The sequence below is a fragment of the Trachypithecus francoisi genome, unplaced genomic scaffold, assembly GCF_009764315.1.
Source record: "Trachypithecus francoisi isolate TF-2019V2 unplaced genomic scaffold, Tfra_2.0 Lachesis_group21, whole genome shotgun sequence".
Taxonomy (NCBI): domain Eukaryota; kingdom Metazoa; phylum Chordata; class Mammalia; order Primates; family Cercopithecidae; genus Trachypithecus; species Trachypithecus francoisi.
In genome coordinates, this window is record NW_022681467.1 from 1019583 (window position 1) to 1122784 (window position 103202).

Genomic DNA, 103202 nt, shown 5'->3' on the forward strand with positions numbered 1-103202 from the left:
TAATGGGAGCAGGCTCCCAGTTTGTGCTGTCAGACGGGAAGTCTCATTTTAGCAGCAAATTGTCAGCATCAAGCAAGTCATGCCTGGACTGGCCTCTGCCCAACCTGTGTGGGTGACACCCTCAGGACCCCATATGGAGGCGCACTGTCGGCATCGAGCTGTCCTCAGCCCAGGATCTTATGCCCTCTGACCCCATCAGACAACATCAAAAATCCCCTCGAGGCACCACCCTTCTGCTGGAGGGAGCCCCCGCTCCTGCCCCAGGCACAGCGTGCTTGAAGAATCTGCCTGCTAAGCCTGAACATTCCACAGCCATGGGCATGCCCCAGGCCAGTTCCTCCTGCTCCCACCCTCCTCCCTACCCCTCCTGAAGTCCGGGCTCCCCAGCTGCCCCTCATAACCCAAGTGTCCATGAGGAGATGCCAGAAGGAAGGGAGCGTGGCCGGATGTGCAGCAAGGGTGGGAAGACCAGAGGGTGTCAGTGGCTCCTAACGCCCATTCATTGCCTTTCCTTGCCAAGCCCTCCTTCCAGAGGCTCCTGCTGTGAACAGAAGGAGAAGAAGCGGGGTACAGGAGAGGAGCCGGGAGGTGGGATGGGGGAGGCACAGCGAGGCTCTGAGATATTTCTCAGGGGAGCAAGTGCAGCCCTAAGCAAGGCAGGTCATTCTGGGCTGGGGTTTTATCTGCTGCACTGGAATCAATGAGATAAATGGGAGGCCTTTCACCACGAGCCCTTGGCACATAGCAGCTACAGGGTTCCTCTCATGATGCAGCAGGGGAGCAGAGTGGGGCTCTCCATCAGCCCCTGCAACTTAGGGCTCTCTTGAATACTTAGAGAAGAGAGAGCAGAACCAAGCCGAGTCCCACGTAAGTCCACCCCACCCTGAAACACACACACACTCCCACAGTGGCCCTGGAAATCACCGACACATTCGTCACCCAGTCACTCACCTGCAGCCCTCGTTCCTCCAGCAGGACACAGCAGTCGGGCATTAAGGCCATCTGAGGTCAGGAGAGGCAGCTCGTGATGCAAGGAAAGGGAGGTGGCCCCTCATTAGGCACGGGCAGTCTGGGGCCAGGACACTTGGTGGGAAGCAGAGCTGGGATATCTCTCCCTGACGTGCCCAGGCGGCAGTGGGGCTAGGGCCCTTGGGCCTGCAGGGCCCAGGGCCTGCTCCCTATGGTCTGGAAACATAATCGCTTTTTCCCCATAGTGACTACCAGCAGCATCCCCAAGGGAAGGGGGAGGGTGGCAATCAGCTCCCACCATGGGGACCTGGAAGAGCAGGGGCTTCTGCTGCCGCCTGGCTGCCCTCCAGCTTGGCCTGTGCACCCTGTGATGGGGGGGGTCCTAATTCTCACTCTTTAGAGCTAGGGAGCAACTGGTTGGGGGCCAGGGCACTCAGGCTCCGAGGTCAGGCTGCCCAGGCAGTGCGGGTGCCCAGGGCCTGAGACTGCTGGGAGGTGGCAGGGGGGTGGTGTATGGGGACAAGGCTCAGCAGAGCCGGTGTTCAGCACACACAGGCTTCCTCCCTCAAAGTGGGGTAAGACAGCAGCTTTTGAGGGAGGCCAAGCACCCTGGTTCCCGTGCTGGGGACTGTGTGTAAAGCCATCCAGGGTGGAGGCGCTGCTGCATCTGTGCAACGCCTGTGCAACACCAGGACAGTGCTTGTGGGCGAGGGCTGTGCCCAGAGCGTGGAACCGCTGTCCTCGCTGCCCCCACTGACTGACACACAACAGATGAAACAAAAACAGTGCTCACTGGAGCGTGCTGGGCGAGTCACCCCTGAGCGAGGCAAAGCAGACACACAGAGATGGTGACCTGATCACTGGGGTTGCAGGGAGAGCCTTGGCCCCCAGACTCAGGGACCAGACAGCTCCACCGGCGGGGCACGTGAACCCCATAGGCTGCGGGGAAGGAGGCCAGCCTCCGTGGAGGTGCTCCTCCTGGGGTCAGGCTGCCGCGTCTTCTCTGCTGTCCTCTGGAGGAAGGCAGCACAGGACGGAACAGCTGAGCAGGAAGGAAGAGTGCAGGGAGACAGGGACTGCTGGGGCCACCGCCATCGCTGGGTGTCCTGATCCTACTTCCTCCTGACACCCCTGGCCCTGTCTGGTCATGGCAAGAAGGCCTGGTCCAAGGGAGCACATCCCCGACCCCAGGGGTACTGAGGCCGCCTCGCCCTCTGCTCAATGACTTTAGTGCACCAGCTCCATCGGAAGGTCTCTGTTGGAGGAGAGGACGCCTGACTGTTCAAGGCTCCAAATGAGAAAGAAAACATTGCTGTAGGAGGCCACCACAGCCAATCATTTCCTTTCCAAAGGAAGCCAAAAACACACACAAAGCCACGTCCTCCTCATGCCCACTGTGTCTGGCACCACCCCGGACCCTGCCCTCTCTCCAGGGCCCTGTCTCATGCCTCACCCTGGGTCACCTACCACCACTCAAACCTTCACCCTACACCATGTGCCCGCACCCCAGGAGGGATTACGCAAGGGAGAGCAGAGGGTGGAGAACAGTTACACACCCCCAATTCCTGAGCCAGGGACTGCCCAGACAGGGGTTCACATGGCCGCTCAGAGACACTGTCCTCACTCCTGCCTAGCATGCCACGGGGAAGAGCAAGGCAGCATCGAAGCCTTCACAAGTGGGGGTTGCCGAAAGTTTGCCCAGGCCTTTGAGAAGGATCCTAAGCCTGACTGTGAGAATGCGGCATGAGAACGGTTTCCTTTTGTGTTCTCAAATAAATGGCTCGGGTGAAAGCTTTCTGTCTGATATCCACCTGTTAGTGTTCTAAACCTCTTGGTTTCTACCTGATAAAATCGGTGTATGCATACGTTTGGGGCCTGGCAACGAGAAAGGAGAATGTCCTGCTATCTGGGCACAAGGACCCCAGAGCACCCTCTAGACTCCCCGCTGCAGCCTACCCCAAAGGCCTCACAGAGAACAAAGCAAGCGTAGGTCTCCAATTCAAGGTCAGTGTGGGGTCTCGTCTACTGCTCTTGCATCTGGTGCCACCCTTGTACCCCCTGCTCTTCCTTCTTCCTGCTCACCCTGGGCCTCAATACCCTCAACCTCCTAGAAGCCCCCTGGACACAGGTGGAGGCCTCCCATTCAAACGTGGCAGGCCTTCTCCAGCAACCTGTGCTTCAGACGCCTATTTCAGAGAAAGGCCACTGGCATCATTTGTGCTGGAATGTAAATGACTGACTCGCTCCCTGACGCGTGGCTGCTTTCTAAGAAAAGGGCACTCCAGTCTGTGGCTCAGCATATACTTGTCTCTCTTCCCTCTCAGGCCAGCAAATGAATTCTAAAGGAAATGAACCTCTTGCCACAAAAAGGACTGGAAGCAGGTGGTCAGCAAGCCAGCACGAGATTACAATCAATTTCTGGAAGGCAGAATCAGATGGAAACGTATTAGTAATGAAACAGGGCAGCAGCTGCATCCCAAAATACAGGCTGGTGGGCAAGTCTGCCTGGAAGGACCCAGAGAGGCCTGGGTTCAACCACAGGGAGAGGACATTTGGGAAGCATCATTGGGAAAGAGCAGCAGGACACACCAAGGAAGGTGGACCCACCTCCTGCCCCTTAAGCAGGAAAGTCAAGGAGAGCGGCCTGTCCCATCAGGCCCCAACAGACAGCATGTTCCTTCCTACTCAGAGCAGCTCCTGGACCTGGGGCAACCAAAAGCAAAGTGAGACCTTCCCAAGTCCAGGTGAGGACTCTGTGTCCCTCACCTGGCTCTCCCTCGCTGTGACTGCTGACTAGCAAAACGGGTTATGCTGGAAAGAGCCCCATCCAGCCAGGGCTCAGAGCTCAGGCCTCCTGCTTCACCTACCCAGGAGGGACCAGCCAGCCTGGCGCAACCTTCAGCTGCCCCATGTCCAGGGTGTGCCTGGGATGTGACCAGAACACAATTGATATCATGGGGAACAAAGAGCACCCCACGGGTAAGGGGTCCCAGCACTGACGGTATGACGCAAGCAAATACAGTCAATGGATGACAGAGGACCCTGCAGGAACATGAGCTTCCCGCATCCTCAGCTCCTCCTCCTCCATCCCCAAGACACACACACCTGGGGCCTGGAAATCCTGTGAGGAGAAATCTCTTAGGTGGCAATTTCTACACCCCAGCCTGATTCAGAGCTGAATCCATTTAATCCTCATTCCAACTCTATGCAGTAGGGATCATCACCCTCCTTTTACAGAAATGGGAACCAAGGCACACGGCTAAGAAGTGAAGCGGCCAGGACTCGAACCCAGGGGTCTTCCCTGAGAGGGAGCACTCACCCTGCTCAGTACTGCCTGGAAACAGCACACTGTTCATGCTTTAGTTATTTCCTAAATGTATAGACAGTAAAAGTCGTTGTTTGGGGTTACACTTCTAAGGGTTTTGAGGACTGTATGCAGTCACACAACCACCACCACAATCAAGATTCATAACGGTCTCATCACCCCAAAACAATCCCTCATGCCGTCGCTCTGTGGTCAGCCTCACTCCCATCCCAGTCCCTGGCTGCTGCTGTTCTGTTCTGTGTCCAAATATCAACAACACATTTGTTTGGTTGTTTTGTTGTTTGTTTTTTGAGATAGGGTCTTGCTCTGTTACCCAGGCTAGAGTGCAGTGGTGTGATCTTGACTCACTGCAGCCTCAACCTCCCAGGCTCAATGATCCTCCTACCTCAGCCTCCTGAGGAGCTGGGACTACAGGTGCATGCCACTATCCCTGGCTAATTTGTTTTTTCTATTTTGTATAGAGACTGAATCTCACTTTGTTGCCCAGGCTGCTCTTGAAATCCTGGCCTCAAGTGATCCTCCCAACTCAGCCTCCCAAAGTACTGGGATTACAGGTGTAAGCAACCACACCCCACCAACAACACATTTTTAAAGACAAGTCTGTTGGTGTCCAGGACTTCACCCCTATCCCAAAGCCATGCCCCCTAGAATTCAGGGGCAATGTGAATTAAGACTGAAAACATGTGAGTGACAAAACCTTAGAAACATTTTTTTTTTTTTGAGACGGAGTCTCGCTCTGTCGCCCGGGCTGGAGTGCAGTGGCCGGATCTCAGCTCACTGCAAGCTCTGCCTCCTGGGTTTACACCATTCTCCTGCCTCAGCCTCCTGAGTAGCTGGGACTACAGGCGCCCGCCACCTCGCCCGGCTAGTTTTTTTGTATTTTTTAGTAGAGATGGGGTTTCACAGTGTTAGCCAGGATGGTCTCGATCTCCTGACCTCGTGATCCGCCCACCTCGGCCTCCCAAAGTGCTGGGATTACAGGCTTGAGCCACCGCGCCCGGCCTTGGAAACATTTATGACATGTCTCCCACATAACTGGAGTCAAAAGGTACCCGACCAAGCCTGGCTTGAATAGAGAAGCTTCACAAAGATTCAATAAACCCCAAATCACATGACTTTCTGAGTCTTCTCATTCCTAGTTGTAAAAGTTAATAGTAAGCACAACCTGACATGGTAGTCACGTGTAAAATAATGAAGTTGTGCCCTACCTCACACCATATACGAAAAATTAACCCAAAGTAGGTCAAAGACCTAAACATAAGAGGGAAAACTACATAGCTCATAGAGGAAAACAGGAAAAGGTTCACGACATTAGACTCAGCAATGATTTCTTGGATATGACAACAAAAGTGTAAGCAACAAAAGGAAAATGCACAACTTGGACTTCATGAGAATTAAAACCTTTTGTGCAACAAAGGATACTATCAACAAAGTAAAAGGGCAACCCATGGAGTGGGAGAAAATATTCGCAAATCACATATCTGGTAGGGGATTAATATCCAGAATATATAAAGAACTCCTAAGACTCAACAACAATAAAACAAACAATCCCATTTTTAAATGGGCAAAGGACTTAATAGACATTTCTTCAAAGAAGACATAAACATGGCCACTAATTGCATGAGGCCAGGTGTGGTGGCTCATGCCTGTAATGCTATCATTGTGGGAAGCCAAGGTGGGCAGATCACTTAAGGCCAGGAGTTCGAGACCAGCGTGGGCAGTAGTGAGACCCCCCCCATCTCTACTAAAAATTTTTTAAATTTTTTAAATAAGTGCATGAAAAGATGGTTGACATGACAGATCATTATGGAAATGCAAATCAAAACCACAATGAGATACTACCTCACACCAATTAGGATATCCAAAATACAGAGAAAGACAGAGCATAACAAATATTAGTGAGAACATGGGGAAATTGGAAGGCTTGTGCATTGCTGGTGGGAATATAAAAGTGGTACAGCTGCTGGGAAGAATAGTATGGTGGCTCCTCAAAAACTTAAACACAGAATTACCTTATGGCCCAGCAATTTCATATCTGGGTATGTAGTCAAAATAATTGAAAGCAAGGTTTCAAAGAGATATTTGTATACCTACGTTCATAGCAGCATTATCACAATAGCTAAAAGATGAAAACAACTCAAGTGCCCATTGACAGATGAGTGGATAAACAAAGCATGGTGTGCACACACAATGGAATGTTATTCAGCCATAAAAAGGAATGAAGGTGCAATACATCCTACAACGTGGATAAACCTCAAAAGCATTATGCTAAATGGAGTAAGTCAGATATAAAATGACAAATAATATATGATTACACTTACATGATGTACCTAGAATAGGCAAATTCAGAGACACAGAAAGTAGAATAGTGGTTACCAATGGCTGGAGGGAGGAAATGCGGGCACTTACTGGTTAATGATTACAAAGTTTCTATTTGGAGTGATGAAAGAGTTTTGGAAATGAATAGCAGTAACCACAACACTGTGAATGTAATTAATGCCACGGAATTGTCCACTTAAAAATGGTTAAAATGACAAATTTTATGTTATGCATATTTTACCCAATTTTTAATTAATAATATACTACACCAAAAGCCACTGAATTATATACTTTGAGTGAATTGTATAATATATGAACTATATCTCAATAAAACTTTAAAAAGAGAAAAAAAATATTAGTGGTAGCCACCACCTGGCATGAGGAACTGGGGAAGGCTTGTGCCCTTGGCCTTTGGTGCTGGGACAGTTAGTATTTTGTGGTTGTTAGCATCTGCCTGTAAGTCACAAGACAGACCAGAAACTTCAAAATTCCAACTCTTTTGTGCCAGATAAAAAAAAAAAAAAAAAAACACACACACACAAAAACGGGTAGTTTCCACCTTTCCTGGCCATAGCACCATTTACAAGAACTTAGCTGAGCACCAGGCTAGAGACTCATTTGCACAGCAATGACCTAGGGACCCAGGGACTGCCCTGGACCTGCCTGGAGCTGCAAAGCCCCCACATGGGACATACTAGGGAAGGTTGTGGCTAGTTTCAAGTTCTCTACCCTGCTCCTCACCAGCTCTATTTTAGGTTAGATCTCATAAAAATGGTTAGCATTATAATTCAAAGTACACATGCATTGATTCTTTAAAGAGGAAGAATACCTCATTTCTTTATATGCACATTTTCTTCTGGACATTAGCAGCACTGCATATGCACAGATGTCAAATCAGGTGAGAAATTCAGACTGGAGAGAATAGGCTGGGATCCATTGTGGGCTCTTCATCAGGAGAGTTGCTGGAAGGAAGCAGAAATTAGGGATTACTCTGAAGGCCTGATGCAGTGCTGGACAAGATAGGCTGGCCCAGACCTCACCAACTAGAGTCTGACATGACGAGTTATCATTACCACGTGCAGGACTCTTGTCCACAGTGGGCCCTGGAGCTACCAGGAGCAATAAGAACCATTAACTGGACTGGTTCTCCACGCCAGACACAGCTGCCTCGGGCCATGCCTGAGAAAACTGAGCCTTCGTGAGACTGAGAATCCCTAAGCGACACAGAGTAGAAGCAGCAAAGCCAAGTGCCAAGACGAAGCCACCTCCTTGCCTAAACCCCACATCCTGATTCCTCAGCGTTGGCCACTGGGCTCAAACACCTCCAAATAAAGTGAGGAGGAGGCAGCACAGAGAGCCCAGGGTACGGAGCACCTGGGTCAGAGCTAAAGCTCAGCACCATCTGCTGACATTCTTCTTAACTGCATACAAGTCATGCGACAATTCACAGGGCCCACTGACTGGCACTATGGTCATCAGAATACTAATTCAATCCACTGTATCACCTTACTCTGAGTAGCAAGATTACACATCCAGAACCTTGCCAGGCACTTTGTCGTTGCCCCACTTAAGAGGCAGGGGGCATTTCCCTGCCCCAGCCTCTGGGTTTGGTCTATAGGACAGAAAAGGGCAGAAGTAACGGTGCTCCAACCCCAAGCAAAGCCCTGCAGGCTTTGCTTGCTTCCACTTGCCTTGCCATGCTTCTCCCAGGACCACGTGCACACTCCCAGGCCCGCCTGCTGGAGCACTGGAGACAGAGGGAGCAGAGCCCCTGGCCTCCATCAGCAATTCCAAGCCAGCTGGCCCGGCGGCTGGGCCTCAGCACCCTTGGTTACACCGCAAGAATTGGTAGGCTCGATGGTCATTTCTTCGCGCAAGGTGAGCAGTGTGGGCATCACGCTCTCGTTCTGCTGAAGAGGCTGGGGTGCAGGGGTGCCCGAGATCATTTCAGTTGTATGTGATGATGCTGTGAGTTAAACACAGGTTGTCTGGCTCCCAGGCAGAGCACTCTGCTCTCTTCTTGCCATCCTTCCTGGAACAGAGCCAAAGCTCCTGAAAATACCTTTAACTGGATAGTTGTTTTCCCTGAAGCTTTCTGCTTCTGTTTCTGTTTCTTGGGCTCGGTGCATCAAGTTTCCTGGTTTCCATTAAAATCCAACACCATGATGAGAAAAGAGAAAAGCTCTGGAAATGGCACAGGGCCTTTCTTTAAGGGATGTGGTCGTCACCTCCGTGCATGAGACTGGTGTGTGACCAGACTCTCTGTTGGCAGCCTTCATGGGAATGTACTAACTTGTGGTCTCCAGCTTCCCAGCCAAGCCTTGTTCACAAATGTGTGGAAAATTAAAGCTACCTTTTTTTAAGTTTTAACAGCAGCCGTAAACTCATTCCAAGTCTCATGGTTAAGAGGTATGGGACATCTTGTTTTTCAGCCTGCTTCAGCTTAGGGGCACAGTCCTTGGTCACTTGTATTCATACATGATAGGTCTAACTTCTATATTACTAACATAAATAAATAGCATCATCTACCTTCACTCCTGGAAACTGAGGAATTTTTAGGAGTCCAGTTCACAGGCATAAATCAGGTCTTGAAACATGGACCAGTGCTCCCTACAGACAGTTACCAGCCTACTAAATTTCTAAGACACGATTGTAGCAAATAAAGTTAGCTGACAGACATTTCTCCTTTTTCTGGCCAGCAAACCTCACCGGTGTTCACAGAGCCACAGCCTAACTCCAAGGGGACGAAGGTGCATCATAAATTGGGCCAAGCCAGTCTCAGAAGTCTAATTCCTTTTGAAGTGACGTGTTCATATGTGGACATACAATCCAGTATTGGCCAATGAGACATTAAGAGAAATCTTCTGTGGACATTGAGGAAGACATTTTTCCTCTATCATAAAAAGAAAGGAGAAGCCAAGATGCATTTCTCTGTGTCTCTCACTCCCTCCCTTCTCACCCCCTCTCTTCTCGGGCAGTTGATTTGCTGATTGCCTGTGATCTTGTCTCTGAACATTATAGTTGGGGGAGATAGTGTGGGAAAACAGAACCTGGAGCTGAAGCAGCCATCTTGTGAACATGAGGCAGCAAGCCCAAAGACAGAAGGCCAACAGACCCAGAATGGCAGACAGAAAAGATGGACAGAGCCTGGGCCCTGGATGACAGCAATGAGCCACTGAATCAGCCCTGGCACCAGCTCCCTCTCTACTTGTAATGTGAAATAATTCTGTGACTTTTTAAGTAACTTTTAAGTTTGGATGCTCAATTCCTCGCAATTGAAAGCAACAAACACACAGATGCAGCAACTTGTTTTATGAGGCCATCATAACATTGCTTCCCAAACCTGAAAAGGACACTTTGAGAATGGAAAATTAGACATCATTCTTTCTCATGAGCATAAATGCAAATATCTTAAAGAAAATATTAGCAAATCAAATTCAGCAGTATATGTGAATGGTAATAGAACGTTCAAGTTGGGCTTATTCCAGAAATGCAAGGTTGACCTATCATTTGTATTCCACCACATTAACATAATAAAGGAGAAAACCTATGGCCATTTCAATAAGTACAGACAAGTATTTGATAAAACACCCACACATAGGTGGGGACAGGAGGGGCTACAATGGGACTGATCTGGATGATGGTCATATAAGTGTGTTCACTGTAAAAATTCCTGAAGTTGTAACTAATGAACTGGACATTTTTCCATATGCATGTTACAGTCCATTTGAAAAGCTTACCTAAGAATGATGGCTCAAATTTTCTCATAACAATTAAAATTAAACTGAATTAAAAGTTAAAATCTTTTCACATAAAAAGCACCAGGCCCAGATGGCTTTACAGGCAATTTCCAGTCAGGTGACATATTGGGCAAAAGTTCTCTGCAATTGCACAACTTCTCCAGAGCATGTAAGCACTTGAGTTATAAGGATGGTAAAACACTGATACCAAACCTAAATGACTTCTAATGCAAGATCACTCAAAAACATAAATTTGAAATCCTACACAAATTTTAGGAATTTGAATGTAGTACTTAAAAACTGATGACATGGCAAAGTAGGGTTTATCTCAAAAATGCAACGTTGGTTTAAAATTATTGAATGTAGTTTACCACATAATGGATAAAACAAAAAGTCAAGATTATCAATAGATGGAAAAAAAAGGGGGGATTTGATAAAATTCAATAGCTCATGAATTAAAAACTCTTAGCAAACATTCTGGGAAGACAGCAGAAAAGGAAGCACCAGAAATCTGTCTCTCCACCAAGATGACAATTGCACTGGCAGAATCTCTCTGAAGTAGCTATTTTGGAACTCTAGAGTCTATTGAAGACTGTAACTTCAAGGAAAATTTAGGACATTCAATTGCCATTAACTACAGTCAATTCTAACTCTTAGTTACCCTTCATACCAGCTACCCAGCTCCAGTCCCCAACCCTGGGGCAGGCAGCTGTGCACACGTTCCTGGAACACAACTAGTGGATTCCAGAGTGGACAAAAAGATCCTGTCCTCCATATATCTGAGATTGGTGCTCTGATTGCTGCTTCTGATCACAGAGATGCAGACAGAGGTAGCGGCCATTGTGGCACTCCCAGGCCCTCACCACATTGTTGTATGCCCCTCTCCTTCGGCCAAAGTGGCATCCAGGGCATTTAAAGGGCTGGTGCCATTCCCACCCTACCCTTTGTTTTATTTTTCTTCCCCACTTGGGAGCTAGGCATTGAAGACTAAGCCGCTCAAAAGCAACCACGTATAAGAGGGGAAACAGACAGTCCTGTACATACCCAAGGAAAGGCAGAGACTCAGAAAAGACCTGAGAAGAACTTGAGTTGACACTTTAGGTTGATCCTTGGCACAGAGATGCCTTATAACAATCAAAAAAGAATAACAAAAAAACAGCAAGCCCCAGGGAAGGGAAAATATCTGATTTTATTTTAATATTTAATATTTAAATAATATTATTTATAATAATACAACTTTGAGTTATATTATTAGACTCAAAGTTCCAGTTTTCAACAAAAAATTACAAGGCATACAAATAAATAGAAGTTATGGCCCATTCAAAAGAAAAATTTTGACAGCAGAAACTGTCCCTGCAAAACACCTGATGGCAGATGTACTGAATAAATATTTTAAAACAATGGTCTTAAAGATGCTCAAAGAACTACAGGAATATTTGGAGGAAGTTAAGAAAGCAATTTATGAACAAAATGGAAATATCAACTAAGAGACAGAAAATCTAAAACAAAACTCTAGAGCTGAAGAGTACAGTAACTGAAATAAAATTCAGTAGAGGGATTCAAAAGCAAATTTGAGCAAGAAAAAGAAATAATCAGCAAACTTGAAGATAGGAGAATGGAAATTGTCAAGTCTGAGGAACAGAAAGAAAAAGGATTGAGAAAAAGTAAACAGAACCAAAAGGACCTGCACCAAGAAGACCAACATACGTGGAAATCCCAGAAGGAGAAGAGAGAAAAAGAGGCAGAGAGAATGTTTAAAGAAATAATAATCAAAAAAACTTCCCAAATTTGATGAAATACATGAATATAGACATCCAAGAAGCTCAATGAATTTCAAGTATGATTGATTCTAAGAAACCCACACTGACACACTTTACAATTAAACTGGCAAAAGCCAAAGACAAAAAGAGAGTTTGAAAGCAACAAAAGAGATTGCAGTTTGGTACACACAAAGGATCCTCAATAACATTATTAGCAGATAGCTCATCACAAACTTTGGAAGCCAGAAGACAGTGGGCTGATATGTTCGAAGTGTTAAAAGAAAATAGCCTGTAAACCAATAATCCTATACCCAGGAAAACTGTCCTATAAAAGTGAGGGAGAAAATTAAGACATTCTCAGATAAACAAATGCTAAGGAAGTTTGTTACCTCTAGGCACTCCCTGCAAGAAATGCTAAAGGGAGTCTTGCATGTTGAAATGGAAGAACACTAGACAGTAATTTGAAGGCATATGAAGAAATCAAAATTTTAGTAAAGGAAAATACACAGGAAATTATAAAAGCTAGTATTTTTGAAACAATAGTGTGTAACTTCACTTTTCTTACATGATATAAGAGACTATCACATTGAAAAAAAGACTAAAAGTATTATTGTAACTTTAGTTTATAACTCCACATTTGTTTTCCACTTAAGAGACTAATACATTAAAAAATTATTAGTTTATGTTTTGGACATGCAATGTATAAAGATGTATAAAGATGTAATTTTGTGACATCAACAACTGAAGGGATGAGGGCAGAGCTCTTAAAGGAAGATAATTTTTGTATGTTGTTAACGTTAAGCTGTTATAAATTTAAATTAGAATATTATAACTTTAGGATGTTACACGTAATCCCTATAGTAACCTCAAAAGACATAGCTAAAGAATATACACAAGTGGAAATGAGAAGGGAATTTAACTGTTTTACTACAACAAAAATATCGACTAAACATGACAGAAGACACTAATGGAGGAAATGAGGGACACAAAAGCAATAAGGCACACAGAAAGTAAATAGCCAAATTGCAGAAGTAAGTCTTTGTTTTAGTCCATTTGTGCTGCTATAACAGAATACCACAGAGTAGATAATTTACAAATATAAACTTATTTTCTCAAAGTTCTGGAGGCTGGGAAGTCAAAGTCCAAAGCACCTTCTTTTTTGTATCATCAGCAGAAGGGCAAGAGACACAAGGGCATCAGAGTCAACTGTTTAAAAGGGCATTAATCCCACCCACAATAAGGAGCCGTCATGACTTAATCACCTCGCAGAGGCCCCACTCCTTAGCACGGTTGCTATGGCAATTAAATTTTAACATGAGTTTTGCTGGGGACTAATATTCAAACCATAGCACCCGTGTTGTTACTAATTAAGTGTAAAATGGCTTAAGCTTTTCAACCAAAAGACAGAGATTCGCAGAATAGACTTTTAAAATAATGATGCAAATGCATGCTGTCTATGAGAAACTTACTTTAGATCTAAAGAGGTTGAAAGTGAAAGAATGAAAAAGGATATTCCATGTAAATAATGACCAAAAGAGACCAATCATGGCTCTATGCTAATATGAGGCAAAATAGACTTTAAACTTCAAAAGATTGCAAGAGACATAAAAGATATTCTATATTAATAAAAGCTTCAATTCACAAGAAGATATAGCACTCATAAACATTTATACATCTAACAACAGACCATCAAAATAAATAAAGCAAAAACTGATAGAACTGAAAGTAAAAATAGGCAGTTCTATAATAAAATTTGAAGACATCAATATCCTACTCTCAATAATAGACAAAATAACTAGACAGAAGATAAGTAAGAAAACAGAGGACTTGAACAACACCAACTAGATCTAACAAACATGTAAAGGACAGTCTACCCAGCAACAACAGAATACATACTCTTCTCAAGTGCACTTGAGAAGTTTCCAGGATAGGCCATATGTTAGGCCACAAATTAAATTTCAATAGGTTTCAAAAGATATATATCACATAAAGTATCTTCTCCAACCATGACAGGATATAATTAGAAACCAATAACAAGGAAAACTGAAAAATTTGCAAAGCTTTAGAAATTAAACAACACACTCTTAACCAGTGGATCAAAGAAGAATTCAAAAAGAAAATTAGAAAATACTTAGAGACAAATGAAAATAAAAACACAACATACCAAAACTTATGGGAGGCAGTGAAAGCAGTTCTAAGGGAGAAATGTATAGCTATCAATGCTTACATTAAAAAAAAAAAAAAAAAAATCTCTCAAATCAACAACCTAACTTTATATCTTAGGAACAAACTAAACCCAAAACTAACAGAAGGAGGAAATGGTAAAGCCTAGAGACAAGTGAAATTGACAATATAAAAATAAGAGAAAATTAACGTAACCAAAATTTGTTTTTTCAAACATTTAGCCAGATAGATTAAGAAAAAAGAGAGAAGACTCGAGTTACTAAAATCAGAAATGAAAGTGGGGACATCACCATCAATTCTACAGCAATGAAAAGGATTGTAAGACAGTACTATGAGCAACTATACTCCAACAAATTAGATAACTTAGACGAAAAGGAAAATGTCTATAAATACAAAATCTACCAAGACTAAACCACAAAAAAATAGAAAATCTGAATAGATCTGTAACTAGTAAGGAAATTGAATCACTACTCAAAAATCTCCTGACACAGAAAAGCCCTGTAGCTGATTGGTTTCACTACTGAATTCTACAAAATATTTAGAGAAGAACTAACACCACTCCTTCTCAAACTTTTCAAAAAAGATTAAAAAGGAGGAGACACTGCCTAACTCATTCTATGAAGCTAGTATACCCCTTACTAAAGTCAGGTAAAAACATAATGAACAAAACATCCTTTCATGATAAAAGCACTACAAAAGTAGTAATAGAAGGAAACTACCTCAAGATAATAAAAGCCATATATTAACACCCTACAGCAAACATCATTCTCAATGGTGAAAGACTGAAAGCTTTTCCTCTAAGATTGGGAACAAAGCAAGGATCCCTGCCATCAAAACTTCTATATAACACTGTACTAGAAGTCTTGCCAGAACAATTAAGCATGAAAAAAAATGAAAGGAATCTAAATCGGAAAGAAAGAAGTAAAATTGTCTCTGTTCATAGATAATATTATCTCATAGGTAGAAAACCCTGAGGGTTTCACCCAAAAAAAACTGCTAGAACTAAGAAACAAATTTAGTGAATTAGCAGCAAAGTCCACACACAAAAGTCAATATCTGCATTTCTATACACTAACAACGAAAAAATCCGTAAAGGAATTTAAGATAATGACTCCATTTGCAATACTTAGAAATTAACCTAACCAAGGAAATAAAAGTTTTGTACAAAAAAACTATAAAATATTTCTGAAAAAAAATCAAATAAGGCAAAAATAAATGGATGGCCCTCATGATTCTAGATTGGGAGACCTAATATTGCTGAAATGTCAATATTATGCAAAGAAAATCTATATATTTAATGCAGTGCCTATCAAAATTTCAAAACCCATTCTGAAATTTATACTGAATGTCGAGAAACCCTAAATTGTCAAGAAAATTCTGAAAAAGATGAATGAAATTGGAGAATTCACACTTTGAGTTCAAAACTCACCACAGAGCTACAGTAATCAAAACAGTGTGATATTGTCATAAAGACAGACATCTAGACCAACAAAATAGACTAAACAGTCCAAAAATAAACCCTCACAATAATGTCCAAATAATTCTCAACAAAGGTGCCAAGCCCATTCAGTAGGAAAAGATGATCTTTTCAACAAACGAGCTGAGCAAACTGCATTTCCACATGCAAAAGGATGAAGTTAAACCCTTACCTAATACCATATACAAACATTAACTCAACATGGATCAAAGATCTAAATGTAAAAGGTGAAACTATGAAACTCTTACAAGAAAAATAGGGAGAAATCTTCATGAAAGTGTACTTGGCAATGTTTTCTTAGACATGACACCAAAGGCACAGGTAACAAAAGAAAAAAAATAGACAAATTGGACTTTATTTTGTAAAAATTTTAAAATTTTGTGCATTAAAAGACACTATCAACAAAGTAAGAAGGCAATCCATAGAATTGGATAAATTGTTTGCAAATTATATCTCTCTGATAAGAGATTGTTATCTGGATTGTTATCCAGAATATAGAGAATTCCTAAAACTCAGTGACAAAAAGCAAACAACCCAATTTAAAAATGGGCAAAGAACTGTAATAAACATTTACCTAAAGAAGATGTAAAAATGACCAATAAGCAGAGGGAAAGATGTTCAATATCACTAACTATTAGGGAAATGCAAATCAAAACTCTAATGAGACACCACCTCACATCTATTAGGATGGCTACTATCAAAAGAAAACAGAAAATAACATGTGTTGGTGAGGTCGTGGAGCAATTGAAACCCTTGTACACTGTTGATGGGAATGTAAAATGGTGCAGACACTGTGGAAAACAATATGGTGGTTCCTCAAAAAATTGAGCATAGAATTACCACATGATGCAGCAATTTTACTTCAGGTCATGTAAGCAAAAGAAAGCAGAGTCTCAAAAAGATATTTGTACAATTCACATTATCTAAAACATAGAAGAAATCCAAGTGTCCATCAATGGATGAAAGAATAAGTGAAATTTGGTGCATACAGAAAATGAAATTTGGTGCATACAAAGAATTTATATGGAATCTCACCTCTGAAAAGGAAAGCAATTCTGACACACACTACAACATACACAAACCTTGAGAAGCCTATACTAAATGAAATAAGCCAACCCCAAAAAGACAAATACCATAGGATTCCCTTATATGAGGCACTTATAGTAGTCCAAATCATAGAGACAGTAAGCTGGCATGGTGTTGCCAGGGGCTGGGGAGAGGGTAGAATGAGGAGTTAGTGTTTAATGGGCATAGAGCTTCTGTTTTGCAAAATGAAAGAGTTCTGGAGATGGATGGTGGTGATGGTTGCACAATTATATGAATGTACCTATTACCACTGAACTCTACACTTGAAAATGGTTAAGGCAAGGCATGATGGCTCACAACTGTAATGCCAGCATTTTGAGAGGCCAAGGCAGGTAGATCACTTGCAGCCAGGATTTCAAGACCAGCCTGGCCAACATGGTGAAACCCTGTCTCTATTAAAAATCCAAAAATTAGCCTGGCGTGGTGGCAGGCACCTGTAATCCCAGTTACTCGAGTGGCTGAGGCACAAGAATCACTTGATGCAGAGGTTGCAGTGAGCTGAGACCTCCCCACTGCACTCCAGCTTGGGAGACAGAGGAAGACTCTGTCTCAAAAAAAAAAAAAAAAAAAGGATGATTAAGATGGAAATCTTATGTTTCTTATGTTATGTGTGTTTTATCACAATAACAAAATGGAAAAATATCTTTGATAAAAACATTTGTTAAGTCTTAGCAAATTTGGAATACAAAGACATTTGCCCAACCTAACAAGTTAAGCAAAAAGACTCATACACAATGCACAAATGTTGAAAAGCAGTCCCCTTTAACATCAGGACATAACAAGGACATCTATGTTCACAACTTCTATTCAACATTCACTGGAGGTGCTTAGCCAGCAAAAGCAGACAAGTAAAATTCTTTTTTAAGCATGTAACAATTGGAAAGGAGGAAACAAATGTGTCATTTACAATTGATTTGACTGTCTACATAGAAAACCCAAGGAAAAAGAAGTGACAGGAAAATTATTAGAATTCAAATTTAGCAAGAGCCCTAGATAATGAGATCATATTCAAAACTCAACTGTATTTCTATAGACCAGAAAAACATAAAAAATTTGAAAACTAACAGTTTACAATGCTTTACCATTTAATTAAATCAATTTTAAAGGTGCATAAAATAAGTCTAACAAAAGATACATGAGACTTTGTGAGGGGGAAATGCATAAGACTGATTGAGAGACATTTTAAAAGATCTAAATATTTTAAAATACATTTTATTGTGTATATTTGAGATTTACAACATGATGTTTTAGGATATGTATGGATAGAAGATGGTTACATGAAAAGCTATGGATAGGAAGACTTGATATCACAATGTTAGTCCTTCACAATCATCAGTGGATTTAATGTAATCCCATCAAAATCTCCATAAGATTTTTGGAAATTGACATATTGGTTCCAAAATGCACGTGGAGGGTCAAAAGCCTTAGCAAAGCCCACACCCACTTGAGGAAGGAAAGTCCAGGGGAAGACTTGCCCTACTTGAGACTTGCCCTGCAACTCAATATGAAGCCAAATAATTCACACAGGGATAAAGAGTGGGCAAGAACAGAACAGAATACAGAGTCCAGAAACAGACTCCAAGTGCAGGCAGCCCAGGGCAAGGCAAAGGCAGAGCTTCAGACCAGAGGAGAGGGACATGGGTGAGTGTCATGGAAGAGAGTGAAAATGGGTCTCCTCCTCTGCCATACACACAACCAATTCCAGCTGGATGCAGACTAAATGTGCATGTAGCACCATGAAGACTTTAGGAGCTAACACAAGAAAATATCGTCAGGACTCTGTAGAAGAGAATGGTTCATTCAATAAGACATGAGATTCCATACTTGTACATTTGCTGTTGTTACTTAAAACTGTTCGACAGATGCCAATCTACAGAGATTGGAAAGATAAGTTGCACACTAGGAGATTTGCAAGATATATTTTTTAAAAGAGATTTTGAAGCCACAATATATATGCAGATCTCCTTAAAAATATAAAAATTACAAAAATCTAATAGGAAGACACATAGATTTGCATTTCACTGAAGACAAACCCCAAATGGTCAGTAAACAGATGAAAAGGTGCTTTACTTCATTTCTAGTCAGAGAATTCAAAATATAACCATAAAGAATTACAATTTCACAGCAACCAGACTAGGGAAGAAATGAAAACTTTAAATCTGAAAATTTAAGACTGGGACAGAATGTGGAGCTAGGGGAACTCTTGCTCATAGGAAAAGTAACTGGTACACCCAACAAAAAAACCGTTTGCCCTCAGCTAGAAAGGCTGCAAGAGCTCATTTCCTGCAACCAGAAATTCTGTTTCCCAGCAATGCCCTAGAGAACCTTCTAAAAAGTGCATTGCCTGTGGCCACATATACATGCAATAATAATAATAAAACATGGATAGAAAAGCTGAATATCTGCTTCCAAGTAGTTGTGCCCACCTGGGAAGGAAGAAGGGGACTGTAGTTAGGGATGTGCAGAAATGGCTTTCAACTGTGCCCATAATGTTTGTTTCCTTAAAAAAATAAGTTAATCTGAAGCAAAGAGGATAAATCATGAACACTGGTTGAATCTGAGTGACCGGTGTACAGTGATAGGACCGTGACGTTTTTCTGTGTCTTTGAAATATTTCATAATTTTAAAGTCAGTACCAGTTTTAAAGAACAAGAACCTCAGTTAGGTTTGTAGTCCTGGTGGAATGGCTGGTCTCTCTTCTATGGAGCCAGAATCTGCCCTGAAAGTTATGAACAGGGAGGAAAAATATCCCAAAAAGAAGGTGCTGGGTTAGGACCTCGGCAAAGGGGGAGTCTGGAACTTTACAATGGTTTAGCAGGAGGGAGGCCACTGCAGTGTTGGAGAGTCTAAGGGTGCACTTGTGAAATCTGCCTGCAGTGTTAAGGGGAGTCAGGTGCACTCTTCATCCGATTACATATGATCAGTGTGGAAGTAGACAGGGCTGACCGTGCCAGGAAAGCCAGAGTGGGTGAATCTCCTGGGACTGCAGGACTCCTTTCTTTGAAGACACTGGGCTTGGTGCACAGCTGGACTCTGAAATTCATGTTTCTGGGGAGAATTCCTGCTGCCCCTTTATATACTGAATCCCCCTTTCATGGCCCCAGCAGTGGCTCTGCAATCCTTGTCTACAGGTGGGAACAGCAAGGCTCAGAAGGGTTCCGAACGCTGCCAGTGTCACCGCAGTGTCACCCATTAGAAAATGAGGGGTCCTGGATTCAAATCCAGACATGGCTGGCTCCAAAGCCCATTGACCTTTCTCCCTAAGCCTCTTTCTCCTCACGGACAGCAGGAAGCAGAGGATGAGGCTCGGGTCCTCAGGAGAGACTGGGGTCCTCAGTGGAGCCTGGGGGAGCTGGCCTAGGCCCGAGGACCCTTAGGGGGCAGGGTCCTGGAGGCTTCCCCACCCGTTTCCCTCCCCTGGGCCTGAGTCCCCTCCTCTCCATGGGGAGCTACTGCACACAGGGGTGCCAGGGGTCGCCCCACCCTAGCTGGGCTGAAAACATCCCCAGGAAACCACGGGAGAGAAGGCAGGCCCACCCCGCAGGCCCCCAGCATGAGGATGGCTGCCCAGGCAGGGGCAGATCATCGCAGCAGGAAGCCTCTTCCTGCCAGACCTCAGGGCTATCTCCCTGGCTGTACGCTGAAGCCATTCTGGGTTCTCCAGATTTTTTTAAAGATAAAGCCAACTGCTCTATTCCGTTTTGTGGTGCTCTTCATCTTATCTGTGTGGAGTAATTTTGGCAGCTTAATCATATTTTCTGGGAAAATGTATTTTGATAGAGAAAAAACGTCTCCAGCCCTGTGAGTGAAGCCGGCCTGCAGGGCCTCCCCTCCTGTGACCTCCTCCCCCAGGACGCCTAGGGGGCCTCCCCTGCATCCCCCCTGCAGGCAGGTTCTGAGCCTGTCAGGTGGGCTTGCTGGACCCATTCAACTCATAGAAGCCCCACCTCCAGCCTCTACAGGGAGGTGGAGACGGAGGCCCTTGCCAGCCACACCCTCTGAGCTGCCTGCCATTCCCCAGGATCCCGAGATGCCTGGCACCCACCATTCTCTTCCCAGCATCCCTGGAGCTTCCAGGCAGCCAGTCCTTGGGATGGGGTGAGAGGCAAGGCACCGGGAAGGGCCCACACACAGCTGCAGCAGCAGCAGCAGCAGCAACCGCGCAGCCTTCAGGGAATGCCTCCTGGGGGTCAGAAGCCGGAGGGCTCCTGTCCTCTGTGATCCGGCTTCCTTCCGAAGGGCCCCGAGTTTCTCAAGACTCAAGGACCTGGACAGGCACCCCTCCCGGCCTTCGCAATTGTGGCAGCCACAGCTTCCCCTGTGGAGGTGGTCTTCACAGGGGTAGATGGGCCTGAGAGGTTCACAGAATCCGCTTCCAGGAGTGCAAGGGTCAGCGGGACCCCAGATGCCGCCCTTCTGCTGTCCTCTCACAACAGGAACATCGTGGCTTGAAATGTGGCCCTGGGTGTAAACCACTCCAGCAGGCCCGGGGTATAGACTGATCTCAGCCGCCCACCCTTGCTGCACGGATACCCCCAGCCCCGCAGAGGCCCTGCAACAGACAGAAACATCCTAACAATTCCCAATGTCTCACGTCTCTGGGAGTGCCCAAAACAAACACCCATTCCCTGCATGCCTTTGGCCAACCCTAATGGCTACAGGTGCCCGGTCCAGCCATGTCAATGAGGACACACTGGGGTCGCCTCCTCTCCTTGAAGAAACACCTTTCTTTCCGACAGCCAGGGCCCCCGCTGTCTCCGGCCACAGGAGCTGTCTCCTGCCCTCTTGGACAGGTGCAGGTTCTCTTTTCCACCCTCACTGGGCTCTCACCCGCCGGCAGGCTGTGCTGAGAGGTTCATTGAGCCAACAAGGGCTAATCTCTGGGATGCCTCCCACTCCCTGGGGCCTGAGCAGCATCTGTGTGAGGAGCCAGGCTGGCTGGTGGAGAGCAGGGGACCCCAAGAGAGGGGGTAAGCAGGGTCTTAAGCATGGGCTTGAGCGAGCTGCAGGCCTGGCAGGGGTTTAGAGGGGAGGGCAGTGGCCTCAACCTGTGCCAAACTCTGGCCCGTTCATGAGAGTCTCACGAGGTCTGGGTAGGTGATAGGGCTCCCTTGGGGTCCTGACTCAGTTAGGACTTGGCACATGTGGGGAGCAAAACACCTCAAGCAGTCATTTGGCCACAATGCCACATTTTATGACCAAATGGCATGAGAAGCAGAGTCCCCCAGACTCAGGCATCCCGGGGTGGAGGTCCTCGTCTGGGGCCACCTGACGAGTGCTTGGGGTGAGGTCCAGATTGGAGGACCCTGGCCAGGGCCCTGCCCCCATGTGGGGTGATGGACATCCAAGGTGGGGCTGGAAATGGGGGGGGTGACGTGTAGGAAGGAGAGGAGGTGGAGGTGGGTGAGAAATGGGGGAGGACCCAGCGAGGCACAGGAACTGGATGGCACATTATAGCATGGAAAATCATGGCGTTTCCTCCACTGTGTGGCAGCATCCCTACATCCAAAGACTTCGTGTGGGTTCCACTGCTGGTGAAAGCCAAGTAAACTCTCAGACTGACCTTCCAGTAGATAAAAACTCTGGGCAGAATACAAAGGCAACCACCTGCAGGCCTGAGGAGCCCCCAGGGCAGGCAGATGCCAGTCAGGTGCTGACATGTGGAGGAAGGGGGGCCTGCGGGAGTTTCTGATGCCCACGGTTCCACCCTGTGGCGTCCCCAACCAGCACCTGAAGCAGCTGGAACTCCAGGAGCAAATGCGCAGAACAGGAGAGGGAGGACAACATGGGGCTGCCATAGCCTTTCCAAGAGCAGGCAGGTGGAGCCGCAGGTCCCACACAGCCTGCCTGACCCCACTGAGCCTGAATCCCGAGCATCTGCCTGGGGTCCCACAAAGCCCCTGTGGATCTTGCACAGGCCCTTGAACCCTACCAGCAGCAGCACACCCAGAGCTGTCAAGAATGCAGACTCCCAGGCCCTGCCCTAGCTAAACTGAATCAGAGTCTCTGTGTGGAGCTCAGGACTTTCTTGTTTAAAAACAAGGTCTGCACCTGATTCACATGCATGCCAAGGTTTGAGAAGCAAGCCAAAGGTTCTATCTCTAAAGTAATAGATTTGGGGTCTTCAGTCTTCAGTTAGGGGATGGGAGTGTGAGGTTGCAGGGCCAGCGACCTGAGCCACATTGGAGCTCTGCAATCTGGGTACAATGCTGGGTTTACTTGCCAAACCCAAATTCAGCTGCAGTTCCCTTGGAAGGCAGAATTAGGACCCCTCGCTGCAGTGAGGATGAATCGAGGCCACGTGTGGAAGCAGCTTGCTCATAGCAGATGCTCTTAACTGCTTCATAACTACTAGCTGTGGTCATGGCAGTAAGGGCCAAGGTGTGCTCGTGGCTACAGAGCAAAGGGCAAGGAGACTATCTCCCTCTTCTCAGGTTCCCCAGGATCCTAAGGAAGCGGTAAAGATACTGGAAGACCACTCCAAGCTGAGGGTGCACTGGACACTCCCCTGCAGGGCTCCCTGTAGTGGGAGTTGTTACATGGATGATTTCCACCCCCGTGAAGCCAACTGCAGGATGAAAAAATGCTGAGAATGGTCCATTTTTCCCACCCTCTGTTCCTTACTAAATGCAGAGTCCAGTGGTGTCCAGATACATGGGGCCCTGCTCCTGTCCTCTGCCCACATCCCAAATCCACCCAGGCTCTAGAGCTACCTCAGGGATGGGGCAGTCAGCGTGGGGTGCAGATCAGCTTTCAGTGGATGTGACCAAGAAGAGGCGACTCAGCCCAGCCCCTATCAACAACTGGAGAAAGTGTGGCACAGTAGAGACAGACCCAGGCTCTGGACCCAGATGTCTAGGATTCAGATCCTGCCCTGTGGCTCCTCGCTGCTGACCTTGGGCAGTTATGTGACCATTTTGTGCCATGGTGTCCTCAGCCATGAAATTGAGAGAATGACAGTTTATCAGTACATTATGCCTCATAGGATAGAAGTGGCATGAGAACTGATAGGAGCTTAGGAAGCTCAGGAGGAGGCCTGCACACATTAATGCTCAATAAATGCTGCTTGTCATGACCTCATTTGGGATCCGTAAAGACACAAAATCCAAGCAGGTATGTGTTCTCACAGCTGAGAGGGGAGGGACTTGTGTGGAAGTCAATCCTACAAATCGGGTCGTTTTTGTCACACCCAACTTAAACAGAGCTGAGACCAGGGGAGAAAACCACTCAAGGCACAAGCCATTGCTCAAGAATGGAATGGTCTGCAAGCCTGGCTGCTGAGACTGCCTGCTGTTGCCTGAAACCAGTTTTATCTGTGGCTACTGAAACAAGCTGCTTCAACTCTAAGACTAATTTTACCCACCAAGGTCACTCACCAGTCAGAGCCTGCCAGTTCCCATAACCTTAAAAGTGACAATGAACATCCTGGGCAAACAATACATTCCTTTGTGCAAAACCTGCAACCTCCTCTTTGTCCTTTGGACATAGTGAAGACCACCCAATCTGTGAGAATGCCCCTGTATAGTACGTTCTCAATTGCTATAAAGAACTATGAGACTGGGTAATTTATAAAGAAAAGAGGTTGAATTCGCTCACGGTTCCACAACCTGTACAGGAAGCATGGCTGGGGAGGCCTCAGGAAACGTACAATCATGGCAGAAGGCAAAGGGGAAGCAGGCATGTCCTGTGTGGCTGGAGCAGGAGGAAGAGAGAGCAGGAGGAGGTGCTACGAACTTTTAAACAACCAGATCTCGTGATAATTCACTCACTATCACAAAAACAGCAAGGGGAAGTCCACCCCAAGATCAAGTCACCACCCACCAGGCCCCTCCTCCAACACTGGGGATCCCAATTTGACATGAGATTTGGGCAGGGACACAAATCCAAACCGTATCAGCCTCAAACTGCTATTATTGTATTCCAAATAAAACAGTAAATTTAGAGATTTGCTTCCACATATTTTATCTGACTTCAACACTTGGAACAACTGTTCTTCACTCAGTACTACCGAGCCTTTTGCTGGGAGGGCAAGAAGACCTGGGCCAGTCCTCAAGAGCCACCAATGGTACTCCATCTGTCATGCCATCTGCATCCTATGGGAAGGGAGACTGCAGGACTGAGTCAAGGACCATGCAGCCCTAGGGAGGGCTACTTCCAAGGAGTCTCATCAGTGGGGTGGGAAGACAGTGCTGGGCCCCTCATTTAAGAGAGACATCAACTAACTGGCCAGGAATGCCTTCCCAAAACCAGGCTGAGGATGCTGCAATCAAATTTGTTTCCAGTTCAGGGAAAGCAGGGCCCTCCAACCATGAAATGGGCTGGCCACCAAATGCGGTCATGCAAACACTGGAAATGTTATGGAAGAGCCGTCCCGGGATCCCCTTACACACGGAGATTGTGGGATTCCAGTCGCAAATTTGTGACTCATGTGGGAGACATGCGTGTTCCCCGCATATGTCCTGTGGCCATGGGAAGGTAGACTCATCGCTGCAAGTGCTCTGAGGTCAACAGCAGCTACGCAGCTCCTTTCGTAGCTCTAACCTGCTGTGGTGCAGACTGCGTGTGCGTATCACATTGTTGCATGCCAGCATTAAGACATGCACAGCTGCCACTTGACGCATGACCCTTGTCTGGAGCCAGATTCAATCAAAGCAGTTGTGAGAAGTTCCCATCTCCCTGGTAAGGGGAATGAGACAGTGTTAAGAATGGACTGTGACAGAGCAGGGAGGTTATGTTCTTGTAAAACGTCCTCACCAGTCAGGGATGTATAATAAAGTATCATCCAGTGAAATGACATGATGTGTGGGATTTGCTTCAAAATATTCCAACAAGAAAAAATGGGTAGTTTGTGTCTTGGGGCTGGGAGGCATAGATAACAGAGGCCTGGCAATGCCTGACAAGGGCAGAAGCCATGATGTGAACACGGGGACTCATTATACTGTTACTTCTACTACTGTATACACCGGACATTTTTATAATAAAGAGTTAAATCATTTTGATCACTATTTTTAAGGCTTGTCTGTGTGTAAAAACACACACACACATACACACACGGTTTTTCCTCTGTGTTCTGCATGGCAGAAGCGCCTGACAGCAACAACTCAAGCTCACCCTGAGAATGACCCTAGGGTCTAAGAAGGATGTGGGTTGGGTCCTGAGCTAGGGAATCGGGAGTGGCCAACCTAGAGGTTCACACCTTATCTGCAAAGGATGTTCAGACCCCTGACTCATTCCTTGAAATGTAGGACATGCAAGGAAGCAAGGCCCTTTGTTTTGGGTTAAATGGAGGTTGCCAGGTGGAGGGTGCTAAGTGAAAATGCTAAAGAACTGTGTGCTCTTTGCGAAAAGCAGCAGTTTTCCTGTCCAGCCAACCACTCCGGGATTGCCCGGTATGTAAGTCCTTGATAAACCCTACATCTTGTTCCACAGCTGTGGGTCCCTTCTTGGTTCTCTCAGACACATTGGTGTCAACAGGACCCAGCAGGACACTTTTACAGTCAACACAAAACGCCTCTGTGAGCAAATATGGGGGAGCCTCCTACACACTGAGCAAGTGATTCCACAGCAGACACCAGCGGGGTGTCCTCGAATTCGATTCACTTCCAACACTGTCTACCTGTAGACAGCACCAAATCACACAGGGTGAGGGCTCAGTTCCCAAGGGTGCTCCCGCACCCCATCTTCTGAGACCAGTTTTGAGCCCTAGGTTATGACCTGTGCTTCTGATGGACTGGCTATCAATCAGGGGTTCCCACGACTCCTTGCTTGGGTTCAGCTAATTTGCTAGAGTGGCTCACAGAACTCAGAGAAACACATTTACTGGTTTATTATAAAGGATATTACAAAGGATATAGATGAAGAGATGTGTAACACTAGGTATGAAGAAGGGACACAGAGCTTCCACGCCTTCCTGAGCACCACCCTCCAGGAACCTCCATGCATTCTGCTGTCTGGAAGCTCCAGGAACCCAGTCTTTCTGGGTTTTATGAAGGCTTCACTGTGTAGGCATAATCGACTAAACCATTGGCCATTGGTGATCAATTCAACCTCCAGCCTCTCTCCCCTCCCCGGAGATCAGGGGTTGAGGCTGAAAACCTTAACCCTCAAACCTGCCTTGGTATTTAAGATGACCAGCCCCACCCTGAAGCTACTCAGGGCACCCAGCCACCAGCTATCTCATTAGGATACAAAAGACATTCTTTGTGCTAGAGACTCCATAGGTTTTAGGAATTGTATGTTAGGAAATGGGTCAAAGATCAAATACAGATCTCAGGTAAACGAGTGAGTAACCACCTCAGGCAGCCCATCCAGGCTCAGGAGTGCCTGCTGCCGTTGGCAAAGAGCACACAGTTCTCCAGCATTTTCACTTAGCACCCTCCACCTGGCAACCTCCATTTAACCCAAAACAAAGGGCCTTGCTTCCTTGCATGTCCTGCATTCCAAGGAATGAGTCAGGGGTCTGAACGTCCTTTGCAGATAAGGTGTGAACCTCCAGATTGGTCACTCCTGATTCCCTAGCTCGGGACCCAACCCACATCCTTCTTAGACCCTAGGGTCATTCTCAGGGTGACCTTGAGTTGTTGCTGTCAGTTGCTTCTGCCATATGGTGGATATGCACAGGCCTCCTCCACCTGCACCCAGGGACCTCACATTGCGGCTAGAATTGGCACGGGTGGAAGTATCTATGCCTGAAAACCAATAAGGGCCTCTCTCTCACTTTCTTTTTCTTCATATAACCAGTAGAGAAAGAAAAACAAACAAACAAACAAACAACCCTTTTTATCTGAGGAATGCAAGCCCCTTTAAATTATCAGGCCCAGAGCAGCTTTGGAATGAAATGGCAGTCACTGCTGCATTCGCTCCTGAAGCTAAATCATCACCTCCTGAAGGCAGCTGCCACATGGGCTCTGGACTGATGTCATGCAGCCATCAAACACCATGGGCTGATGCCATCACTCACACCCTGCAGCTCAACAGCAGAAGCCACTCGCTGACTGCTGTAGGATTTTTCTTCTTAGTCACTTTGCAAGCCAGGGATCCCCAGCCAGTGACGCCCCACTCGGGCCTCACTCAGCCATGCTGGCATGCCCCAGCTCACCTGTGTTATAGCTTGTGCCTACATTCAGCGGTTCCCAAGCTCTTCTACCATGCCCAAAGAGAAAGAGGATACACTGGACATTGAAGGGTGAGGAGGGCAGAGAAGAATTTTATGGAGTGATGAAAACAGCTTTCAGCAGAGAGGAGACCCGGTGCCTCTTATAGACTCAGAATGGGGAATGTGTGCTGATTGTGAGCATGCAAAAAAGGTTAAAGGGAGGACACCACTCAAAGGTGGGCACAACAGTGTAGAAAACCAATTAGGAAAGGGTAGGTATATGTAAAATAGGTGAAGGTTGGGGACCAATCAGAGGAAATCACGCCAAAACAGTTCTCAATCTGGTCCAAGGATTTAACTTGTAGCTTGGCTTTCAGGGTTTGGATTGGAGGTGGGGCTTCACCAGGACCTGCCTCTATCTGCCTGGGCATTTGGCTGCCCCCTGCCTCTATCATTTCACCCCTCTGAAGAGGTACATCTAACTGCCATAAGAATAGGGATGATGACTGATCTTAACTGCTTCCTGCTAACAAGGGGCACTGTTTTGGGAAGACAACAGTCAGATTATTATTGCACAGATGCCATAACTGTATTGCCATAACTTAAGAATACTCACAAATAGTTTCCAAATTCTAGAGAAACCAGGCAGAGCAAAATAAATATGCACGAAATTTTGTTCTAGGAGAATATTTTACTTGATTCAAAGGTGGGCATGACAGTGTAGAAAAACAATTAGGAAAGGGTAGGTATATGTAAAATAGGTGAAGGCTGGGGACCAATCAGAGGAAATCACACCAAACAGAAAGACACATTCTCAATCTAGTCCGAGGATTTAACTATCAGGCTTTAAATTGCCTTCAGCTTGGAGGTGGGGTTTCACCAGGACCCACCCCATCTACGTGGGCGTTTGGCTGCCTCCTGTTGCTATCATAATCAAAGCTCTTCCTGTGAACCATGGAGAATTCCTGTCAAACCCTTTTATATCTGCACACTCATTTTCCCCTTTTTTCCTTAAGAACCTGCTTATAACAAAAGCTGAACAGGAGCATTTCCCAAGGCAACTTGGAAATGTGTCCCAGGCAACTGGCCTCACTTTGGCTCAAGTAAACTCTTTAAATTACATTTTGTGTTTCAGCCTCTTCCTTTCAGGTCAACACAGTTGATGACTATTTCCCAAAACCCCTCTGAACCGAGTCTTCTAACTCCTGCTCTAGCTGATGCATGCACCTCTAGACACACAGATTGGATCCTGTCCTCCAACTCCCAGTGGCTTCTCACGGGCAGCTGGCCTCACTGCAGTGTAGATATGTGCTCCACTGGGGAAATCCCCTGGGATTTCCACCCCCGAGCATCTCTCCTCCACCACTCCTCACCTGGAGGGACCCCTACACCCCTGTGGGCCCATGCTGCCCACCTTCAGGTCCAGGCTAAAGGGCACTTCCATGTGGCTTGTTACCTGCTGCTGGATACAAGCTCTCTCATGCCCCACTAACCTCTGCCTCCAAGTGCCCATAACACACATCACCTGTGCATTCCAGGAGGCCTGGGCTCCCTCACAGGGGCCTGCTGGACCACCCCACGCATGGAAATAAAGGAGAAGCTTGAGTTATTGTGAAGGTCTAATGAGGCTGGACTTGCAGTCAGGCAGCTTGGAGTTGGTGGGGGTGGGGTGTTCCGCTTTCCTACCCTGATGCTGGGCGCTTCTGTGACTGTCCCAGCAGCTGGGCTGGCCACACATGCAGGTCACTGCTGAGCCAGCCTATGGACAAACTGACAGCAGACAACTCCATCTTCCTGTGGAATTCTCTCAGGGACCCTCTCCCACCTAGAGGGTTGATTGGTTTGTGAGTATGCTAAAAAAGGTCTAACTGCATCTCAATCAAAAGAGATGAAGTTGTAGAAAGTAGAAAGCATGGATCCAAATTCTGCTCATGAAAAGACAACATTTAGAAAATAAAAAGACAAACCATAGATTGGGGAAAGCTTTTATGATGTGTATATCTGATAAAGGACCAATATCTAGCAAATATAAAGAAATACAAATCAATAAAAAGACAAACAATCCAACTTTAAAATGGGTAAAAAACAGGAAAATATATTTTACAAAATAAAATATATTGATGCCCAATAAGCACATGAAAGTATGGTCAGCATCATTTGTTATCAGGGAAATGCAAACTATAACCACAGTGAGATGCTGTTCTGCATCCACCAGAGTGGCTAAAATTAAAGACAAATAGCATCAAGTGCTGATGAGGAAGTGGAGCAACAGGAACTCTCTCATTCATTGCTGGTGAGAATACAAAATGGTGCAGCCACTTCAGAAAATGGTCTGGCAGTTTCTTATAAAACTAAACACACAACTACCCAATGACTCAACAATTCCCCCAAAGAGGAATGAAAATATATGTCCACACAGTGTATTGTGCAATGACAGATATGGCAGCATTCTTTGTAACAGCCAAACACTAGATAAAAGATAACATACATCAACAAGTGAACAGATAAAATGTGGTCTGTTTATAAAATGTAATACTACTGGTCAATAAAAATGAGTGAATGACTAACACACATAGCAAGTTCAACCTCAAAAAACATTACATTACACAAATGAGTGTGATACAGAAGAGAGTGAACTATACGATTCCACTTACACAGAGTAAGAACAGGCAAGGCTGACCTAGGTGATGGAATTGGAACAACAGTTGCCTAGGAAGCAGGGTGGACTGACTACCGGGGGCACCAGGGAGCTTTCTGTGTGACAGATTCACTAATTCAACTGGGATGTGGGTTACTCAAGTGTATATATGTATCAAAGCTTGTAGAATCTCAGATCTTATGTTTCACTGTAGATAAATATTACCTCAATCAAAACAAATTTGCCAGCTGTTCTGGTTTGAATGGGTCTCCCAAAAGTTCAGGTGTTGGCTTCTCAAAAGAAGACATACATGCAGCCAACCAACATATGATAAAAAAGCTCAACATCACTGATCATTAGAGAAATGCAAGTCAAAACCACAATGAGATACCATCTCATACCAGTCAGAATGGCTATTACTAAGTCAAAAAACCACAGATGCTGGCGATGTTATGGAGAAAACAGGAATGCTTTTACACTGTTGGTGGGAGTGGAAATTAGTTCAGCCATTGTGAAAGACAGTATGGTGATTCCTCAAAGACCGAGAGGCAGAAATACCATTTGACCCAGCAATCCCATTACTGGTTATATACCCAAAGGAATATAAATCATTCTATTATTAAGGTACATGCATGCATATGTTCATTGCAGGACTATTCACAATAGCAAAGACATGGAATCAACCTAAATGCCCATCAATGATAGACTGGACAAAGAAAATGTGGTACATATGCATCATGGACTATTATGCAGTCAGAAAGGGATGAAATCACGTTCTTTGCAGAAACATGGATGGAGTTGGAGGTCATCACCCCCAGAATACTAACACAGGAACAGAAAACCAAATCCTGCATGTTCTCACTTATAAGTGGGAGATGACCAATGAGAACACAGGGACATATGGGGGAAACAACACACACTGGGCCCTGTTGGAGGGGTGGGAGGTGGGAGGAGGGAGAGCATCAAGAAGAATATCTAATGGATCCTGGGCTTAATGCCTAGCTGATGGGATGGTCTATGCATGAAATCACGATGACACATGCTTACCTATGTAACAAACCTGGACATCCTGCACATGTACCCCTGAACCTAAAATAAAAGTTGGAAATCAATAAAAAAGAAATTGAAACAGAAATTCATTGAATTTAAATAAAATCTAAAATTCAGTAACTTAAAAAAAAGTTCATGTGTTGGAACTTGGTCTCCAAAGCAACGCTGCTGAGAGGTAGGACCTTTTGGGAGGTGATTGGGTTGCAAGGGTCCTGCTCTCAGGAATAGATTAATCTACTCCTTGACTGATTAATGGATTAATGGGTTACTGAGGAAGTGGGTTAGTCATCTCCAGGGTGGGTCCTTTAGAAAAACTGATTTGGCTCTCAGTGCGTGCCTCCAGCCCTGCGATGCCGTCTGCCCATGCCAGAAGCTACTGCCATGGCCTTGGACTTCCCAGCCTCCAAAACCATTAGCTACATAAACTTCTTTTTTTATACAAATTACCCAGTCTCTGGTGTCCAGTTATAGCTACAGAAAACAGACTAAGACACCAGCCTTAAAGATCAACATTGGATTTATTTGGATTCGGTGTCACAGAGAAGTCAACGCAACCTGAGACGCCTCCACCCAACAGAACTCAACCCCTCAGCCATGAAAGACCTCAGTCTTGTGCCTCAGGGCAATGACTACCTGCCAGGGACCTCCTAGTTCCAGGGTGCTGGAGTTTATGACCTGGGCTTGGGGAATGATATGTACAAGTGTGTATTTCAAATGAATTTCTCATTATTTCTTCTCATTTTCTCCACAGCCTCCGCCTCAGACCCCGCTCCATATTCTGGCCTTTCCCCACATCACCCCACCTCTGACATCTTTGTCTTTATTGGGCTTCCCCAAAGCAGACTGGGAGAAAGGGCTTGGAGTGGGAACTTTACTGGGAGGACTACTCCAGGCAGCAGGACAAGGGTGGGTGGCAAGGCCAGGAAAGGGGCCCACTGTTGCCCAAAGCTCAGCCACTGTCTCACCCATCCCACTGGGAGCTCTGACGCTGTGGAAGGTGCCCCTTGGGGGTCCCCCATAGGCAGGCAGTGTTCACCCCCTGACCCTGTCCCTCCCTGGTTGGGGCTGGCTGCCTCTCAGCCCTCCTAGTTCTGTGGGTGGGGATGCAGTGGGCAGGTGACCTCTGGAGGAGCCGCACACTGCTGATATCCAATCCCCTTGACAGCCCCAAGACACAAAATGGAAAAGCTTAATTCCTGCTCCTTCCTCAAGAGGCTGGCCAGCTGTGGACCCCAGCCCAATAAATTCAGGGGTCAGCAGTGGTGTGCCCATCTGGAGCCTGGGGCGAGCCCCTTGCCTGACTTCTGTAGGGCAACATCTCTGATCCGCACCCCGCCACTTACAAGCAATGGTCTGGACCCGAGCATGAATCTTCAGAGGCCACATCTATGCATGCCCTTGATGGCCAAGGTCTTGTTTCCAAGCTCAGCCCTTTTGTTTCTGATGCAGTAAGTTCTCACTGCAACCTTGGGTGCCCCCCGTGGAAAAGTGGCCATCATCATTTCTAATGGAGAGGAATTGTCCTCTAGCCAGAACACATAAAGCAACTTAATCCACCCCGCAGCAGAGCACAGCGCCAGCCTGCGTCCTGCCAGCCCAGGAGCATCCAAGTAAATTGAACACCAGGGGAGGCTGTGGGCTGCGGAAGGTAATAAAACATATTGACACCGGCAAGAGTTAATTAAAGATTTTACAAGGGTTCACTCAAGGAAGGCCTTTGAGTTCAAGTCAAACCCCAAAGCATGGAGAAATTAATGAAAACCACACTCGTCCCCGCCGGGACATCTTCATCAGCAGCAATAAGTATCTACAATTAGCGCAAGCTTACTCTTTCTTTAATTACTTAATTTGCAAGAGCAGAGGGTGAAATTCAGCATTCCCCAGCCTGCAGAAAGAGGTAACGGTATTGTCCAGGCACACGTTTTTCTTTTACCAGAACATTTTAGCTTTGGGCAGTGAGGAAATAAACTGGGCAAAGATGGGTTGCTGGATGCTACGGTTCATCCAGTTCTAATGGTGACATCACTCTCTGGGGACTTGGCCAGGACCCCAGCCCCAGGTGCTCAGCAGAGCTAGTGACACGTGGGAATGGAGAGAGTCACAGAGGCTACTCTATGGCCTGGCCAGCCCCTGAGAAGACCCCACCTGAGAGGGAGCCATGCACTAAATACAAGCAACCTGCTCCAGGGAGGCACCTGCCCCTGGCTAGCAGCCAGCGTGCCTGAGGCCACCTGCAGAGGGGCTGGTGTGGCTGCCCCAAGAGTAAGACAGGTATCCTTAGACAGGATGCGTAGGACTCTGGCTACCACTCTAGACCTTCTGGCTATTTTAGAGACAACTGTTTCCCCAGGAAACTGTGTAAGCTTAGACCAGCAATTCTCCAGGTGGGGCCCTGGGTGGGCAGCACCAGCCTCCCCCGGGAGCTGGTGAGAGAGGCTGGAGAGTCCGCTGCACAAGAAGCCCTGGGCATGGGCCCAGCCCTGTGCTCTCCATCTCTTGAACAGAGATCAAACAGGCATTGGGCAGGGGGGTCCTGGGAATTTAACATTCACTGTAGTGTAGTTTGAAAAGTGCCAAAACAATAATCAAATTCATGGATGGATAAATGGATAGATACAGGATAAAAGAAGAAAGAGTTCACTGTGAAATGTAGCGTGTGGGCACGTGAGTGTTCACTGAGCAATTCATCAAGCTTTCCTGGAAAAGTTTAAAAACCTTTATAAAAAAATGTCGCAGGAAGAAATCAAATGAAGAACTGAGTGAGATCCCTTCCAATCCTGGATTGCGGTTCTCCCACATCAGATGGTAACTGACACCAACGCCAACCACAAGGAATGATCTGCAAATCCAAGCCAGCCAAAAACACCTAGGGCAGAGCCTCCCGGAGACTAAGCAAGGTCAGCAAGGATGGGTCAAGGGTGAGGGAAGAGGAGAAATCAACCCTAAACTCGTCCACACAAAGGGGGGTTTGCTCAAGAAAGACCTATGCAGAAATTGCAACCTGGAAATTTACACAAGAGCTACAGAAGTTAATGACAGAGCAAAAGCCAGTGAAATACATTTATCCTCAGTTCCATGTCAGCACTGGGCAGATGAATGACGCCTGGGAGCTACAGATGCCTGTGGGGAAGATCCACGGGAGCTTAATTACGCAGTCATAATGGGTCGTCAGAGCAGAAGGGGATTGAGGCAGAAATGCCATCTCCATAAATTTACATCAGCACTCATGCTGGGAGAAACAGGAGGGAGGTCCTGGAGAGAAAGCGGTTGAGGCGGGGCAGGAGCCTCAGCCGGGTCGCCTGCCTGTGAACCCCGTGGAGACGCCATGCACAAGGTTCTACCTGGGTACCCAGGGAGCCTGTGAAATGCTCATTCCCAAGCTCTATGATCTGATCTACAGAATGACACCTGAAATAAAATTCTAAGTCCCCCAACTGACTGACGGACCCCTCCTCTCGGCCAAGGACATTCCAACATAAATCTGAACATCTAATTCTGGCCATGATGGGAAGTGGGGGCCAGACATGCCTCATTATTTCCTCCTCCCATTTGAATCCAGGCACAGCTGACCAGAATTCACATCAAAATAGGGCAAGACTCTGTAGCAATGAGACACCGAATTCCAACCTAACTCTAGTATAGCCTCACATGACAGGCAGCAGGCCCTGAAAGAAATCCAAGTATTTTACCCTAAAATATCTTTCTTTGACATGTTTTGAAACGTCCCTGCAAAGCTGTCTCTCGTGGGGAGAATCCACATTCTGTAGAGAATCTCTTTCCTTTCCAGGTCTCTTCCCTGATGCAGGAGAGAATTAACTAAGAGCCTGGCACCTTTTCAGGTCTGATAAGAGCTCTGGAGCCGCTACCTGGAGGCTTCGTCTTCATGATAAATCCTGCTCTCCACAATCCCCCATCTTAGCCCATACATTCCCTTCTACTGATTCCAGGTCTTTAGATAATAACTCTTTCAGCCAATTGCCCATCCACCTGTGACCTGGAAGCCTCCTCCTCTTTGTGTTGCCCCGCCTTTGTGGACTGAACCAATGTACACCTTCTATGTATTAGTTGATGTCTTACAGCTCCCTAAAACTCAAAAAAAAAAAAAAAAAAAAAAAAAAAAACACAAGCTGCAGCCCAATCACCCTGGGCACATGTTCTGAGGACCTCCTGGGGCTGTGTCATGGGTCTTTGGTCCTTATATTTGGCACAGAATAAATTTCTTCAAATATTTTACGGAGTTTTTTGTGGAGAAGAATGAGTTGTTTGTGTCCTTGAGGAACACTGGCTGCATGTTCCCAGGTTTGCTGGCTGTTCTGATGAGCAGCACTGGAAGAGCCAGAAAGCCCCTGGGACCCCACCCACATCCCAGTGCCTTTCTGGGCTCCAGCCCACGGACCCAGGGGCCACCGCCAGCACCGTCTCTGCCTGCTCTTGCACGCCGGAGGCACAGGCCAGGGCTGCTTCCCTCCACCTTGAGCCCAGCACCCACCTCCCCTCCCGTGGCCGGTATGAGTCCCCCAGGGAGCCTGAGCCCCAGTGTCCACAGCCACAGCTGCTCTTAGCCCTCCCTGTTCAGATGGCTCATGATCCTGCCCGGCCCACAGCCCGCCCTCCCGCCATGTGCCCTGGCACAGAAACAGACCAAGAGCATCCAAAGGAGCCTAGGGGCTCAAGGCATGCAGCAGCGGGAGGCAGCACCACCGGGCGGGGACCTGCATGCAGGCAGGCGTGGGAAAGCCTCACAGAGGAAAGATGGGGGCTTCAGAGGTGCCCCAGTGGAAGTGGCTGTTGGGCAAGCAGGAGGGGCTGCTAGGACTGGGGTGGCCCCTGTGACTGGTCAGTGGAGCATGTCTGGCTTCCTTCTCTGGCTGATCCTCAATTGAAGAAGGATGAGGGAAACTGGCAGTTACTGGCCAAGCCTGTGGGCAGTAGTGATCTGGCTTCCCGGGCTGGTGCTACAGGCTACGGGTCCGAGTTCTCCTGTCCTGCGTGCTCTGGCTATCACCTATTAGTATATTTCATCTCTCTCTGGGATGCCCGCCCAGAGACACCTGCCTGCGCTGCAACCTGTGTCTCAGGGTCTGTCCTGGGGGACTTAGCACATGATCTTTCCTGGGGAATGATGATGAAGGTTACCTGGCTGTAACTGGCCTGAGCTGCAGGGCACGCCCCGGAGCCCTCACCAGCCCCACTACTGCGGCAGGCCAGGTCCCACTAACGCAGGCCTCCATAACAACTGTGTCAGCACTGACTGAGTGGTGAAGTTAAATACTAAAAGCCGAGAGAGCCAGTGCCCTTAGACAAAGGCTGGAATGTAACAAAAGCCACCAAGAGTTTTGCCCAAGCCTTTCCTGGGCCTTGAAGCATGACAAGATAACAAAAGAATTCTTAACAGAACGTATTTAGGATTAAACAAGTTTTACTGGGGGTCTGAAGAAACTCCCCAGTCCTCCACCAACAAGTTTACTGGGGTCTGAAGGAACTCCCCAGACCTCCACGATTTAGCAGGAGACTAGATGAGGGCAGTCACCCCAGCACCTGGACCCATCTAGATTAAGTAAATTTGCTGAGACTCCACAGGAAGGGCTTCAGGACTCAGACCTCAGTTATAGATTAGAAGAAGTTAATCACTTATGTCTTTAGATGAATGCACACTTAACACATAGACATATAGCTTAGAAGGTATATAAGCTCCGGAAAACTTTGTAACTTTGAGTTGGTCTGGTGATATTTTCCAGGCCTTCTCCATAAACCCAGTTACAGAAAAAAGAACTGTCTTCCTCCCCAGTTCATCTACAGCTTGTTATTGGGCTGCCAGAAATAGCAGCCCAACCTTCAGTTTGGTCTGGGAACACTACCCCCCAACACACACACACAAACGGCTGGACGGGCCCGGCCTGAGCTCCCTGGCAGCACAGGGGGCTGCTTCTTCCTCCTTCCTGATAAGCCCTGCGGCCCCCAGCGGTGCCCTCCTGACCCTGGAACCTGTGACTGTGCCTTGAGACAGGAGACTGGCTTGGACCATCCAGATGGAGCCTAAACCTCATCATGTGAGTTCTCAAAAGTGGGGAACCTTTCCCGGCTTTGGTCAGAAAGACATGAAGAAGGCAGAGGGTGAGAGAGTGGCCTCCCTCGGCCATTGCCAGCCCCCAGTGTTCCCCTGAGGCCCCACCAGGCCCCCGTGTCAGCAGCTCTCTGCCCTGCACCTTCCCCACTCCATCCTCAGGCCTCAGCTCCCTGCCCTGCTCCTTCCCATCCTGTCCTTAGGCTTCAGCTCTCTGCCCTGCTCCTTCCCCTCCCCTGTCCTCAGGTCTAAGCCTCTCCCAAGGCTTTCCCAGAGTTCCAGGTCCCGTCCTTGGGGGAGAGGCTACTAGTTCTAGGCTATGAAACCCTATCTGAGGGCTGTAGCTGGAGGTGCTCTCAGCAGGGCAGGGTGGGGTCGTCTTAGAGTAGACACAGAGTCCAGATCCACAGACAGCCCTTGGTTCTCTCAGTGCCAGGACACAAGTCACATGTCCGTCTGCAGGGTTAGCCATTGGACATGTGGCCCTGCTGATGACTGCAGAACCAACTACGTCCCCTGGAGCAAACCGTTCTGGGGTCAGGAAACTCCAAGAGTGACCAGAGACCCATGGGGGACCGCATGATGAGGTCTGACGGGCAGCAGAACCCCCCAGACCCTGCTCCAGCCACAGGGAGCCGCCTCAGCACCCTAACAAGGAGCACCTCATGCCACAGGCCACGCCTCTGCTCACGCCGTCCCTCTGCTTACGCCGTCCCTCTGCTTTCACCACTCTCTTTCCCTTCCAAGAAAACTCTTACACCATCATCACAACCCAACTTAAATACCCCTTCTATGGAGACTATGCGTCCCACTTGTTACAGGTGAGCACCCAGTGGTCAAAGGAGAAGGCGCTCTGTGAGCAGGAGCCTGGGAGAGGCGGGTGGTGGGAACCAGGGCTGTGATGGGCCTGCACGGATGTCCTGCCATGAGCCACGGCATTCAGGCCACCCTTAGGAAGGGCATGACCTTGTGGCAGTGGCTCTTTTCTGCCAAGGGCAACTCCAGAGAGGCACTGAGCTCCCAGCAGCTGAGGGATGAGTATCTGAGTCCTACTGTGGGGCCTGAGTGGTGCCCTGAGTCCACCAAGCAGCCTCAGGCAAAGTGAGCAACTCCATTCCCAGCTCCCTGCAGATGCCACAAACAGGTTCATCCCTGTCTAAGCAATGTCTGTCCTCCCCTCCAGGGGCAAGCCTTTTTGGATCCAGCCTGGGCTTCAGTCAACACTTAGGCAGGCACCGAGAGCTCTGCAGACAGACCTGCTATCTCCCAACTGCCACCTGGTGTCCAAGGGAGAAGCCACTGCAGCCTTCAAAATGCCCAGGAGGAGCTTCATGCCAGCAGCCAGCCCTGAGAGGCTCCCCAGTGAGCCCACCGGTGAGGGCCAGAATGCGGACCCCACACTGCTGAGTGTGACATCAGGGCTTCGTGCTTGCAAGCCGTGAGGGACCCAAGGCGCAAAAGGCAATAGGAGTCCTGTCCTGCTGATGCCAGGTGCTCCCCATGCTGGTGACCAAGCCCGAACCCAGAGGCTGGCCATGGTGGTCAGGCTGGCCCCCCAGGGCTCCAAGCTGTGAGCTCCCCAACTCCACACGGCAGAATCCTACATAAAGAGCCAGCCACTTCATCCTTCTATAAAGTTATCCAGGCTACCAAAAGGTAGGCTGACAGATTTCACAGATAAAGATATAGGATAACCAGTTAAATTTGAATTTCAGATCATGAATGATTTTTAGTGTAAGCACATCCTATGCAATATACAGGACATACTTATACTAAATATTTATGTGTTGTTTATCTGAAATTCAAACTTAGTCTTTCTACTGGCCACTGTAGGTAGCAGGGAAGCCACATCAGACTTGGAAGTCATCCCTGGGTGAACACCACAGTGCTGGGCACAGCAAGGCAGGTTCATCTGCCTCCAAGGGCCAACCCCACCTCTGCCTGCTCAGAACTGACCATGAATAGCCCCTGTCATCAGCTCTACCCTTCAGTCCTAGCTTCCATCACCTGGGAAAGGCTCTCAGTTCTTCCAGTAAATATCATTTACAGCCTCTGTAACCCTCCCCCATTCCTGACGATCTGGCCACTGGCAACTTGCACTCCTGATACTGACCCAGCCACGGGGCTGCTTCTCATCTGTGTCAGTTACAGCCCCTCCATGCTGAAAGCAAAAATAGAAAACTCAACTTGGATAATCTTAAACAGTAAGGAGATTTATGGGAACTCCTACTTGGAAAATCTAGCAGTAAGTGAGCTTCAGGGTGGGCTCGATCCAGGGGTTTGTCATGACTGAGTCTCTACAATTACCCCCTTTCAGCTTCTCCTCAGCCTGGCCGCCCCTGTGTACCAAAAAGGCTGTCAGCAGCTTGGGGGCTACACACAGCTTCATACATATCCATGGGAGGGAAAGTGGGACAGAGAGAGGGGTAGACACTTTTCTCCCACAGTGATGGAACATAAGTCCTTCACACGACTCTGACTGAGCCACCTTCCATCCCTGCCCACCTCTAAACCAACTGAACCAAAGTCGGCCAAGAAGAATCGCTGCATGAGCTGGAATGGGCCAGCCCCTCCTGCACCTGGCACTGCAGGACCAGAGTCTCCACTGCTCCAGCTGTGCCCAGCATTGCCGGAAGGAGGTAGCCTCTGCACATGCTCATGAAGCTCGCTTACTGCTAGATTATCCAGGTAGCAGTTTCCAGAAATCCCCTGTTTAAAATCATTCCCGTTGGGTTCTCCAGTTTTGCTTGGCTTTGTTTTTCAGCATGGAGGAGCTGCAGCTGACACAGATGAGAAGCAGCTCTGTGGCTAGGTCGGTATCAGGTGTGCAAGTTGCCAGTGGCCAGCAAATCGGGAATGGGGAGGGTTAGAGAGGCTGGAAATGGCATTTCTGTGAAGAACCGAGAGCCCTCCCGGGAGGCTTAGACTTTCACTCTCTTTAGACATACTTGAGCAGATGACGTTCCAAAGGTGCCACACCAGTACTTCCCCTCCCATCTGCTTTCTGGTGATGTGACCTGACACTGTCCCACCAAGAGGTGGGGTCTGCTTGGTTCCCCATCTCTTGAATCTGAGCGGGCCTGCAATTCTGGCAGAAGTGATACTAGGTGACTTTTGAGGCTAAGTCATAAAAAAGGATGACTTCCACTTGCTGCCCCAGGGAACACTCATTCTCACAGCCTGGCCACCATGCTGTGAGGAAGCCCAGGTGGCCACGGGGCAGGCCACGTGGAGGCGTTCCCGCCCCAGCCCACCGAAATCCAGTCAGCAGCCAGCGCCACTCCAGACATGTGAAGGAAGAGCCTTCCAGGATGCCAGGCCCCACCCTCGGATCCCCCAGCTAGCATCCCAGACCTGGTGGCCACAGGCAACCCCACCACGTGGTCCCAATCCCTGGCCTCAGAAGGTCTGAGAATGATGGAAGGGATGGTGGCTCGAGGGTTAAGCTTTGCTGTGACCCGTGCAGCTGAGTTAAGAGGAACCCTCCAACCCCCAAACGCCGAGATTCTCCACGCCAGAGGCCCGGTGGGTGGGTGAGGGGCCTGCCAAGCCTGGAAGATTTATTTGCAGGATTTTCCCCACGGACTCATAACTGAAACCGCAGAAGGCTTTGCGGTTTAGAGACCCTGTCTCATGCCCAAAATTGCATCTCCCCAGAAAGGGCGCAGGGTGGCCGAGGCAGGCTGGGGACTGGAGCAGGTCCTGGCACAGGGGCGGGGGCGCTGCCACGGTCTCACAGCTGAAGAGAGAAGCTGGCGCCTGCAGAAAGCCGGGAAATACGCTCAGGCCGGGCCGTGCTCATGGCTGGGATCACAGCGCCACCCTGTGGCCGACGCTCTCCTTCCACTCCCAACAGTCTGGAGAAATTGAATTGCATTCTTCATGGAGAAATACAGACAGAAAAAGATCTTCCAGCCCAGTAGCCAGATAACCACCGCTGACTTTTAGAAGTCGAGTGCAAATAGAACAGAAAGGTGGTGAACGCCACCGCCCGCTGACTCCTCCCCTTCTCTAGAAATCCACCCCAGGGGGTTTTGTGTTTCTTTCATACACTGTTTTTGCACAGAAAAAGTCTCTCTCATGCACACATGAGACTCCTGAGACCACCTCACTCCTGCCCTGCACATTTTGTGGGCAGTCCTGGATCAGTGATGCCCTTCTGTGTCTCCCGGCACACGCAGGTCACAGCCAGAGGCCACCCCCACCCCACTGGCAAGCTGGCATCTGCAGGCAGAGTTCACAGGTCACTCAGTCCCCGGCCTGGGCCCAGCAGAGGGCCTGAGTGGCCCCTGCCCCGCAATGGGGACAGCCTTGAGGACCCAGGAACCAGGACCATGCTTCCGGGGCCTGATCCCCAGCCTTGCATAACTCTGGCAACTCCTCGCTCTCCGCATGCCCGTTTCCTTGTCTGTAAAATGAAGGATTCAGTGAAGACACAGCTGGTTCAGGAGATCTGTTGTACAACATGGTGACTCTAGTTAGTGACAGTGTACACATGCTTGAACATTGCTGCATAGAATCTTAAATGTTCTCATCATCAGTAAGGATGTGTGGTAGTGTAGATGTTCATTGGCTTGATTTAGCTGTTTCACTATGCAAACAGACATACTTCATGCTATACAAAACTTCGTGCTATACACCGTGTGTGTTCAATATGTATCTGTCAATTAAAATAAATTTTGTTAAAGAGAAAAGGGAAGTCATACAATGTTAAGGAAGTGCCTGGTGCCTAGTAGTACTATAAACACCTTTCTCCCATCATTATTATTTCTATCATTGTAGTTAATGATATCATGTTACTCTGCGGCCTCCTGGCGCCCTTGGTGGAGGCTGTAGTTTTGGAAGCCACAAGTCAACTCAGGTCCCTGCCCTTCTCACAGAGTGGCACAGCAGGGCCACTGGCACAGGACAGCCCACCATGAGCGCTGCATGATTCCATCAACCGACACCCACATGGCACAAACGCCCCCCTGCAGGAGCCCGGCCCTGCGGGCCTCTCAAGACCCAGCCCAGACCTAGCACTCTGGGTCAACCACAACCTCCTTCCCAGCCAGGGCTCTGATGGTCACACCCTGCTGTCCCTGCAGCCCTGCAGCTGGGCGTGGTGAGGGCTGTGTGCTGAGGTCCATGCTGATGTCAGCACCAGCTGCAAGGACAGAGGATCCTCTTCCCAGAACTGAGCACACTTGCTTCAGATGACTGCTCGCAAGGACCCCAACTCACAAGCCACCAAGCTGTGTTCTGGCCCCCACACTCATCCCTGCCTCTGCAGAAACAACAGACACTCAGGGAGTCACAGATCAGACCTGCAGCCCCTTCCCTCCAGAAAAGGGGTAGCCTCCAGTGGTGTCCTAGGCTGCCAGCTCCAGAATGTTCTCAAGTCACCGGGCAGGTGCATTTGCATGCAGACAGCTATGCAGATGGTCAGACCATGGCCTGAGCTGTCAGAAAGGGCAGGGAGTAAATGAGCCTCACTCCCCTGAACCTCAGTTTTCTCATGTGTAAAGTGGGGACACTCACACGCACCTGAAAGGGTCATGATGCAATGAATTGAACCAATGTGAGAATGCACATAGGAGACCGTCAGTACATGTCAACGGCTCTGAGGATCTCCATCCACTCAGCCACCTCCACCTTTGCTGCCTCCACCCGCAGCTCTTGGGGCACAGCTCTGGGGGTCACTACAGGTGAGTTGACCCCAGGAACGCAGGTGCAGGGCCACCCAGCCGGCTGCTTTGACAAGTCTTTCAGGAAACATGGCTTTTCACAATCACCCACAATAACAGCCGCTGCTTTTTGAGTGTTGTGTGGGGACTGCTCTAAGTGCCCCGGAGCGCTGTCTCATTTATCCTCCCAGGGCTTCCAGCAGTGGCCATTTCACCCCCATGTGTCTTCAGGTGAGATGGAGGCCAAGGCTGGCTTCACATGTGTGGCACTCCCCATCACCCCACAGAGCCTGGCTGGGGCCCTTCGTGCAGGGCAGAGTCTGAGGTTCAGAAGACCTGTGTGCTGCCTGCAGTCAGAGGCAGCTGAGCTGGGGCCAAACTCAGGGTCCTCGACAAACAGGCCCACTCCCGCCCAACAGGCCTGGCTGCCCTCAGCCTCCAGCACCGCCAGCCAGGGTCAACAGCATGGGACCCGCCCTGACAGGAGTCCTGTCTTGACTGGGCCCAGGAATGCTGTTTCACATCAGGCCTGCCTTCCCATGCATCCTCAAAACCCCAGGGCGGGCAGCTGCGGGCCAGACCCACAACTCCCTTCAGGGTTCTAGGTCTTGCCCTGTTGTTTGTTTCTGCGGCTCCCCACCTGTCCCATGCAAAGGCCCTTAAACCCAAGCTCCAGATGGCATCAGAGATGCTCTGAGCAGAGGCGGTTCCATCTGCCTTTGTAGATGAATATAAGCATTTGCACACTATACCTGCCTTCTAAAGGCTCTGAGAAGTCCTGCATCAAGAGACTTCTTGGTTTTCTTTACCTCCACATTCCTCGTGTGTCTTTGTGCAAGGGAATGTGTGGGTACACACACCTGACATCTGACAGTTTGGAAGCCCCACTCCTGATGTAAGGACAACAGAAAACCACATCACTGTCAGGGAGCTCACTCTGAGCCATGCCCCATCACTCATCTCCACCTCACACGAAGCCTAAGAGATGAAGAGTCAAACCTCTCCTTTATCCCTTCTTTTGTTTGGGTATGTTTTGTAACAGACAAGGAGGCTAGAGTTTGAGGAAGTCCAGCGAGTCCCCTGTATCCCACAGTTGGCACCCAGGAGACCCCTGAGGCCTCCTGGGAACATGGCATTCCGTGGGTCAAGGAGGGTGGCAGGGTTCCCGGTGCGGAGAAGGGCTGGGCACCACTTCTCCTTCCTGAGCTTTCTGAAGGCCAGGAGGATGCCAGCATGGCTGGGCATGTGGCATAGGAATCAGTTCCTGAGAGAAGGGGCCCCACTGGCCCCACAGCCTTTGGAGGTTGCAGAGGGATTATAATGATTCTCATTGTCATCATTATCAGTATCATATGGATCTAGGAGCTTTTTAAATATCTGTGTGCTTCAATCCCCTGTAGTTATTATTCTTATTAATGCTAACTTGTCCCTTCCCTGGGCCAGTGGGAGCCTCTTCAGCTTGGCTCTGATGCCTTTGACACGGCCCCAACAGTCTTTGAGGGTTTCCCTGCTCCCTGGAAGGTGAGATGTTCCTGGCTCATCTTGTACATTTCCTGCCCTGGCCTGGAATCAGTCATTTCTCCAACAGCCTTCGTCCTTAGTGAGAAACCACTTTTAGGGTGCTCACTGCCACCTGGTTGGTCACTTTTTGTGGCCTCTTCAGTGCAGAGATAGCGAGGGTTTGTAGTAAACTTTAGTAAGTGTGGCAACAGGCTCTGTAGTGGCTCCACTGTCCCAGCCCTGTGCTGTTCCCTCCCCTTTAGTGTGGGTGGGACTTGTGACTCACTTCCAGCCATTCGAATATGGCAAAGGTGATGGGAGGTCACCTCCACGTTAATGGTATGTGAGACTGTAGCCCAATTTTCCAAGAAGCAATCTCTCCCATGCCAGCTTTCAGGAAGTCAGTGGCCCTGTCAAGAAGGCCCACATGGCTAGGAGCTTAAGGTGGCCTCTAGCCAACAGCCAGTAGGAAGCTGAAACTGACAATCTCAAAGAACCGACAGCTGACAACAAGCCTTTTACCTGGGAAGCAGCCCCTTCCCCAATTGAGCCTCTGATGAGACTGCAGCCCAGCCAGCCCCACATTGCAGCCCCAGCCACACTGCCCCACTCCACCCCCGGCCAGCTTGGTGAGACTCAGAGCACCCAGCTCAGCCAGGCCAGACTCCAGGCCCACAGAAACCATGTACCAGAATCTCTGGGACACATTTAAAGCACTGTGTAGAGGGAAATTTATAGCACTAAATGCCCACAAGAGAAAGCAGGAAAGATCTAAAATCAACAGCCTCCCATCACAATTAAAAGAACTAGAGAAGCACGAGCAAACAAATTCAAAAGCTAGCAGAAGACAAGAAATAACTAAGATCAGAGCATAATTGAAAGTGATAGAGACATGAAAAACCCTTCAAAAAATCAATGAATCCAGGGGCTGGTTTTTTGAAACGATCAACAAAATAGACCACTAGCCAGACTAATAAAGAAGAAAAGAGAGAAGAATCAAATAGATGCAATAAAAAATGATAAAAGGGGATATCACCACTAATCCCACATAAATACAAACTACCATCAGAGAATACTGTAAAGGCCTCTACACAAATAAACTAGAAAACCTAGAAGAAATGGATAAATTCCTGGACACACACACACCCTCCCAAGTCAAAACCAGGGAGGAGTCGAATCCCTGAATAGACCAAGAACAAGTTCTGAAATTGAGGCAGTAATTAATAGCCTACCAACCAAAAAAAGTCCAGGACCAGATGGATTCACAGCCGAATTCTATCAGAGGTACAAAGAGGAACTGGTACCATTCCTTCTGAAATTATTCCAAACAAGAGAAAAAGAGGGAATCCTCCCTAACTCATTTTATGAGGCCAGCATCATCCTGATACCAAAACCTGGTAGAGACACAACAAAAAAGAAAATTTCAGGCCAATATCCCTGATGTCCCATTGATGTGAAAATCCTCAATAAAATATGGCAAACTGAATCCAGCAGCACATCAAAAAGTTTATCCAGCATGATCAAGTCGGCTTCATACCTGGAATGCAAGGCCGGTTCAACATATGCAAATCAATAAACATAATCTGTCACATAAACAGAACCAATAACAAAAACCACATGATTATCTCAATAAACGCATAAAAGGCCTTCAACAAAATTCAACACTCCTTCATGCTAAAAACTCTCAATAAACTAGGTTTTGATGGAATGTATCTCAAAATAATAAGAGCTATTTATGACAAACCCACAGCCAATATCATACTGAATGGGCAAAAATTTGAAGCATTCCCTTTGAAAACCAGCACAAGGATGCCCTCTCTCACCACTCCTATTCAACATAGTATTGGAAGTTCTGGCCAGGACAAGCAGGCAAGAGAAAGAAATAAAGAGTATTCAAATAGGAAAACAGAAAGTCAAATTGTCTCTGTTTGCAGATGACATGATTGTATATTTAGAAAACCCCATTGTGTCAGCCCAAAATCTCCATAAGCTGATAAGCAACTTCAGCAAAGTCTCAGGATACAAAATCAATGCGCAAAAATCACAAACATTCCTATACACCAATAATAGACAAACAGAGAGTGAAATTATGAGTGAACTCCCATTCACAATTGCTGCAAAGTGAGTAAAATACCTAGGAATACAACTTACAGGGGATGTGAAGGACCTCTTCAAGGAGAACTACAAACAATTGTTCAAGGAAATAAGAAAGGACACAAATAAATGGAAAAACATTCCATGCTCATGGATAGGAAGAATCAATATTGTGAAAATAGCCATACTGCCCAAAGTAATTTACAAATTCAGTGCTATCCCCGTAAAGCTACCATTGTCTTTCTTCACAGAATTGGAAAAAACTACTTTAAAGTTCATATGGAACCAAAAAAGAGCCTGCATAGCCAAGGCAATCCTAAGCAAAAAGAACAAAGCTGGAGGCATCATGCTACCTGACTTCAAACTATACGACAAAGCTGTGGTAACCAAAACAGCATGGTACTGGCACCAAAACAGATATATAGACCAATGGAACAAAACAGAGGCCTCAGAAATAACACCACACATCAACAACCACCTGATCTTTGACAAGTCTGACTAAAACAACCAATGGGGAAAGGATTCCCTATTTAATAAATGGTGTTGGGAAAACTGACTAGCCATTTGCAGAAAACTGAAATTGGACCCCTTCCTTACACCTTATACAAAAATTAACTCAACATGGATTAAGGACTTAAACATAAGATGTAAAACCATAAAAATCCTAGAAGAAAACCTGGGCAGTACCACTCAGGATATAGGCATGGGCAAAGACTTCATGACTAAAATACCAAAAGGAATAGCAACAAAAGGCAAAATTGATAAATGTGACCTAATTTAACTAAAGAGCTTCCACATAGCAAAAGAAACTCTCACCAGAGTGAACAGGCAACACACCGAATGGGAGAAAGTTTTTGCAATATATCCATCTGACAAAGGGCTAATGTCGAAAATCTACAAGGAATTTAAACAAATTGACAAGAAAAAAAACAACCCCATCAAAAAGTGGGTGAAGGATATGAACAGACACTCAAAAGAAGACATTTATGCGGCCAAAAAATGTATGAAAAAACGCTCATCATCACTGGTCATTAGAGAAATGCAAATCAAAACCACAATGAGATACCATCTCATGCCAGTTAGAACGGCGATCATTAAAAAGTCAGGAAACAACAGATGCTGGAAAGGATGTGGAGAAATAGGAACGCTTTTACACTGTTGGTGTAAGTTAGTTCAACCATCATGGAAGACAGTGTGGCGATTCCTCAAGGATCTAGAACCAGAAATACCATTTGACCCAGCAATTTCATTACTGGGTATATACTCAAAAGATTATAAATCATTCTACTCTAAAGATACATGCACATATATGTTTATTGCAGCACTCTTCACAATAGCAAAGACTTGGAACCAACCCAAATGCCCATCAATGGTAGACTGGATAAAGAAAATGTGGCACATATACACCATGGAATATTATGCAGCAATAAAAAAGGATGAGTTCATGTCCTTTGCAGGGACGTGGATGAAGCTGCAAACCATCATTCTCGGCAAACTAACACAAGAACAGAGAATCAAACATGGCATGTTCTCACTCATAGGTGGGAGTTGAACAATGAGAACACATGGACACAGGGAGGGGAACATCACACACCAAGGCCTGTCTGGGGGTGGGGCGCCAGGGGAGGGATAGCATTTGGAGAAATACCTAAAGTAGATGATGGGTTGATGGGTGCAGCAAACCACCATGGCACCATGGCACGTTCTGCACATGTACCCCAGAACTTAAGTATTTTTTTAAAAAAGAAGAAAATCAAGTGATTCTGCTTTTGAAAATTCCTGCTAATGTTTTTCATGCAATATCTCTTTTGTGTGTGGCTCAGGGGTAGAACATTGTGCCAGGATTTGCTCACGGGTCTCATTTCTCTTCCTCCTCCCCCAGCAAATGACGGCTGCTTGGAAACTTTTATAAAGGAAGTGGTTGCCTTTGTGGCTGATAGATCTAAAGGTGAAGAGCTTCTGGCCAAAATGATTCAGCAGCAAACCACTCCCCTCCCCAGCACCACGCAGGCAGCCCCCTAGCCCCGCCCCTGCCCCGTCCCAGAGTGGTTTGCAGGGTGGGGCTCCATGCTGTGGCCCCAGCACCCGCCCCTGGGTTGGGACAGCCCACTGCCCCGTGCTACCTGAGAAGGCTCAGCACAGGCACCAACCACTGCCCAGCATTGCCCCGTGCTGCCTGAGAAGGATTGGCACGGGCACCGACCACTGCCCCCAACTGCCCCGTGCTGCCTGAGAAGGCTCTGCACGGCCACCCCCGACTGCCCCGCACTGTCCCCACCCCGACAGCCATGCGAGCGGCTGGAACTCTGCTGGCCTGCTGCTGCCTGGTCGTGAGCACCACCGGGGGCCCTTCCCCAGGTAAGTGGCGTTCTCCCCTGGCCACTCCCTTGGGGTCTCTCCCTGAGATTGGCCGCTGGTGCCTTGGGTCTTCCCCAGGGCACTTTCCTGGCTTGGAATCCCCACAGGACCATGCGGTAGTGAGAGGTGCTGGGAGTGGTGAGAGGGGCAAGGGGCTTCATCCGGCTGCAGCCACCTTTGGGGGTAGCAGGCTACAGGGATGAAGGGTGTGGGGGCTGCCCCAGAAGGCTAGGGGCAAGGGAAACATCTTCCATTCTCTGGCTCTTCACAGAGGTCTGAGAAAGGTCTGAGCAAGGCAGATCTCCCGCAGCCCCTCTGCGGGACGGAGGCGATGGGGCAGCCGCATGCCTGCGGTTAGCTGCTTCTATCTGATGGCTTGTCCTTCCTTCCTGCCGGCTGCTGTCCTGTGACTTGGCCCCAGGGACCCTAACGATCAGACTCTTTCACCCTTCCTGAAATCCACTCCCTGAGGGTCAGCACTCAGGGGGAGGGCAGACACGGAGGAAGCAGCCACTGCCTGTGCACTGGGAAATGAAGGCACAGTCAGGCTAGGTGATTTGCCCAAGTCGCAGAGCCAGGGACAATCTTCCCTCCCCCAAAGGGAACTGGGCCATGCCCTCCCTGGCATAGGAATCAGACCAGGATACTGATGGGAACTTGGGAGGCCCTCGCCTCACTTAACCAACCAGGAAGCTGGCATCAGAGGGTTGAGGTGACCTGCTCAAGTCACACGACCCCCACTCAGCAGATGGGGACAGAAGGGGGCTAGAGTCTGGCCAAAGGGGCCCAGGTTTGGGGGGTGTGCAGCAGGACCACTGACAAGAGGACGGCCCCAGAGCACCCAAGGGGTCCACGGAGGGTTCTCACCTCCTCCTGGTGAATCAGAATACTGAGGACTCAGTGACGCTGGGGGACAGTGTCAAGCTCCCAGGCCTGGCCTAGGGTGGGTGTTGCGACTGAGTGCCCGAGAGGACAGGGCAGGCTGGAGGAGGGAGGCAGCTTCTGCTCTCACTGACGGGAACATGCCACCACCACGGGCTCTGGGTGGTGCTCAGTGAACAGGGAGCTCACCCATGGCCGGCAGAAGGCTGGGGACAGCACACTCGCCCTGCCTCCCAGTTTGGGAGTCTTCTCAGCTCACGCATGGAGCCCTCCATCCACTGCCCAGCCTCACAGGGACCTCTCTTCCTGGTCCTGTCATGATGCAGCGCCGCCCGCCCACTGCCATCCTGTGCCCTGCCCCTTTGTGTCTCCAAGGTCCAAGAGGGAAGAGGGGAAGAGAGGCACGTTCACCCAAGAGAAGTGGCTCCTTCTCACACCTCAGAAAAGGCTCTCCTGGAGGGGACATGGAGCCGGCTGTCCTAGCGTGTCATGGGATCTAATTAAACCTACTGACTGCTGAGGGGTTTCAGAGCTCTGCTCATCTCACGGAGCAGGCTAGGAACTTGTAGCAGAGTGGTGTGAGAGTTGACATGCTGGGCAGCTGGCAAAGTCACTTTCCTGGGCTGTGTTCCTGGTCCCTCGCTGGTGTGTAATGCTGCACCAAGGCTTTCCCTCCATTCCCAGCAGATCTGCTGTCGGCCACCAAACCCCAGACGGAAGCTCCAGAGCCCACATTCACACACATGGAGCGGGCCCTCAGCCTCAGTCCTACCATCCGTGAAATGGGAAGATAACTGCACCCCGTTTCCGGTCTTGGGGAGGCTGAAAAGAGGTGGTTCGGGGAAGGCACAGGCACGGAGGCACACGGGGCGTGGGGTGCTCTCTGCCGGCCTCGGCCCCCTGCTCTGTCCAGTGCAGGACCTTCTGCCACTGTGCTGGTGACAGCCTCCAACACCCTGCCCAGGTGCTGTGATCAATTCTGGTGCTTCCAGCAAGGGCCTTCAGTCTTCGGCTGTACAGGGAGGGTGCTGGGAGGCCCCCAGTCTAGCAGCAAAATAGATGGGAACCTGGGCCCCAGACACAAGCATGCATCCTGCCTCCACCCCACAACTCCTACAGCCCCTCCACTGCCTCCTCTGAGAATAAATTACAGAGCCTTCCTCATGACTGAGGGGGCTTGGGGGTGGGGGAAGCAACAGGGACCCCAAGGGTGGTGCCGTCTGAGCATCTGGCCTCTCTCCACGCCCAGGCACTGAACTGCACAGACCGCAGCACCGAGTCCCTCAGGGCACCTTTCTTCCCTGAGGCTTTCAGAACCTAGGAAATTGCCACACTAGCTTTTGCCACCCTTTTGAAAAGGGCTGTTTCTTTCTCAATCTGATGGGCATCTCTTCTGGGAAGCTCTGCGAGGTGCCATGTCACCCTCTGCCCCCTCCACTCTAGCTGCAACGGTCCATCTGCCTGGACAGGGGCCCTGGGGTCAGGGAGCCATTTCAGCTTCCCTCTGCAAGGTGATGTCAGTCCTTACTTCCCAGCAGCAGAGAGACCACTTGCAGCCCGGGGACCTCCCGCCTCCTGGGGAGCACTGAGAGCTGCCGCAGGCTGAGCCACCCTCTATGTGGCAAGATTCGTTTTTCCCAATGGGGGCATTCATTTGCCCTGAGACCCCCGCTGTGGCCATGTGCATTTTGATGTATTTGATAATGATTACAGTATTGCACATCATTTATTGACAAGTGCTTTGTGTATGTTGCCTCATATATTCTCACTGTCATCAACATCCTCATTTTCCAGGTGAGGACACGGAGGCTCAGAGAGGTTAGGCAGCTTGCCTGAGATCACACAGTCGGTGAGAGGCAGAGCTGGAATTCAAACTCCGGGTGTGTCCCAGTGGGTTAAGGTGGGGACTGATCCTGGGAGAGCTCAGTGTCCTGTCTGTGCCAGGGGCATGTGTGTGCCCTCAAAAGAAAGTCTCCACCATTAGCCACCACGCAGAGACCCGAGAGTACAGTGGGCGGGTGTGGCCCCAAGGACCCGGGCTTTCTGAATTTTGATGGTGTCATGTGAGAGGGCTTGGGGTGACGGGGTGAACACCAGCACCCCTAAGCTGGACCTGTACCCGCCCCAACACCCCAGTTCTCAGGCACAGCCATGCAGACCTTATGCTCTGGGTGATGGGGGCCAATGGGGCCCCTCCCAAAGGGTCTCCACACCCAGCTCAGTACTGACCCACGGAAAGGGCACCCCCTCAGGTGACACAGGGAGGGACACCAGCAGGGACCATCTGCATCCAGCTCTCAGCACCCAGGTCCCCATCTCAGGGACAGGTTCACAAGCAGGGGCTTCCCAACCTCCCAGCCACAGCTAGAACACTCCTGAAAGAGGGAGGTGGTGGGCAAGGACAGCCCCTGCTGTGCCCACCCATTTTCCTACTAAAGGCAGGTGGGAAGGGTCTGTCTGGTGCCACCACAGCGATCCCTGTCCATGTTCTCTCTCTTCTCAGAATGGCTTAGTACCAGCTCTACCACCAGGCCAATGCTCCAAGGACAGGAACGCACCCTGCCCAGGGCATGCCCAGCAGCTGTCAGAAGCTGCAGCTCCCTGTGCCTTGAGCAGAAGCCCTGGCAACTCCCCTGGCACGGCAGCTTCACATCTGCACCCCAGTGCACACTGGTCCTTGGGTGCCCCGAAAGGTCTGCGCCCCACGCACACAGCCAGTCAATGCTGAGAAACATGGGGCTGCAGCACAAAAGCAGGATGATCGCAGGGTCACGGGACAAGGAGATGGAGGAAACTCAAATCCATCTCCCCGAGGAGCCTGGGGCCCGGGTTTTTAAGGGTTCTGGAGTGGCGAAGTGTGGAGATCGATTGTTGGAAGGGGCAGTGTGATGTCACTGCACAGGGAGAGGAAGCAGCTGTGTTTTCATGATGATTCGGTTCCTCTGTGGGGGGGTTTCCAAACTGGTGGCTGGAATTGGGATCTGAAAAACATCTTGGGCCAGAGAGCAGCCTGATTCAAGCTTAATTATGAGTATCTTTCTGTCTAGAACCTGGCATGCAATTCTTGTCAACGTGCAGGGATGGTTTCCTTCACCTTCCCATGACCTTGTGCCCTGGGGCCTGCTCAGCACCTGGTATCATCAGGCCCTGCCCACCCCCGCCCCACCTCCAGCTTCTATGTCTGGAAGCTCCCTACCTGTCTCAGGCACGGCCCATCTCCCCTCCCACCCTGCATTAGAAGCAGTGATGGGCTGGGGTCAGGCTGCCCTGGCAGGCTCCTGGCACAGGCCTCGCACAAGGCAGGTGCCCCCACTCCCCTGGAGCAGGCCTGGTAGGCCCCAGGCATTGTTTCTATACAGACGAATTTTATATGCCTTTTGTTTCTTCTCACAAGCCTGATGGTCCGTGGGTTCTTTCCGTTCATGTCACTCTGGCCATCACCACCGTCACCCTCTGCACCCAGCAGCAGCCTCCAGCGGGGTCTCCCCAACTCTTCCCAGCACGTAGCTCCCTCCTCCCCTAGGTCAGTTCAGCCACCTTCCAGCTGCTACCCCGTACCCTGCCCCTCTGCTCACCCATTTTACCCTCAGGTTGGCATCCAATCCTGTGCCCCAGGCCGGCTCTGCCTCCCCTCCACTGCGGGCGGGGCCTGTCTCAGAGTCCACCCTGCATCTCCCTTAGCACCTGCCAGTTCTTCTTGAATGAGGAAAAAGCGAGAGTGGTGTTCCGAATTAGTCACACCTGGGTTTAGCCCCCACCCTGCACTCCAAGCTCTTGGTCTCCTCGCCTGCGGAATGGGTTTGCAGCAGTAAAAACAGCATCACGGGGCCCTCCAGACAGCAGGCAGAGGAGGAGAGCACCCATTCTCCCACTGCCCACCTTCAGCTGCACGGAGCAAACCCGAGTGCCCTCCCTGGGGGGGTCCTCTCCACAGTTCTTTGACTCCAGCGGAGGTTCTCAAAGAGCTGCATTCGCTCACCACCTGCGGAGCGCTTGTTTTCTTCCCTGAAGATGACTGGCCTCTCTGGGGTGTTAATTCTTAATGATCAACCTTTCCTTGTTAATTTCTCTTCACAAATCATCTTAAAAATAGGTTTGACTTTTAAACATTTTTAAATTAAAAACTGAGCTTTTAATATGTGTTTAGACAACTGTAAGACAGCGAAAGCTTTAACTTGAAGCCTACATTTTAGGAAACATGTAGTTAAATAAAAATATACCAATTTCAGTATTTTTCATAAGCTTTTTGTAACTTTAACACAACCTTTTAGGAACTAACGTCATGAGCTTGAAAGGGAAATTTATCTGAAGTTCAGTGGAAACTGAGTTTCACTTCATTTTTAAAATTATGTTAATTTCAAGCAAAATTAAATACATTTTATTTTTTAAAAAGTTAATAATGGTTAGCTTTAAGATACCAAGAATAATTATTTTTTGTTATGCTCCTCTGTATTTTTCAAATTTCCTACCAAAAATAGGTAAGTTTATAATCAGAAAAAGTCATAAAATATAGTTTTTACAAAGAAAAAAATGGACAGCCATATTAATTTAATGTGAGGAAAGAAAGTAAAATAAAATAATAATAATAATAATAAAAACACTAATCTCTGATAGCAAAAATACACTGAACACACACTACCCCTTCCACACACGTGTCTCTTTCTCTGCTGTTCAGATGACAGTGATGAGCAGAAACCAAGCTAGTTTCCAGAACAGTTTTTTGTTGTAACTAAAAGCCACATTCAACTTCCTGTCATCAACAAGCGCAGGGACCAGAAGGAGCTGGCTTTGGCACTGGGGCCCCTCCTTACTGATGGTAACACTGCAGGTCCCGAGGACCCCCCACTGCCAGCACCAGTGTCAGAGTCACCTGAGAGCCTGGGGAAATGCAGGTTCCAGGGCCTCCCCTAGATGGCCAAGCCCAGCCCCTGCTGCTCAGGAACAGAGCGGCTTCTATTCTATCTTCAGAGGCCTAGTCTTAAGCAAAAGCTGCAGCAGTTTCAGGGGGGATGTGTGTGACACTAATTACTGTGAAGGACAGTCCCAGGGCATGCCAGTGCAGGACACAGCTATCCACCAGCATACGGGACCAGCACATGGCCAGCATTCTCTATGTGGTGGGGTGCCAGCACTGCGCTGCTTTCTCGGGATGGAAGGCCAGGCTTCCTTGGCTGCTAAAGCATGGGGCACGCACAGTCATCCAAAGCCCAGCCATAAAGCTCACCTTCTGGCCCGGAACCAACCACGGGACAGCCACCTGCCAAGCGGCCTCCCTTCACAATGGACACTCTTTACTGGGATGGGGCAACATTCCCAAGGCCGCAGAACTTCTAGTCCCATACCTTCTTTGCCCACTCCTGGCACTGCACCGCCCAGCCTGGGGGTGCCACGTGGTGACCAGAAACCTCGGCATCCTGGCTGTCTACCCTTGGTGGGGGCTGGTGTGCACCCACAGACATCCAGGACCCAGGAAGGGCCTCTTGCAGACCTCACGCAGCAGTGGGAATGGCCTCCTCTGGGGCCCTCACACTGAGCTGACACTGACGTCTTGGCAAGGCCTCCCTGCCATGCCCAGCTATGAAGCCTGTCCCCTCCCGTTCCCCAATCACCCTGCCCCCAATGCCCTGGGGCCCAGCTTTCCATCCGGACCATAGCAGGCTGCAGCCTCAGGCACAGACACTAGCGGACATGACTGTGGGAGAAGCCCCCGATGCTGCTTCCCCATCTTTTATCCAAATATAGGCCTCCTTGGTACAGGAAGGGCAGGCCTCCCTGACCCCAACGAAGCTTGTGGACACAGTGCACTGTCACCCACAGGAGTGAAAAGACAGTCCCCGGAAAGTCAGGAGGCAGCGCAGGGGTACCAGGTGCTGCAGGCTGCCAGGAGGGGTGCCTTCCTGGGGGCTGGGCCTGAGGCTAAGAGCCAGGCGGGCAGAAGGCCTTGAGAAGAGGATGGCGCCATCTTCTTCTGGTGGGAGGCCCTACCTCCATCCACCGCCTAGAGGGCCACGCTGGGGCTGACTTTCCCTACCGTACTAAGGCTACATCCCGTACTGAGGATCTTACCTGTGGGACATGTTCTGCTTTTATCACACATGCTGGAAATAACCCTGGGTTCTAAAAGGGGGGCACAGGTTCATTGCACCCCCTGGCACCTGGTCCTCAGCTCTGAAAATGTAGCAACGAATGCACTGCAGGTGTGTCGGTCGGGGGAGAGGTGAGGGGGCAGGTGAGGGGGGAGAGGTGAGGGGGCAGGTGAGGTGGGAGAGGTGAGGGGGCAGGTGAGGGAGCAGGTGAGGGAGCAGGTGAGGGGACAGGTTGGGGGGCAGGTGAGGGGACAGGTGGGGAGCAAGTGAGGGAGGACAGGTGATGGGGGCAGGTTGGGGGGCAGGTAAGAGAGGGCAAGTGAAGGGGCAGGTGAGGAAGCAGGTAAGAGAGAACATGTGAGGGGGGACAGGGGGGTGGACAGGTGAGGGGGCAGGTGAGGAGGGACAGTTGAAGGGGGGCAGGTGACAGGGCAGGTGGGAGAGCAGGTGAAGGGTGGGGCTGGTGAGGGGGGAGCAGGCGAGGGGTGGGTGGGGCCAAGAGGCACACGCCAGCGGGGAACTGAGAACCACAGAGGCATGAGGCATGACAGCTGGACTGAAGGCCCCACTAACATCAGTGTTCTTATCTGGTTTTTCGTCTCTTTCAGATACTTGTTCCCAGGACCTTATCTCAGGTGTGAAACCAGGATTTCCTAAAACAATAAAGACCAACGACCCAGGAGTCCTCCAAGCAGCCAGACACAGTGTTGAGAAGTTCAACAACTGCACGAACGACATGTTCTTGTTCAAGGAGTCCCGCATCACAAGGGCCCTAGTTCAGGTAACGGTCTGGGTTCTGGTCACATGTCACGAACACCCCTAGGCAGCCGAGTTGCTACAATGCGACACCTAGGAGAGCAGGGCGGATGTAATGTGAAGTCGCTCCTGAGTGCAGAGCTCTGGGCAGAAAGCAGATGCATACGGGGTTGGAGTGGACAGCAGCAGCCAAGGCCAGCATCCCCCAGGGCGCGGCACAAAGTTTACACAAAGCACATGGCTCCCGGGCAGTTACCAGGCCCCTGGCCCAGAGCCCACTAGGCATGGGGTAAGAAGGCACCAGGGCCCTAATGGGGCTCCTGGAGGCGGGTGCCAAGGCTGACGGGGAAGAAAGCCACTGTCTGAGGAGCTGTCCCTGCTGGGACCAGGGTCCCCATCTGGCCTCGCCCCTCACGTGCCCTGCAGCCCAGAGGTGTCCTTGCCACTTTCCCCCTGGAGTGCTCACTCACATCCCAGAGTCCCAGAGCTCTGCCCAAGCCACTGCCCTTTCCCTGACTCATTTTTACTGTGCCTGCTCAGCACCCTCCCTCCTAGAGGACCCTCTGGGATACAGCCAGGCCTTGCTCGTCTGTGTCCTGAGAACACCTACTTGCTAACGTGGGACACAGGCTGTGGACGACACCCACCACCGCGTGCTGGCACCTGGAGGGGAAGGGACAAAAGCAGCCCTGTCCAAGGCAGTCTTCATAGTGTTCATGGTTATGCTGGGTCACAGGTCGGGGTGATTTTTATAACCTAATTATTTTTGACAATTGCAAACTTGTGAAGGGCAGCATGCTTTCCTATGAGAAGCATGCTACAGAAGGCAGTATGGTGTGTAGCCAGGGTCGTCACTCCACAGCCTGGCCTGGGTGACGCAGGCCCTCCCTCCTTCTCCGGGAGGCCAGCGGGATGCCCTGGGCCTGAGTCCTGGGGGTTCTCTGGGAGGGGGCTTGGAGGTTGTCCCTCTCCAGCTTGGCGACATTGGGGACAACGTAATTTCCCTAGAGCCGAGACTAAAACCAGAGGAATTTTTCTTCAACTCCTCTGAGACCACAAATGAGAAAGAACCAGGTGGCTGCCATATCCAAGTGGAGAAGGGCTGTCCAGAAACTCAAAACTCCCAACCCCAGGAACGGGGAGGGGAAGCCCACAGACCCCAGGCCTGACACAGAGGCCACAAGAAACAGCCATCATGGGGCTGGAGTGAGGGCTGCAGGGCGGGCTCAGCAGGGCATGCAGGAGACCTAGTGTGACGTCCCTCCTGAGTGCAGAGCTCTGGGCAGAAAGGAGACACCTGTCTCAGGAAGGGGCACAAACCCCAGCACGGGGTAGGGAGGGGAGTGGGAGGGGTCTGCAGGCTCTGCCGCAAGCCCGAAGCATTGCCCCAAGACGCCGGCCCACTTCCCTTCTCCTGAGTGGGCACCTGCACCACTGTCTTGAGGCCCCGCTTGCTAGTGGAGGAGCCTGCCCTTCCTCCCCTGTGCCCAGTAACTCAGTCCCTTTGCTCCCTACAGATAGTGAAAGGCCTGAAATACATGCTTGAGGTGGAAATTGGCAGAACTACCTGCAAGAAAAACCAGCACCCGCGTCTGGACGACTGTGACTTCCAAACCAACCAAACATTGAAGCAGGTAAAGCAGCAGGCCCTTCTCTCCGATGCGCCCTGTCTTCCCCAGCCCACTCCCTCCCAGGGCTGTGAAAAACACCCTGTCACCATTTCTCTAACACAGCACTCCAAACCTCACCCCTGAGGAAGCCAGGCCTTCCGGACTCCCGCATGACCAAGAATCCGGGAGAACAGGAGGTAGAGCCTGTGCCAGGAGCTCCTCAGATGACATCCTCCCGTCCCCGAGGCGGAGACACAGCTCGGGAAAAGCGTCCTGGGGTGCGGGTGGAAAGGGTCAGAGTAAGAAAAGCTTTCAAACAATCCAGAAATTATATATATATCATATACATGTATATGATAGATATCATATATAGCATATCTCTGCAGAGAGAGCAAGAGAAAGGAAACATGGCAACATTCAGCAATTATAGAGGTGAAAAGCATATCTTCTTAAATCATTCAAGTTTTCTGTAGGTTTGAAATTTTTCAAAATGAAAACTGGGGGCAGGAGAAGAGCTCCTCTGTGAGGAGCACCCCTCCACGGGCAGCGGGCTCCCCGCAGGCAAAGTCTGAGCTCTCAGGTGTGCCCTTCTGTTTCAGACTCTGAGCTGCTACTCTGAAGTCTGGGTCGTGCCCTGGCTCCACCATGTCGAGGTGCCTGTTCTCCGTTGTCACTGACCCCCGCCTCTTCAGCAAGACCACAGCCATGACAAACACCAGCATGCGTGCTCCCCGTCCCCTCCCACCCATCTCATGACCCGGCCTCACAGACCCTCTCAGGCCTCTGGCGAGTGAGCAGACGAAGTGCCGCTGGGTCACTGCAGGGCAGCTGGAATGGGAGCATGGTAGCGCCTCCTAACAGATTAAATAGATCACATTTGCTTCTAAAATTCACTCCTGTTTCTGAGGCTGCACACCTAGATTCCGGGTCTGGGTGTAGGGGACTGAGTCAATGGAGGGAGTTGTGAAAGTAAGGGAGGAGCCCCCGTGGCTACAGGCCCCCAGGAGAGCAGGGTACAGCTCTGGGTCTGAATCAGCAGCAGAGCTGTGGGCAGGGACCCCGTTGCCCACTGGGCACCTTGGCCTGTTGTGATGAACACAGCTGGGAATCAAGATGAACAGCGAGCAGCAGCCATGCTGGCCCTTTTAGGGGAGCGTCGGGAGGTGAGGCAAGCCTTACCAGAGATCCCCTTTACCAAGGGTTCTGACAAGTTGAAATTACTTCCTCTGGCGGCCTGACCAGCCTGAGCTGCTAGCTATAACCCTCCAAAGGCCAAAGCCCCAGAAGAGGTGAGCTGTCCACACCAGGAGCAGCAGGGCCACCGCTGTGCCTCCCTGAGGTTCAGGCCTCGCAGGGACTTGCCCTGCTGCCTGAGTGGGAGCAAACCAGCAGACCACTCCCCAGAGCCCTCCAGAGAGGGCGCCCCACTGAAGATGACTGTGCTGGAGGTGCAGGAGGAGGGAGAGGCCACCCAGGGCTGGAGGGCACCAGGATTGGAAGACTGGAAGAAGTGCCAGACTGGGCCACCTTGAGACCTGGGCACCCCAGAGGACTCTGCTGTGCAGCCAAGGTTTGAGTCAGTGCCCTGCCATGATCCATAGGTTGCGGGGGCACTGCCCAGCCAGGTGCTGTCATCCTTGCTCCCAGGTTCACCCGCGCGTTCTCCAGTCACATCCCCGGGAGGCTGGCTCGGCTGTGCTAGCTGTGACTCTGGCAGTCACTAACCTAACCCCTCGGAGCCTCAGTTCCCATTGGTACAATGAGGCCATGTCTTCTGGAATCATTAAGAGTCAAGATATGTGAACAACTTTCAGAACTACAGACCACTCTGCAAGTGTAAGCTGATGATAAAAATCTCAAACTGAGATCTCTGTCCTGTGAAATGTAATAGCTGAATCTTGATGGAGTTTCCGTAAGGGATAACAGAGGCACACGATGAGTCACCCGATTAAGAGCATGTTAGTAATTCACGTTAGAATGAATCCCTTTTATGTTTACAGCAAAAGCGTATCACATATTTAAACCTAATAAGAAGACTCTATTTCACACCTCACCATGTCAAATTAGCAGATAAAACACAGGAAATGACACTTGGAGACAGAAAATCAACAGCTAAGTCAAAATCAAGACTCCTTTGCTGAAAACTGTGAAAAACAGTTTGCCAGCTTATTTATATTTGTGAAAATTACGCACTGAAAGCAAAGCTCTCTATTCTCAATTTGAAAAGGGAAGTCTACCTATAAGCCCAGCACATTTACATTGTTTGTATGACAGAATGATTAGGTATTATCTTACTTTCTTTGTATACTTGACATACAAGGCACATCATTTGTTACTAAAAGTATTTCTAATGACCACTAATTTTCTTTCCTGTAGAGTCACATAAAAAATTTTGAGTTGTTCATCTGACACAATGTGGGTCACACCAACTAGATAGAAGCCCATCTTTGCCTCTGTCCTACTGGTGCTGCCCCCAGGAGCCAGCCTTGAGAAGGGGGAACACACAATTAACCATCAGACCCCCGGCTCTCTTCCCCAACATGAGGCCTGGCCAGTGCTGGGAGAATTAACCATCCGACTCCCAACTCTCTTCCCCAACATGAGGCCTGGCCAGTGCTGGGAGAATTAACCATCCGACTCCCAACTCTCTTCCCCAACATGAGGCCTGGCCAGTGCTGGGAGAATTAACCATCAGACCCCCAGCTCTCTTCCCCAACATGAGGCCTGGCCAGTGCTGGGAGAATTAACCATCCGACTCCCAACTCTCTTCCCCAACATGAGGCCTGGCCAGTGCTGGAGGAATTAACCATCAGACTCTTGGCTCTCTTCCCCTAACACGGGGCCTGACCAGCGCCGGGAGGAATCAACCATCAGACTCCCGACTCTCTTCCCCAACAGGGCCTGGCCACCACTCAGGGGAGAGGAGGGCACAGAGGCCTAAGGCCAGCCAGTGTACACAGATGGTCCCGATGTTACCACAGCTATCAGTTCTCTGAATTTCTGTATCACTACATATTTATCTGATTTTTTTTTCTAACTTTTATTAGTATCCATTTAAAATATTGTCTCTGTGAAGTTATTCCAAACATTTTTGGAGGCACAATCTCTTATTACTCTCACAAATACCCAGGAAAGAAAGGAGCAGATGTCAGCCCCATTTCGTAGGCTGGAAAACAGGAGAGAAGTGTAATATCAACTTACACCACAAGGAGTCAACGTCAAGAGCAGATGGCCTAAGGCTGCTGCTCCCTGCCTGAAGACGGTTGCCTGAGAGAGGTCCCGCCGCTTCCCTCCTGAGCTAGTCAGATGGACTACTTGGCCTTAAAACATCATCCTCACCAAGACAATCCTTACATCAACACCTGATGGAATTAAACTTCGGTACTGTTAATTAAAGTAGAGAAGAAACTCCCAGGCCACACCAGCAAAAAAGGTTCATCAGCAGAAGTCAATTTATCATTATTTATTATCAAAATCATGACCAGTGTGTAGACATACTTGTGAAAATATACAGCAACTTGGGGCTTATAACACATGAGCAAAGATGACATTAACACGTGCACTGTTCACCTCTTGGGGTCTAGAGGTCAAGAACAAAGGTCACAGACAGGACATTACTAAACGGACCCCTGCAGTAGGTCCCGAATTGCAGAAGCATCCAATTCCAGCATAGTCAGTGCAGAGATATTCACAGAAAGAAACCCAGCAAAGTCCTCTCTGAGCCACTAGAGTCAACATGCTTTTCCTACACACTATGGAGAGCCCACGTCCCACACAACCCTTGAGAACACAGTTCCAAGTCTTGGCTCACACAGCTCTCACTGCTGGCCTCAACACCCTTGGGTCATGCTCCCCCTGCTCTTCCACTCCCACCCCAATAAAGGTATGACCGCACGTTATATAATAGTAAAGGACTCTGAGGCCGCAGGACAGGACCACAGCAGCAAACTTCCTGGGAAGTGTGTTACTGCTGCACCCACCTGAGCCCTGTCCCAAGTGCAAGGAGCTTCCCAAGTCCTAGAGCATGACTGTACTTAGAAAGCTTTGTTGTTTTTTTTTTTTAAGAGAAAATTGCTTCACATGAATTTATCTTCCCCGTGGCAGATATGTTATGCTTCCCTCTAAACAGAAAGATGAGCCCAGATGGGGCCCGGGCATCCTCGAGGGATGAAGCAGCCATGCCCACCATCCCTCAGGGACTTACAAGTGCATGTGGACACTTGAACCATGACTGTGTCCACAGCTCCTCCTGGACCAGGCCTGGTGCCTTAGTGTGAAGACTCCTGGCTTACATGGCAGGGCAGCTATCCGGGAGGGCTAAACAGCCTGGAGGCTGAGTCTGCAGAGGAAGGGGGACCTGAAAGAGCCCACGTACAGGTGCCCGTCGTGTTCGTGCACCTCACTGACGTAGGCGGCCACCAGCCCGTCGGGATCATGCAGGCTTCTCCGGAAGGCACCGCTGTCGCTGAGTTCTAGGACAAGGCTGTACCGCGGCACAAACTTCATCACCGTCTCCTGACTAAACAGCTAGAGGGAAGCACAGTGCAAGGAGAGTTCACTAACTGGCCAAGAACGCTGTGTGCAGATCAACCGCGCCGCCCCCACCATCCAAGAAGGGTCTGACTCCTTTCCAAGACAGGGCAGCCCCACAGGGCAGTGCCCCACAGGACAGCTAACCCAGCTCCCACTCCCAGCCCCGGGGACCCCAAAGCAGACCCCACCCCACCCCTGTCCCTGTGAAGATCAGGCCAAAGAGGCTCCCCAGCACAAGGACAGCAACACGAGCACATCTCTGGACGGCCTGGCTGAACTCAGAGAGACACATCACATCCAAGGCGGTCACAGCACTGGAGCCAAGGCTCAGAATGACCTCCACCCACCAGACAACAACCAGCCCAGCTTCCCTGGAATACCCAAGTCTTCTGTTTAGGTTTAAAACATTTCAAATAGGCAAGGTGCAAACGATGGAGATTTGAGAGCAGCTCATGTTCAAAAAAAGGCGAGCAGGTCACAGACCACACAACATGGCTTCCAAAACAGACAGCAAAATCCCACTGCTTTCATCCAAGCAGGGTGTGTAGATCCTGAGGGATGCCTCCAGGGATGGAGGCAAAAGAGCTTCGACCTAGACTGTGGTCACATGGGACTGTTGAAGAGTTTTAAGCAGAGAACAGATGGCGAGAGGCATGATTTCTGGCAGAGCAGAAGGACACCTGGTCGGAAATCATGACAAGGCACTCCTCTGCCTAAGACCAAGGAATGGAAATTAACAGACAGATTTCTAGCATTTAATACAAACGGAAATACCCAAACAAGTGTCCAGTGAATAATGTCTCCCAGTCACTGGAAATGTTCAAGCAGACAGACAAGTTGACTAGACTCTAGGTTCAACAGCGATAGATCAACTGCATTACAGCTCAAAAAACTCCCAAGGCTTCCCACTACCCACGAAATGCCACCTCCTGCTGTTCGGTCATGGATCCTTCCTGCTCTCCTCTCTTCTCTCTTCTTCCTAAGAGATCTCATCTTCTCTTACTATTACAACTAGTCACTTTCCCAGAAATGTCTCAATACGCCATCTCCATTTCCAACACCAGTGCTAAGTCTCTCACTGTCTGGGACCCATGTCTGCCTGGACTTTCTAATAGCACTTCAAATTCGACAGCCTCCCCAGCTCCGGAGACAGGGCCAGGACCCCAGCCCTCCCTTGATCCCGGTCTCTCTGTGCCCTACAAGCCCAGCCTCCAGTCTTGCCATCTGTTGTGTGTGTCCCTGGCCTGCGCCTTGCCCTGCCACCTCTCCCCAGTCACTGGGACAAGTTCCACACAGGCTCCCACAGCCACCTGAGACCTGCTGCAAGATGTTCTCCTTTCAGCAGCTGCAGTTCTCTTTAAAAACATTCTTTGTACTACATCACTCCCCTCCTAAACAACTCCATCAGGAGCATGGGGCTGAGCAGGGTACATGTGTGCAGGGGATGGTAGACCATGGTGACCCAGACCAGCCCACTCCGCTTGGGTAAGGAGGTGTCCCTTCAGGGGGGTGGCCTGGCACAGGCTGTCAGGGCCCACATGGGGTGAGGACGTATCCCCACAGTGAGGCCCAGATCAGGCTGTGACAGCCCATACAAGTGAAGAGGTGTACACCCAGGGACAGCCCGGTGTAGGGATCACAGCCCTTGAGGGGAAAGGCAGCCTCCAGCACACGGTCAGGGAGGAAGGGGACAGCCCAGCATGGGGTGCTACAGCCCTGGATGGGGCCATGTGACAGGGCACAGCAGCCACAGATTGGTCACATACAGAGAAAATGGTTGAACAGGTAAACCTAGGGAGGACAATGGGATCCAGGTTTCTCACTGTTAGAGAGGTACAAATAGGGGGAGAAATAAGGGGAGAAAACTTGGATCAGTCTGTGGTGTTGTCATGGTTTTCAATTTACAGATGACAGATGCAGGCATAAGCATGAGCGGTGTGTGTGTGATGTCTACGCATGTAGGCATGTGTGAGTACGTATCATGTGCTTGTACTCCCAGCGCTGTCCCTTGGGGACCTGACAGCAGCGACACCCAAGGCAGTGAGTACACTTAGCACCCAGATCTCCTCCACAGGCAACCAGGGCTCCTGGGAGAAATGGCCAATTGCAGAGCTGGAGCAGGGACAATACGAGAGGAACCTGGAACGACTTATGTGCTGGAAAGTGAGACAACAGAACATGCCCAAAGGCTCAGAATGCACACTGAAGGGGCTCCTCCTGGCCACAGATGGGTAATTTGAACATCAAAATCAATGATGACTGTAACATAATCACCATTAAGAACATGGGAAACCATAAGATGGCACTGATGATTACTTACAGAAACTATCTCTCCGCAAGCGACTCAGTAATTAAACACGAGAGAACCACGTCAAGGTGGAGACACCTGGCATTCCTCGCCTGAATCAGGTAGCCGAAGTTGCCGCCACCCCAACAGAGCAAACTGATATTGTGCCCTCACAACAGCCTCGCCAAGATGAGCACAGCTTCGTCTGTACCACGACTGCCAGCGATATGAGACCAGAATCTCCACATGGAAAACCCTACTGGAGGGACATTCTGGGACACAGCTGACCTGCATGCTTCCAAAGGATCAAGGCCAAAACTTCAAACACAAACAGGGGCTGACTATCCCCAGACTGAAGGGGATGAAACAGAGCTGACAGCTAAACACCACTTCTGATCCTGGGTTGGATCCTTTGTTATAAAGGACAACAGCAGGACAACTGGCGAAATCTGAATGGGGCCTGCAGACCGGACAGTCACAGGGGAGCTGTGGGCATCTCCTGGTTTCAGCCGGTGGTAATGAGGAGAACGTGCCAAACACACGCTCAGGCATCTGCAGTGAGTGACAGGACATCAGGCCAGCAGCTAACTCGAAAACAGTGCTGGGAAAAAAAAAATCCCTTGTACCCTCCGTTTCCACAGCTTTGATACTGTCTCAAAATTTAAAAAAAAAAAAAAAAAAAAAAAAATCAGGCCGGGCATGGTGGCTCCCAGTTGTAATCTCAGCACTTTGGGAGGCCGAGGTGGGTAGATTACTCGAGGTCAGGCATTCGAGACCAGCCTGGCCAACACGGTGAAAACTCGTCTATACTAAAAATACAAAAAGTAACCGAGCGTGGTGGTGCACGCCTGTAGTCCCAGCTACTCAGGAGGCTGAGGCAGGAGAATCACTTGAGCCCAGGAGGCAGAGACTGCAGTGAGGCGAGATTGTGCCACTACACACCAGCCTGAGTGACAGAGCGAGACTCTGTCTCAAAAACAAAAAACAAAAAAATCTTCAATGACTTGGATTACATTTTGAATAAAACTGAACCTTCTTTCCAAGTCCATGGGGCTGTGGTCCTCCCTCTCACCCCTCTTCACCCAGCTGCAGGAAGATCCTGTGTTCCCTCATGCTTGCAGCCCCCTCCCTAACCATGCCCTCAATCAATGGTACATCCTCGCACCTACATGTGCCAGGCACTGTTGCAGGTGTGGAAGATGACAAATGAACTACGCAGAAAAACACCTGCTCTGATGGTATGCATATTCTACTCAGGGGAAGAGACACAAACCACCACCACTCACACTACCCTAAGCTGAGAACACTATGTGCAGATTTTCACTAAATGTTCCCAGCACCTGATGAGGTGCTATTCTTCTTTCCACTTTACAGATAGAGCACCTGAGGCAGAGAGTCCAAGTCTCTGACCCAGGGTCCCACAGCTGGTCTGGCAGCCTCCAAAACCCCTGTGCTTGCCCACCTGCTATTCTGCCTCCCCCTAGGTGCCAGCAGGAACAGATGCTATCTCTGGAGCCAATAAGGCAAAGAGAAGGACAGATTTCTCAACAGATTAGGACTTCCCACACAGCAACCCACAGAACATCACTGAAGACCGTGAGCCAGTCTGAGAATGTGCACGCAGCCCCCAGGAGGGGTCCGGGCACACAGCCCGGCAGCAGGACTCAGTAAGTGCTGCCTGTCAGCCCCAGGACTGTAAGCTAGTATTTCCATATCAGTTCAAATCTTCAGTATCAACTTCAAATACCTATTCAGTCTGTGACATGGAGCTTGCTGGAAAAGCAGATCTCTGTATTACACAAGCGCCCATGTCAGCAAGTGACCCCTCCACAGTGTAAACGTGCTGAGTTATGATGTGGGGTGCTTCATGGAAGCCACTGGGAAAATGGCAAGCTTTAAAGGCTGTGTTGAAGGGGCTGTTGTGTTGAAGGGGCTGTTGTGTTGAAGGGGCTATGGCTGGCCATTGGTGGGAGTGGGTGACTTTTTTTTTTAAAGGGAAAGATTTGGGTGTGGTAGGAGGTCAAAGGGCAGAACTCCATAGAGAAGGGTGCCTGGCAGTGAGGCTGCAAGAAGGCAGCAGGGAGCAGGCGCGACGGCAGCTGTGGTGACTGGGTTACAGGGGTGGCCACACCTGCAGGGAGGGGAGGAAGGGGCACCTTCCGACTCTTTCCCTGAGGAGGCAGAGAGGAGGGCGGAGAGCACAGAAGGCCTGGCACAGCCATGGCAGATGGAGGAGCGAGACTGACAGGCAGGCGGATGCCCAGAGCCATGATGGTGAGGGTGGCAATCAAAACACCCAGAAATAGGGAAGACTGAAAGGCAGGCAGATGCCCAAAGTCATAATGGTGGGGGTGGCAACAAAAACACCCAGAAACAGGGAAACCAGAAGAACCAAAGGGTCCAAATGTTTAAATCTGTATTTCAGGATGAAGAATGAAATGTGTTTCTAAGTGTCATTCAGAGCCAAATACTACAAGCAGAACTAGATTTTTAAGCTATAAGGGTCAAAAAAATATGATTCAATTCACTTCTATTTTCTTCCTTGGAGTAACAGTTTTTATAGTTACCTTAAAAATCATCCTTTTGATCCAGGGTCTCTCAGATAAGAAATCCAGCATGGAAAACCCAGGGTTAGGGCGGATGGTTGACATGCCGACCCAGTATCCCCCAAAGCTGCTGGGCCGGATGTTGTCTGGAAATCCAGGCATGTTCTCCACAAACAGATCAGCCCCGCCCTTCATCAGGCCAGAAACATAGACTCTGAAAAATTCAACCAAGCAGACAGTGAGCCATAGCCCCTCAATTTAAGATAAAAATTTTAGCCAAGCACCAAACTGGTCTTGGTCCAAATATATATATGGAAAGTGCTCTAACTATGTCCATCATGAATAAAGGCACGGCTGCTGAGAAGACACCTTTGTGCACAGGGCCCAGCATGAACAGAGGGGAAGCAAGTCGGGGGAGGACCAAGGCCCTGCCAGCAGGGGAATGGGGCCCAGGCTGCGCCAGCTGGCCTTAAGACACTCTCCCAGACTACGACTCGCAATGGGAGAAAGAAAAGTGCACCCTTGAATTTTCTTTAACATGCCATGCAGAAGGTGCACTGCTGCCTCTGATTTCTGTCGATCCCATTTCCATGCCCACTCTACCCTGCCATGATGCGCTCTGGCCAGCAACTGACAGCTCAGTTAATCCCACACACACCTTCGTATCCTGGCCATGGTCGTTTCTGCCACCAGGACAAAGTCTTCTGCAGGAGACAGCTGGACTCCATTCGGGAACCGCAGCTGGTCCAATAAAACTTTTACTTCCCTGGTCACAGTATCGTACTCCAGCAGGCTGTGGAACACCAAAAGCAGAGGGTTATGCGGGAGAATCCCTGGCTGCCACTCTGGGCCTTCAGGGCATGGGCCTGCAGAAGATGACTCCACCTCAACCCGGAGCAACAAGCCCTGGGTCCCCTGCTCAAACTTGATTCAAGGCTGGCCCCTGGGGGCCCTTCCCCATCCAGAGCAGATCCAGTGTCCCCTCCAGAGAATCCCAAGTTCTCTTGCTGACCTGGGAGCCAGACAGGAGTCCCCCTCAGAGAGGCAACTCAAAGCCCAGGCCTGCCTCCAGGGTCTCTCCTGACTGCCTAGACTTGCACCCTCAGACGGACTGGCCTGTTTTATTTCCTCAGAGAAAACGAAAGCACCTTGTTCCATTTTGTGACATCCATCACCTGCCTCCAGAAGCCACTAAGGTCCTGTACTAGAAGCTGAAATGTGATGCTGGAAATATTCCCTTGGTCCCTAGAAGTAACAGGCTCTGCTGAAGCGGCTGGCCTGGCTGGTGAACTCAACAAACGAGAGACCTGGAGCAAGGCCTCACCGCCCGTCATCTGTGCCCTCCATCACCAGAAGCAGGTAGTCTCGTCTTTGCCATTTGCTGCTAGAATCAGTGAAATAAATCTTCCTCCCATCCTGAGTGAGCGTAAGGTCATTCACAAAGGACATTTTCTTCCCCTCAATGGGCGTCTCGGAGGACAGCAGCAGTTTCACGTCACCTGAAGTTTAAAAAGAAAGAAAAAGATGGACTTGAACTAGGAACTTTCTTTTCAATAATTTCAAAATATTAACCAGCCTGATTTAAAAAGAAAAACTGAAACTTCTCCATGTCATATGTCAGAAGATTTATTCCTTCTTATAGTAAAAACAGTATTAGGTGTTAAATGATTTTTTCTTAGACTAACTTCATTAAAGGCAGAATCTTTTCTATAAAGATGAGGAATTCTTTCTTCTAGGTCAACTGACCTAGAAGGTCAACTGACTTGATAACATATATTGCAAGTGTTAGGCAGGCTGTAGTTCTATTTGTTAGTTCTATTTGAGAGAAATATGACATATTCTACTCATCTGCTTTTAGAAAAAAAAAGCAGTAGTATAAGTTTTGAAAAATAATAGAAAGAACATGGACTGAGTGCTAAGCACTCTTGAGGTGTGATCGCCTTTAAACCTTCACAACAATCCCACGGGCAGGGCTACTATGACCCTAATTTGATGAGGAAGCTGCGCATAGAGCAGTCAAGGGACCTGCAGTCATAGCTGGTGGCCAGCAGAGTGGAACAGCCCCAAGCAGCTGGGCTGCAGGGCCTACATTTGGGCCCCCATGCACTGCACAAGACAACGGACTCCTCCCCAGCAGGAACCTCCACTGAGACACACAGCACATACTACAGTCTGGTCAAGGGGACTCATAAGCAGTCAGGGGAAAGAAGAGGAGGAACTACAGGAGAAAATAGGCAGAGACAAAGGGGAGGGCCACAGAGAAGAAAAAGAGAGAAAACAAATAGACAAGATGCAGAGAGAAACACAAAAAAATAAAGACAGAAAGAGGTCTAACTTTCTCAAAATAAGTCCTTTTGAGACCCTGTGGCTAAAATATAAATGCTTGGAGGAAATTAGGGTACGGACCAAATGCAATCATGGGTAGGGAGTTTTCTGGTGTTTAAAACTAGCTGACTTTTGTAGGCAATGCTTTCAGTGCTGTTCAGTGAATAAGAAATATCAGAGTCTTTAGCAGACTGTTGTTAACAAATCCTATTAAGTCTACACATACATATACTGTTTAAAAGATTTAAAATCATCATAGAAGGAAAAATATATTATCACATACGTTTCCAGGGATTTACTTCAAACAGTCCCTTGTATGCATCAGCCACAAAGAGAGTCCCATTGGGCCCTGCACGGATACCCAGGGGTCTCCCACACACAGGTTCATCATCTCGGGTTTCTAGAAAAACAAACAGACGGGGATTGGTAGCTGGTCCCAGATTCTACCTGTGCTGTCCTCAGTATCCAAACATCTCATCCATCCTTTCCCATACAACATGCTGTACAAGACTATGGCATTAGAGCTAGAACTGCCCTGCAGGTGCTCACTGCACTGCAAATGCTTACTGTAAGGTGTTCATTGTGGGGTGCTCACTGAGATGTTTATTGCAGGGTGCTTACTGCAGGTGCTTATTGCAGGGTGTTCACTGTGGGGTGTTCAGTGCAATTGCTTATTGCAGGGTGCTTACTGCAGGTGCTTATTGCAAGATGTTCATGTGGAGTGCTCACTGAAGGTGCTTATTGCAGGGTACTTACTGCAGGTGCTTATTGCAGGGTGTTCATGTGGAGTACTCACTGCAAGTGCTTATTGCAGGGTGTCCACTGTGGGGTACTTACTGCAGGTGCTTATTGCAGGGTGTTCACTGTGGGGTGCTCACCGCAGGTGGTTACTGCAGGGTGTTCACTGTGGGGTGCTCACTGCAGGTACTTATTGTAAGGTGTTCACTGTGGGGTGCTCACTGAAGGTGGTTATTGCAGGATGTTCACTGTGGGGTGCTCCCTGAAGGTGCTTACTGCAGGGTATTCATGTGGGGTGCTCACTGCAGGTACTTATTGCAGGGTGTTCACTGTGGGTGCTCACTGCAGGTGCTTATTGCAGGGTGTTCACTGTGGGGTGCTCACTGCAGGTGGTTACTGCAGGGTGTTCACTGTGGGGTGATCACTGCAGGTATTTATCACAAGGTGTTCACTGTAGGGTGCTCACTGCAGGTGGTTATTGCAGGGTGTTCACTGTGGGGTACTCCCTGCAGGTGCTTATTGCAGGGTGTTCACTGTGGGGTGCTCCCTGAAGGTGCTTACTGCAAGGTATTCATGTGGGGTGCTCACTGCAGGTACTTATTGCAGGGTGTTCACTGTGGGGTGCTCACTGCAGGTGCTTATTGCAAGGTGTTCACTGTGGGATGCTCCCTGAAGGTGCTTACTGCAGGGTATTCATGTGGGGTACTCACTGCAGGTGCTTATTGCAGGGTGTTCACTGTGAGGTGCTCATTACAGGTGCTTACTGCAGGGTGCTCAATAAAGGTGCTTTTGCAGGGCATTAACTGTGGGGTGCTCATTGCAAGTACCACTGCAGGTGTTCACCACAGGTGCTCACTGTAGGTGCTTACTGCAGGGTGTTCACTGTGGGCTGCTCACTGCAGGTGCTTATTGTAGGGTGCTCACCATGGGTGCTCACTCCAGGTGCTACTGTAGGTGCTCACCATGGATGCTCACTGCAAATGCTTATTGCAGGGTGTTCACTGGGGGATGCTCACTGCAGGGTGCTTACTGCCATAATGGCATGGAAAAAGGCAGGTTAAAGAACTGATGTAGAGTATAATTCCATCATACGTGTGGGTGTGGATGTCCATGAACAAAAAGACGTCTGAAAAGTAAACCACTAAAATGTTCATAACAATTACATCTGAAAAGACTCAGGTGATTTTTATTTTCTCCTTTGTACCTTTGTGTTGTTTGTGTTTATTAAAATGCATCATTTTAATAAAAACATTCCAGCTATTAACAAATGGTAACCATTAGGTCTATAGACTATCAGTTTTAAACAGTGAGTCTTCTACTCTAGTTTTCCAAAATTTGAATAACTTAAGGGTATTCTCACTTACAGGGCTGAAATTCCTGAGACCAAGGCAGAATAACACTTACACATTTGAGTAATGACAAGGCCACCTGCTTTTCCACAGCAGCACTGTGATAACACCTATTAGCCTCTGAAGTACTGCAAAGGTAAACAGGGACCCCAGTAAAATGGTGAGGGGCGAGGCCCATGCAGTACCAAGCAGGGGCCACGGCCACTGCCCAGCTGCAAAATGGGGACTGCAGGTGACCATCAGGCACCATGAGGCCCAAGGACCACCAGGGAAATGAAGAGCTCATGGTGACGTCATGTTCCATCTACTAGATGGTTAGAGGTTCTTTTTCTCCTACAGGCATTCTAGGGAAAAGCAGTTCCACACAGTGATTCGACATCTTTCTGAAAGACTGGAAGAGACACATCAGGGGATTATCACCAACTTACTGCACGGACCCGAACCAAACCGGGCAATGGTCTCTATTTCACCATTTTCAAGTTTTACAACCCGGCCATCTGCTGTCCCAGTAAACATCACATCTGTTTAAATACACAAAAAGGAGGAAGAGCAATGTTAGCCTAAGAACTGTGACTAAGCCACCTTCTCCTGTAAGAGGGCTTGTTTATGTGTTCCCCCTGCCCCTCTAGAGGAAATGCCAATTCTGAATATGAAAAAGAAGCAATTTCTGGGAAATCAAAAAATCCTTAAAACTTACAGCGATACAACTGCGGGGGCCTAGGGAAGCAGCCTGTGGGTGTGAACTGGACTTGAGAGCAAGGGTGCAGCAGACACCCATCAGTGATGAGAACTGTGAGGATTTTCTCCAGTCCTGAAGCACTCAAGCTGACACTCAGCACTTAGGGGCATGAGTTTATACTCACCTCACATCAGTGTCTGCTACTGATATTGATTATATCCAACTAAAGGGGAAGAACTGCCAGAAATCCTTTAGGAGAAAATATAGCACACGAAGCGCTTACTTCAGCAGCACATATACTAAAATTAGAATGATACAGAGAAGATCAGCACGCCCCTTGAGCAATGATGATACACAAATTCATAAAACATTCCATAGTTTTCAAATGTATATAGTAAACTCAAGGGTAACCACTACAAAAAGTAAAAAAAAGAAGTATAATTGCTATGCTAACAAAGGAGAGAAAATGGAATCATATAAAATACTCAGTTTAAAACTACAAAAGACAAAAAGAGAGTAGAATGCAAAAACAGAAACAAGAATAAGGGCAAAGAATAGAAAACAGTAACAAATATGGTAGATATTAATCCAATACATCAATAATCACCTTAAACATAAATGGTCTAAATATACCAAATGAAAGAGAGACATTGCCAGAATTATTCAAAAAACAAGATCCAACTCTATGTTGTATACAAGAAAGCCACTTTAAATATAGATATATATAGATTAAAAGTGAAGGGATGAAGAAAGTACATCATGTTAACACTAACCAAAAGCAAGCCAGAGTAGCTGTATTAAATTCAGACAGAGAAGACTTCACACCAAGGAAAGTTATCAGGGATAAAGAGGAGCATCACACAATGACAAAGGGGTCAATTCCTCAAAAAGACATAAGAACCTTTAATGCGTGTATGCTTCACAACAAAGCACCAATATGTGAGGCAAAAACTAATGGAACTGCAAGGAGAAACAGAATCCACTATCACAGTTAGCGACTTCAACAATCTAAACAAGAATAATCACAAGATCATATCAACAGATACAGAAAAAAGCATCTAGTAACATCCAACACCCATTCACGATTAAAAGCTCTCAGCAAGCTGGGAGTAGAGGAAAACTTTCTTAACTTGATCAAGAACATCTATAAAAAAATCTACATAAAACATCATACTTATGGATAACAAACTAGAAGCTTTCCTGCTAAGATCAAGAACAAGGCAAAGATGCCCCTGTCACTACCCCTTTTCACTATCACACTGGAAGACCTAGCTAATGCAATAAGACATGAAAAGGAAACAAAAGGTACACAGATTGAGAAGAAATAAATAAATCTCTCTTTGTTTGCAAGTGACATAACTGTCTAGGTAGAAAATCTGAAAGAATCAACAACAACAAAAAACCCTCCTGGAACTAAACAATTATAGTAAGGTTGCAGGATATTGCAAGATATTGACTCACCTTCCTTTATACTAACAATGAACAAATGGAATTTGGAATTGAAAACACAACAGTATGTACATTAGCATCCAAAAGAATGGCATACTTAGGTATAAATATAACATAATATGCACAGAAAACTACAAAATTCTGATGAAAGAAATCAAAGAACTAAATAAATGGAGAGATAGTCCATGTTCATGGATAGGAAGACTTAATACTGTCAAGATGTCAGTTTTTCCCAACCTTAATCTATAGATTCAGTGTAATCCCAATCAAAATCCCAGCAAGTTATTTTGCAGATACAGATGAATTAATCCTAAAGTTCATATGGAGAGGGCAGAGACCCAAAATATCCAACACAATACTGAAGGAAAAGAATAAAGTCAGAGGACTGAAACTACTCAACTTCAAGATTCACTATAAAGCTACCGTAATCAAGACAATGTGGTATTAGCAAAAGAATAGAAAAATAAATCAATGGAACAGATAAAACTTTTATCCCAGAGACAGACCCACATAAATATAATCAACTGATCTTTTGACAAAGGAGTAAATGCAATACATAATGGAGAAAAGACAGCGTTTTCCACAAATGGTGCTGGAACAAATCTGTTTGCATCCACAGGCAAACAAATCTAACACAGACCTTATACCCTTCACAAAAATGGAATTCAAATTGGATCACAGACCTAAATGTAAAATACAAAACAAATTCCTAGAAGATAACATAGGAGAAAATCTAGGTCACCTGGGGTATGATGATGAATTTTTAGATATAACACCAAGGTGAGATACATGAAGAAATAAAAAGCGAAACTTCACTAAAATTAAAAATTCTTGCTCTGCAGAAGATACTGTCAAAAGAATGAGAAGCCACAGACTGGGAGAAAATATTTGCAAATGACATGTCTGATAAAGAACTATTATCCAAAATACACAAACAACTCTTAAAACTCAACAGTAAGAAAATGAACAACCCAATTACAAAAATGGGCAAAAGGCCTGAACAGACACATCACCAAAGAAGATATACAGATGGCAGTTAAGCATATGAAGATATTCCACATCAAATGTCATCAGAGAAATGCAAACTAAAACAACGAGATACCACTACACGCCTATTAAAAGGGCCACAATCCAAAACACTGACACCACCAAATGCTGGCAAGGACATGGAGCATCAGGAACTCTAACTGTTAATGGGAAGGCAAATAGTACAGCCACTTTGGAAACGCTTGGTGGTTTCTTACAAAACTTAACTCTTACCACACAATCCACAATCCAGCAATTATGCTTTTCAGTATTTACCCAAATGAGCTGAAAACTCAGGTCCGCACAAAAACCTGCCCACAGATGTTTGTTCCAGCCTTATTCATAACTGGCAAAACTTAGCAGCAACCAAGATGTATTTCAGTAGGTAACTAAACTGTGGCACATTCATACAATGGAATATTATTCAGTGCTAAAAAGAAATGAGCTATCAAGCCATGGAAAGACATGGAGGAACTTTAAATAAATGCATACTACTAAGTGAAAGATGCCAATCTGGGAAGGCTACATACTGTATGAGTCCAACTACATAACATTCTGGAAAAGGCAAAACTATGGAGATGGCAAAAAGATCAGTGGTTGTCACGGGTTAAAATTAGAGGACGGGATGAACAGGCAGAGCAGAGAGGATTTTCAGGGCAGTGAAAACACCCTGTATGATACCATAATGGTGGATACATGGCATTTGTCCAAACCCACAGAATGTATAAAACCAAGAGTGAACCCTACTGTAAACTAGAGACTCTGAGTAATAATGACGTATTGATGTGGGTATATCAGCTGTAACAAACGTGCCACTGTGGTGGGGGATGTTGATCATGTGGGAGGCTGTGCATGGCATGTGTGCAGAAAAAGCATTTGATGAAATCCAACACCCAATCATAATAAAAACTCTTTTTCAGAAAATCTCTGTACCTTCTGCTCAATTTTGCTGTGAACCTAAAACTGCTCTTAAAAATAAAGCCTGCTATAACTGGAGATTGCTCTCTCCCAGCACTCCCCAGAGTTAGTACCTCCCTCCACTGTCAGCAACCTGCCAGCCAGCCCCCAGGGCAGCTTCCAAATGAGGTGGCAGAGATAGCAGCGGCAGGTCCCTGGGCGCCTCCCAGGGGCTCACACCCACCAGAAAGGACCCCACTGTGCCTGGCCAAGAAATGTCACCAGCTCACCAGAGAAAGAGAAAAAGCTGGGACCTGGTGACAAAGTACAATGAGAAGTAATCCCAGTGAAAAGGAAAAAGGCAGGAAAGTGCTCTCTTCGGGAGGTAAGATCATTGGTTTGCACTTCAACTGCTGTTAAGTTTCAGTTTTAAATAGCAATATTTGATTTTTCACCAAAAAAAGCTAAAGCTTATAAAATTTACACAAATAAATGCCAATGTCTTTTTAAGAGAAATGCAAAGTTCTATCATGATATTTACTCTTCTTGAAACAATTATGACTTTGACAGCCAAGAAAACAAACCAACTGCAGAAATGGACCAGTCCTTGGGGCCTGTGTCAAATAGCAGGGCCTGGGCAAAAGAAGCTGATCAAACGTCACTAGAAGAGAGGCCACTGACCGACCTTGAGAGCACAACAGAAGCAGCCTGTGTGCACATCCACAGCCACCTACTGCCTGGAGGACAGAGTGTGTTTCGGAATAACAAGCGGCACTTCCAAACAAGCTGCTCAGCAAGCCCAGACCAGATTAAGTTTTAAACTATCTGTGACTATCTGTGCCTTTCCAATATGAAACTTAATTCTCATTTTCACAAACAGAAAATGCCTTGCTCAAGGTTGCTAGAGATGCAAGTATTCGAACCAGATCCAATTCCAGCTCTGAGGTGTGGGCAAGTGTGATGCAGATGGTTATCCTTAAGTGTACCCATCAAAGTGAGCTTTCAAACAGACAGACAAAACAACAGTGGAAATATTGAGAACCATTTGTCTTCACTTCACAGTGAAATCTATACAAAGCAAAGGGAACTAAGAAATGCTGTGCTGTCAAATACCTATTTAACTTTGATAAATAAACTAAACATCGGTATCTGTATTTGGCCTTTTTCCTTTCACAACACTCTGAGCACAACAAAGTGCTCCACAGAGATGAACTGAAAACCACCAAGTGCTAAAACGGCATGCAACCTGCGCAGATGAGACCAGCAGAAAGAGCCACTAGGCACTAGTGCCTCCCATGTGATGTCTGGGGTCCAAGCCCCATGTCCGCAGCTAAGAAGGATGTGCAGGGCCCCAGTCCAGGGGCAGTGTGCCACTGCAGCTGCTCCCACAGAACCCGCCCCCTCAGACAACAGACAGCCTGGAAGGGCCCCCAGCTCAGACTTACCCCCGATATGTGCTATGGACTCCGGTCCAATAAGCTGATTTTCAAACAGCCTTTCTGCCTGTCGCAACTTTGTATTTGGATGCAGAACACCAAGCAAGAGCGGGGGTTCTTTGAAGCTGCAAAATAATGCAGTTCCAGAGATTTGTCCATAAATACACATGTGAAGAAAAGCTGTACCAAGCACCTACTCTCGGTTCTTTGATAAAGATGGCACTTTCTAACAACATCCTCAGTTGCCAGAAATAGAAGGGTTAAGAAAAAACTGTTCCAGGATATCAGAAAATGTCACGGTCAAAAGAAATATAAAAATATAGATGCGCTAGTGCAAGGCCTTCAGCAGTCCTGTCACCTGAGAACATCCTGGGGCCTGTGCCCACCCACCCTCCAGCCTCCCCAGCTCCCCACCCCCATCCAATGCTCAGGGCAGCTGGACCTCCTCACCCCTGTGACTCACACAGCCCTATAGCCACTGCAGTCCACCTAGGGTGGTGGGGGGCAGTGCCCACGTTTCACACCTGATGGCCCGGCCTCATGCTTCATAGAGAAGACCAAATCCATTCTCCAAAATGCTGCTCTATTTTTTTTTTTTAACCATAAATTTGACTTTAACTGATATTTTTTCAGTGACTGGAAACATCCATATCCTTCTATGAAAAATAAACTTTTTGTTCCCTTCTGGAGAGAAACCATGTCCTTCCACAGAGTGACTGTGGGCTGAGAGGGCTGCAGCTGAGTCGGCACGTGGTGGGATGGCATGCATGGGGCACAGCCTGTGTCACGGCCCGTGTACTTGTGTGAGACACACCAAGCTCTGTCATGTAACAGGCTTCTGCTTCTGCTCTGTATTTTGGGGCCTATCTTCCTGTTTTTGAGTGTGCCATTCCGAAAGCTGAGCCCAGGAGAGAGGTCCCTGTTGGCTGTGACAGTTCCACTGCCATTCCAAAAGCTGAGCCCAGAAGAGTGGTCCCTGTTGGCTGCGATGGTTCCACTGCCATAAGCTGAACTCACGAGAGTGGTCCCTGTTGGCTGTGACAGTTCCAATGCCATTCCAAAAGCTGAGCCCAGGAGAGAGGTCCTTGTTGGCTGCGACGGTTCCACTGCCATAAGCTGAGCCCAGGAGAGAGGTCCCTGTTGGCTGTGACGGTTTCACTGCCATAAGCTGAGCCCAGGAGAGAGGTCCCTGTTGGCTGTGACAGTTCCACTGCCATAAGCTGAACTCACGAGAGTGGTCCCTGTTGGCTGTGACAGTTCCAATGCCATTCCGAAAGCTGAGCCCAGGAGAGAGGCCCCTCTTGGCTACGATACTTCCACTGCTTCTCTTCCTTTCCTTCCTCATCAGGCTCTTCTACTCAACAGTCAGAACTCACTTTGTACAAACAACTTCCAATCCCTAGTGGGCCCTGCTTCCTTTCAGTGTCTGGCCAGGGCTACATAACCCATTTCCCAGTGCATTTCTTCACCACTCTTTCCACATAAACATTCATCTTTCCTGAGATCAAAGGTCTGCAATCACTGAGACTCCAACCTCTCTCTCCAACTCAAAACTCAACCTCAGCCTCCTTTTCCAAGGCCAGCCCCCCAACCCAAGCTTCTAATCCCCGACTGCAGACACAGTTCACTCCCCCACCTTAGCCAACTGGACTATCCAAGAAGGCCCAGGTCAGTTTCTCTTTGGGTAGAATGAGCCATCCTGCTCTGCTGAAAAGGGTTAGAAAGAGAGAAGCCCCTCCCTCAACACATCAGGGGACCCACCCCCCCACCCGCCCGACGCCCCTCCTTTGGAGACAGGATGTCCTCAGGCCTGGCTCAGGCAGAAAAATGCATCTGAGGATCCACTGGCACACTAGGAATTACAGAGCTGACATTCTTGGGGCTGACTAGAGTCCCCAGTCCTTCACCCATTCTCAATCCTAATGAGCAAATTGTATGTTTACAGCAGCTTGTGCCTTTACTATTCCAAATCCAACAACAAAAAGTTCACTCAGCTACACATGTCAATCTAAGGTCAGAACCGTGTCCTCTGCATTGTTAGTGAATTGGATCCAATATAAAGCCTTAATTTTTATGGATAAAACACTGTTCAGTTAGTATGTTATATTCACTCTTTAACTAGATATGATTCTTATCTGAAGTTTTTCATGTCTTACATGGACTAACTCATTGAAAATGAGCTTCAGATGGCTTCACTCCATCAGCAGTTGCAAGGGGAACCAGGAAATTACTGAATCAGATGGCACAACCCTCCTGCAACTAGGTCAACATGGAAGTCACAGATCGTCACACTGATGAGAGCCTGGCTCTGTACCACTATAGTTATAAACACGAATCTATTTCAGGGGGCCCTACATATACAATACCTTTTTCAAATTATAATGGACTGCGCTACTCATACATCTCTATTGGTGAAAGGTAACTCAGGAAAAAATGAACACTAATTATAGGTTTTGCAGAAAATCAGTTACTTATAAAATTTAAATGGGTAACTGAAGCTCCATTCGTGTGTATTTTTGCTACTTGAAATGAATTATGGTTGACTGTCTCTAATGATTATTAAGCTTCTCTAATTTTGAATTTTTGTTTTTGGTTTATGCAGTTTTTTTTAAAACAATGACAGGGAAAATACCATGCATATTTCCTGAGTAACATCTAATTCAGTATAAAAACCCAAGTACTAAAGAAATCACAAAACTGCGTTTCTCCTAACTTCCCTTTCAGATCAGACTGATTTAATCACCCTCCTTTCCTTGGGAATTCTTTCAGCCTATTACGTTTTGTCAAGCAATCCCTCCTGAGGACTGCGGGGCAGCCTACCTGAGAGGCTGTGGATCTATAGGAGATTCCAGCAGCATCATGGCTCCAAGCAGGGGAACAGTGAGAGAAACAGCCAGCATCAAGAAGGTCACTCGGAAAACTCTGCCGCTAAAGGAGCTGCCAGAAATAAAAGATACAAAGGCAATCAGCTGAGTCTCAGACAGTGACAAGGTTGGCCAGTCCGAAAGCCCTCCCGGCAGGAGCAGGGACACTCATCCAGTTTCCCCACTGCAAGGTGGCCGACCTCTGGCCTGTGATTAAACTTTAGCACTGTTTGCTAGGATTGGCAAACACACTTTTGTTGTTGTTCTTCTTTTTAATCTTCCAGCTTCCCCTGTGTGGGATACGTTGGATCAGTTACTTTCCAGATCTCGAATCCTGTAGCAGGGTTTTAAAGAAGGCAAACTCAAAGAACTGATGAACACAAAATGTCATGGGGAAAAAGAGTTCTAATGATGTAAATGATACACACTCATCCACAGAAAAGGTGGGTAATTCTCAAAATCTATGATTTCCTGTGCATGGATTCAAAGCAGCAACACTCAGTACTGTGCAGCCCTAAGATTCTCACAGATAAAAGAGACAGCTAAATTATTGAAGGAAATGCAAGCAGAACAACTTCCTGAGGATCCAATTCCCCAATCATTTTTCCCAACCTACTTTTAAGAATTCAAAACGAAATCCCAGCTCTTCAACCTAATAGAAGTCTGATAGATACTGACAGTTATCCACACAGGATCTATAAAATTATAATTCAAAGTCACCACTCCTAAACCCTTGGGAAGCTGTGAAAGCTTCCCTGGGAACCCAGGGTGAAGTTTTTGGACAAATGACCAGTAGTGCCTTAAATATCTCTGAACCAATCTTCAAATACAGTATTTCTCACCTGGCAAACAAGTGAAAACATCTGGCCTCTTCCTACTAATAAACCTCATAGGATCATTACTAGCTTACATGAATTGAACTCAAATATACTAAATGCTTGACATTAATATTAACTTAAAACAAATAAAATGATGAGTTCCTAAGGTAGAATTTTTTTCTTCCATCAAAAAAATTAAAGCGTTGACGAAGAAAAAAGTCAAGACTCACACTTAACAAAATAGACTTGATTTAAGGGGGCAGGGTTTGATTTTTGACAGAAGTGTAGTCGTCTGCCACTTAGACGTGTTAAACTCTGTTCCGGATATGGTGTAGAAACATATAGGCCAAGGCCTCTTTCCCAACAACCGGCCAGGGAACTGCAGGCCAGTTTCTCCACTCCAAAACCCACAGTCTCCCCGAGTGTGAAATGGGGTGTTGGGCAGGGTAACTTCCTGAACATGCATGATTCTACAAACGAACACAGCAGAAAAGAAAATAAATCTCTCTATTTCTACTGGGGCAGGTGGAAATAAGACAAAGGAAAGACCAAGGGGAAGAAGAAGGAGCAGCTTTCATAAAGTGTCCCTCGCATGGACAGCACCTCTGCAGAGTGCTGGGTTCTGCCACCAACCTGAGTGGGCAGGAAACAGAGTCTCCCCAGAGCCTCCAGAAACAAAGCCCTACTGACACCCTGATCTTAACACAGTGAGACCTGCCCAGGACTTCTCACCTACGGAACTATTATATAATAAATTTGTGTTGTTCAGGACACTCATTGTGTGGTAAATTGTTAATGGCAGCCATAAAAATTAACAGTTTTCTAAGTAAACTAGTTTCCAGCACCCTACAAGTGGGGTGCTGCTGTAACAAATATCTAAAAAAATGTGGAAGTAGCTCTGGAATAGAGTTGTGGGTGAAGGAAGGAAGAATTTTGAGGAGCAGCACAGAAAAAGCCTAGACTTCCTTGAACACAGTAGTAAAACTATGGATGTTAAAAGACTCTGCTCGTGAGGTCTCAGAAGGAAGACAGGAGCATAACAGGAAAAAACCATCGCCTTGGAGAACACCTAACTGGGCGCAAAGTCTGTTGGCACTGCTGGGGAGGGGGCGGAAGGATGTCAGGAGCATGGGATTGGAAACTGGAGCAAAGTGGACCCTGTAACACAGTGGTAGAAAGCTTGGCTGAATCATGTCCTGCAGTTACGTGGAAAGCAGAGCTTCTAAACACTGAAACTAGACCCAGGTGAGGACATTTCCAAGCACAGTGATCAAAGCAAGGCCCGGTTTCTCCTGCGGCTTCCTCCTCCAGAGCAGAACAGGCCCGAGGGCAGTGTTAACCACTGCCTTCTTCCTTTGGCATTTCCCTTTGCTGATGAGAATTCTGTGTCTATTTTTCTTCTAATAATCTTCCAAAAATGAATTTTGTCCCTAACTTCTTCCTCTTCACTCATAAGGGGTTCAGAGCTCACCCCGTACACCTGAGGCCAGGTAAAATGCCACATAGACAGTCCTTACCCCTTTTATTAGGTGGGAAAGGAGGTGGTCCAAGCCCCACAAACCCAAACAAAATGCCACAGACCCAAGCAGGCAGAGGCCAAGAGAGCCCAAGTTCCTAGAAGAGGGCAGGTGAGAATGAAGGGAAAAGTCAGGTCAACCTCTCCCACCCAGTCCTGTCTCCAAATCCCAGGACCAAATAATCTTCTTCTAATGTGACTGACTTATATCAGTCAAGGGTATAAGCACCACAGGCATAAAAATGTCTACAAAGAACAGAACTATGACCTGACAGAATGGCAGGCTCAGGCAACCTGAGAGGTCTGTAGCAGGGAAAGGAGTAAGGGCCAGGAAAAGAGGAATGGCAAACAGTCAAAATGAGAGTGTGCCAAGAAATGTGCTTTACGTGGGCAACCAGATGGAACCAGGTCTCTCTCTCTTTCACAAATGAGGGAAGTGGGCAGGGAAAGGCTCAAGCGGCTTTCCCACAGACAACGCAAGAGCTGAAAAAGTGCGACTGAGAGCCAGATGTGACTCTACGGCTGCGGTCACCATTAGAAGCGCTGCCTGCCAAGAGCAAGAGGAGGGAGTGGAGGATGCCCAGACCTAGAGCCCTCAGAGCTGGAGTTTGAAAGCTCTGTGAAAATTCATGGTGATTTGCCTATTCTAGGCATTTCACATAAGCGGAATCATACAATACGTGTCCTTTCGTGACTAGCTTCTTTCATTCAGTGTGGTTTTCTAGGCCCATCTAAGTTGCAGTATGTATATGTACATGGTTCCTTTTACCAGTTGATTACGTATGTATATACAACTTGCTGCCCACTCATCTGATTTTTTGTTTTTTAAATATAAAGACACGGTCTCAGTATGTCAACCAGGCTGGAGACTCCTGGGCTCAAGTGATCCCCTGTCTCAGCCTCCCAAAGTAGCTAGGACTACAGGTGTGCATTACACCTGGCTAATTATTTTACTTTTTGTAGAAAAAACATCTTGCTACGTTCTCCAGGCTGGTCTTAAACTCCTGGCCTCAGTCTTCCCACCTTAGCCTCCCAAAGTGCACCCAGAAATGAGCAGGCATGAGCAACCACGTCCAGCCCCACTCATCTGTTGAATATTTGTGTGGGAGGGAGAAATGAGAGTGATTACTTAATCGGTACAAGGCAAACACCTTGCTTTTATGGGGTGATGAAGTAGTTTTGAAAGCAGAGAGACCTGGTGGTTGCCCAACATTGTGAATACACTAAATATCACTGAACTGTGCACTTTAAAACGGTTAATTGTATGTTATGCGAATTTCACCTCAACTAAAAAGAAAGGTGACAGTGACAAGAATGTTCTAAACTTAGATTGTAGTAATTACTGCAAAACCGGCCATTATACTAAAAATCACTGATTTGAACATTTTAAGTAGGTTAATTTTATGGTATGTGAATTACATCTCAATAAAGATGTTAAAAAAAAAAAAAAAAAAGTCAGTGACTCCACTATGCAAACTGCCACGCCAGTGGCTAGGACACACTTCAACCCAAGTGATTTTCTTTAAGTGACCTAAAGTCTTCCAACACAACAGAAATGAAGTACTTGTACAATAAAGCAGGGCTGGTTACAAGTAAATGACAGAAACGTTTCTGACGGTGTGAATCCCAAAGAGAGACAAGCACACGGAAAGGTGGATGGTGAAGATGTGTGGCTGCCAGCCCTGAGAGCTGCCCTCACTGCAGTCTGGTACTGAGTCCAACAGGGATGTTCCTGTCCTTAAAGGAAGCTGATGCCATCACCCACCCCACTCCCAGTAGAGGAGAGTACCTCTAGGGAAGGTGCATTGTGTTTTCACCTTATGACGGTCACTACAAACAGTAACAATCTGGCCAAAGCGCTACTTTGTTTGTCTTTGCCTAACCTGATTCTACCTAAGGCAGATTTTCCTCATTTGTCTTGACTCCAACATTGTGACCTCTACTTTACCACACTGCAGCTTCCATTTTTAAAATCTTGATGTGGTAATCTGATTCAGAGCTGGTGGCACCCCATTTAAATATCTGGTTGCCCCTTCACACAATAAAGTCTCAATTATGTCCCAAACAAAAAGTCCAGCCAGGACTGAAAGCCAGGGCTTACAGCCAGAAAGGAGGCCAAAAGTCCAGAGACAAAGATTTGTGTCCCAGTGCTGGGGGATCTAGCAGTAACACTCTCTTAAAGCTGGAGAAGAATTTAGAGGCCACTCAGGCAACTGTTCCCAAAGGCAGCCAACTTCTGGATGGGTTCCATCAAGATGACCTGGGCCAGAGATTCTGGTTTGGCAGGTGCAGGGCGGGCCTGCAGACTCTTTCATCCGTTGTGCCTCATGTGCAGCTGGACACCACTCACTCTATCAGTCTATCTATTCTCAGTCAAAACTTCACCAACATCTCCCCAACCTCACCCGATCAGCATCCAGCCTCCACTGGAACGTTCTGTGCTCACATAGTAGAAATACTAGCTTAAATTTAAACAAAACTCCTTGAGCAGCACTGTCCAATGGAACTTTCTGCAATGATGGAAATACAATAGCTACTAGCCATGTGTACTTCCTGAGCACTTGAAATGGAGTTAGCTTGTTATATAAACGAGGTAAGCCCAGCTCCTGGACCCCTGCTCTGGGTGCCACACTTATTTTAGCCCAAGGTTCATTAACTTTTTGGCAGGCCCTCGTCAGTGTTGCTTCCCGTAAACTCACAGTTAACTACAATTCTTCTGTCTTTTCTTGGTGTCTGCCTCCCTCTTACTCTTTTTTTAACTTAAATAAAGGACACTGTATCAATCCCTATCTATTTTCACTGACAAAGCATTGCAGGTTCCCAACCTGTGCTGACACATCCAGGAACGCTGGCAACTTATTTCCCAGGTGCAGTCTGAGAAATCAGTTTGTTTGCCCCAATCTCTTGGAAAAGCCTGGAGGGATGCCCATCTCCATGAGGACATCTGCACCCTGAAATTGCCTACACTCTCTAAACGCAAGAGCACAACCACAGTGATGCAACAGGATTTGACTGCTGTTGGCTGGGCCGCGATTTACACAATCTTCTGTAGATTCACCAGCCAATTTGGCAGATTTTGAAGGGTATGCTCTAACTCTGCACACAGGACATCAGGGCCTTGGGTCCTGAACTGAAGTCCCAACAAGCAGACTCCAAGAGATCAAAATTTACCTGTGACTGTTGTGGAAAACCTGACAGCCCCAAATCCATGAGGTACCAGCAATCTCAAGTGTCAAGGTGATCCCTGGAGCCTGAGAAAGTCAAACAGCATCAACCCATCTTTTTTAGTGACAGCATCTTGAATTTGTTCATTTTTCACAATCCTTTAAACTGGGGCTCCTAGATTCATCACTTTATCCTTGAAAAAAAATTAAGACATCAAGAAACAAGTTTAAAAAGCCATCTGAAAATACACATCTGGGCGAAGCTGAGACAAACACCCCAGCTGCCTGACTCCTCATGAACTCCTGAATGCCCCATCTGTTTCTCCACACTTCCTCCCTTACTCTTCAGTCTTCAAGAGGAAAAAGGAAAATGGACCTAGCAGAGACTTTTAATTAGACTAAAATCCTTCAGTGTATTGAAAAAGCAGAATTATACGGAATTTAATGTACTGAAATATATTGAATCCTCAATGTATTTATTCTGCATCCCTAAACAGTCATATATGGACATTAAACAGTTCTCTTCCTAGATAGAACTGTGTTCCAAAGAGAAAGGAATAGTTCCACAGAATACAATTAAGTTTCTAAAGCATTTCAGGAAATCAATGTCAAATAATTATAAGCTTGCACTGGTACGTTAAAGTGCTTAGCTCATCTATGTTCCACACTGAATAAAATCAATACCAATCAAATTCTCCATTATATCTTAAATACAGTAAGTCAAGAGCTTTGGCATAAAATCTTATTTCCAAAGCATAATTTAAAAAATACACTTCTCAATCATTGTCCTGCTGCCGGTTCTATCCTTCTTCATTCATTTCTCTTTTGACTCTATTTTCTGTAACTTCATATAAACTAACTCGCACACACAGACCTCAATGATCTCATCGGCAATACAAAGCAAACACCCACTTTTCACGCCAAGAGTTGGGAGACCAGCCAACGTATTGCTAGGGGTCCCTACCACTGCTAAAATCTATGTCAGTTTAGTAACATGTCTTTCAAGGCTTCCTTTATTGTATTTAGCACATCTAAAGTGCTAAAGTTTATTCTAACAGTGTTTTTACTTCTGAATTTAGATTCCTTTACTTCACCCGCTATACACAGGCTTTCCTGGCTTCTGTTGAACCCTCGACTTTTAAGGTAACCAAGAATACTATTACATGAACTACTAGAAATGACCACAAAAGAAATGAAAAATACAGGAGAGCTGCAGAAGAAAAATAAGAAAAACAGCTACATATTACAATAATAACCGCAGAAAGGAAGGGTGGTGACAAGACCTCACTTTGAAAGAGATCATTACAGATACACAGAAAAGGGATAAACAAGGACAAACACAGGGAAACAGCAACAATGTTCAAGGACAGGGAAGTCAAGGAAATAACTAAACATAAATGTACAAGGCACACTGGAAAAGATCAAGCAGTAAAAGATGACTTTAGAATCAGATTTACTTGGTCATTAAGGAAGAAATCCCCACAGAGAACCTGAAAAAAACAATTAAGTCTACCTCTCTGCCCTGGGGCCAGAGGTGGGAGCCAGCAGACTTGAGAGTTGGGACCACCTAACCAGTGCTCTCAGGGGCTGTATGCCCTGGTTTTCAACGCACTGTACCTAATGACAAACTCAGGCCACTGCGCTTTCATTTCTCAGGTAAAAATGACTTGTTTTCAAGATTTCCGTAGGAAAGTGTTGCCAATTCTTGCATGTCCATTCTAAATGGCTCCTCAACCATCAACAGATGATTACTTCACAGTAAGCAGGGTGACCAAATTGTCCCAGTTTGCCCAGGTTTAGCACTTAAAGTTCTACATCCTGGGAAACCCGTCCAGGGCAACCCAGAATGGTTGGTCAGGATATACGGGAGCATCTTCCCGATCTTTTCACTGGCCCAAGGGGTCAACTATCACCGCAAAGTCTTCTCTCTAAACTGCCTCTCTAGAGCCTAAACGCACCTCCCTGCCATCGTTCTCCTTTAAGTGTGTTCCTCGCATCATCAGTCAATAAACTCAGTCTACAGGGGCAAAAACTGCCTCTCATTCATATGTACCCCACCACCTCTTGGCACACTACTGAACAAATATTTCCAGTACTTCTATCAAATATGTGTCAATCTGTTCCTCAGCTTCAAGCTTGGTCTATGGGGCCTCTTGATTCTCCCTGAAACTTAAAACTTATGAAATTCAGGACACATAATTGAAAAGTGAATTTTAAGTATCTTACATTGAAATCTGTATTTGGGGATCATGATTCAGTTTTTAGCTAACAAAACATAGCATTCTTATATTCTAGAAGATGGTAGAGGAAGCTAAAGGACAAAACCTGGTATTTCTGAGGTGTCAACAACTACAGTTTCCTATGTTTCTCCATCACTATCGGGAAAAACTGCAAGGCTGAATTCTCACAACAATTGCCTACAATGTCACTTCGGTTCTCCATTCTTTCCAAGAACCGCGGTGAGGACTGGTCACGCAGCGTGAGGGGGGCAGCTGCAGAAGAGCAAGTGTAGAAGCCATCTCTTCGCCGGATAACGAGGCAGGACCCCAGCATCTCGTGGGACCTCCTCCCTTCGAGAAAGTGCGAGCGGGGCACCAGGAAGACGCAAGACACTGGCCAGGTAGCTGTGCCCAGCGGGATCAGATGAGCCAAAGGAATGACGGAGCGAGGGGAGCGAGGGAAAGGCGAGGAAGCAACAGCGCTGCAGGGTGGGGCAGGAGCGAGGGGAGGGAAGGCGCAGGAGCGGCGCGACACGGTCTCGGGTCCCGGAGAGCCAAGGATAACGCGGCGACTGGGCGCTGGGTGCACCCGAACCTCAAAGACCTGGCAGGTACATCCGCCTTGTCGGAGTCTGCTTCCTCCTCGGAAAAATGCGTTTTTCTTGGGGATGAAACGAGAGGGCTCGGACAAGGCGCTCTGCACCACATCCCCAGGTTACTGTTACTGCCGTCGCCGCTGTCCAGGAGGATCGCCCTCCACTCCTCGCTGCCCGGCTCCAGCGCCCGGTCTGGGAGTCCGGCCTACCTGCCGTCCTTAGCCTCCGGGGCCTGGCCATCATCGTCCGTGACGACCTGCGGCCGCAGAGGCCGGCGCTGTCGCAGCCCGTCCGCCTCGCTCATGGTACGAGCGCCAGCCTCCCCAGCAGCCACCACCCCACAGTGAGCAGCAACGGCTCACGCTCCAGGCCCGCCCTCCCCGGCGCGCGGAAATGACGTTGCGCCCAGGGACCAATCCGTAGCGTTGTCCCGCCCCTTCCGGCCTCATGGGCGGGAGGTCTGCAGCGCGTCGCTCTTCGGCGCTCGGAGGCGAATTTTGAGCGTCCGGGAGCGGCGCTCCGAAATCGCTGAGAGCGAGCACCGGGAGCTGCTAAGGTCCCCGCCCGTCTCGGACTCCGGGGCCCAGAACACGAGTGGTTCCACCTCGGGCTCGCCTAGCCCAGTCCCTGCGCATGCCGCCTTCGTCTTACGGTTCTGAGGACGGGAATGCTCATGACGCACTTGGGAATTGCTGGCCCGAGATGTTGGCCACTTTTATCGTTAGAGAGGATGGCGCTGTTTATGAAATGTCAGCGACCCTGCTCTTACGGGCAGCGTCAAAAATAATGCATTCACACCCTTGGAACGAAGTCACCTCTGCCTGAAAATTACATCCTGGCCGGGCGCGGTGGCTCAAGCCTGTAATCCCAGCACTTTGGGAGGCCAAGACGGGCGGATCACGAGGTCAGGAGATCGAGACCATCCTGGCTAACATGGTGAAACCCCGTCTCTACTAAAAATACAAAAAACTAGCCGGGCGGGGTGGCGGGCGCCTGTAGTCCCAGCTACTCGGGAGGCTGAGGCAGGAGAATGGCGTGAACCCGGGAGGCGGAGCTTGCAGTGAGCCGAGATTGCGCCACTGCACTCCAGTCTGGGCGACAGAGCGAGACTCCGCCTCAAAAAAAAAAAAAAAAGAAAATTACATCCTTCCCCGACTCATCCCGGTTAAGGGGAAAACGGGCTAGAAAATGTTTCCCTCTGGTTAAGGCCAGATGTTGAGTGTTAAATCTTTTTGTGACCGTTACCACAGACATTTGATAAAGTTTATTAAGTTTTGATAAAGTATATTAAGGATTACCCTTAAGCAAAGGCCAGGTAGAAGTAGAAATTATCACTAACAAAGTTTAAGAAAGCATAGAGTGGCATCGTTCTTTCAACAGTATTGCAGTGAACCAGAAATGTTCCCAGGTGCTGGGAGATGATGGTGGGCAAATCACAGGCAAGGCCCCTCCTTATGGAAATTAAGCTAGTGGGAAAGATGACTTTAATCAGATCATCGTCATAAAATAGACATGTAAAATTATCAAACGTAATAATTGCTTCAAAGGGGAAGAATTGGATCTTGTGAGAGCATTTGACAGGCAAAGGGATTGAAAGAGAAATCGAATCTGGAGGAAGTGACAGGATTTCCAGGCAGAAGAAATCAAAGCCTGTTACCAGTGGCACGAGGAATCATGTCTGAAAAAGCCACGTTCAAAATGCAGTGTTCCTAACAGAAATAATTTCCTCTTGGAGGCTTTCCTGATAGAAACATGCCATTACCTTTTTAAGTGCTAGATGGCACTAGAATTCCATGTGAATGTTTTTTATTCATTCAAAGAGCCGAAGAACCAGCTTGAGGGAAGTGGAGAGCTGTGCAAATCCAGTTCTCCAGAGATCCCAGGTAATAATTCAAGTCTCGGCAACATTTTACATCATTCTGTGTCATTGAGAATAGCCAGTACAGCCATTAAATCAGGGATAGTGTTAACAAAGTGCTGTATGGCCTGACGCCTTCCTGCCTGTCTGGACTGTCCCTGTTGCTCTGCAACCCCCATTTCAGACACTCAGGATGACTTACCATGTCTAATCTCATGCCTGGCTGCCTTGTCCTTGAGGTTCCTTCTTCCTGTGATACACTCTTCTTCACTTCCACTTGGCCAATTATTTTTATCATTCAGGACCCACTTCAAGTATCCTTGCTGAAAATTCTTCTCCCGATTTCCCAAGCAGAACATCTTCCTCTTTGTCTTCAAGGCACTTTAAACATGCCCCAGCCATAACATTTGAACCCATTGCATTGGAGCTATTTGTGTTCCATGCCCAGTGTTAAAGCCCACACACTGCAACCAACCAGGGACACCTTCATAAGAAAAATAATGGCAGTAGGTTGGGTTTACTGAACTTGCTGCAGCAAAGAAATGCACCAGAGGACCTGTGAGGCTCCTCAAAATGAGGGAGTCATGGGAGAGTCCTTGTGGGGTTTGGGGGCTGGAGTTAGTCCATAGTCTTGCTGGGGATTGGTCAGAATCCGTTAACAAGGGGAGTCACTGGAGGAACCAGCGACCTTATCTCTGGGATATGTAAGTCCATTCGGAGTTACCAGGAGGTCAGCTCATGGGCGTATCATGAAGCACGTAGGTAGTTGGTGATACAGTGGTTTGAGCTAGATCATTTGTGCTGCATAGCACAGGTTCAGTACAGTTTTTCTGTTTTCAAGTGATGGCGAAGCCTGCTTTGATTGTTGTATTTGTTTCAGTTCTCAGTTCTCCCACCCCACCTTCCAACCCAGCTGCCAACCAGACCGACTTTGTTTCTCATCGTACTGAAGCCAGTCATTGGAGTGGGACCACCATGATTAATTTGATCAGGTTCCTCAGCGCCACCTATATTTTGGGCTAGATAATTCTTTGTTAGGAGGTGGAGGGCAGCCTGTCCTGTGCGCTGGTGTTTCAGCAGCATCTCTGGGCTCCCCCCACTAGATGGCAGTAGTATCCCACCTAGTCGTGATGATGAAGGCTGTTGCCAGACATTGTGACTGATACCCCCTGGAGGACAAAACAGCCCTTGGTTGAGAAGCACTGGGTTAGACCAACCAGAATCCACACCCAACCCTGGCATTGGGGATGAGGCTCACTTCCATTGGAACACTGGCCCACGTGGAGGGCATTTATCTCAACAAAAGCAGGCTCTGCCAGCATGGAAGAAGAAGCGCATGATGCTGGCAGGGAGCCCACAGTGTGCCTGGCAGCTCAAACCAGAAGCAATCCCTACTTCTAGTCCAGTGCTTTTTCCCAGTCCCATGCTGTTTCAACTCCTTCCACAGAGATCTCCTGAAAGCCTGCCAGGTGCCAAGTGCGGTGACAAAACAAGGGTGAAATACAGTGAGCCAGCCTGCAAAGGCGTTATCATCTAGGAGGGGGGAGAGGAAGTGTAACGAATGACCACTATAAATCACTGCTGCAGAAGAGCCGCCGCATGCCTTGGGCTGCGAGGAGGAACAAGTGCCATTAGATGGGACTGACCAGAGATGGCTTCTTGGAGGAAGGGGATTTGCACCAGGACTTAGATTAATAAGATTATAATTGGGGGATTAGGGTGATACAGGAGGACAAGAAATAGGCTAAGAGGGAAGAGTGTGGTGCCCAGGGATTGTTAAACAAGGGGGCGATGATCAGGAATGGACATCAGGGTTACTGAGTGATCAAGAAAGAATAGCCACAAATATATACACCTGTTATGTACCCACGAAAACAGAAAATAAAAATAAATTTTTTAACACAGAAAGAATAGTCTGAAAAGGGCAAAGCAGGGTGGGAAGTAGCTGAGCCCCTTCTTGCCCACAAGTCCAGGAGAGCACAGAAGACACTGCCAACTCAGAAAAGGGTTGCAAGGGAAGTTGTTCTGTCGTGGTGGGAAGCTCTGGTTTTAATTCCGGTGGGACAGTGGAGACAGTAAAGTTAGGCAATGTGGACTAGTTTGTTCACCGCAGGAAAAGCACCTTAGAGATCATGCAGCTACCGGAAACAGACATCCGCCAAAACTGGCAGAGGATGAGGGAGGGATACATTGGAAGGATCTGGGGATACCTTATGGAACTCAGACTCAGAAGGTACAGCCAGGCCTCACAGGGACTGGAACAAAGACCTGGGAACACAGGGGCAGAGTCACCCTCCGCCTCCTGATGCCTCACACTGTCCTGTCTCTGCACCCCTCCGTGCTCACATGGCACACCCTGCTGGGCTGGCCCCTTCTTCTCTTTTGCTGCCCTCCCCTGGAGAGCTGGAAAAAAGCAGTGTTACTCATCCAGCTGTCAAAGCTAACACAGCCATAGGCAGTGTTTTGGCACAAGATAAAAACAGAAATATAGAGATTATTTTGACCTTTAGGAAAGTTTTTGCATTTCTGATAAAAGGGACAAATGGGACTAGCGCTGCCCCTTCTTCTGCCTGGAACCCAAGAGTTAAGCATGGAGCAGCAGCATCTTAAGACCACAGGAATACACCTTAATGTCTAAAAAACACACCCAGAAGAGCCTAGGTCCTTAATGGTGCCCCTGAGCTGTTCACCAGAGCCAGCAACCACCTACCTCTGGGCTGCCTGTCACATGAGAGAAACAGTCCTTTATGCATTGAGGCAGCTGTCAGGGGAGCAATTTGCACTGCCCCTCAGGGCCAACAGGCTAGCATTGTCTGCCTGGACATGTCCATGGTAAAAAAAAAAAAAGCATCGCCTAAGCCCAGCTCTCCCTGGCTCGCCCATTTCAAGTATCCCACACCAACTAACTATGGTCTCCTTCTCCAAGTCTAGATTCCTGGACTGAGAATCTGATATTCCCAACTTTGGTGAGGCTGATCCATGTTAGAGGACAAGACCCCGTGGTCCATTGACCATTCCATGGGAACAACACAGCAGCCTCGCTGTTGTAGGCAGAAGGGCAGGACAGGCTCACTGAATGCATGGTCACCCCATGAGAAGCAGGGAGGAGCAGAGGTGAGCATTGAAGAGAGGCTGGCCAGGAAAATTGCCCTAATTGCCTACGAGGAGGATTCTTAAAGTTGACCTAGACTTGGCAGGAAAAGTGCTCAGGAGGAAAGACGTTCAGCAGTCACCTCCACCATGGGCGTGGACATTCCTGTCTGTTGAAAAGTGAATGGCCAGCCCCTTTGTTCCCTTTGGAATCTTAACACTGACATTTCATGGTTAGCAGAGATCACTCATTAATCATGTTTTATTACATCCAGAAACCATCTCCTGAGAGTTATTATACTTGATCCTTGAACAACATGGGTTTGAACTATGCAGGTGCACTCATAGAAGAATGTTTTTTCAATAAAAGTTACACCTGCCTCCCCTTCCACCTCCTCCACCTCTTCTGCCTCTGCCACCCCTGAGACAGCAACAACCCCTCCCCTTCTTCCTTCTCCCAGGCTACTCAGTGTGAAGACAATGAAGATGAAGACCGTCATGATGATCCACTTCCCCTTCATGAATAGTAAAAATATTTTATCTTCCTTATGATTTTTAATGGCATTTTCTTTTCTCTAGCCTAGTTTACTGTAAGAATACAGCATATAATACTTAGGACATACAAAATATGTGTTAATCCATGTTTACAGCTATCAGTAAGGCTTCCGGCCAACAGTAGGCTACTCATAGTTAAGTTTTGGGGGAGTCAAATGTTATATGTGGATTTTCAGCTGGACTGGGGGTTGGCACCCCCAACCTCCACTTTGTTCTAGGGTCAACTGTAATCATTTTCATTTTGATGATTCCTGTCCTGCTTTTTTTCTGATGGTTGAAAAAACACGCATATTTGTAAGAGTTCAATGTTTCTTTGGCTCTCAGTAATGAAGAGATGTGTTGTTTGGGTGAGGTAATGTCTTTCTTTAGGAAGGGAATTGGCCCAATGTGTTTGTTCATTCAGAAGGCTGTGTGGCAAAAGTTTGGATCTATAGGAATAGAGAGACTAAAAACTCCAAGATTACCCAAACTGGTGGCTCTTACCAGAAAGGTTCCACCCTGTTGCAAAAGAAGTTGGCAATGTCTCAAAAGTTTTCCAAACTCAGGTGCTTACTGGTAACCTCCTAGGGTATAGGACACCCAGATCTCTTCTGTCTTCTACTTCTGGGCTTGTTTAAGGTAGGCTTCTTGCCCTCTGGCTTGTCACCTCCATGGCCAGGGGTGACTCCCTGTGGTCCAGTTCCATTGGCACTAACCAACAGCTTGTCTTGGATCTGGAATAAAGACTGGCACAGGTGGGAGCCTCAGTTTCGCGATTAGCAACAGCCACCGGAACAGAACCAAGTGCAAACTCAGGCACCCACATGTGGCAAGTTTGGGGGGTAATGGCATTCCTCTAGCATGGCTGATAGGGAGAAAGTTGACAGGCAGGCCTCCACTCTCCCATGGCCTTAGAGGGAGAAGAGGCAGATGGACAACTGAACAAAAGCATGACTCTTCTCCCCCAGACAGATAAACTGAGCCTATCTTCTGTTTCTTCCCTTTCTGCCCTCCAGAGAGCAGGGTGGGTGAGGACCCCCTCATTTCCTCACTCTGATGCTTGTGAACCAAGGCAGCAGGAAGGAGTGCTTTCGTGTCCCACATAGGGCATGTCTTCTTCATAGGTCTGCCCTGTGCCTTCATAGCAGTTCATTCCCCTCCCGCCACTGCGGAACTCCAGAGCCTGGGCCAGCGCCTTTGTCCCCTGCCTTTCTCCACCAGGCCAAAGCTCTGTCTGTCCCACACATCAGCTAGGTCAGTGTGACATCTGTTCACTCTTCATTCTACAGATACCACTGCGCACTTGCACATGCTGGGCACTGCTATAGGCACTGGGGATTAGGATTGGTGTGACTTGCCGTGTTTATCAGCATGTGACTACAGACGCAAGCTCTGAACACCCTCACTTTCACTTCAGTAAGTGCCACAGAGCTCCTAAGTCTTTATAGGGAAGCAAATCTGGAACCCAAGTCGTTTATGAACTCACAGGAGGAAGGTCTCCTGAACTCAGTAACTGACTTTAAGCATTTGCGCTTTCTCAGGCGCCAAGTTTCTCGCTCCACTCTTTGTTTACATGCACACATCAGAGAGGCAACCCTAAGGAGACAAACACCTTCTCCTTCCCTTCCCACAGCTCAGGTCCTGCTTCTCCAGTTTCCTTCCTCTGAGTGCCCTGTGCCAGGAGGCCATGACAGTGTTGGGCTCCATAATGAGAGTGTGGGCACCTTCACAATGGCAGCAGCTGGACTCAGAGGCATTCCACGGAAGGGAAGAGGAGCTGTGTATGCCAGGCAGCAGAGGCAAAGGCTTCAACTGGGCATCATGAATTGTGGCTGTGCTTGATTGTGTCACCCCAGAGGGGCTGAACTTTAAGACAGTGGCTCTCAACTTTGGCTGCATGTTGGAATAATCGGGAAAGATGCTTGCGTGCCACCCCAGAAATTCTGGTATCACTGGTCTGGGGTACAGCTTATGCATTGGGAGTTATACAATACTTTTAAAAACTAAATTTGAAATAGACTGGCACTTTAAAAGCAAATAGGAAATAGAGCAATACATACAGCATTCCAATTTGGGGAACCTGAGTCCAGTGTCTGTAAGACTGGAGACCTTGGAGAATCACTGCCGCCACCACTTTGCACTGGGGACCTGAGGGACTGCCCGCCTGCAGGAGACACCTGAGAGGCAGCTCTGGGCTGAGAGGGGCTGCAGAGATGCAGGTGAGATGCTGACGAAACACCCCTTTCCTCCGCTGGGCTGGGACTCTGCAAGGCTGTGATTTAGCCATGCAGACACAGATTATGATCAGGAATGGGTGGGGGTGGCATCTGAAATGCTGATGTTTTGTATCATAACCTTGAAGGGGGTTACCTGGGTTTTGTTTTATATCAACTTGTTAAGCTATATATTTATGTACACTTTTCTGAATAAGCTTATACACTTGTACACTTTTCTATATAAGTTTGTTATATTCCATCCCCTCCCCAAAAGTCTAAAAAATAAAACAAAAACGAAAAACCTATTACCTAGCTTGGAAGTTTTCTCTATCCGGTCCCTATCTTAAGTTGAAATAGAACTTAGGCTTGGTCAGTGATCTCCAAACACTGGTTGATGGGACCACGGCCTGGCCGACTGTGCAAAACACATGGGGAGTTGTTAGAATTTACAGATTTGGGCTGGGTGCGGTGGTTCAAGCCTGTAATCCCAGCACTTTGGGAGGCTGAGACGGGTGGATCACGAGGTCAGGAGATCGAGACCATCTTGGCTAATACGGTGAAACCCCGTCTCTACTAAAAAATACAAAAAACTAGCCAGGCGAGGTGGCGGGCGCCTGTAGTCCCAGCTACTCGGGAGGCTGAGGCAGGAGAATGGCGTGAACCCGGGAGGCGGAGCTTGCAGTGAGCTGAGATCCGGCCACTGCACTCCAGCCTGGGCGACAGAGCGAGATTCTGTCTCAAAAAAAAAAAAAAAAGAATTTACAGATTTGAGACCCCAGCCTCCCGAGAGTGGAAGGAGTTGAAACAGTATGGGACTGGGAAAAAGCACTGGACTAGAAGTAAGATTTGCTTCTGGTTGGAGCTGTGAGGCACATTGTGGGCTGCCTGCCAGCATCATGTGCCTCTTCTAACATGCTGGCAGAACCTGTTTTTGTTGAGATAAATGCCCTCCACGTGGGCCAGTGTTCCAATGGAAGTGAGCCTCATCCCCAGTGCCAGGGTTGGGAGTGGGTTCTGGTTGGTCTAACCCAGTGCTTCCCAACCAAGGGCCATTTTGTCTACCAAGGGACATTTGTCAATGTCTGGCAACAATTTTTATGATCACAAGGTAGGATGCTACTGGCATCTCTGGGGGGAAGGCCAGAGATGCCGCTAAACATCAGTGGAATATTATGCAATATTTTCCATTTAGATGATGACTAATTAGATAGTTCAGACTCACACTCCCAAAGGGGACAACAATGAACAAAATATTTAAAGCATTTGCTTGAAGAAATCAGAGAGCCTGAAACTGGTGAGGAATTGCTGGAGCAGGATCCTGGAACAACAGAGATCCAGGATGATGAGCCTGGTGTGTAACCACTTTTGTTTTTTTATACAAGGTCTTACTTTGTTGCCCAGGCTGGAGTGCAGTGGCACAATCAGGGCTCACTGCAGCCTCAGCCTCCCAGGTTCAAATGATCCTTCTGCCTCAGCCCTCTGAGTAGCTGGGACTGCAGGCATGCGCCACCATGCCCAGCTAATTTTTTTTTTTTAATTTTAGTAGAGATGTTTAGTAGAGGTCTATGTTGCTCAGGCTGGTCTCGAACTCCTGAGCTCAACCAGTCCTCCTGCCTCGGCCTCCCAAAGTGCTGGAATTACAGGTATGAGCCACCACACCTGGCCTTGTGGCCATTTTTCCCCTGGGTGTGTATGCTGCTTCCACAGGAGAAAGTTGAGATGCCAAGTAGTCTTTCTTTCTTTCTTTCTATTTTTTTTTTATTTAAGTTCTAGGGTATGTGTGCACAACGTGCAGGTTTGTTACATATGTATACGTGTGCCATGTTGGTGTGCTGCACCCATTAACTTGTCATTTACATTAGGTATATCTCCTAATACTATCCCTCCCCTGACCCCACGACAGGCCTTGGTGTGTGATGTTCCCCTTCCTGTGTCCAAGTGTTCTCATTGTTCAATTCCCACCTATGAGTGAGAACATGTGGTGTTTGGTTTTCTGTCTTTGCCATAGTTTGCTGAGAATGATGGTTTCCAGCTTCATCCAAGTCCCTACAAAAGACATGAACTCATCCTTTTTTATGGCTGCATAGTATTCCATGGTGTATATGTGCCAAATTTTCTTAATCCAGTCTGTCATTGATGGGCATTTGGGTTGGTTCAAAGTCTTTGTTATTGTGAATAGTCCCACAATAAACATACGTGTGCATGTGTCTTTATAGCAGCATGATTTATAATCTGTTGGGTATATGCCCAGTAATAGGATGGCTGGGTCAAATGGTATTTCTAGTTCTAGATACTTGAGGAATCACCACATTGTCTTCCACAGTGGTTGAACTAGTTCACAGTCCCACCAACAGTGTAAAAGTGTTCCTATTTCTCCACATCCTCTCCAGCATCTGTTGTTTCCTGACTTTTTAATGGTTGCCATTCTAACTGATGTGAGATGGTATCTTATTGTGGTTTTGATTTGCATTTCTCTGATGGCGAGTGATGATGAGCATTTTTTCATGTGTCTGTTGGCTGCATAAATGTCTTCTTTTGAGAAGTGTCTGTTCATATCCTTCGCCCACTTTTTGATGGGGTTGTTTGATTTTTTCTTGTAAATTTGTTTAAGTTCTTTGTAGATTCTGGATATTAGCCCTTTGTCAGATGGGTAGTTTGTAAAAATTTTCTCCCTTTCTGTAGGTTGCCTGTTCACTCTGATGGTAGTTTCTTTTGCTGTGCAGAAGCTCTTTAGTTTAATTAGATCCCATTTGTCAATTTTGGCTCCTGTTGCCATTGCTTTTGGTGTTTTAGTCATGAAGTCCTTGCCCATGCCTATGGCCTGAATGGTATTGCCTAGGTTTTCTTCTAGGGTTTTTATGGTTTTAGGTCTAACATTTAAGTCGTTAATCCCTCTTGAATTAATTTTTGTATAAGGTGTAAGGAAGGGATCCAGTTTCAGCTTTCTACGTATGGCTAGCCAGTTTTCCCAGCACCATTTATTAAATAGGAACTCCTTTCCCCATTGCTTGTTTTCGTCAGGTTTGTCCAAGATCAGATGGTTGTAGATGTGTGGTATTATTTCTGAGGGCTCTGTTCTGCTCCATTGGTCTATATCTCTGTTTTGGTACCAGTACCATGCTGTTTTGGTTACTGTAGCCTTGTAATGTAGCTTGAAGTCAGGTAGTGTGATGCCTCCAGTTTTGTGCCAAGCTGTATTTCTAACAGCTCATTGTGAGTGAGTGAGCTCAGGGACACATTTTGTAAGACTCCTCCTGAGTCCTGAGATGTAGTCCAAGTTGTCTGTCACACCAGCTGACTCAGTCAAATACTTGTATTGGTTCTTGCTCCTTCCCTGTTCCACACCCCTCATTCCTCACATTTGTTCCTAGAATCACATCCCTAAGTAATGTACCTGCATGCAAGCCTTTATATCAGGCTCTGCTTTCCAGGCAACCCAGGCTAAGGCAAGAGATATAGAAAATAGAATGAGAGAAATTTCATTGTATGGGAAGTTGGGGTCCTCAACAAAAGAAGAGAGAATAACAAAAATGATATTTAAAGAGATAATGATTGAGATATTTCCAAAATGATGCAGACATCAATACAGATCTAAGAAGTCCAAAACTGATACGAACATCAATACAGATCTAAGAAGTCCTGCAAAACCCAAGCAAGATTTTTTAAAAAGTCAAAAAATAAAACTGCAAAAACCAAAGACAAGGAGAAATATTAAGAGCAGCCAAAGGAAAAGTGGTAGATTACCTTTAAATGACCATTCGTTAGTTTGACAGCCAACTTCTCAACAGAAGCATGGGAAAACAGATACCAATGGAAATGAGATCGTTGTAGTGCTGAAAAAAATAATGACCAGGCTAGAGTTATATACCTAGTCAAAATATCCTTTAAGAGTGGTCATGAAATAAAATACTTCCAAGTAGACAAAAATTGAATGAATTTCTTATCAGCAGACCTTTATTAAAAGAAATGACAAAAGTCCTTTCAGGCAGAAGGTTAATTATTCCAAATGGAAGTTTGGACATATAGAAGAGATATCAAAAAATGATAAATATATGGGTAAATCTAAGTTAATATTGTCTATATAGAACAATAATAAGATGCATACAACTATAATAATACTGCCTTGTAGAATTAAAAGAGAGAGAAAACTAAAATGTATGATTTATAAGTTGGAAGAGAGGTTTATATGTTGTTAAAGTGCGTTCTTAAAGTCTTTGTATTCACTGGAAAGAGGGTAAGGTACCAATTAATATTGAAGGCTGCAACTTATAATCTAGGGTAACAATTAAAATAGTAAGAGTTTATAACTTCAAGCTAATGGGGAGAAGGCAAAAATTAGAATAATAAAAAATAGTCACTCTAAAGGAAAGCAAAAAAACAGAACATAGAACAAATAGGGCAAATAAAAAGTACTGAGTTAGATGGTGGATTTAAACCCAAATATATAGTTACATTAAATGTAAGTAGACTAAATATATAATTTAAATGGCAAAGACTGCCAGAGTGGTTTACAAAACCAAGGTGAAGCTATACGCTGTTTAAAAGAGACACATCAAAAACATAAGGCTACAGTAAGATTAACATTAAAGGAATAATCCACTGGACACAGTGGTTTCCCCCTGTGGTCCCAGCTACTTGGGAGGCTGGGGTGGGAGGATTGCTTGAGCCCAGGAGTTCAAGACCAGCTGGGCAACACAACAAGACCCTGTCTCAGAAAAAAAAAGAAAAGAAAAAGAAAGAAAAGAAAATTAAAGGGATGGAAAAAATATTCCATGCAAATATTAACAAAAAGAAAGCTGATGTGACTATACTAATATCAGACAAAATATAATTTACAGCCAAAAGAAAACATATTTAGAGATAAAGGGGGACGCCTCTTTTAGAGTCAATTCATCAGGAAGTTACAATTTTCAACAGCACCTAATACACAACAAATAGATAAATACATAAATAATTGTGCTAGATAAATAGATAAATAGATAAAGTTTCAAAATGTCCAAAGCAAAAACTGACAGAACTAGAGAAAAAGAGAAATTCACAGTGGAAGTGGAGACTTTTAACAAGTCTGTCTCAGTAAGGGATGAAACACGTGAGTAAAAGTGAGCTGGGACATGGATTTGAACAACATGATCAGAAAACTTGACCCGGTGGATACGTAAACAGTCTTCTACCCAATGATTACAGAATACTTCTTTTCCATCTCGAATGGGACCTTTCCGAAAATAGGCTGAGGCATGCGGCAGGCCTCAACAAACTTCAGAGCACTGAAGTCATAGGAGAGCCTGCTCTCTGAGCACAGTGCAAATAAGCTAAACACCAATAACAAAAACCATCAAATAACAAAAACCATAAAATAACAAAACTAAATGTTTAGAAATTTTAGAAATACGCCGGGCGCGGTGGCTCACACCTGTAGTCCCAGCACTTTGGGAGGCCGAGGCGGGTGGATCACCTGAGGTCAGGAATTTGAGACCAGCCTGGCCAACATGGTAAAACCTCATCTCTACTAAAAATACTAAAATTAGCCAGGCATGGTGGTGTGCACCTGTAGTCCCAGCTACTTGGGAGGCTGAGGCAGGAGAATAGCTTGACCTGGGGAGGTGGAGGTTGCAGTGAGCTGAGATTGTGCCACTACACTCCAAACTGGGTAACAGAGCAAGACTCCATTTCAAAAAAAAAACAAAAAAAATTAGAAATATTTTTCCAAACAATCCATGATGCAAAGAAGTCATAATGTCAAGTAGAAAAGCCAGAACTATACCCCCAAAGGGCAGGTACCTCTGCAGACCTGGCCCTGGCACAGGATATCTGGGAGCAAGTTGGACAGCCAGTTTGTTTGCTCTGCAGAAATTTCTTTGTGGAATAGCAAAGGGGTATTGCAACGATGCCAAATAAACACAGAACAGGATCCTAGAAGCTGAAGGAGGAACCCTTGCCCAGAAGCCCTGGAGCAGCTCTGTTTGTTAATTATTTCTGTAGTAACCAAGGGAACACTGGTGAGCTCCCCACAGAGTAACCACAGGTTAGCATCAAAGTAGGCAAGTAGCTGGCCAGCAGTATTTCACAGCATCTTTGCTTTTCTTCCCGAATCTGCAGTTTGAGAGAGGCAGCTTGCCCTGGGAACTCTGCTGATAGGGCATCATGCAGCACAATCCAGAATCCCTTCTTTTTTGTCACACCCTCTGTACAATATGAAGTAGGAAAGTTGTATTCGTTTGTATTCATTTGCTGCTGTAACTAAATATCATAGGCTGAATAGCTTAAACCACAGAGATCTGTTTCTATGGAGGCTGGGAAGTATAAGATCAAGGGGCTGCCAGATGGGTGTCAGGAGCAGACCCAGACCACTGAGATTCCACTTCTGTGGCACTGATTCAGTGTGTCCTGATGAAGGACCAGCCCA

The 103202-nt window shown here is 47.7% G+C and overlaps 2 protein-coding genes and 1 non-coding gene across 6 annotated transcripts; 2 read left to right on the plus strand and 1 right to left on the minus strand.

The window, feature by feature from the left end:
• Window positions 1-49014: 49014 nt before the first annotated feature.
• Window positions 49015-59550, plus strand: CST7 (cystatin F). 2 transcript variants are annotated; one of them, XR_004431071.1, is made up of 5 exons: window positions 49015-49325; window positions 56902-57074; window positions 58567-58683; window positions 58783-58856; window positions 59259-59395. XR_004431071.1 is itself a non-coding variant. In XM_033185394.1 (4 exons), exons 1-4 carry the CDS (start codon window positions 49256-49258, stop codon window positions 59334-59336), a joined length of 438 nt encoding a protein of 145 aa, XP_033041285.1. In that variant the 5' UTR covers window positions 49020-49255; the 3' UTR covers window positions 59337-59550. The 2 variants fall into 2 exon arrangements, 1 of the variants encoding a protein (XP_033041285.1); XM_033185394.1 differs by lacking the exon at window positions 58783-58856 and having other exon boundaries at window positions 49020-49325; window positions 59259-59550.
• Window positions 59551-62107: 2557 nt separating this feature from the next.
• APMAP (adipocyte plasma membrane associated protein) lies at window positions 62108-89690 on the minus strand. 3 transcript variants are annotated; one of them, XM_033185391.1, is made up of 9 exons: window positions 89311-89690; window positions 80745-80861; window positions 77934-78049; window positions 72866-72958; window positions 70634-70750; window positions 69350-69524; window positions 68684-68818; window positions 68047-68239; window positions 62108-63186 (listed from the first exon to the last, which is right to left on the minus strand). In XM_033185391.1, the coding sequence occupies exons 1-9, from the start codon at window positions 89403-89405 to the stop codon at window positions 62977-62979; spliced, it is 1251 nt and encodes a 416-aa protein (XP_033041282.1). In that variant the 5' UTR covers window positions 89406-89690; the 3' UTR covers window positions 62108-62976. The 3 variants fall into 3 exon arrangements, with proteins under 3 accessions (XP_033041282.1, XP_033041284.1, XP_033041283.1); XM_033185393.1 differs by lacking the exon at window positions 89311-89690 and adding an exon at window positions 86294-86373; XM_033185392.1 differs by lacking the exon at window positions 72866-72958 and having other exon boundaries at window positions 89311-89490.
• LOC117069198 lies at window positions 73392-73498 on the plus strand. The gene has a single exon (XR_004431442.1). It is a non-coding gene; the product is annotated as a U6 spliceosomal RNA (small nuclear RNA).
• Window positions 89691-103202: the final 13512 nt, after the last annotated feature.

Coding starts and splice junctions, on each gene's coding strand:
- CST7 (XM_033185394.1), top strand. CDS start 49,256: ATGCGAGCGGCTGGAACTCTGCTGGCCTGCTGCTGCCTGGTCGTGAGC. Junction 49,326..56,901: donor CACCGGGGGCCCTTCCCCAG/GTAAGTGGCGTT, acceptor CGTCTCTTTCAG/ATACTTGTTCCCAGGACCTT. Junction 57,075..58,566: donor TCACAAGGGCCCTAGTTCAG/GTAACGGTCTGG, acceptor TGCTCCCTACAG/ATAGTGAAAGGCCTGAAATA.
- APMAP (XM_033185391.1), bottom strand. CDS start 89,405: ATGAGCGAGGCGGACGGGCTGCGACAGCGCCGGCCTCTGCGGCCGCAG. Junction 78,050..80,744: donor ATAGATCCACAGCCTCTCAG/GTAGGCTGCCCC, acceptor ATTATTTTGCAG/CTTCAAAGAACCCCCGCTCT. Junction 63,187..68,046: donor TCAAAAGGATGATTTTTAAG/GTAACTATAAAA, acceptor GCTTCCCTCTAG/CTGTTTAGTCAGGAGACGGT.